At 34.9% G+C, this 143475-nt stretch overlaps 13 protein-coding genes and 1 pseudogene across 20 annotated transcripts in view; 8 read left to right on the plus strand and 6 right to left on the minus strand.

Annotated features, from left to right (window-relative positions):
- The first annotated feature begins 1214 nt into the window (after positions 1-1214).
- On the plus strand, positions 1215-9741 carry LOC145616188 (uncharacterized). The gene is made up of 9 exons (XM_081670881.1): positions 1215-1612; positions 1708-2360; positions 2884-2960; positions 3049-3217; positions 5695-5783; positions 5905-6069; positions 6155-6232; positions 7337-7440; positions 9141-9741. Exons 2-9 carry the CDS (start codon positions 1742-1744, stop codon positions 9244-9246), a joined length of 1407 nt encoding a protein of 468 aa, XP_081527007.1. The 5' UTR covers positions 1215-1612; positions 1708-1741; the 3' UTR covers positions 9247-9741.
- Positions 9742-10288: 547 nt separating this feature from the next.
- Positions 10289-30385, minus strand: LOC145616187 (uncharacterized). Its single transcript, XM_081670880.1, has 6 exons — positions 29766-30385; positions 12739-12894; positions 12537-12665; positions 12173-12412; positions 11644-11808; positions 10289-11151 (listed from the first exon to the last, which is right to left on the minus strand). Exons 1-6 carry the CDS (start codon positions 30081-30083, stop codon positions 10645-10647), a joined length of 1515 nt encoding a protein of 504 aa, XP_081527006.1. The 5' UTR covers positions 30084-30385; the 3' UTR covers positions 10289-10644.
- A 702-nt stretch (positions 30386-31087) lies between these two features.
- Positions 31088-36944, minus strand: LOC145616186 (uncharacterized). Its single transcript, XM_081670879.1, has 10 exons — positions 36767-36944; positions 36098-36364; positions 35782-35834; positions 34838-34895; positions 34612-34657; positions 34329-34427; positions 34078-34146; positions 33784-33988; positions 32844-32977; positions 31088-32553 (listed from the first exon to the last, which is right to left on the minus strand). Exons 6-10 carry the CDS (start codon positions 34392-34394, stop codon positions 31405-31407), a joined length of 1623 nt encoding a protein of 540 aa, XP_081527005.1. The 5' UTR covers positions 34395-34427; positions 34612-34657; positions 34838-34895; positions 35782-35834; positions 36098-36364; positions 36767-36944; the 3' UTR covers positions 31088-31404.
- Positions 36945-39587: 2643 nt separating this feature from the next.
- LOC145616185 (uncharacterized) lies at positions 39588-45883 on the plus strand. 2 transcript variants are annotated; one of them, XM_081670877.1, is made up of 3 exons: positions 39588-39702; positions 39845-39938; positions 43832-45883. In XM_081670877.1, the coding sequence occupies exon 3, from the start codon at positions 43832-43834 to the stop codon at positions 45485-45487; it is 1656 nt and encodes a 551-aa protein (XP_081527003.1). In that variant the 5' UTR covers positions 39588-39702; positions 39845-39938; the 3' UTR covers positions 45488-45883. The 2 variants fall into 2 exon arrangements, with proteins under 2 accessions (XP_081527003.1, XP_081527004.1); XM_081670878.1 differs by having other exon boundaries at positions 39617-39938.
- A 307-nt stretch (positions 45884-46190) lies between these two features.
- Positions 46191-54359, minus strand: LOC145616191 (protein PIN-LIKES 6-like). 3 transcript variants are annotated; one of them, XM_081670885.1, is made up of 10 exons: positions 54174-54359; positions 53739-53932; positions 53579-53658; positions 53242-53488; positions 52689-52880; positions 50735-50809; positions 47763-47863; positions 47296-47348; positions 46967-47155; positions 46191-46827 (listed from the first exon to the last, which is right to left on the minus strand). In XM_081670885.1, the coding sequence occupies exons 2-10, from the start codon at positions 53919-53921 to the stop codon at positions 46706-46708; spliced, it is 1242 nt and encodes a 413-aa protein (XP_081527011.1). In that variant the 5' UTR covers positions 53922-53932; positions 54174-54359; the 3' UTR covers positions 46191-46705. The 3 variants fall into 3 exon arrangements, with proteins under 3 accessions (XP_081527011.1, XP_081527012.1, XP_081527010.1); XM_081670886.1 differs by having other exon boundaries at positions 53739-53954; XM_081670884.1 differs by lacking the exon at positions 54174-54359 and having other exon boundaries at positions 53739-54152.
- Positions 54360-56529: 2170 nt separating this feature from the next.
- On the plus strand, positions 56530-57510 carry LOC145616195 (uncharacterized). The gene has a single exon (XM_081670890.1). It carries the CDS (start codon positions 56747-56749, stop codon positions 57326-57328), a length of 582 nt encoding a protein of 193 aa, XP_081527016.1. The 5' UTR covers positions 56530-56746; the 3' UTR covers positions 57329-57510.
- Positions 57511-59201: 1691 nt separating this feature from the next.
- LOC145617165 (uncharacterized) lies at positions 59202-59837 on the plus strand. The gene has a single exon (XM_081671847.1). The coding sequence runs from the start codon at positions 59202-59204 to the stop codon at positions 59835-59837; it is 636 nt and encodes a 211-aa protein (XP_081527973.1).
- Positions 59838-60504: 667 nt separating this feature from the next.
- On the minus strand, positions 60505-62367 carry LOC145616193 (unknown protein 1-like). Its single transcript, XM_081670889.1, has 2 exons — positions 62251-62367; positions 60505-61520 (listed from the first exon to the last, which is right to left on the minus strand). The coding sequence occupies exon 2, from the start codon at positions 61517-61519 to the stop codon at positions 60773-60775; it is 747 nt and encodes a 248-aa protein (XP_081527015.1). The 5' UTR covers position 61520; positions 62251-62367; the 3' UTR covers positions 60505-60772.
- A 7854-nt stretch (positions 62368-70221) lies between these two features.
- Positions 70222-72880, plus strand: LOC145616192 (cell division control protein 2 homolog C). The gene is made up of 5 exons (XM_081670887.1): positions 70222-70874; positions 70945-71038; positions 71127-71196; positions 71425-71563; positions 72559-72880. The coding sequence occupies exons 1-5, from the start codon at positions 70341-70343 to the stop codon at positions 72649-72651; spliced, it is 930 nt and encodes a 309-aa protein (XP_081527013.1). The 5' UTR covers positions 70222-70340; the 3' UTR covers positions 72652-72880.
- A 608-nt stretch (positions 72881-73488) lies between these two features.
- LOC145616194 (putative calcium-binding protein CML43 pseudogene) lies at positions 73489-74468 on the minus strand (annotated as a pseudogene).
- A 3338-nt stretch (positions 74469-77806) lies between these two features.
- On the minus strand, positions 77807-84189 carry LOC145616184 (2,3-bisphosphoglycerate-independent phosphoglycerate mutase-like). 3 transcript variants are annotated; one of them, XM_081670875.1, is made up of 10 exons: positions 83960-84189; positions 83692-83865; positions 83475-83602; positions 83191-83341; positions 82859-83062; positions 81504-81928; positions 80677-80869; positions 80493-80588; positions 79092-79247; positions 77807-78208 (listed from the first exon to the last, which is right to left on the minus strand). In XM_081670875.1, exons 2-10 carry the CDS (start codon positions 83851-83853, stop codon positions 78044-78046), a joined length of 1680 nt encoding a protein of 559 aa, XP_081527001.1. In that variant the 5' UTR covers positions 83854-83865; positions 83960-84189; the 3' UTR covers positions 77807-78043. The 3 variants fall into 3 exon arrangements, with proteins under 3 accessions (XP_081527001.1, XP_081527000.1, XP_081527002.1); XM_081670874.1 differs by having other exon boundaries at positions 83692-83876; XM_081670876.1 differs by having other exon boundaries at positions 83692-83879.
- A 7046-nt stretch (positions 84190-91235) lies between these two features.
- LOC145616189 (putative serine/threonine-protein kinase PBL8) lies at positions 91236-97449 on the plus strand. Of its 2 annotated transcripts, none has more exons than XM_081670882.1 (6): positions 91236-91733; positions 91852-92207; positions 92287-92422; positions 93016-93152; positions 94404-94527; positions 96818-97449. In XM_081670882.1, the coding sequence occupies exons 1-6, from the start codon at positions 91682-91684 to the stop codon at positions 97330-97332; spliced, it is 1320 nt and encodes a 439-aa protein (XP_081527008.1). In that variant the 5' UTR covers positions 91236-91681; the 3' UTR covers positions 97333-97449. The 2 variants fall into 2 exon arrangements, with proteins under 2 accessions (XP_081527008.1, XP_081527009.1); XM_081670883.1 differs by having other exon boundaries at positions 91888-92207.
- A 6147-nt stretch (positions 97450-103596) lies between these two features.
- Positions 103597-127705, plus strand: LOC145616409 (uncharacterized). The gene is made up of 15 exons (XM_081671121.1): positions 103597-103932; positions 104008-104135; positions 104961-105093; positions 110524-110680; positions 110770-110848; positions 117131-117171; positions 119978-120094; positions 120272-120352; positions 120459-120521; positions 120645-120693; positions 121508-121582; positions 126543-126590; positions 126734-126769; positions 126855-126929; positions 127439-127705. Exons 1-15 carry the CDS (start codon positions 103773-103775, stop codon positions 127493-127495), a joined length of 1299 nt encoding a protein of 432 aa, XP_081527247.1. The 5' UTR covers positions 103597-103772; the 3' UTR covers positions 127496-127705.
- A 7547-nt stretch (positions 127706-135252) lies between these two features.
- The window catches only part of LOC145617711 (putative RNA exonuclease C9B6.11c), an 11674-nt gene continuing 3451 nt past the window's right edge, over positions 135253-143475 (plus strand). For both annotated transcript variants that reach the window (XM_081672451.1, XM_081672452.1), the window contains exons 1-5: positions 135253-135663; positions 135750-135791; positions 142025-142107; positions 142316-142417; positions 142498-142712. In XM_081672451.1, the coding sequence (XP_081528577.1) occupies positions 135522-135663; positions 135750-135791; positions 142025-142107; positions 142316-142417; positions 142498-142712 (584 nt within the window). In that variant the 5' untranslated portion in view covers positions 135253-135521. The remainder of the gene's footprint in view (positions 135664-135749; positions 135792-142024; positions 142108-142315; positions 142418-142497; positions 142713-143475) is intronic.

Consider the following 143475-nt stretch of genomic DNA (forward strand, 5'->3'; position numbering starts at 1 on the left):
GATAGAAGTAGTCAAAACACAATGGGTCCTGGCTAGAATCCAGTTAATGGTGTTCAGCATCGCTACATGTATTCAATTTCCACCATCAAAACAGTTTCATATTGATCATATTGTTACGGAGTACTTGATATTTACATTTGCAAAGACAGTTTATGGCTAAAAACCAGTCATGCTAATTACCTTACTTTACATGCCATACAATCAATTTTTTATTTTCAAACGAACATTGAGGAAGATGAAGGATATGGTCCCTTGACTTGAAATAAGTTGTTCAAAGTTTTTAAATTATAGTAATAAAGATAGAGCTTGGTCTTTGAATATAATTTAATGACTAAGCTTTATCATAATTAGATGGAGTATTATTTCTACTCGTAAGAAGTTAAATGTCATGTGCAGCTTATTTTATTCATCGACATTTCCACATATGACATTTGACATTATAATTGCTGGCTACTCCGTAATTTTTAAGGATGAAAATTGAGAAAATTATCAAATGATATGTCATTGGACTTGTATTATTTAATACATTCAAATACAAAATTTTCCTAATTTTTTAGTTGCCTTAATAAAGATACTTTAGCATAAATAAATATATAAAATATAGTTAATCTTAGTCTGACCTAGTACTATTTACTACTCTGTATGAGATAAGTAAATATTTGTGAACATAGCCTAAATTGAGTCATATATAAAATGATGATAAGTTTGTAAACACAAATCTATAATCCAATATTAAAGTAATTTTTTTTTGGAGGTAATTTTTCCTCTAAACTCAACTTTATCTTACCGATCGAGTAATCTCTGACCGAGTAATCCTTAACCAGTAGTTTTTTTCTTTTTTTTTTTTTTTAAAAAAGAGCATGGCTTGGAAAATACTCCGTATTTAGTATTAGTCGAACTTGAAATGGGTAGGTTGGTTGCTTTGAGGAAATTGACGGTAGAAATTGTGAAATTAATAAAATTGAATTTAAAAAAACAAAGAGTAATAAATATAGTAGTGGCTTAAGTTGACCAACATTTAGGATTGCGCAGTCCTGATTGGATTTGGTCCGCAGATTAGCGGCTAGAATAGACAAATAGACCTTGTAAATTTTACGAGTAAAAGAGAAAATACAAATTATGGTTTTAGCATCATATTTTCAGGGATGTTCAATATTAATAATAACAATAATAATCTGGGTAAATTGAATAATTTGAGTGATTGTAATTGTAATTGTTCATCTTCCAACTCTTTCTCTTTATCTCTCTCTAAAGAAAGAGAGTCGAAGCTGCTTTTTGTTTGCCAATTTATTCTTTCTTCGCTTCTTCCTTGTTTTCGTTCTTCTTATTCTTATCTTACGAATTAATATGAATCGATCCATTCAGATTTTGCTTTGATATTTCTCTTTTTGTTTCCAGTTTCTCTATAAACCCTAGAACAACCTCTCCATTTCTTTCATTTCCCATGAATTTCATTTTCAATTCATTAGTTATCTGATTTTGGTATTCCCAATAATTCCTAATATTAACAAATTTAACATTGTGAATTGTGATTTTGTTGGACTTCGGTATTGAATTGTCAACGACGATCCCTCTTTCTTTTCAGTCGCCCAACGGAGTTTCCCTATCGCAGGTTTCTTCTTCATTCTCCCTTTTCTTTTTATTACAATTCCCAATTTTGTATTTTGATTTTGATTTTGATTTTAGTTTTCTGGGGTTGGTGTTTAGGGTTAGGGTTAGGGTTCGAGGATCATCGGCCAGAATGGAAGCAACTGCTGGAAGTTCCGACGGACACAGAGAAAGAGATAGGGATAGAGATAGAGATAGAGATAGAGAAAGAGGAAGCTCCGCTAATTCGAATTCTAGGCGTTACAGGCTGCATTTGTCTGCTTCCAATTTCATACGTTCCCCAGTCTCTGCTCTTCTAGAGTATTCCGGTCTATTACGGCCCCGCTCCACCGCCACCCACGAATCCGATTCTCTCATCCCTGCCACCTCCCCTCCCCATATTCATGATTCTTCTTCTAGTGGCGGTGAGGTCTCCATTAGGATTATTGGTGCCTCCGAACACGATCACGACCGTGTTGACCCTTCTACTACCACCTCTACTGGCCTGCATCTTCAACCATGCCCTACTGATCAGCCTCTGTCCGTCCCTGTTTCATCCACCGCATTGGATGCCCAAGAGGACTCCTCTAGGCCTGCTGACACTCACTTCTCTAGCTCCTCTACCGACGCTGAAGCCGCTGATGCCTCTGCTGCAAACAATCGGGATGCTAATTATCAGAGGTATGACATTCAACAGGCTGCCCGATGGATCGAGCAGGTTCTTCCTTTTTCGTTGCTCCTACTCGTTGTCTTTATCCGCCAACATCTGCAAGGTATAATCTTTTTCCTTTATAATACAACTACCAGTCTTTTCATTTATTAACTAATACTATGGTTTCCACTTAGCATACTCCTAATATCGGCAGAAAGCCTTTCAAGAATGCAAGTGCACTGTGCTTTATGCATAAAATGCTTATCGTGCTCACTTTTTTTTTGGTTATCCTTTGTGCTTTGTAATGGCACATTCAAAGTCTCTCTACTTGTGAATTGGACGATTGTTATAGTGACTTAGTGCCGTGGTCAGCATTATCATATTAGTCAATTTTCTAGATGCCTTAGTTTCAACGCTAGCTTTCTTGATTACAATGTCTAATGTCAGTGTTTGTTTTTAGTACCTCTTTGTTCGTCTAGATCTTTGTAACTTTCATCTAAATTACTCTCTTTCTTCATGACTGTTAAATGGAAGGAATATTTATTTGAATATGCTGTTTGTTACAGTGCTTTGTGTTTGAAAGGTTTGCATTGCTTGCATTTTGTATATTGATGTATGGTGCTCAACTTTTGTGTGGAATGCAGGGTTTTTTGTTACAATTTGGATTGCTGTTTTTATGTTCAAGTCTAATGACATCCTGCGTAAACAAACTGCTCTTAAGGTACTTGAATTTTTTGGATATTTGTTGACATGCCTGGCTTATGCTTGCTACGCAATGTTATATATGACGTTAATTCTTGCTGATTCAGGGAGAGAGGAAGATTCCTATTCTGGTTGGCATCTGTATTTTGTTCACACTTCATGTTGCTGGTGTTTACTGGTGGTACAGAAATGATGACCTTCTCTATCCATTGATCATGGTACCTCCAAAAGAGATACCTCCCTTCTGGCATGCTGTTTTTATCATCATGGTCAACGGTGCGTGCTAAACCTTATTAGTTCCTGCATCTTTGATACTGTGAAATTTAGAAGAATAGTTATTTATGATGCCTTCAATGCCATTTATATGCAAAGTATAGGGCTTTTTTGGTTAAATGTGTTAAAAGTTTATGTTTTTCTTATTTTTTTTTTTTAGTTTACAGTACTTGTATTACACTTTATTTGTAAATTTGACACAGTGATATGCTTAATGGATTTGGTAACTCTTGTCTGACAACTTACCTTGAGTTAGTTTCTGGGAGCCATTGATGAAAAATCTATTAATTTCTGTTGAAATTGTTCCTGAAGGATTGATTTTTTCAAGTGCCTTTTCATTTAAGTGATGTTGGTTGCTTAAGCTATGTTGCCACTCAAGAAGCAACTTGGTAGAGTTACAATTGTGATATGTTAATTTTACGCAGTTTTCAGTATGTTCCAGTATGTTGACCAAGTGTAGTGAAGTAATTCCCTTGTTGATATTTGTTGCGGCTCTTAAGGTGTATTGTTTGATACACTTGTTAAAATTGTAATTTGCGGTATTTTTATTAACATGGGTGGCTAGCAGTTTCCAATGTACTTCGTATGATTTTAAGGAAGAAATGATGATGAATAAGAAGGCTCACTTTTATATATTCCTTTAACACAACAATATCTTACTTGAATATATAACAATCTGTCAGAGAACAATTTGCTGCCATTTATTTTATTCCGTTCCCAAAAGTTATTTACGGTAATCGTTTGTACAAGTTAAGTGTGTGTGTGTGTGTGTGTGCGCTCGAGAGAGAGAGAGAGAGAGAGAGAGAGAGAGAGAGAGAGAGAGAGAGAGGAGATTGAGAAAATGAGAAACCTATTTCGTGAATGAGAACCCTAGTTTGAGCCTTTCTGACTTCTGAGGGCGATTTTTTTTTTTTAATTTTTTTATTTATTATCGGGTACCCGATAATAAAAAAAGCGGCCCATGTCCCAACCTGGATAGAAGGCAGTTTTCCCGGAAAATAGTTTTTTCTCCTAAAATTCCCATCGGGTAATTATCGGGCATCGGGAAATCTGATCGGGTTTTTTTGAACACTCCTAGTGGTGAGGGAGTGTAAGTCATATGTGGAAAAAACAAGAGAGAGAGAGAGATGTTGGTGTGGTGAGGGAGTGTAAGACATATGTGGGAAAAATAAGAGAGAGAGAGAGAGAGTAAAAAGGTACTCCCTCCGTCCCTAAATTACATTCCCGTTTGTAGAATTACACGGGAATTAAGGAGGAAAGAATAAGACAACAATAATGAAATATTTCAATGGGAAATACAAAACATTAAATGATGTCTTTGAGTAAAACAAAGATAGATTAATGATGCCATGTCATCAATCATTTGCAAAAAAAAAAAAAAAAAAAAAAAAAAAAAAAAAAAAAAAAAAAAGGGACCAATAACATGCTTCTAATTGAAAATTAAGAACCAATCATATTCATTAGGTTAGTTATGGGAAGTACAAACATGAGAAAAACGATGGAGAGAGAAAATAAGAGTGAGATTAGAATAGTAAGAGTGACAAGGCATTAAATATACAACAGAAATAGAGAGTTGATTTGGGATATTTGGAAAAACAAAACTTACTGAAAATGGGAAGGAGGAATGTAATTTTGGAATACCCAAAATAGAAACCAGGAATGTAATTTAGGGACGGAGGGAGTAGATTGATCATTGGTGTAAGTAAAAAGGTGAAAAATGTTAGAGAATGGGTGAAATTGTGTAAATATTGTGGGGTCAGGTAGTTTATGAGGTTTGCTAAAAATTGAATAAAGTAAAGAACCTCTAGGAACATACTTAAATTGAAAGCTTAAAGATCTTTTAAGATTGGAGATACTATGTCTTTCTAAAAATTAGAAGAGGGGAAATCAAAGAGAAGAATTTTATCAAACAGAGTTGTGACAGGAGCAGCTTTACGATCAAGTCTTATCATTTCTAGAGATTATTACCAATGAGGCGATTAGCTAAATATGATAATGGTCACACCATTTTATTTATTTATTTATTTTTATTTATTTATTTTTTTTCTACTTACACAAGAGCCCTAATATTGCAACAAAATTGGTTTTAATATAAGAAATTTAGAATTTTCTACTCAAACCCTATATTTGAATTTTCCTGAGTTGTTCTCTCCTCTACATTGATCTGCTAATTATTGACAGCTAATTTCTTTGGGTTTAATATGCTAACTTGATCACTCTTGGTTGTGGGGCTGTGGGCCATAGTGATTTGATTGAGCCAATAAACACGACTTAGTTCAGGCACATATCATGAGGGATTTAGGATACACTGTCACAAACTTTTTGTTGAAAGCAAAATAGAATTGACTTGGCAAGGGGGCTCCTTTTGGCTGGCCTTTTGTATCTTCTGGTTTTAGTCGTGTGCTCTTGGTTTTGGTGGCATTTTTGAACTTGTGACTTTTGATTGTGTTGGGTAAATAATGTGCATTTTATTCTTTCAGACACCTTGGTCCGCCAGGCAGCTATGGTCGCCAAGTGCATTCTACTCATATATTACAAAAACAGCAGAGGAAGAAATTACCGTAGGCAGGTGGGATGTCACTTATACTTGTTTAAGGTCTTTCACATTTATAAGGTTTATAATAGCTTTATTTTCATTCTTTTATGTGTGCTGCATCTAGGTTTCTGATTGCTGTGTACTCTCTTTCCAGGGGCAAATGCTGACTTTGGTTGAGTATCTTTTGCTACTGTATCGTGCATTGCTGCCAACTCCAGTTTGGTATAGGTTCTTTTTGAACAAGGAATATGGAAGCCTCTTTTCATCTCTAATGACTGGGTTGTATTTGACTTTTAAGCTCACTTCTGTTGTTGAAAAGGTTTGTCTTTTTCTGTAATGCTTTCTATGTGCTTGAAATTGTCCTTGGAGTGTCTCTCATGCATTTTTTTTCCCCTGACTTACAGGTGCAATCATTCTTTGCGTCAGTGAAGGCATTGTCGCGTAAAGAGATCCACTATGGAGCTTATGCAACTTCAGAGCAGGTAATTCAGATACTCGTATTGATCTCTACATTTACGTTAAAAAAGATATCTTTTATTAAGAGAGGGCTGGGGGTTAGAATGAAAACCCTGTTGATTGTCTGTTGGGCTATTTGGCGCCCCTTGGCTTATTTTATTTCTCTAGGCTTGTAGCGCTATGCAATCAATCAATTAAAGCCTTAATCCCGTAGTGGAGTCGGCTATATGAACCAAATTTGATTATTCCGTGTAGTCATTAACAAAAATCTTCCTCCTTCATCCCTTACGATCCAATGCTTCATCCTCATGCAAATCCATATACTTTATATCCTTCCTAACCCCTTCCAACCAAGTCATTTTCAATCTTTCTCTTTCTCGTTTAACCCCTCCATGGTCCCACTCTTCCACTCTTCGAATCCGTGCGCCCTCAGGTCTTTGTCTTACATGCCCAAACCAATGCAGGTGATTTTTTCTTAGTTTTTCTGCAATGTCTGCCACACCTTCTTTCTTGCAAATAATCTCATTTATGATTCTATCTCTTAGAGTGTTCTCGAACATCCACCCTTAACATTTGCATTTCTGTAACCTCCATATTTTAAATGTGCTCCTTAGAACCCCAACATATTAACCATAGAGCAACAGTGGTCTTATGGTCTGGTGGCAGTTCTGTAGAATTTTTTTTTTTTCAACTGTAAGGGGATGCTTCAGTCACATAGCACTCTCATGGCACTATATTGTAGCGCTATGCGAATCTTAATTTTGGTTAATAAGGAAGGCTGTAATGCAGGGTATACCTGAAAGATGTTTTGTTCTAATTTGGCCGGATGTGAAAAGTTAGATTTGCAAACTGTATTGTAAACTTCATTTTATGAAAGTGGAACATGCTTGAAGGAATTGTGTCCGAGAATCAATAAGCTTCATAATTAATTTCTAAGGAAGTGCTTCTTCATGTCTATATAATACTCTTAATTTATCTTGTAATGTATCATGATGTTTAAATGTTTACATGATCAACTACTTTAATACATCTCGACGAAACCTGGACTGTAATAAAAGGTGATGTGTGAGAGGATTGCTTTCCCTCGAATATTTGACCTTGCATATTTGACTGGAATTCTTCCACTGTAGGTCACTGCTGCTGGAGATATGTGTGCTATCTGTCAGGAGAAGATGCATGCTCCAATCCTACTCCGTTGTAAACACATTTTTTGCGAAGATTGTGTGTCAGAGTGGTGAGTTTTCATCAACTGTTTTTATTGTACTTTTGCCTTTGTTCTTTTGGATTTATGCATTCTCAATAATACATAGACAGATATGAGTTTTATTTTTGACTTGGCCTTGGATTTTTACATGTGTGTGACCCTGACCTTCAGTGCATGATTATGGTTTTTATTGTTAGTTGAGATTGTAGCAGTATTGTAGCTAGTAAGGTCTTCAATGCTGTATGCATGATGACATAAACGTATAATGTGAGTATTTTGACATTAACAAATGTCAAACTGATCCGCTCCATTTTTTTTGTTTTGGGGGGGGGGGGGGGGGGGGTTAGTATTGGAGAGGCACCAATAGAAGATTACAGTAGGTTTCTTATTCTGTAGACTGCCACAATGGCTGGACTTCTTATCTTTTCAGGTTGCAACAGTAGTAATAAAACTGCAACTATAGAACAGGGTTGCCGTTAACAGTTAACTTTTGAAGATTCTGTCAGTGACAAACAGAAATAAGGATGCCTATAGGTGGCCATTGGTTAGGACATTAAGGTCTTACCCTTTTCACCTTTAAAAAAGTTTCAGGTCTATTTTTTGTTCTCTGAACTTGATTTTTACCAACATGACATTGTTAATGCTGATTAAACGTTTTATTACTAACTGAAACTTGGGGGTTTGATTTAAGAAGTTGATTTTTATTTATTTATAGTGATTTTGGCTAATTAAACTGATTTTTATAGAGAAATTGATTTTTTCTTGTATAAGCTTATTATTAGTAGATTATCTTCTTTAGGTGAAGATAACAGCCCCTAAGTTAACTGTTAAGAGCTAGTAATTTCACTTTACCCTTACCAATAAGTATAGATGAATGTGATTCCAACAATATCGTCATTTAAATTCTGTTCTTTCCAACAATAAGTATATTGGTATTAATTTAATTTGCGACCCTCGTCAAACCATTCTTTTTCCTGAAGCTCAACTTCACTCATATTTTTACCATTGTCAATCACGTGAAGAATCAATGCTATGGAAGCTCTTTAATCCCTATGCTTTAATAACATATATTTCAGCAAATCCTCTGAGCTATGCTGATATCTTATAGCATCGTGTTCCGTTCAATTAACATATACTTTATCTGTAAGGGTATAGTATCTGGGTGTTTGAGCATCAAGCATTAGCTCTTGAAGTGTGTGTATGTTGGTGTGTGTGTGTGTGTGTGTATGTTAGTATTTGTTTCTTGAGGTGATGTTAAAAACAATGAAGAGAAAAAGAGTGGAACTTGCTTTTATTTATAAACAATGGGTGTTTATTTGTTCTTCTTGCTATTATATCTACTTCATTGCTGATCATGATATTTGAAATTATGCTTTCCCCCATTGCATCTCTACATATACTTTTATTTTGTAAGTCTTTTGAGATTGCTTTTTAAACTCTTATTTTGGAAGTAGTTTTTCCAACAAAACTTGGCTAGTTAGAGACTGAGGTTTTATTGACCTTTTAGACTTCTCAATTGGTTTGATCTTCCATTATTTCTTTGGTTGACATGCTATTACTCTGATATATACTTGCTGAGGAGGGAGGGAGTGGAGGGTTTAAGAAAGGAGAGAACTTTTAAAATTGGCTGAGTATAATTTACTAGGGAAATGTTCAGTGGCTGAGTATAATGGCTGAGTGGAGAGTTGACATGCTATGCAAGTTTGTTTATAATCTGGTTCCTTTTTCAGGTTTGAGAGGGAGAGAACATGTCCTCTATGTAGGGCTTTGGTGAAGCCTGCAGATCTCAAATCATTTGGTGATGGATCAACTAGTTTGTTCTTCCAGTTATTCTGAGCAAGGAGTTTTTCTTCCTTGAATCCTTGCTTTATTGAAAAGCCAATAATCAAGCACTTTCATGATTCATTCAGAACCAAAAGAAACTGCATTTAAGCTGCACTGCTGGTTGTTGGCTACAGGAATCTAAGCCACTGATTGACACATAACTCGACAGGGTCTCTGTTTATATGTTGTATTAAAAACATCTACTTGTAACTAAGTTAGCTCGTAAATTTATAGAGAACGCGTACATTAAATCATTGTATACAACTGTGCAATCTCCAGTAATGGAAGTTTTCTGAAGGAAACATTGTTGTGCATCCTCTGTCACTTTGGTTTTCTTCAGTGGTTTAACAAGAGTTGGAAATTTAGTGAAACAATCCTTATTATTTGGTGAAATACTGGAGCCTCTGTTCAAGGTATGCACTTACTATTGCGATAGTGTGGTGCAGACTAAACTGGTTTTGCTGTGCTGACATCTCAATATATTGTTTAATGCTTGACATTGTGGTATATGCACATAGCCACATAGACAGGCATGAGTTCAGAAATATAGATACGGGAATATTCATGATAATGTGTAAAAAGGAAGTATATTAAATACAGTATTGTGTAATTGTGATTGAAAAGTGATGCGATGTAATGTACAATGTAGCAGCATTTTTTGAAAAAAAAAGTGACTCAAAATATGACTATTCAAAATGTATAAAATTTAATTTGCTTCTGTTTTTTCGCCTTACTTAAATTTTGACAAAGGTTTTTAAGGGCATCTCCAATTGTTTCATAAAATTATGCATATAGTTTACCTTGACAAGAGTTATAACACATTTAGCTTAATGACTCCACATCAATCAACACACCAATTTCATTAAATAGGGTTGAGCAAGTCTGCTTGTTTTCTTACCACACCTTTCAATGGTGTAGCAAGTTTTTTCAAGTAGCCGAAGATCAAGCTAAAACAACAATGCACCATTGTAGCTATTGGTTGTACAATTGTACCAATTACTAGAGGAAATTGTCAAAGAAGTTGCATCCATGAAATACAAAAAACACGATAATATACCAGAAAGGTCAAAGGAGTTTAGTTTCCATTCAACTCAACTAGAGGAGACAGAAGAAGCCGACAAAGCTTTAAACAAGCTGTGCAAAATTATAATCAAGCTATTGAACTTCTCCCTTACAAAAACTGAAGAGTTCTAGCCATGCTGGAGAGCATTAGATAAGCCAAAATAAGATTAGATACATTATTTAACAAAGTGGGAAATTGTTGACCCAGGCAATACCTCCCAAAAGAATTGATCAAGAAAAAAATGAAAGAAAAAAGGGGTAGGGGCAAAAATAGCAAAAAGTGCAATATCTATGGCCTATTGGCTACCCAGAGGTATCCGTAAGGTGACAGAACGCGGCATTTTATTATTAAGGAGATGAAGCCGGAGGTCTGTGAGGAGCTTCACCTGTAGCAATTTGTGGTTCACTATAACAGAAAACTTTTATTTCTCCATCAGACACCACTAGTTGTGAAGTTGGAACTTCTGAGGATTCTGTCCTTTGGGGTGAGTAGCTGTTAGAGAAAATCTTAGGAGGTGAAGACGGAGATATGAGTAATGATGAAGTGATGTCAGATACCTCTTTAGGAACTTCCTTTGTGTGTTCCTCTGGAAAGTCGAGGGAGGAAACTTTTGGAAGAAAACTTGGGGATATTGGTGATGTTGGGGTACTCGACAGCACCTTGGCCTCATCAATAGAGAATGGGTAAACTTCTGTGACTTCTTCAGCACCTTCATCTAAATAGACAACATCTTGCATTGTCAGTTGGTGATATTCAACAATTTCTCTGAGAAACCGATTTTCACGTGCATATACAGAGTTTTCATGAGCCAGACGAGCCTTCTCAGCTAAAAGAGTTTCCAGCTGTAGACGTATCTGATAATTAAGAAGCATAAGAATTTTCATTATTACAATGTCAGGCAAAATAACAGAAGTGATGAATCTCATGGAACATGCTATGGCATGCTTTCATATAGATGGGCAAATGTAAGAATACTAATGTGCATGTTCAGAACAAGGTCATAAGTTGAGAAAATGGTAGTGTCGTAGTGAGTAATTAAATTGTCAAGGAAAATTTCATGTGAATCAGTGAATGCTATTATATTGCACAATCATTTATTCCCCAAAACATGTTTTTTCTACATTGAAAATTTACCCAAAAAAAAAAAAAAAAAAAAAAAAAGAATAAAAAGAAAAAACACTGAGGGAAATCATGTACTTGAGAGTGTAGATGTAATACACATATTTTTCTCTATAATATTACACTCATTAGTAATTACCATTTTTATATGACCTTATACCAAGCAGGTTAAAAGCTAAATGATCTTACTGAAAGTTCTCGATGAAACACTAAGAAGTGAGGCATACCAGATCATCATCAGCAGGGTTGTCTCCTTTCTCTCGACTCTCTCGAAGTCTTTTATTTTCTTCTTCTAGTTGTGCACAACGCTCCTTTGCAAAGGCTAAATCAGCTTTCACGGTTTTAAGCTCCCGTAGAAGAACTTTTGCTTTGGCAGCAGTAGCCATTGCAACCTGTAAACCAAATAGAATATAAAGTGATGCTCTTCACTAAAAAGATGGTAGGATGTAGATAAACCTAGTTCCACTAAGTACCATAGTGAACCAGCTCAAGCCTCAAGGCCATAAGTGAAAGAATTGTCCTACAAGACTGAACCTTTTTCAGATCAAACTATCTACTGCTCACTCACCCTCTTCATTTTTTCTTCAAATTGATAAAAATGAACCAACTGTTAAGTGTTTTAAGTTTCATTAAGCCAAAAACTAAGATGAGAGATAAAACTAAGCAAGGAGTTTCAGAAAGGCAACACTCTCTCTAGTTGTATTTCATTGTTCCCGCAATAACTAGCAATACACTATTACATATTTGGCACCTTACGTCGCGAGAAGCTTTGAGTTGTGTTTCTTGATTGGTTAGTGAACTTGTCTGCACAGGCTGAAGAACTGGTCGCTGCCATGAAGTGTTGTGCACAACAGTTGCCTGATCAGGAGTATCTGAAGTAGTGCCTCCTCTTCTACGAAGTTGGAGTTTGCGTGTTTCTTGGATGAAATCAGCTGTCCTACTGCGAGTTTCTTGAATAATATCAGCAGTCTTGTGCTCCATGATTGTACGACCTTCCTGCAAAGTGAATAATAATAATAAATAATAAAAAAAATGAAAAAAAATATAAAAAACTTAAGACAGATGACAAGCAGAGGTAGAAAATGAGTGAAGCCAGAAAGTGAGGCAATGGGCGGACAACCTCAAAAGCATTGCCAAGGGTATCACCAAGGTTATTAAGGGAAGAAGTAATGGCATCGATGCGCTTCCTCAATCGAGCATTATCTATCTTTGAGCCAGTCTGTGAAGACTGATGATGGGATTGGTAGATCTGTAAAGATAAGAAAAAGGTTAATTAGAAAATTCTAGTAGCACAAAAAGAAAAATGCAGTAAAAGCAGAGACCTGATTATCCTCATCATGAAGTTGTGACTTAATCTTAGTAGAAGACTGAAATTGCTTATCCTCTTCATCAAGAATTGATTTGGCCTTCCTGGCCAGGATACCCCAAAATCCATCTTTAGGGTCTTCTGAGTCTTTCACTGAACTGCTCTCGGATCCCTACAGTATTATAACAATGAAAGTAACAATTGGTTATGCAATACAAGCAATGAAGTCTATGGCATCAGATAATTGCACCAGCTGCCCACAAAAAACAAGTAGCAGGACTTTGTGTCATGTGATACTTCCTAGTATGTAGCTGTCAAGTTTGTCATCCATTGTCTTTAGCATTAATTTATGTCTTGTGTCAGAAAGCTGGTAGAATCATCCAGTTTCTAGCAGTTGATTGGTGTTTTAGTGGTGTGAAGTCAAGTAAGCAAGCCACCATATAAATGCATTGTATTATTTTTCATTAGAGTTTGAGACAAAATGAAAAAAAGTTGGGTTGCTGAAATTTTGTGTTCTTGCAACATTCAATCAATCAGATTATTTATGAGTACTAATATATTGCGACTTCATGAAATCAGGGCTCAAGTTCGACATAGCTCGACCTCTCTATAACTTTCAAGCATTCGATGTACCTGTAATTCTCTTTTCGCAAAATTTTTAAGCTTAAATCTTTAGCATAAAAGTTTTCTGAGTATTTAGTTCTCACTATGTAGTTGTGTATGTCAAGGAAAAAAAAGACCACAGATACAACTAGTCCTGCTCCTGCATTCATCTAACAGAAGCAATAGTGTATCCTCTGAGAAATTGCAAGGACACCTTACAGGGACAATAAAAATAGATGCAACAGGTTCTGTGAAGAATGAAGCATGGTATACATGCAATTGGTTATTTCTAAATTATTACAAATGTGAATGATTCCATTAAGAAGTCTATTGTTTATTTGAGCTCTTGTGCTGACATAAGGAAGCTACTACAGAAGAGAGCTAGAGATGCACAATCACCAATGGATCCAGGAAATATATACTCAGCAAGGCTATGTATGAAACAAAGCGACAAAAGAAAAACCAAAACTGAATACAACACCGAGTCAAGAAGATTGCGATAGGGACGAGAACCTAAACACTTTACCTCCATTCACCAGTGAGACAAGTGCATTTGTAAGATGCTCTAGCCTCTAGCCAAGCAGCAGGAGGTACATAAGCTATATCAATTTAGATAATGCACATGGATTTCAAAGAAGTCTATTCTTATGATGTCAACTCTTCCACCAGCAGATATGATATTGCCTGTAACATACTTCAATCGAAGGAATCACAGAGAGAAATACTCCTTCCATTGAAAGAAGAGAATGAATCTTGGCAGTGTCTGGCAAGGGAACAAATGCAAGCTGCACAACTGGTGGAAGAAGTGCACACTCTAGAAATAAGTGCTGGACAGTTATAGGATATCCCAATTAGCATCCCAAGAGTCAAGGCCAAAAGGATGAAAAACCCAAGGGAAAAGAACAGTTCAGCAATTCTAGAGGTGGTAGAAACAGTTGGTGGAATAGTGGAAGCAAAACAGGCAGAGGTGGAAGCAAATAAGTTGCCAATGCACAAGGCCAGGGTGAATCGAGCTCAAGCAAAACAATTGGAATGATCGACTGATACTCAGCCCTATATCGCTCTGATTCATCCCTCTCCCCCATTCTCCTCCCTAAAAACACCTTATCTTGCTAAATGAGGGTAGCGATGCACCTTTGGTGTTAGTAAATGCTAAGTATGGGATTGGGCCAAGGCACAACACATAAGTGTTAGGGTGTTGGATGATGGATCTCAGCCAAGGGACAACCATGTTGTAGGCGTGTGGCATGGGCACAAAACATACACAAGGACAAGGCATAAAACCACCTCATCCACAAAAAATACTGTTTTTGGCAATTGAGGTTAGTGTCTTGGCTCACCTTAGGGCCAAAGCAAAGGCAAGGAAAAGGCCAAGAGAAGGCAAGAGAGGGGAAGGCATCTTAAGACATGATTAAGTATGGACCAAGTCACCAAGGCATGAATGAGATGGTTCTAGGCACCAAGTAGGACTCTCAAGGCCCTTTGGGTCCCAAGAAGCACCTCGATGCATTAACTTGTCGGTTCCCAACATGTTCTCAAGAGACCAAATTGAAGAAGTACATGATCAGATCAAATTCGGAGGTTTCGAGATCCGGAGTTGAAAACTCACTGAATTGATAAGACACATTATGGAGTCGTATATTGATGTTTTAAATCATATATGACTATTAGTCTTTCACATTGAAGCGTTGTCGTGGCCTATAGCCAATGAAAAGAGACGTTAACTAAAACAATCATATTGACTATAAATGACAAAGTGGATAGTTCCAAACACTCAAATGGCTTCCCAGAGTGTCATGGAGTTCATGGCAAGAACCCGATCAATTTGGTTTTCGAGTCCAACAAAGTCCAAAATTAACCTAAGGCATCACGCTTTGGACCAATATCAAATTTTTCGGGACCTGGTACTGAAATCCTTGAGATTGTAAGGGATACATTTAGGGGGTCATATAATGTTATTTAGAACCATATATGATTATTAGTCGATCAAATAAATGCCCGCGGTAGCTTTAAATTAATTAAGAGAGACATGTATATAAATGATATAGTTTAAAGGCAAATTGGAGGGTTCTAACAATCTAAGAGGCTTCTCGAGGTGTTGTGGAGTCCATAGGAAGCAACCCGACCATTTTTCATTTCGGGCCCAAAAAAAGTCCAATTGTCAAAACGCAAAGGTAATAATCCATGATTTTGAACCAAATTTAGAGGTTCTAATAATAGTAAGGATGCGCATAGGATCCATATAATATTATTTGAAATTATATATGACCACTAGTCGGTCATGTATATTTTCATGGTGGCCTTGAGTTAGTGAAAAGTAGGCGTAGGTTGTAAAAAGGTAGAAGTGGCAAAAAGGCAAAGTGAACAACTCCAACCACCAACATGGAGTCTCGAGATTTCTCAGGGTCTATGGGAAACACCCCAACTTGTTTCCTTTCCGGGATCCAAAAGTTGAAAATTGTCCAAAACTAAAAGGCTTTTATATTCTACGCTATCGTGCCAATTTTTAAGAAATTTTTCCAATATTGGAAAGAATGTGTGGGTGTCTCCCCTGGTTTACATAAGATGGTTTGGTACCATAAGAGACCTATGAAAATGTATATAAAGTCTGAACAATGAGTTTGATTAAGTTATGTGGCTATTTTGGAATGGGAAATTCTCTTTGATAATATCACACTTTATATATATCTCTTTAGTAAATTGCAAAAAGATCTATTATCTTTGGTAACCTTGTATTATTGATTACCAAAGATAATAGCTATTTTAATTAAAATCATTAACTATGGTCAATTTTTCATTACTTTAATAATTAAAAACCAACCTACCCCACAGTCTAGTCCCCGTCCCATCCACCGGCGCCACACCCGCCCCCCCACGCAGCCGACGTCCAACCTTGACTAGCCCATCTCTTCCCCTTCCTTGAAACCCACCTCCTTCCCCTTGAAAATCGCTAGAAAGTCCCCCTCCTCCAGTCCTCCATCCTCGAAAACCCTAGTGGCAGAAAGTTCTTGCGGAGAAGAACAAACAAGTAATTGAATAATGGAAACAAAATGCCATGCCTCCTTAATGTAATTGTAGTTTCTGCAAATTGCGAGGTCTCTGCTTGAGCTCGAGATTTAAGTTTTCATGGCGGTTGTGGAAAAATCTGGAATGAGGAAATTGAAGAAATTAGAGTTTCAAAAGAAATTGAGTTGAAGGTTAGGGATAAATAGAGGAGAGAGAAAGGCGGGGGAGGCTAGCGCACCGGCGAGGAATGGGAAGGGGTGGCTGGGTGGTGGAGGGACGGGGGCACACTATTTAAGATTCCCAAGGCCCTTTGGGAACCCATGAAATTACCTCATCGGGTGAAAAAATGATATAAGGAAGGCAACTTTGAAGGCTACAATACACGGAATCGGACCAATTTAGGAGGTATTGGGACCAGGTGTCAGAAATTCACGGAACACTACGAAATACATTCGGGGGTCAAATAATATTATTCGACCCATAATTGACCATTATTCAGCTACATAAAGGCCCCATGAAAGCTTGTAGCCAATGCAAGAGGCGTGTACAAAAACGGGTAAATTGGACGGTTAAAGGCTAATTGAATGGTTCCACCCACCCAATAGGCTGCAGGAGAGTATTAAGGTCCATGGTAAACATCTCGACAATTTTAATTTGCGGGCAAAAATATGTCGAAAATTTCCAAAATTGAAGGCTATTATCTACGCCTTTTGAGTAATTTTGGAGGTTTCGAAACCCAGATTTGAAAAGTCTTGAGATAACAAGGGATTCATCCCGGGGTCATATAATGCCGTTTGAAACCATATATGATGATTATATGTTGTCATAAATGTTTGTGGTAGGCTTGAGTTTCTGAAATCAGTGCAAGTTGTAAACGGGTAAATTAATTGTTTAAAGGCATATTGGATGCCTTTACCCATCCAAATGGACTCCTGGGGTGTATTAAGGTTCATGGAAAGCATCTCAGCAAGCAATTTTTATTTCTGGGACCAAAAAAAGTGGAAAATTGTCCAAAAATTAAAGGCTATAATACACGATTTGAGGACAATTTTTGACATTTTTTTAAAAAATGAAATGAATGCATAGGGTGACTCCTATGTTCATATAAGGTGGTTTGAAACCATAAGACGCCGATAAAGATGCCTATAAAATACCAAGAATGAGTTTTGACTCTATTTTGATATTTAAAAGATATAATGATGTGAGGTGACTTGACTATAATGACATCATTTTCATACATATATATATATATATAATGATGTCATAAAGGTATAATGAAGTGATGTGACTTGACTATAATGATGTCATATAAGTATAATGATGTCATATTATGTAAATATATTTATAGTGATATGATGTCTCATCATAATATGATGTGACTTGATAATAGTGATGTCGTATAAATAAAATGATATCATATAACCATAATAATAATTTGATTTGATAATAGCAATGGAAAAGAACACATGTAATATAATGTAACTTTGGATAATCATATTCCTATTCAAGACTCGGAATTGAAAACTCACAAAATCGTGTAAGACACATTTTGGGGGCATATATTAATGTTTTGAATCATATATGACTATTAGTCTTTCACATTGAGGCGTTGTGGTGGCCTATAGCCAATGAAAAGAGACGTATACTAAACCAATCATATTGACTGTTAAAAGACAAAGTGGATAGTTCCAAACACTCAAATGGCTTCTCGGCATGTCGTGGAGTTCATGGCAAGGACACGAACAATTTGGTTTTCGACTCCAACAAATTCCAAATTAACCAAAGGCTTCACGCTTTGGACCAATATCAGATGTTTCTGGTATTGAAATCCTTGAGATTATAAGAGATACATTTCGGGGTCATATAATGTTATTTAGAACCATATATGATTATTTGTCGACCACATAAAGGCTCGTGGTGGCTTTAAGTTAATTAAGAGAGACATGTACATAAATGACTAAATTGATAGTTTAAAGGCAAATTCGATGGTTCTAACCATCCAAGCTCTTGAGGTGTTGTGGAGTCCATCGGAAGCACCCCAACCATTTTTCATTTTGGGCCCAAAGCAAAGGTAATAATACATGATTTTAAACTAATTATACAGGTTTTAGCCTATTAGGACCTAGTGTCCGAAATTCTCACAATAGTAGGGATGCATATAGGAACCATATAATATTATTTGGAACAATATATGACCACTAGTCGGTCATGTATATCCTCATGGTGGCCTTGAGTTAATGAAAAAGAGGCGTAGGTTGTAAAAAAGGTGAAATTGGCAGTTTAAAGGCAAAGTGAACAACTCCAACCACCAACATGGAGTCCCTAGATGTCTTAGGGTCTAAGGGAATCACCTCAATTTGTTTCCTTTCCGAATCCAAAAGTTTAAAATTGACCAAAACTAAAAGGCTTTTATATTCTATGCTATCGTGCCAATTTTTGGGAAATTTTTTCCAACATTAGTTTGGTACCATAAGAGACCTATGAAAATGTAAATAAAGTCTGAACATGAGTTTAATTAAGTTATGTGGCTATTTTGGAATGAGAAATTTCCTTTGATAATATCAAACGTCTTTTATATATATATATATATATATATATATATATATATATATATATATATATATATATATATATATATATATATATATATATATATATCTTTGGTAAATTGCAAAAAGATCTATTACTTTGGTAACCTTGTATTATTGATTACCAAAGATAATACTACCTCCGTTACATGTTATGTGCAACGATTTGACATAAAGCAGAGAGGGAAAATGTCTAATCATTGCACATAACCTGTAACGAAGGTAGCAACTATTTTAACTAAAATCATTAACTATGGTTAGTTTTTCATTAATGTAATAATTAAATACCAACCCACCCACCCCACCCTCCCCTCCACCACAACCTAGTCCCCGTCCCATTTGCCGGCGCCACACCCATCCCCTAACGCCGCCAACGTCCAACGTTGACTAGCCCATCTCTTCCCCTTCCTTGAAACCCACCTCCTTCCCTTTGAAAATCGCTAGAACCTCCCCCCCCCCCCCCCCGCCCCTTCATTCACCCTCGAAAACCCTAGCGGCAGAATGTTCTTGCGGAGAAGTCAGACAAACAAGTAATAGAATAACGGAAACAAGACGACATTCCTTCTTAGTGTGATTATAGTTTCTGCAACTCAGCTCGAGATTTGAGTTTTCATGGTGGTTGTGGAAAAATTTGGAATGAGGAAGTTGAAGAAAATAGGGTTTTGAAAGAAATTAAGTAAAGTTAAGGATTTCTAGGACATATCTATATTATAATTGTAGAGTAAGTGAATGAGGTTTCTTCAAAACCTCAATCCTCGACTCTCATGCATCAGGTTTTTTATTTTTTATTTTTTATATTTTTTTAATAATAATAACTACCCACCCCAATACTTCTTTATTTATTTATTTTTTAAATTTTAAAATACAAAAATCAATTACTTCCCATCCTACTTTTTCTTTCTTTTTTTTTTCTTTTTTCAAGGGACTACTACTAACATTTCACTTTATGTTATTTTATTTTTTTTTGCGTAGTATATAGTATGTCATGTATTAGCAGTGCTCAAAAAAAAAAAATGTCATGTATTAGCACGGGTATACCGTTCCTTTATAAAAAAAATTCACCTTAGCACTCAAAATTCCCAACCCTTCAATTATATGCTTTTTTTAAGGACTATTCTTTAAACAACTTCAACTTCTCTAATCATCAAAACGAAAAATTTGTAGCACGCTTTTTGCGTGACTGGCCTCGCCGAATAATTACTTGCAAAAGATCAAATTAACTCCTAAAGCACTGATGAAATAACCCCTATGACACTAATCGAGTATTCTGTATGACACTATAACCTCTATAGCTTTGACAGAGTAAACCTCATAATAGTTGGTCACATTGCGTGGCCACCGACAACGTGTATAAGATCCTTTATAAAAAATTCACCATAACACTCAAAATCACCAACCCTTTAATTATATGCATTTTTTAGGGACTACACTCTAAACAACTTCAACTTCTCAATCATCAAAACGAAAAAATGTGCAGCACGCTTCTTATAAGGTTGTGAACATCAGATTTCAGCATAGCAGTCAGTAGGGTAAAACAAGTGTCAACAAATTATTAATATTCAGTAGAGCAGAGCTAAGCAGAGTTCAAGAGTAAAACACAAGTCCACAATAGAACACAACATCTCAAAAGAATAGAGTCTAAGTTACAACATTAAAATCAACTTCCCGTATTCTAAATGTATTTTTTTCTTATATTACAGTATCTTTCTAATGTAATATATATCCCGTGCATTTTGCATGGGTACACTCTAGTGAAAAAGAGAAAGAGAGTGGGGGAACTAGAGGAGAGAGAAAAATGGGGGAGGTTGGCGCACCGGCGAGGGATGGGAAGGGGTGGCTGGGTGGTGGAGAGACGAGGGCACACTGTTTATGACTCCCTAGGCCCCTTAGGAACCCATGAAATTACCTCACTAGGTGAAAAAATGATACGCGGAAGCCAAATTTGAAGGCTATAATACACGAAATCGGAGCAATTTAGGAGGTGTCGGGACCAGTGTAAGAGATTCACGGAACACTACGGGATTCATTTGAGGGTCAAATAATAGTGTTCGACCCATATATGACCATTATTCGGCTACATAAAGGCCTCATGAAATCTTATAGCCAATACAAAAGGCGTGTACGAAAACGGGTAAATTTGATGGTTAAAGAAAAACTGGGTGGTTCCACCCACCCAATTGGACTCCCAGAGGATATTAGGGTCCATGGTAAACATCTCGCCAAATTTTATTTTCGGGCGAAAAAATGTCAAAATTTTCCAAAATTGAAGGCTATTATCCACACCTTTTGAGTGAATTTGGAGGTTTCGGGACCCGAATTCGAAAATTCTTCAGATTATTGGGGAATCATCTCGGGGTCATATAATGCCGTTTGAAACCATAAATGATCATTATATGTTGTCATAAATGTTTGTGGTAGGCTTGACTTGATGAAATCAATGCAAGTTGTAAACGAGTAAATTGACTGTTTAAATGCACATTGGATGGTTTTACCCACCCAAATGGACTCCCTTGGTGTATTAGGGTCCATGGTAAGCATCTTAGAAATTTTTTTTTCCAAGTCAAAAAAGTGTAAAATTGTCCAAAATTGAAGGCTACAATACACGATTTCAAGACAATCTTTGACATTTTTTCAAAAATTGAACTAAATGCGTGGGGTGACTCCTAGATCATATAAGTACAGCGATGTGATGTTATGTGACTTGACTATAATGATGTTATATATATATATAATGATGTCATAAAGGTATAATGAAGTGATGTGACGCTATAATGATGTCATATAAGTATAACGATGTCATATTAAGTAAATATATTTATAGTGATGTAACGTCTTATCATGGAAAAGAACACATGTAATATGATGTAACTATGGATAATCATATTACTATTCAAAACCCGAAGTAGAATCGTATAAGACACATTTTAGGGTCATATATTGATGTTTTGAATCATATATGACTATCAGTCTTTCACATTGAGGCATTGTGGTGGCCTATAGCCAATGAAAAGAGACTTATACTAAACCAATCATATTGACTTTTAAAAGACAAAGTGGATAGTTCCAAACACTCAAATGGCTTCCCGGGGTGTCGTGTAGTTCATGGCAAGAACACGACCAATTTGGTTTTCGAATCAAACAAATTCCAAAATTAACCAAAGGCTTCACGCTTTGGACAAATATCAGATGTTTCGAGACCTGGTATTGAAATCCTTGAGATTGTAAGGGATACATTTCGAGGGTCATATATATATGATTATTAGTTGACCACATAAAGACCCATGGTGGCTTTAACTTAATTAAGAGAGACATGTACATAAATGACTAAATTGAAAGTTTAAAGGCAAATTCGATGGTTCTAACAATCCAAGCGGCTTCTTAAGGTGTTGTGGAGTCCATAGGAAGCAACCCGAGCATTTTTCATTTCGGGCCCAAAAAAAAGTCCAAATGTCAAAAAGCAAAGGTAATAATCCATGATTTTGAACCAATTTTAGAGGTTTTAAGACCTAGTGTCGAAAATTCTCATAATAGTAGGGATGCATATAGGAGCCATATAATATTGTTTGGAACTATATATGACCACTAGTCGGTCATGTATAGTCTCATGGTGGCCTTGAGTTAATGAAAAGCAGGTGTAGGTTGTAAAAAGGTAAAATTCGCAGTTTAAAGGCAAAGTGAACAACTCCAACCACCAACATGGAGTCCCAAGATGTCTTAGGGTCTATGGAAAACACTCCAACTTGTTTCCTTTTCGGATCCAAAAGTCTAAAATTAACCAAAATAAACTTTTATATTCTATGCTATCGTGCCAATTTTAAGAAAATTTTTCTAACATTGGAATAAAAGTGTGGGTGTCTCCCCTGGGTCACATAAGCTGGTTTGGTACCATAAAAGGCCAATGAAAATGTATATAAAGTCTGAACAATGAGTTTGATTAAGTTTTGTAGCTATTTTTGAATGAAAAATTTTCTTTGATAATATCAAACTTCTTTTATATATATATATATATACATATATATATATATATATATATATATTTGGTAAATTGCAAAAAGATCTATTATCTTTGGTAACCTTGTATTATTAATTACCAAAGATAATAATTTTTTAAATTAAAATCATTAACTATGGTTAGATTTTCATTGCTTTAATAATTAAAAGCCAACCCACTCCACCCTCCCCCACACCCAAGGCCCTGTCCCATCGCCGGCGCCACACCTGTCCCCCGACCCCGCCGACATCCAACGTTGATTAGCCCATCTCTTCCCCTTCCTTGAAACCCACCTCATTCCCCTTGAAAATCGCTAGAAAAAACCCTCCACTCTCGAAAACCCTAGCGGCAGAAAGTTCTTGCAGAGAAGTCAAACAAGTAATAGAATAATGGAAACAAAATGCCATGCCTTCTTTGTGTAATTGTAGTTTCTTCAAATTGCGAGGTCTCAGCTTGATCTCGAGATTTAAGTTTTCATGGTGGTTGTGGAAAAATCTGGAATGAGGAAGTTACAGAAATTAGGGTTTCGAAAGAAGTTGAGTGGAAGGATAAGGATATCCAGGATCCATGGAAACGAGAAAGAGAAAGGGGGAAAATAGAGGAGAGAAAAAGATAAGGGAGGCTAGCGCACCAGCGAGGGATGATAAGGGATGGCTGGGTGGTGGAGGGATGGGGACACACTATTTATGACTACCAAGGCCATTTGGGAACCCATGAAATTACCTCACTAGGTGAAAAAATGATATGCAGAAGCCAAATTTGAAGGCTATAATACATGAAATCGGAGCAATTTAGGAGGTATCGGGACCCGGTGTTAGAAATTTACGAAACACTACGGGATGCATCAAAGGGTCAAATAATAGTGTTCGACTGACCATTATTCGGCCACATAAAGGCCCCGTGAAAGCTTATAGCCAATACAAAAGACGTGTACAAAAACGAGTAAATTGGATGGGTAATGGCAAATTGGATGGTTTCACCCACCCAAATGGACTCCCGAAGGGTATTAAGGTCCATGGTAAACATCTCGTCAATTTGTATTTTCAGGCCAAAAAATGTCAGAAATTGAAGGCTATTATCCACACCTTTTGCGTAATTTTGGAGGTTTCAGACCCGGATTTGAAAAGTCTTGAGATAATAAAGGATTCATCTCGGGGTCATATAATGCTGTTTGAACCCATATATGATCATTATATGTTGTTATAAATGTTTGTGGTAGGCTTGAGTTTATGAAATCAGTGAAAGTTGTAAACGGGTAAATTCACTGTTTAAAGGCATATTGGATGGTTTTACCCACCCAAATGGACTCCCTGGGTGTATTAAGGTCCATGGAAAGCATCTCAGTGGGACAAAAAAGTGGAAAATTATCTAAAAGTGAAGGCTATAATACATAATTTCAGGATTATTTTTGACATTTTTTCAAAAAAATGAACCGAATGCATGGGGTGAATCCTAGGTTCACATAAAGTGGTCTGAAACCATAAGACACCGATAAAGATGCCTCTAAAGTATCAAGAATGAGATTTTACTCTATAATGAAATTCAAAAAATATAATGATGTCATAAAAGTATTATGATGTGATTTGACTTGATTATAATGATGTCATATATATATATATATATATATATATATATATATATATATATATATATATATATATATATATATATATATAATGATGTTATAAAGGTACAATGAAGTGATGTGACTTGACTATAGAGATGTCAACGATGTCATATTATGTAAATATATTTATAGTGATATGATGTCATATTATAATATGATGTGACTTCACGATAGTGATGTCATAAAAGTATGAGTGATGTCATATAAATAAAATGATATCATACAACCATAACAATGATTTGGTTTGATAATATGATATAACTATGGATAATCATATTACTATTCAAGACCCGGAATGGAAAACTCACGAAATCGTATAAGACACATTTTGGGGTCATATATTAATGTTTTGAATCATATATGACTATTAGTCTTTCACATTGAGGCGTTGTGGTGACCTATAGCCAATGAAAAGAAATGTATACTAAACCAACCATATTGAATGTTAAAAGTTAAAGTGGATAGTACCAAACACTCAAATGGCTTCCCGAGGTGTCTCGTGGAGTTCATGGCAAGAACACGACCAATTTGGTTTTCGACTCCAACAAATTCCAAAATTAACCAAAGGCTTCACGCTTTGGACCAGTATTAGATGTTTCAGGACCTGGTTTTGAAATCCTTGAGATAAGGGATACATTTCGGGATCATATAATGTTATTTAAAACCATAAATGATTATTAGTCGACCACTTAAAAGCCCGTGATGGCTTTAAATTAATTAAGATACACATGTAAATAAATGACTAAATTGACAGTTTAAAGGCAAATTGGATGGTTACAACAACTCAAGCGGCTGCCTTCCGCTCAACCCATTTTCATTTTAAGCCCCAAAAAAGTCCAAATGTCAAAAAGCAAAGGTAAAAATCCATGATTTTGAACCAATTTTAGATGTTTTAGACCTAGTGTCAAAAATCCTCATAATAGTAGGGATGCGTATAGGAGCCATATAATACTGTTTGGAACTAAATATGACCACTAGTCAGTCATGTATAGTCTCATGGTGGCCCTTGAGTTAATGAAAAGGAGGCGTAGGTTGTAAAAAGGTAAAATTGGAAAAATACCCCCACAAACCTCATTTGGCATATGGCAAAGTGTCAAACAATCATCCCTCTATTTTACCCAACCATGTTCCAATCTCTTGGGCTATTCCCCACTTTTTGGAAGCCCATAAGAAAGAAACTTATTGGAGAAAAAAACTTGTCAAAAGTTGAGTTTGGTATCCATTCTTTTTACCCCACTCATAAATCAGGGTGCTATTATCATCTACACCGCAAATAAATTAGTTGATGAAGCTGATTCCAACCAATAGAAAGGCCTTTACCCAAAAAAAAAAAAAAAAAAAAACCAATGAAAAGGGTATACCGGATAATGTGGGATATGAAGAATTGAATGAGCAAATAAGGGGTAGTTAGCTACTTCATTGTGGAAATACTCCTCATGTCGAGTAAAAAGTCGAAGCACGCACCTTCATGAACATAGTAACTCGGCAACTAGGACATCAAATAACATGACAAGAACACTAGAAAATTGGCAAAAGCAAAGAATCAACCAAAGGTAAGCTTTTCTACAGGCCAAACATCACTGATTTCACATTGAAGTGAAGTGAAGTTGAAAAATGACACTAGCTAAAACTGTGTTGTATGTGCCTGCTTTCAAGCATGTCCTTCTGTTAGTTCAAAAGCTAAGTGGGAATGGAGGATACACTGCATGACTGACTGCAGAGGTGGAAGAGTCAAGGGCAAAAGAAGAGTTGTGCATGGCCTCTAATCAATGAGCTACTAGGCATCATTAAGCAGAAACTTAGAGAGAAGTCAGAAAACAACTTTTGTGGAGTTTATAAGGGAGTAAAAGAAGAACCCAGGCTATGACCACAGATGTGAAGCTTAATGCCTTAATGTGTCATCCATGGTGACCAATGTTGACGGTCGAACCACTCAAGAATTAACTCAATGTCACTTCTTGATAGGTTATGCTTTAATGAAGAAAATCAAAAGAATGTAGACAGAGATCAAACTGGCTTATGCAAAGAGCAAATCAAGAGATGCAAAATTGATTCACATAGATTTGGGGTCTTTATATGATTAGCGTACTCATAGATATTTTCCCACTCTAGTGCATAATCATAATAACTAAAGCAGAAATCAGATGCCTGAAGTGCCATAAAATTCTTTGTTCAGATGGGGAAGACACATTACAAGTAAAGATCATAGGAACTTGCAGCACTTAAGAAAGAAACTCAACATCAAACTACCTGTGTTATGTTAACAAGCTTTAACAGAATGGAAGGGTAAAAAGGATGCAAAGAAAGAATATTGAAATGAGCAAGGCACTCAAGTTAATATCAAAGCTCCCACTCAGATTTTGGTAGAATGTACTTTGGCTGCAATATACATAAATGGGATTCCAAATTCCAATACTGGAGAAGCATGATACCTTAGTATGATAACTTAAAAGCTTATAGATGCTTAGCTATAGCTAGTAATCCAAGTAGAATTCCTGATAAGTTTGCTGCTAGAGATATACCATGTGTATCTATAGGTCTATCCTAGACCTGATCAAACTTAGCCCGGCCCGATTTTGGGCATACTTTTTCGGCCCGAAATCATTTTTTTTGGCCGGGTTTGGGAATGTGTTTATATGCATTTTTAGTTGATTTTTTGGCCCGACACGTAAATGGGCCGAAAAGCCCACATGTCCTGGCCATTTTGGACAGGTTTGGGCACAAAATTCCGGCCCGAAGCTTGGCCCGGCACGGCCCTAGAAGTGGGCTGAATTTTATGGCCTATCTCGGCCTGCCCAATGATCACCTCTAGTATATCCTTCTAAAAAAAATGGTTATAATCAACAACAATGAAGACAAATGACTCCATAGACATTAATAGGACCTTAGAATGCCAAGTTGGTTATTTAAATAACCATCTCTTCACTACCAATGCAACATAGTTCCAAAATAGCCACATAAATGAATCAAACTCATTCTAGGACTTTATTGACTTATTGGTAGGCTTGTTATGATTTCAAACCAACTTATATAATCTCCAGGAATCCTATGCTTTTATTAAAAAATTTCTAAAATTGTCTCGAAAATGTGGATTATAGCCTTTAATTTTGGACAATTTTTTACTAGTTTGAACCCAAAAAGGAAAAAGGTAAGGGTGTTTCCCATACACCACAAGACACCTTTTGGGTCCATTTAGGTGGTTGTAATCATCCACTTTGCATTTTAATTGTCAATTTACCCATTCACAACTTACACATTCCTTCATCAACACAAGGCAATCATGGGAGGGGAATTGCTTCGCTTTTGTTTCTACTAAGCCTATTTCCTTGGCTGCGGTTTCACTGGATAGTAGACAGCGGGAAAATCCATTCATGGCATCATTAATTAGGTGACGAGGCATTAGCTTACCTTAAGAGAGACATAGTTTCTCTCGTTGTTTACCCGCGTTTGGCTTAATTTCTTTACTTTGAAATTTGGAGCAATGGGTGGATCAAGCTATGTTCACCTCCACATGGACTATTGCAATGCTTAATTTTAATTAAACAGTCATATTCCCCTCAATAAACTTTGGAGAAATGTGGTGACCTGCTCTCGCCATGAGAACAACTAGAGCTGTACACCAACAACCAACGAGTTTAGGAGTTGGACCCCTTATCCGAAGCAATACTTTTCCTGAAGTTAAGGATCCATTTAGTTGACTTCACTTATGTATATCGTTCCATCGACTACAGGTTGTTCATCTTAGAGACTTGATTAGGTTCGAAGTACGACCAAGGTATGGTCAACACTTGGTCTTTCAATTTTCAAGGGCCAACAGGGGAACATCGAACACCACAAAACGTGTAGTGCTATTGCCGCTAGACCCTACCTCCGAATGAGCTATCATGATGGGCAAGTTGTTAAACGAAAAAAGATAATTCTTCTCAGATCCCCGTTAACATCTCCACTCCCTAATGTTGTCCTCACCTGTTTAAAACATGGAACCTTTCCCCTATTTGGCCTTCAAAGTTCTCATTTGAATATTTGCTACAGGTCACGCACTTTAGTGCATTCCATTTTTTGGGCTAGTTGATTAGGCAACACACTCCTTAGGGGATTTCAACTTCCATGCCATTGTTGTCTTAATCGAACAACACGCATTGTGGTATCTAGGTTAGTGTGTAGTTTGGCACTATAACCTGGCTTTCGGTTCATCCCGCATCGCCAATTCTTCTTACCAAATTTGGCCCATATAGAGCTCTCAATTCTGTGGCACGACTCAACAAAACAGTTGCTTCGTCCTACCTAGTTACAATTTGAGAATAGGTTGAGGGCACCCAAAAGCCTTTAAGCATTGGCTTTACTTGATAAAACCTGAGGTTTGATTACTCTTTCGCCTTTATACCCGTTTGGGCCTCCACTACACTCAGGCATAGTACACCATCTTTTAAGTCTCTACAAGTATTCTCTTACTCTAACCTTTCCCATAAGATCAAGGTCGATCGTTGTTAAGAAGACAAAGCATGCGGATACTAATCATCACTTGTTTAGGGATGAAACAGCAGATGGTTGCACTACTCCCACATATGGTTCTTCATCTAATTAGTTAACAGACATATTCACTAAGTGTTTGCCCACCAATCAAAATAACAAGCTTTTGTCCAAGTTGAGAGAGCTTGAGGGGGAATAATGAAAGTAGATAAGTGGTATGCAGATCAAGCAGTGAAGGCAATGGCCACAGATAATTGAATCAGCAGAAACCCACAAAATCAAGTTGCAAAACTTGGGTGTAATGTGATTCTTCCTAGGTCAAATTTGTCATCAGTGTGTTTAGCTGTTGGTTTTATCAGTTGTTAAAAAGTTGGTCGAATAATGATAAGGGAAAGGCATGGTGTCTAGCAGTTGGTAAGTGCTTTGGTGGTGTGCTGTCAAGTAAGATTGTAAGACAGCCTTCATAAAAATGTGTTGTATTGTTGCTGATTAAAGCTCGATATGAAATGCAACAAAGCTGGATTGATGATATCTTTGTTCTTGCTACATTCAATTAAATTAAATATAAAAATGCAGATGGAATGCTTGCCATTAAAAAGAAGCATAAACTTTTAATTGGGAATTACAGGACAAACAGATTGGGAATTGCATAACAAGAGTAACACGTTCAACAAGTATCCCTTATAGGAAGCAAAGCATAAACCAAGTTTTAATTGCGAATTACAAGACAAACAATGGTAAAGAAGGAAAAAGAGTACCTTTGAAAAGGAAATGGATCGGAATTGTTGAGAATTACGAAGGGAGAGAGAAGGAGGAGGTTCAGCGGTGGCGGCAGCGGCAGCGGAGGGAGATGCATAAGCAGAACCATAGCCGGAAGAATCGCGGTGCGCGGCGGAGGCTCGGGTGGCTCTGGCAGCCAAGGATCCAGCAGAATCATCATCATCATCATCATCTTTATCTTTTTTCAATTTAAAAGAATTGGTTCTATTGTTATGATCGTGATCAAATTCCTCTTCTGGGTATTCCTTGAAAGTGGTAGACCTGCTTACACCCCCAGCTCTCCTTCTATACGCCATTTCTGAATTCCAAATAACCGATCAAATCAACAAACCCTAACTTTATGAATGAATTACTCAATAATCTGGAAATGAAGATGAAACCCAGATCATATAATTGGGAAATTCAATTCAATGCCCGCCAAAAGAAGAAGAAGAAGAAGAAAGCGGTTAAATTGATCATAATAAAGTTATGATTGAATTTCCAAATCCAGGTTGTAAGTTGTAACTAACTGCCCAGACAAGCAACATACAAAAAGATCAACCCCAGGTTGGGGACTAGGACTACTATTTTTCCGGTGCTTCTTTTTTGCCAAAGTCAACCCCATTTTCCCTCCTCCTTACATCCCTGCCATACACCTCCTTTTTGTATCAACACGTTTCTATTGTCCGTAACCCTATACAAAACTAGTACTATTTTGTTAGTTTCGGCAGAAAATGTCTAATTGTTGTAAATAATTTATAACACGAGTAATATTTAACAATATAACACTAATGTCAATTGCATTATTAGTTAAGCCTTGCAATAATATTTGATTGCTTGAATCAAATCTTATTAATGAAAAAGTTTTTCGGACTCTATCTAAAGACAAGGTTTTATTTGTGTTTAATTTGGTTTCTGGTTGTGCGGGGCTACTATTGATTATGGCTCGAATTCGGGTTACAGAATCAGCACAAGAATTAATTAATGCTTAAGCTAATCTGACTTATTATTTTGAGACAAATTAACCGAAGAAACAATTTCAAAACATCATATTTCCCATAAATGAAGTAGCCTATATGGTTTTTCTATCATATTTTAATTGTTGGAATGATATTATTACACAATTACTAAACATGAAAAACACATACAATAATTAATCAACTCATCAAACTTGAGTTGTGCTTATGTTTATACAAGTTAAAATAGTTGTAAGCTTGGATTAACTTTGTCATGCTTAGAAACTGTTTTTAATTGATTAACTAGTTGGCTCTGAGTTATAAGTAACATGCATAGTACTTTAGGGTACAACAAAAGTTTTATCAATGAAAAATGTAATTCCTCCATCCAAATTTATTTGGCCACTTTTCATTTTTGGTTGTCCTAACACTTTACTACTTAACAAAAATGATAATAAATATATCCTTTTTCAATCACAACAATGTGATCATTGATCGATCCTTTTTCGTCATTCATTCCAGCACTTAATAATTTACTCAACTCTTTCAATCAACAATAAAATGGCCTCCAGGCTGCCACCAAAGGGGGTAAAAAGACAGAAAGAAAGAGCAAAAAAAGGTTGTTGCAGTGGGTATCATAATGAGAGGATTATTAGTGGTAAGATGGCAATATGCTATCACCTTAAGTATAAACTTTAGGTAACTGAGTCTTTATAATATAGGGTGATGTCATATGATGGTTTTCAAGATAGAATCCATGATTGTGGTTGGTGTATTCGCCAGACGCCTTCCCAAAGCTGATTTTAGATACATTTGGTGAGGGGCTGATACTATTTAGCTCCGGAGGCAGCTGCAATGCCGATTGTTGTCCATTTGTGGTAGAGCTGTTTTCAAAAACTTCATCACCCAATTTTCCCATACTCGACTTTAAATAAGGAAGATTAAAGTTAAATTGGCTGGGGATTGATGATGGATGCATATTAGTCACGTCCTCATATATTGCTGCTTTGGCATGACCTCTAGAGGAAAGATGGTTGAACTTGGTTGCTTCAACCAATCCAGAACAAGATTTCACCTCACGAGTCTCTAAATTGTCATCTTCATAAGAACACCCAACAAGATAGCGTGGACTTGGGATAGCCTGAACCTGATTCAAGTCAAAGTTGTTGCCAGCCTGAAATTTTTCCAGTATTGTCTCTTTCACAGCTGGAAGCAATGTATTCAGATGGCAGCTTAGCGTGCCACCATCTTTCAGCAGCACTCTTGGTCTTGCAAATTCAGTATTATCATTGTCCTTGCTACTAGTGTGGGTTATGACATCCAATTCACCATACTGATTTACGGAGATTTGGTATTTAAGTTTATCTCCGCTAGCAATGGCAGAAGTACTTTTATTGTTTTTCATATTACCTTGAGCTTGATCCCTTATGACACAATCACTTGTTCCCAGGCTCGTACATGGGATGATAGATTTAGTATCTTCAAAATTTTTGGCCGATTTCTCTCCACTTGTGCTGACATCACTTGTTTTCCTTATGTCATTGGCTGTTTCAATGTCAATCACACGGTGAGATGCAGCAAGACTTGTGCTGGGTATGGTACCACATAACAAAGAGTTAGCAGGTTCTTTTTGAACAAGAGATGAGGCAGCAGGGGCTTGAGAATTGTGGGCAGAATAACTGTCCCAACCATTCATTTGAAACCTACTACTGGAGGAGGATTGCATCCATAGTCCTTGCAATTTATTTTTTGCAACTCTATGAGCTGTAGGTCCCAAATTTCTAGCAAATGACATCAAGCTTTCTTTGTATCCAGACTCCTCCAGATTTTCCTGCAAACAGAAGATATAAACTCACTCACCCAAAAGGGGGAAGAAATAAGGGAGTCTCTAGAGTGAATGCACAAACAAATGACCTTGGCATCATATTGAAATATAAAGAGCAACATAAATTGACAAACGAGCAGCACTGATAGGCATCTATGCCCATCTAGCTAATACTAATATATCTAAGATAAGCACTTAATGCAGTCAGCTGACGAATCTTTTCATAACCTCTGCTTTCTCAAAACTAGCTAATATGGAAAATAGGTACACAAAGACATATAGCAATAAAACCTTACAGGTATGAGTGGTTTTGTCCCACAAAATAGTGGTGAAACAGCTGAACTTGTTTCATCAAACAAGCAAATCCAAGGTTTGTATGTAGAACGCCGATCAATTCCAGAAAAAGAAGTTTTTCTTTCTTTTCCAAAACCTGTCTTCAAATAAGAGATGTTACTTAGATGATGCATCAACCAAGACTGTAGAGAATTTTCTCATCTAAGGAGCTTACAAATTAAAGATTTCTCCCAATTTCTGTTAGAGTGCATGCTTTTATGCTCAATAAGCTATAAAATTTCTTTTTCCTTTTTTTTTTTTCCCCTTTTCCTGCTTTTCGTGTGCTAGGAACCAGATCAGAAACAGAGCACACACAAACACACACAGAGAATTAGGGAGCTCAAATTGATATGATGTATTGATAATCAAGGTAATTAACATTAACCAATACAACTCTCCTTCTTTTGAGAGGAAGGATTCTCTCCAACAACTACACTCTTAATCAATATTCAGCATAATTTCTTCTATTATAAAACTGCTATATATAATCAATTACTAGCATCTTCTACAGCTAAGAGGAATAACAAACTTATTTCCCAAAATTACCACATTACCCTAAACCCCATAACAAACTTATAACAGAATTTCAACTCAGCATCAAGTTACTGGAGAATTCTTCTTGGGCTTCCTTCGAGCATATGTGATCAAAGGCCTAGGCTGACCCTTTGCATCGTGTTGATGGGTGTAGGTTCCTATAGGCACACAATGTCCTGAACACTGAACTAAAAGCTATAAAAGAAAGGCTTATGACATCACTTCTTTCTGTTTGAAGTACAAATTTCTTTTATAAGTTGATGTATAATCTCATTGACTCGACCAACTTAAAAGGTTTTTCCTCTACTTGAGGTAAAAACATTAACAATCCCCAAAACCTCAACCAAGTACTTATCAATAATGACTGACCTTTACGAGCAAGATCAGTATGCATGCTATTGGATCCCAAGTCCCTTGATAGTTTCCCGGATGAGCCAAAAGTCAAACCACTATGTTCACCACCAAATTTTCTACCTGATCTTCGCCTTATTGCAGTGAAGTCCATTTTGAAATTTTTAGGATCCTTTTTCAGGACAAAAAAAATATTTTTTGCTAAATCCTCCAAAGCACGTGCCTGGGAAATTCAACTTTTCGTATCACAACACGAGGAAAGTTATAATATTATAATCAGCAATTTCTAAAATACAAAATATAAGGGCTAACCTGTCTGAAATACACAGTAGATGATGAATTAAAATGCATAGCATTCCCAAATATCAAATATACATCATGCTGCAAAGAACAATGACAAGTCAGATGACATTCAAATGTCTGCATTAAAAATGAGATAATTTGGGTAGATCACACACACACGCAAGTGGCACACACAGGCACACCCACTCGCACGCATGCACAATGGCACAAGCATACGCACATGCATTCAATAAGACATTGTACTTGTGGAGATATCAGACCTCAAACTCCTGAATATTCTTGTACATGCCTTCATGAAGTTTAGCTCTCATTGTGCCAAAATCCATTGGTTCTTTGATAATTTCATAGTACTCTTCGACCTGAAGACATTTTGGAAAATGACACACTTATGACTTATGTGTAAAACAAGAATAATTTTACTATTGTAAGTTGTGCATTGGCACATGTACCAATAAAACTAATGCACTTATTTAGATATAGTGGAGTATTAATCAATAATCAAAATTGATGGGTTCAAACATGATGATAGAAAGGGTAGCTAACCTCACTAGGATCCACCGGCTCTGCAAATATATCATATGTATCTTTCCTGAAATATGAGAGTTGTTTTTTTTAAGGTTATGGAATTTGATTGGTACTTTGAACATTTTATAGCCCGATTTGCCTTTTGTTTCAAAAATGCAAGTAAAACTAAAAGTGCACAAAGAGGATAAAAGATTAGACATCTAGCTTTAAAGTGATACTACTATGTGCAAGTAATTGAACTTACCTTTGCAATGTGTCAAGGACAAGCTCAAGGCTACTTTTATCTGGTAACCAAGACTCATCTGCATATTGGAAATACAATTTGCTCGTTAGTATAAGCTTTGAATCTTTATAGCCCACTAGGGTTAGAAAGTGAAAGTTCTTTACTTTATCTTCTAATGTGTGACACATAATCCTTACATGCTTGCACTTAATGATCTTCCCCTTGAACAATACAGATAGATTCACACTCAGACCTGACAAAGCCAAGCTCTAAGGAGACACCAACATATGGGCCTTATTGGCACAAGCCCTGGCACAGATGACATCTATCAGAGGGTGCGAACAATCCAACCAAACCTAGCTCAGATACCAATTTATTATAACAATGGAGGAGAGAAAAGAGAGAGAACCCACTCACTGTGCCCAAAGTGAGATTTTGTCCTAAATCCAATTGGCAATGTAAGAGTAGCCTACTTGGGTTATAAAGTGAAAAATATTTATCTTTCAACATGGGGCACATAAAACTCACACAATTGCACTTAATGATCTCCCCCCTCAAGTGTGAGACCATACACTCACCATAGAATGAACACATAGTAATATACACCCAAAGCCAAGCTTTGAGGAGACACCAACAAATGGGCCTTATTGGCTCAACACAAATGGTGCCAAACAGTTATTTAGAGGCTGGGGCAATTAGAATGAATCAATGTAATAATATGATCTGTACTCTTATGTTGTGGATTTCTTTAGACTTTATAAAATAGTTTATCTATAGATCTGGATCAATTTATGAGAAGCATCGGAAGCAATAGCTTACTCTCGAGATTAGAAAATTCAAGGCCTAATCATACAGACAATGTAACTACATGCAACATAAGTAAAGTGACAACCATGTCTGTTTACTTAGCTTTGGGCAAGGGCATACATATAACTTTAGGTGGCAGGAGAGAAACATAGTCTTACCATCTTTTGAATGATCATCGCAATGATTTGGAGCTCTTTCACCCTGCTCATGGCTTATAGAAAATAAAAAATTGTAATCACTAAATAAGTTATATAAAGCGAATGCAAAATTCACGAACATCAAAGCATCAGTTTGGCTGATTGTAATTCAATATGATTAATGTACAAGATTATGCAATGGCACAAAATAGAATTCGCGAAATATGTTAATAACTAAAAATGATACGGAGTAAAGAAAAAGAGTGCTTGATATCTAAAAGATAATAACTAACATTGTTGTATTATGTGTATATGTGTTGATAGAGCTAATAGTTACCTGTTGAGTGGACGTGGAATATTTAGAGACTGTTTGAGTTCAAGCTTAGCACAAGAGCGTGAATGCGAGTCAAGTTTCTTGTCGTCGTCTTGATCACGATCAGAGTCGCATGATGGTGGTAAACGGAGATGATGCTTTGATGTTGTTTCCGTCGATGCTTTGATGTTGTTTCCCTTCTGAGATGAAGCAGAGATTGAGCCAAATAGTCTGGGGCTCCTCCTCCTTTCTCCGTCCCCAAAGTTGACTCTCCTCTTAAGTCCACCTCTTCTGCATAAATTGGATTTGTGTAATGTCATGATATACCCGCAAGTATTATTGACTAAACATGAATATGAAGTTGTGTTTTTATCATCTCATCTGATTAATCTCAATTTTGGCTTAAAATCATTCAAATTGACCACATACTTGCATTTCAAAAGGTAGCTGCTAATCACAATAATGAAATATGAGTATAATTTATAAACTAAAGAAGCAATTTGTGCTATATTTTCATAATCACCTGGACATCTTATAAAGCTGAAAAACTATGATAAACACAAAGCAATAGAATTATACCAAGTAATTTATAATATACTTGATTGATTTTGTATATATAGCAAATGAAATTATAACAATCAAGAGATTTAAAATACAAGATTTTCCACAAAAAGAAAATTAAAGATTATGCACCTTCACACTTGAATTTGAGGATTGAGAAGGCAAATTGGGGGATTTTGGTTTTAGTTTGCTCACCAAAATTGGGAGATTTGAGGAAGTTCTGAATTGGTGAAGTCATTAACCCTTGATATCTCTTCTCTCTCCTCACTATATATTTCTTCATATGGCTATCAATATCTTATGGAGTTATAGTAATAGACTAAAAACAAGTTACTAATATACCATAATCATTAATCAACATTAATCAACATTCAACACCTTTTCCATCTATTCCTAAACACATCTGTGTAATAAAACACAATAATTGATCGCAAATGATCTCAATCTCGATCTCAATCTTCAATATTGAATACTTTTTGCTCTAATAGTAAACTTAGCATATTATGCGATCAAACTTCATTATTCACACTTTAGAATAACTCAAATGGAAAAAGTAAAGAGAAGATTATAACAATAAAAATACTCCATAATAGACTAATTTTAATACTAATGAATTACTCTATTTGGCTTAACTTATACTACGTATGTCCTATGTGTTCGTGCGGACATAATCAATACTTTTCTTAATATGACATAAATTCACATATAAATATTTTTTTTTATAACATCTCTTCACATATTTAAATATAATTAATATATCAACTGACAACAACTTACCATATGAGGCTATGTTTATGATGTAATAATTAAGTTATGAAGGTTGAATGGCGGAAACCCCAAGTTTGATCATGATAAACAAAAAATTGTTTATTTAATGACATTTCTGTAAATAAATCAACAAATAAATATAATCAGCATCATATTTTCGTAAATAATATATTCCTCCATTTTTTTAGTTGACACCGTTTGATTTTTATATTATTCGCACAATACACTTTGACTCAGTTTTGTGATTTATAGATACAATAAAACATATTTATTTATTTATTTTATTTTTTTACGGGGATAAATTATAGTCGGATGAGATTTTGTTTAAATCGTCTCGTATATTTTATTAATATCCACTTTTATAATTTTACATTGTTGATAATTAGAGATATCTATACTATCTATTAAAAGGCGTTCCTTTTAAAGGAACGGTGCCACGTGGCACTCTTCAACGTATATGACAACATGTCACAATGCCACGTCAGCGACACGTAAACTTGCGACTTCATTTAATAAAATTAATAAAATTTGGTTTTATCTAGATTCGAACCCTCAACCTCAAAGAAATAAATGCTACACACTTACCATCTCAACCAACTTTTATTATTGTTTTAAATTTTCACATATCTATACTTATATATTAAAAAGCGTTCCTAAAACAGAATCTCAGAGGTTTTTCAGTGCGGCAAGCCACATGGTGTAGCAAGGGTTACTTGTAGGGTGTTACTGGTTTTGTCAGGGGTTAAATGTGGGTGTTACTTGAATTCTGGAGTTACTTGTAGGTGTTACTTTTATTCTGAATAACCTCTTCAAGTAACCCCAGGCACAACCCCCATATCAAACCAATAACACCCTACAAGTAACCCCTAGCCAAAACCAATAACACTTTATAAGTAACACCTGACCAAACTAGTAACACCCTACAAGTAACCTCTAACAAAACTAGTAAGACCCTATAAGTAACCCCTGCCACTCCATGTGGCCAGCCGCATACAATAATTTATAAAACTAAGACTTGAGCTTGAGACCAACAAGTATTACTATGCAAGTCTTACCGCCTTAGCTATCCATATTTTGTGCAAATTTATCCAACAAAATTATAATTAACTTGGATAAGATGATTAGTCCGTAATTGTACTATTTGTTACATATCATAGGATAATTTAACAACTTCTATTAAATTTTGTTACAAATATTAAATATGGTTCGCTTAAGACAAATTTTTCAAAATATTAAATTTTGAAGATGATTTTCAATGTATTAAGCAAAAATTAATCGAATGTTAATTACAAACTAGCAACGCGGGGCATCGCCCGAGCCACACACTAGTTTAACATTATATATTGCTTTTAAATTATAGGTTATTTGATTTATTTAATTTTCACAAGATTGGACAATAAATACATAAGAGGTAAAAAAAAAAAAATTCGTAACATTTAAGGTAACGCCCAAATCTCACACTAGCTATACAATAGTTGAACATAATTATCAAATTAAAGAAGTGCAAACTAGCAATTCGGGGCATCGCCCGGGACACACACTAGTCTATATCTATACTTCTATATTAAAAAGCGTTCCTAAAACAGAATATGTGTCACGTGTCACCCTTTTAAGCTCTATAAACGTGCCAAGTCATCAATATATGCCACGTCACCTTCACAACACGAATTAGATTTAACATCTAAAAAATGCTCATAGCAAGACTTGAACTTGAGACCAACGAGTATCACAATGCAAGTCTTACCGCCTTAGCTATCCATATATTGTGTAAATCTATCCAACAAAATAATAATTAACTTGGTTAAGATGATTAGTCCTTAATTGTACTATTTGTTTATCATAAGATAATTTAACAACTTGTATTAAATTTTGTTACGAATATTAAATATGGTTCTCCTAACACAAATCTTTTTTCAATTTATTAAATTTTGAAGATGATTTTTGATACATTAAGCAATAATTAATCAAACGTCAATTACAAACTAGCAACTCGGGGCATCGTCCGAGCCACACACTAGTTAATTATTAAAAACATGCATTGCCAAGAGTGATAATTATTGTATTTTTCTTGTTGAATAAACCCAAATCCAAACCATATGTCGAGTAGGCTTTAAAAAGGACCCGATCCGAATGACCTGACCCGACTAGTCTCCAGGCGGCGTCATCTTGACTATAGTTGATGGGCTAGCAGTTGTGGACTGTGGTTAGGTGGATTGAAGTGAAAAGGCGGAAAAATGGCAATGAGAAAAAGCAATCATCTTTGCCCCTTTTCTGTATTGAAGCCGAAGATCTATTCGTCTGTAAGACCTTTCTGATTTCCTGTTTTATGAATTTTATTGCTTGCTTCATTTGCTGTTATTAGGTTTTATCTGAAACCCCCAATCCCGTATTCAATGAGAGGAATTAATCCGCGCGTAAATACATAATTGATTGAAATTATAGGATGGAAACAAATACTCAGCTTTGCCAACTGCGGTAGATTGGGAGTTTTCTTTGATTTGAAGAAGCGGTTTTCCTCATAAATCACCATTAGCAGGTAATTATATTCAATTATCTTGTATTGATTGATTCCATCTTTATTTTTGACTCTTTTTAACAACATGTAATCTCATTTATTTTGGAATAGTTTAATCATTATAATTCATGAGTATAGTATTAGCTCAGAAAGTTTACCCCTTGCATTTGTTGGAATGGGGGAAACATATCTCATTATCACCCGTATACATACTACAAAGGAGTGTGTATTACATTAGAGGGATCAAACCCTATATTGGTACTTCGTATCGTACTAGTGTATCTCATAAGCCGCTCTCTATGTATTCGTATATAATCACACTTAACATATACTGGTACTTCGTATCGTAGTAGTGTTTATCTTCTGCTATTTTTCCAAGTCAAACCATTTAAGAAACCAGATTATGTCCATTAAGTATGCTGTCTTTGTTACCTACTTCAAACACCAAGACATCATTCTCAGGCTGTTGGAGGCTCTCTAGTCTCATCTGGTAAAGCTGATAGCATTGTAAACTAATCCCTTTAAGGATCCTTTTCATCCAACTCTACTTGTTAAGTTTTTAAAGATTCATCCTTGATGCATCATTTATTCAGTCTTGTTCTAAATTATTGTCACTGAAGACTCTTGTAGCATCATTTGCAATGGGCAATTAGTAGAACTTTTGCAAAATAGCAAGTCCAAAACACTTGCCCAAATTGTTATTAACTCATGCACGCCCAAATTTTTTATTCTCAAAAATCAAGCTTCATTTGAGATTGTGATATATGTTCAGCTTTGATAACAATGATGCTCGCTACTCATGCTCAATGAGCTCTTTCTCAATTTGACTTATAAACAACCTAAGGGATTCCCCATTAATTTCAAGAGGAGCATTATGGCTATTTCTTTAACGCTTTGTTTGGATAGCAAAGAAGGAAGGAAAAGAAGAAGAGGGAAAATGGAGGAAGGGAAGGGAAAGGAAAGGGAGGGGGAGGTGAGCTCCATTTTCCCTCCAAATCTCTCCAATTTTGGAGAGATTATGCTTATTAAAGAGAGAGGGAAAATGGATCTCTCCCTCTCCTTCCCCTTCCTTCCGCCAATCTCTTACCCAAACAAGAGAATTTGTCCCCCTCATTTCTCTTCTCTTCTTTTCCTTTCATTTCTTCCTATCCAACAAAGTGTAAATCTTGAAGAATATGCTATTTTGACTTTTCACTTCACCTATAGGAGTGAGTTTGTCTTATGGACCCTAAAGAAAAGGTTGAGAGTTTATATCACAACGCAATGAATTCTTATGTTTGTTTTAAGAGAATGAGAGATTAACTCTCAATCTCTCTTATCATAGTTCCCTTCATATTATTACCTAAAGGGGGAAAGGGGTCAGAGTGTTTGGAGGAGAAAGGGAGAGGCATGTTTAGTATGGGCATATACGTGAATTTGTTGTTTAATCCTAATATACTGTTTCCACTCACCAAATAAGGGATTTGTTTTATTTTCATGAATTCTCACCCGCCATTCTGCATTCTTAACCCCACCGTCTACTCCCCCAACACCCATTCTCACATGCTAAACAGTAAACGCCCCAACTACTCAGTCACATACTCAACACTCAAGCATTAATATGACACTTAGATTCTTTACTTGCCCAAGATCATGCAAAGATTTTATAAAATAAATGTGTTTGACACTGGGGACACATACTCGTGTTTGACACTTCCAGTTGAGTTTGAGAATTATTGATTATAGATGCCATAGGTAACACCTTGTATGCCAATATTGGAATCCATCACGGTCTCCCTTATCATTCTTGTCTTTTTTGTTTGCACGTTGTTCTTGTCTCCTTCCTTTCTTCCTCAGTCTCTCTCCTTGATATCAGTTGGTTTTCACCTCCTCTCACATCTTCATCCCTTAATTGGTGATCACAAAAATATATATTATAAAAAGAACTTTGCCTTCCTATGAGAAATTACTCCAAACATTAATTATGAGAAAGTGCCCAAAGAGGCAAAAAGATAAATTGTGGAAGCTTGGTAGGATTATATTGTGCTCAGCTACTCTATATAGAATCTCTAGTGCCAAGTTTCATTTATGATAATTTGTGCACCCAATGAAGAAGTTTGTGTTGTTATGAGTTTATGACTACTAGCCAAAGTTCATGTTGCTATGTGCACCTTGTCAAAGTTCAGGCAGTTTTGCCTTTTTTTTTTTTTTTTTTTTTATATTTTTTAAATTCTGTTGGAACTATTTTATTAGGGATTTTTCTTGTATTATTTATAAGGATTCGCTGGTTTGGTCCTTTGGTGGCATTAGATCCTCATTGGAAAATGTGATCGAGTCACTGTGGGTTAGACTTTTTTTATTTTTTATTTTTTAAAAAAAAGGATTTACTAATACTTTTTGGTTCCTTCTTGTATATTGCGACAGTTTTATTATTCTGCACTTTTTTGGGGTCTATAGTTGAATAGTAATCTTTCTGGATATTTATTTAGAAATCATACACGAAATATAGTTTTAATTAGCTTTGATACCAAATTTGGATCTTGGATTTGTTACCCTTTTGTTAGTTGGTCCTTTTAGATTTGACTCCAAATCTGGACATTTTTATGCTTGATTTTGAAAAATTAGAAGCTCTTTCCTTTGGGGAAATAGCTCATTTTGTGGCTCAGATTGGGAGGCAGGGTCATGGGTTTGTGCTTCTAGATTGGGAGGCAAGGCCGCAAGGGTGGTATCTTGACTGTCCTCATGGGTTGGTGCGTATGGCTTTTGGTGGCAGAAATTTTAAGTGAAATACTGAAATATGATGATCTTACTCTAATATGTGCCCTCCCACATTATAAACCTTTTTCATAGGGAGTTCCAAAAAGAGTTTTGAGAGGCTCTCATACTCTCCCAGTACACTCAAAATAAGGTCTCACTTCTCAATGCCCTCTCCACTCCCTCTCTTTGCTATTTATTACGAGTATATCAATTCTTAGGATGATACACCTGCTCGGATCCTCTTTGTCCTCTTCTGGCAGCTCAGTCACTTTGCCTGCCCGCAATTCATCTACTATTACCTGTTTGTCCTTTCTGGCATCTCACGTATGTGATTCTGCAGGTGGTCTGCTAAGGTGCATCACAGATTTTTCATATTAGAAAGTAGAAAGCTGCCTTTTTTACTCTATATACTCCAGACCAATCTATTTGGGTGCTTCCGCAGATCCCTTTAATAATGAATTACTGTAGAGTGATGTTATACTCACTTCGGCATTTTTTTATATTGTTTGAAAGATCTTTGTTCACAATTCAGAATCTATGGAACATTGTGTGGCCTTTATCACCCAACTTTACCCCTGCCTCCTCCCCTAATCATTATTTAATTCATGTTTTGTTAATGTAGTAAAATATAAAGGGAAGTTTTAGTCATCTTTCTATGGGGAAATAAAAAAAAAAAAGTATCTTGTTTACTGTTCAGTACAATGGTTCTATGCCTTTTTCCTTTCCAACTTTACCCTTTCTCCCTCCTCTAATTATTATTTGTTTGTGTTTCGTTATTGGAGTAATATGAAGGAAATTCTTAGTCAATTATAGGATTTCTTGATTAGCATGCCAGGAATTAAAACAATAGATATATAAGAAGCAGAGTGACTTTTAATGTGCTATTTTCTAAAAGTATCATCTGTCCGCCTATTATGACATTTTACAATCCTGATGCTTTAATTTGTCTTTTAAGCTTTCAATTGCTCATTCTTTTTTTGAAATATGTTGAAATATTTTCTGAAAACTTTTCTCTTTGATCTCTGTATTTCTATTTCTCAATTTTTCTAGTAGTTAAGGTCTTTTGATATCTTGTTTGTATAATATGTGCCCTCCCACATTATAAACCTTTTTCATGAATATTACCTAATGTTTATCTACTTTTATGTTGACTTTTGAATTGCCCTATATGCCTACAGATGGAATTAGACTTGCAAACTAATTCACTAGTATCACCTCATTCCAATTTGCTTGATCACATCAATAATGGCTTGACAAATGATCGTGTAGAAATGCCTGAGGCATGTGGTCTTTGTGGAAGAACTCTATCATTAGAGGATGAAAATAATAGTGGTCTCCAAAGTGTCAACATATGTGATGACTGTAAATTTTTGCTGGTTGAAGATTTTGGCACCCCAGCACACAACTCTCTTCGAAGAAGGGTCCCTGGAGGAAGGTCAATTAATGGAAGTTCTGAGGCGATTGAAAATTTCTCACAACAGTTCTCACAAATAATTAACCTAGCAAGACATACCGAGCCTGAGCATGAAGATGTTCGTGGAGATACCGATCCTAATGTGATGGTACTGCAGCCGGCTAGTTCTAATACAACACCTAATGGTTCTAGTAGATGGCGGAGACTATTTTCTGATACAGGAAGTGAAGGATTCAACTCCGATTCATTTTATGGAGAGAGTGAATCTAATGTCAGCATCGGTGGACACAGGATTTATCATAGTGATAGTGATGCTCTGTCTTTTAGTACTTACGAAGGTGACTCTGGTGTTTCAATTGATGGCCATACAAACTTTGACATAGACTTATATGTCCAATCTATGGAGAGAAGTGATATTGACAGTGACACTGATATTGATCCAATGCATGCTGGTATTGTGCACTGGAATTCTGATGAGGATGAAGTAGAAGATGGTGAGTGGGAAGAAGTTAATGCTGAGGAGAATACTTTTAGGCCTCGTGAAATTGGAACTCATATTGACTCAAATGCCGGCAATGATTATTTTGTTGAACATAATAGAACAGATTCTTTTGAGTTCGAGGGGATGATTCGCCGGAGAATTAGGGAAGTTAGGGACCTCCAGCATCCCAGCATCCCTGCAAGTATGGAAGTATTTGGTGAAGCACCATATAGTGGTGATCCTGCAGACTATCTTGATTCTTTGGTATTTGAAGAATTTTTGGATCATCTTACCGAGACTGATAATGCAAGAAGAGGAGCACCTCCTGCAGCTGTCTCTTTCATTGACAAACTGCCCCTTGTAGTCATTACTGATGAGCATCTGAAACCTGATGGCTTGACTTGTGCAATCTGTAAAGATTTGCTGATGATTGGCACTGAAGTGAATCAGCTGCCCTGCTTTCACCTATACCATCCATCCTGTATATTGCCGTGGTTGAGTGCAAGGAATTCTTGCCCCCTTTGTCGATATGAACTCCCAACCGATGACAGAGATTATGAGCGAGGCAAGCGCCACGCTAGCCATAGAATGTATATTTCTGAAATCCAGCAGCAGGAGGGTAGGGATGATGGTTTGTCAGTTGCCACTGATACAAGTGAAATGGCTGATGCTCAAGATTTTGTTGCCGCATTGGGTGATGTAGGTCCTCCAGCAATTTTTTCGCACACCAATGGTAGGAGGGGAGGGTGGTTATTCTCGGCAGCCGCTCCTATAGTTGGCCTAGCAGGTATTGTCTTGGTGCTTTGGTTGGGCAATTCTTTAGCAGGAAGAAGGTCAAATGGGCAAACTAATTCAAATGTTTGGCCTCCACAACCCATCCAACCTTCTGGCTCAGGCTCCCGCAATGAGCGGGAAAAGAGCTGGTGGTGGTGGTTTTAGTCATGCGGAGTATAAAAGATGCTGAAAGCTACTGCTTCTGCTCTTGTCCATAATTGTCATTGTATGATTCAACGCTTCAGTTCTCAGAGTCATCAGGTTTTGATTCAAGAGTTGCTAATGCAACTTTTAGTCTTGTCTGTCTGAGCCTTCAAAACCATAGAAAGGGTTCTGTAAAATAATGATTTTGCTAATTGTATAGGGTCTTTGTATAGAAGATAGATTTGCTCTGTAGCTTGAAACTATCTGATTTCTTTATTTCACTCAAGAAACCCGGGCATTGCTTCCATTTTTCTTTTGGGTTGAATCATTGTTCATGTGTCATGTGGCACTATCTACATCCAGATTATGTTTTTCTTTCAGACTTGAATACATGACCTCAATTTTAAGGGTTTGTCATACAGTAATACTAGATGTTTTTTTTTTTTTTTGACGGGACAGTAATACTACATGTTATCCTTCCAATATACTGCTTTTTTTTCTTTTTTCTTTTTTTTTTTGGTGCGATTCAATATACTGAACATAGATATAAATAAATTAACTTAAAAAAGATTTGATCATGACATTCATGCACTCTGGGTGGGCTTGCTCAAGTCTTTGACATGCCCACGGCCTCACAAGTCACAGCAGCACAAGGAGTAGATGTTATATTGTCATGTCATTATTTCTGTAACAACATTAATAAATCAATTACATGAGACAGATAAGAAAATTGTGGCTTGAGAATTTGAATTTTTAGGACTAATGTACAGAGTATAAATCAATTACAATTATTACATGTATTGAAATATCTTTGTATCAATAAAACATTAAATTTGATTATAAAAGTGAGTATAATTAGCAACTAAGGATCAGAAGAGTAAAACTTTGATAAATTGATCTTTTTTCAATATAAAAATAAAAATATAATATGCTAGTACCCCCTTATACTGTATGAACTTTACTCAATTAATCACAATTCTTATGACCACAAATAATTGAGCTAAAGTGTACATAGGCATAACCAGCATCATATGTACAAAGCTGCTTCTCCAAAACCATTAGCAGCCAGCATCATCTGAACAATGAACAAGGTCTTCTCTTTTTGCTGTTTCCAGCGATCCTGAATGTATCCAACTAGACTTGTAAATTTAGTTGTACAAGGCATATATTATCTCAACTCCCCAATTTAGTTGACGTCAAAAAATGATAGCATTCGGCAAAAAAAGACATCTTGAATTCTCAGAAGAGTAAGTGAATGTATAGCACAATCCACCCAGCCATTGAAAAAATTGCAAATATATGAACCCAGAACAGTATTGCAGCCGATTCCCTCCCACATCCTCTCAAGTTCGCCACAGCACCTACAAAACATTGAAAATATAGGCATGAGTGCATGACCACTAACAAATCAATAAACTAACAAGTGTGGCAGTAATATTTTCTGTCACTACTGAAAATTGATAAACAACTGCTGTAAGGTACTGTGCTGAAAAATAGTACCTGAAAGTACAGAAGTAGGCATTGTGTGCTGAAGGAGCAGCACGAATTTGAACATCTTGTCACCGGCAGGAAGGAAGCCCAACTTATCAGCCAGAGTCACTATGCCAAGCCCTGCTGGGGGGACCAACACCAACCGCCCAAAAATTATTGCAGCAGTTGTCCTAAAACCAAGTTTTGAACTTCCAGGTCCTGCATGTAAAACAACACATCAACTCAGTTCTGATCCACTATTTCCTTGGAACTAAAATCAAAGACGACAGACCCGTCCTTGGAACCCCCAGTAAGAAAATGATCAGCAAAAACGCAAAACTTGTAAAAAGTTAGCTTACCATCCACAAGGTTGCCTCCCAATGCCAACAAAATGCATGGAATCATAGCGTCCCTATAAATAAATAAATAAATAAATATAATTTTAAAAAAAAAAATCAAATGTCAAAATTTTTGAGTAACAACTAACAAGCCCTATTATTTTATAAAGAGCATCAGCTTTTCTTGGGTGATTGTTAGAAGCTACAATACATATTCATTTTAACACCTTTATTAAAGGCTAACTTCCAGATATTCAGGGGTTTTATTTTTAGTTTCATTACTTACTATTCCATTATAGGCTTATACCCAACCCCAAATATGGGATTAAGGCTTTGATTGATTGATTGACTTACTATTCCATGATACATATTGGGGGGGGGGGGGGGGTGGATATGGAACTAATTATAGAACTATATCTCTAATCAATAAAAAAAAATGAAGCTGATATTTTCCTTGAATATAATATAAAAGAGATTAACAAGCTTACCCAAGAATCATGCAGCTGTCAGTGAAAAAATATAGAGGAGCATCACTTGTAAAGATTAAACTTTTCAAGAAAGGCACACATCCAAATGCAATTGCTAGCACCTGCAGCATAAAAATAATATTTAAAAAACTTCAACAAGAAATATGACCAAACAACTCTTGAGGAAAAATAAAACATACTCCCTCCCTCCTTTTACTATGAGCATATTTGGGTTTTTACACGGGAATTCAGAAAGTTGTTGATTCCTTAAAACTAATACTCCCTCCGTCACACAATACAAAGCCTATTTGGTTTTTTATTTTCACGGGAATTAATGAGGATGAAGATTCCTTAAACTCAATGATTGAGAGTACATATGTGCCTGTGGGGTTAGAGAGAGAGAGCAAGAGAGAGAGAGAGAGACAGAGTAGTTGGGAATTATTAAAGAGATGGAGAGAAAAAGTGTTGGGAATTGATGTCAAAAGACATCATTAGTACAGGAAGAAAAAGAAAAAGAATGACAACTCATTGAAAAAAGGGTTATATTCTCAAAAAGTATTACCTCTAACTAGAATAGGCTTTGTATTTTGGTTTACCCAAAAATGAATACATGCTTTGTATTGTGTGACAGAGGGAATAATTGTGAGTACAAATATGCATGTGGGGTTAGAGAGAGATAAAGAAAAAGAAAAAGTGGTTGAGAATTATTGATGAGATGCAGAGAGAAAGTATTGGGAATTGATGTCAAAAGTACAGAAAAGAAAAAATAAAAGAATGACAAATCTTCAAAAAGAGAATAATATTGTCAAACAGTACAACCTTTAAATAGAAATAGGCTCTTAATTTTGATTACTCTAAAATGGAATATAGGCTCATAATAAAATGACAGAGGGAGTAAAAAAATTACAGTCCAAAATTAACAAACTAAGAACACCCAATTTTTGGGATTTAGCAGTAACATACTCAAATTTTTGATTGTTTGTTTGCTTGTGCAGATGTGTGTGGGCATGTGTGTCTATGGTTGAGCGGAAATACTAACATTTTTAAGTATACGACAATCTTGCCAAGCTTTGGTGTGGATGCAATAAAGAGACTCAAGATAATTAACTTAGTTTTGATTTTTTAAGTATATAGGGTTTGTGTTAGTCAAATAACCCTATATAAAGGAAGTCATTGAAATAACATACACGGCACGATCTATTAAGTTTTAGCAATATATCATTTCAATTCAGAGCCCCTAAAACCAACTATAATTAGCTAAAAAAGGGTAGCACTGGGCCATATGTGCGAAAGAAATTAATATGTATGAGGGCCAAGGCACAAGGACCTTGGGCGCTACTAATGTTGTATCTATCAAGGCTAAGGCATACACGAACATACAGGCATGAGTATGAGGACAAGACAGAAAACACTTATAGCATTAGAGGGTAGCATCTTGGCTCGCCTTAGGGCAAGGCATGGCCAAGACAAGGAAAGTCATGGTAAGGCCTTAATGATTTGCTCGATGAACTATAAAGAATCAACATGAAAAGATTTTTAATCTTCTAGAGTAGTTTAGCGACCTTCAATAGAAAGAGGAATCGTAACTCACAAAATTACTTTGTCTTTATAATCGGTCTTGGATATTATAGAAGGGTCCTTATATTTGTGCTAATAAAAGCGTGGATCCAATACCAAAGACGTTAGAGATAGAAGGCAAAATTAGACAATAAAAGAAACCGCGCTAGAGCGGTAAATGAGACCACAAAGAGCCCCTCTGTAAAGCAAGGCATGCATCTTAAGACATGATTAAGAAGAAGGCAAAGTCATGGGCCAAGGCATGAATTAAAAGGTTCCATGGATTAAGTAGGCCTCTTGAGGTATTTTGGGAATCCCAAGAAACACCTCGATGCTTACCCTTGCTAGGTCTGAAAATGTTCTCCGGATACCAATATTAAAGGCTAAAATACATGAATTTGAACAAGATTTCACAACCCGGTGTCAAAAACTCAATTGATAGTAGAGAATGCATCTTGGGATCATAAAATTTTGTTTGGAATCATATATGGTCATTAGTCGGTCATGTAAAGGCTAGTGGTGCAAGTAGAGAGCCTAGGAAAAACCACGATACCTAACCTTGTAGGTCGAAGGCTATAATACACGAAATCGGACCATTTTTGAAAATTTTGAGACCCCATATAGTAAACTAAAGTGATTGTGGAGGATGCATCCGGAGGTCATAAAATGTTGTTTGGAACCCTTTACAACCACTATTCAATCACATAAAGGCCCTTTGTGATATTGAGTTGACGAATTGAGGCGTATAGTAAACCAGCTAAATTGATATGCCAAGAGCCAAAGTGCATGGGTTGTCTATAGCACTTACCATTATAGCTATGCTATTTCTTTATTTTTTATGTTTCAGTAGTTATTGATAAGTTGGCGTTGTCTATGGAAGTGGCTGCTATTCCAGCAGAAAATAATTGGGACTTATCAATTGTATAAGGTACTTAAAGCACAAATCTTCTCTTTGCATGAGGATGAACTTGGCATTTTACTTGTTGATCAGTTTGTCATGGATTATTTATTGGCTGCACTTATAGATAGGGAAGTTCAATTGAAAATATTCACATCATTTATCATTCTGTTATAAAATTTTGTAACCACTTGGACTCATGTAGTCCCACTGTCCCAAAAGTCAGCAATTTCCAGCTACCCTCCTAAAATGACTCTATGAGGGACCGCAGACTATATTTTATGATCGACAAAGTAAATGAGTTCTAGTGACAAAAATATCAGAATATCACATCAAATAGAATTTTACTGATATATTAGTATTATTTCACGAGGTAGTCATTCCCATTGATTACTAAGCATGAATTACACTTTTACATTTGACACGAATGTGTAAGGGAAAGAGTGGGAGAGGGGAGGCGGGACACATTGATGCACAACAATGACCAACATTTGCAAGTTTAATACTTAATGTAGGCAGATGGGCATAATATACTTACAGAAGCAATAATAGGAGGCTGTATGAGCTGTTTGAGCTTTAATTTATCATATATGAACAACAGGAACTCCTTGACCTGCATCAAACGGATTGAAGCTTAGTACAAATAGAGAGATTACCGCTACAGTAGACTATATTTGCAGATGCATCTCCTAAATTTAGATGGATGAACACTAAATTGAGCATTACTTTTTTTGAATAAAAGAAAACAAGCAGTACATCTCTCAGTATCTGGGAGACAATTCTGAGTCAACTTTAAATATAGGTGATAAGTAAATCTTCATCATTTGTATTTCTTATAATTTTTAGCAATCTGAGTAAAAAAACGGATGTCATAATTCCCAACCCACCCAACCACCCACCCCCAATCCCCCACAGTCACTGCCACCATTTTTTTTCTTTTTCCAGTTACAATTCTTGCATTTGGACTTATGATAGTTGTCCAAAAGCACTTGTCCTTCCTTTGTGATTTAACAGATGGTATAGATAACTAACCCGTACTCTCAGTTACTGATTCAAAATGAATGCTGAGACAGTCATCCCAGCAGTCAAGTAGATCAGGATAATTGTGTTAGGGAAGAAGAAAATAATTCATGTGAAAGAAAAAATGTAAACATTGTATACAATTGGATATCAGATATTACCATAGAGACACGAGACTAGATACTCACTAGCATGTGAGAGAATTGTAGTCCTCCTGTGCATAATTTTTGACACATGCATAATCAGAATGGTGCATATTACTATCTCTGCAAAGCGATAGTAAAGGATGAAAATGAAATTACAGGATGACAGATTAAGAGATGGAAGATGGATGGAGATGGTTCCAAAAGGACGATGAGGTGGATTCCAAGGGGACATTGTTACCTTTCAATGAAGGTAACATATCCCCGCCGCGAGGGATGGACATACCCTAATTCGAGCTCATCTATGTGGTTTAAGTTCTTGGTTCAATAAAGCTGAAGGCTCCGCTTAACTCAGCTCACATCCACCCCTATTCACCATTTCTTAGAGATTTACCCCCTATTTGAGGATATAAAAATTCCTCATCTCTTCCTCCTCCTTCAATCACCACTAATTCATCCCATCTACCACAAGTTCACGGCTCAATTAACCCCTAAAAAATCTCCCCATTCCGAATATGCCCTATCCAAAAAAACCTTCACTTCCACCATGACACCATCAACCATCAAGGGTGAACACTCAAGCAGTATTCAGAGACTATATATTGAAGTCTGCATTTCTAAATGTACAAACTTGATAGGAAGATTAGTTATTTATCTTAGCACAGGTTTACTAAAGAGAACCTAAAGAAACTCCAAAGACTTGAGTTATCACTTATTAGCAGCCAAAAAGATCTAGTGGATTCAACAATCCAATCCCAATTTATAAAGACTTGAGTTATCACTTATTAGCTACCCTTTTCAAAGTAAGTTGCTGGCTAATAAAGTTAAAATTATAAACCCGGTTACTCCAGAAAATTTTACTTAAAATAAAGCTGGAATTCAGAAAAAAGCAAACACAAGTTCTATACATATTAGCAAGTCAAGATTATGAGCTAAGGGCAAACAGAATTTCACCATGATTAAAAGTTCTTCACAATTCAAGTTCTTAACGATTATAGCCTGGTTGTCAACACCAAATTCACAGTTTCCTTGCCAATAAATAGTGCAAACATTAAAAAGATTTGATATCCGTATTGGAAAATGATTAAAGCAATAGACAATAAGTGGACAGTGGTAGTCATTGAGACTTAAGTCAACAAACTATATAACAGAAATCAATGAAAGACAGAGGAAAGGAGGAAATATATAGAAAAACATATGATTAAGAGAGTGGAGTCAGTCATATAAATGTAGGTGAAGCAGGTACATCAACTTCTAATCACTGTGTTAAAGTGCTAAACACAAAGAGTTACAACTATGAAAATATAGGAAAAGTAGAAAGACTCTTGCCTTTCCTTTCTGTGACACATGTGATGTCAATGGCCCTGGACCTTGAGGAAGCAAAGGAACTTGTTCTGGTGTTTCACTTCCACTGTGCTGTTGACTTTTGATTGGAAGATGTCCACCTTCAACATCAAAGGTACCTTCAGGAGGGGGTGCCAGCATTTGGAATACATATGTATACAGGACAATTGCACCAACCTGGAAAACAAGGAAAACAGTTAGAATTAAGAATTTGAAAAGCTGCTGAAAAGAAATAAGGTAACACTTAGGATCACTATCACTTCAGTGAAGACATACAAGTAATGCTGAAGGGAAACATGGGATTACTATCACTTCTATAATTCTAGTTGTATTTTAACAACAATGAACAATCCAATAAAATCAATTCAGCCTTCGAAAAATTCTTTCGTATTGTCTATGAAACGCTGTAAGTTATCACATAAACTACAAGGTGTAATGCTTTACAAAAAAAAAAAAAAACATATTCAATAACAAATGGAAACAATCATAAACATCAGTATATTCCTTCACAGAGATATATTAAAAAATAAAAACATACCCACTGGCCAAATGAAATATAGGCAGTTCCATCTTGACTGCACTTATCTGAATCGCCAAAAGGATTAGATTTATCTCTACACAAAGCAGCAATCAAGACAAGGGGCACATTGCCAATATTTCCAATTCCAATATGCACAATCGTGAACTTAAAGAAGGGGTATGGAGGGCGGATAATGGTGGCGACGAGTAGGCCGATGAGTGAGCCAGAAATAGTAGCGAGGATAACATTGAAAGGGATGAACCACCTGCATGAGGATATATTAGATTAAATAATACAAATTGAGAAAAGTCGAAGAATTGAACATTCAAGCACTTTCTGGAGAGTAATAGCTGACCATTCAAGCACTTTCTGGAGAGTAATAGCTTGGCCTAATTGGGAGAATATCAAACAGGGGAGCAACAGAGTAAAAACCAGCTGCAATCAGAGACGGAAAATCAGTAATATGATCAAAAATAAAACCCAAAAAAAATAAAGAGAGAAATAATAATACCGACCCCGTTGAGCAATTTGCGGCCATTAGAAGGAAGGATATTGACATACTTGGAGGCCATAAGAAATCCCAGGAAACACATGGTAAACACCTTTACTATGGGAAGGACGGCAATTTTGATGGTGGACAACAATGATTGCCCTCCTCCTTCCGTCCCCATCAGAACTTGTGTCAGCAACACTCTCATCGAATCCCAATCTGCAGAATTCAAACTCTAAATCTACACAAATTCTCAAACATTCAAATCAACTGGGGTTTGTTTGTTTGCTTGGGTTTTATGGAAATAAATCTGCTATATCTTAATTCTAAATACACAGAAATAGTAAAGTGACAAAAACGAATATGTATGTATTCCGTGACTAAAAAAAACCAAGTCTTGGGAAAAAGGAAGAGACTTTCCTCCGGAATAATGGAGAAAAAAAAGGAGCAATCAATGTACCTGCCTGCGGTTTCGTTTGCCTTCTTAAACACTTGAAAATTGAAATATACCAAGTATGAATCTAGTTTTTTCTTTTGATTTCTCTTTCTCTTCTCTTCTTCTGTGCTGAAAAGCCCAGACGATCAAGGAATCAGATTTTTGTTTTAATTAATTGTGATTTTAATGATTGATGGAGTTGATGAATTATTAAGTGAATAGGACTACGTCTCACAGACATCCCAATTACAATTAAGCCCAATGTGCCCTTCCGTCCTTTTATTCCAAAGAGACTAATCATTCAACTAATCCCATATCACTACGGCTTCGTCTTCCCGCTATACCAGTAGTGTATTCAGAATAAATATTTAATTGGGTCAAAATATATTTGATAAATTTTAAGGGTCAATAGAGTAATTTTACGGGAAAAACTCAATTTTATAACAAAAATATTTTATTTTGAGAAAATACAAGTTATCTCTTCGATACACAAAATATACTTTATTTATCAAATGGCAAAATTGTAAATAAATCAACAACTTTTTATTAAAATGGACCTACAATAGTTGATTCATTTATACAAACAATAGTTGATTTATATACAATTGTACAAATATGTCATGATGATTAGGCAAAATTATTGATTTAGTTACAGCTTTGCCATTTGACTTAAGAATTTTTGAAACTGGTTGAGGGAAATGAAAACTAGTGGGGCCCACATCAACTGTCCGTCACCGGAGTTAAGTTGTGGTGGTAAAAGCTATCTTTAATTTTTTTATGAGGTAGTAAAGTAAAACTTTTGGATTGGGAGGTGGTAAAAGTCAAAATTTCCTTTAACTTAATTATTTTACAAATTTAAATAAAACAAATGTTATTGCATAATACATTGTTGGATTCATCATAATGTATACTTTCATTGTATCAAATTTTTTATAATTTTACTAAGATATAATTAGATAAATTAATGGTCAAAGTTGTATCTCGGCATGCGTGTTTGGTCAAACTATAACACTTTAAAAAAACACAGAGGGAGTATTGAACTTTCATCTCTAGGCAGAGATAGGGATGAATTGTTAGGATTGGCAATGGATGAGACTCGGATCAGATGGGGTCAAATGAGAGTCCGATCCATATAACAAACGAACCTTGGACTTGATCCCTATTTGATTGGTTTGAGTCCGAGCCTGATTCGACTTAGTTATTTAGACTCTAAATTCGGTTTGTATAATTGGACATCCGACAAACTCTATTTTCTTTTGCTTTATAATAAAATATTAATCTCACTATATTTTCTTATAAATTTTTAATATCCAATTATTATACTTATATTAGTTTATAATAAAGATAATTAATTGACTTTTGTCTATAATGGTATGCCGATTGTAGTGTAAGGCCCTGTTCTCTTCACCTTAAAAAAATAATATTAAGTAAAAATAATTTCAGTTCAATAAAATTCAGTTTTCTTAAAGAAGAATTATAATTGAAAATCAGTAAAAATAATTTCAATTCTAGAAAAACTGTAAAAATAATTTAAGTTCAGCAAATACAATTTTGTTTTAGTAAAAATAATTTCAGTTAAGCAAAAATAAGGTGAGGGGAACGGGGCCTAACAGTCAAAATATGGAGTAGTCGTAATTAAGATGCGTTATGTTGGGCCTTTTCTAGAAGCAATAGCGTATACTAGTTCAGTTGAACTGCTGATGTATAAAAAGATAATAAGTACAAGTACAGTTTGTGATATAGGTGGGAGGTTATAAAAGGAGGAAGACTTTTCAATGGCTACAATAAAATTGTAGTCATTGTAACTGTTTTCAATCTTGACCCTTTAAATTTTACGGATCAATCTAGTCCATCCGTGTAGTTCAAAATACAACTAAAAAACCAAAAACTGTATTTCTTACTAAAACATTGTTTGGTCGCCATTTATGGTTTCTCTGCCTCTAAACTAAGAACATTTACATCACATCTCCATCAAATATGCATAGAGCCATTCAGCCATATAAGCGAACAGGTTGATTAGATAATTAAGAATTAACAAAGGGTAATTGGATTTTTTCCCACCCAAATTAAAAATTCATCATCACCTACCTTTAATCACCCAAATTCCATCATACCATGGAGTATGTGTGAGGATTTTTGATGTATTTTCATAAAACAGTAATCGCAAATGAATGAAATGATGAAGCAAAGCAAAGTACAGAGTAATTGAAGGATAGAAACTGAACGTACGTGCGTAGTTGTTTTTTTTTTTTTTTTTTTTTTTTTTGGAAAAATTATTTTTGTAAACCACAAAGTCATCCTAATAAAAGGCTTGGATTAGTCAAAATCTAATCAAAGGCTGAGATTCGATCTAGTATAATGGCCACAATTTTATTGTAGCCATTTGAAAACTATCCTATAAAAGGAAAGGAGAAAAGTCGGCATTCTGGGCAACAATAGTCTAATTAAGTCCTGAGAAACAAGTTAGGAAAGTGTTTAGTGCCGTTATAGAAGGAGAGGCGTCTGAGTTGGAAATTGGAAACACAAAGAAAATAGCGAAATTCCAGAATATAAATTAATCAGAATTGAGAAACAGCCGGAAATCAAAAAAGAAAAAAATGGATGAGAAGCGGCGTAAGAGGAGACGGTGTTGGTTGGTGGCGTTAGGCGTGGTAATTGGGTTGGTATTACTATTTTCAATATTAGGGGCCACAGTGTTTAAGGCGAAGCGCCCCGTGACCACCGTGAAGTCAGTCTCCCTCCACGACATGGACGTTTCCTTTGACGCCCTCCGAATGAAAGTCCATCTCAACGTTTCCCTTGACGCTTCCATTACTGTTAAGAATCCGAATAAGGTCGGACTCAAGTTTTCAGACAGCTCAGCCTTTGTAGATTACAGGGGTCAGATTGTTGGACAAGCTCCGATACCCGCGGGTCAGATCTCGGCTGGGGAGACCCTGCCTATGAACCTTACTCTCACTCTTATGGCCGATCGATTTCTGTCTAATTCTCAGGCTGTCATTTCCGACCTTCTTGCCGGAACTCTGCCTCTTGCCACGCGTACGCGTATCTCCGGCAAGGTCACGGTATTGTTTGTAAAGATTCATGTCGTGTCTTCTGCCTCTTGTAATCTCAATATCTCCGTCTCTACGCGATCTATTTCCGACTCCGATTGCACCTACAACACCCGCTTGTCTTGATTTTGGTATCATAGGTTGGGAGGTGGTTGGGATTTTGATATTAGGTTTGTCTATTGTTTTTATTACTGAGTAATTAATTATTGGATCATTAGTTTTATCAAAGCACTACTTTGTTTCCAATTTCATAACAAGTTTCCTTCAGGGACCCTCAACCACGTATATTTATTCATCTATTCACTTCACCATTTTTGTTTTTAATTAATACTCGTATTTATTTAAATATCTTTACTTGATTGTCTGCTTAATTGTCGTATTTGATTAATGATTCTAATTTCGACGAGGTAGGCCAGGATATCTTTCACCCGCATAAACAAGTTTCTATTTTAGATAAGTTGCCTTGCACTACTTAATTATTATGACAGCTTCAGTAGTAAATATGATTTGATACTACCTGTCAATCTTAAATTCTTAATGAAAAAAAGAGGAGGAAGACCAAACATAGGAGGTGCTACTTTCTACGGAGTAACAAGTTTTACTAACCTACTTTTCTAACATTGTTATGACTCTTGTGAGATGTTACACTTGATGCCTTCAAATAAACGACCTCTTATGAATTATATTGGGGCTGGAACTTGTTATGCGTATAAAAATAAAATATAAAAAAAACAATTACGCTGTATACAATTTGAATTTTCAACTTTATAACAATGCCTAGGAAAAAAAGAGAACTCCATTGCAAAACTCTCTCTTGGAGGAGTTCATATGGATGAAGGACTGTCACTCTGAAGTTATGTCCCTTGTCTTGTTTGATAAGGTAAACTCTATTAATATCTAACAAGGCCTTAAAGGCTTCCTGTCAAAAAATATATTGGCCACGTTTGGTAAATGACTTTTTGGTGGCTTTTTTGGTTAGCTTTTAGCTTTTGGCTTTTTTATATGGTCAAACAGCCAAAAAATATGTTTGGTAATTGACTTTTTAGCCAGTGAAAAAGCTGGCTTTTAAGCCAAAATGAAAAGGCTACTTTGATTAGCTTTTTTTGTTGGCTTTTAGCTTGTTGGCCCACAAATTATCTAATAAACAGCCAAAAACCAACAATTAATTTACCACACACTTTTATAAACAGCCAATGTCAAAAGCCATAATAAATAGCCAAACATACCAGCTAGTCAAACAAGCCAAGTGAACCAGCCAACCGCCAACAGCCACTTGCCAAACAAGGCCAAGGCCATTATATATACATGTATATATATATATATATATATATATATATATATATATATATATATATATATATATATATATATATATATATATATATGAATTTGGTATGAACATATGAATTAGTACTGTAAGATAATTGGAACTTGTATGGTGCTCCATTAGACCTGTTTAAAAGTTTGACTACGGTAAAAGAGTGGAATTTTGAGCAATAAATGAGTTGGTGCCTACTGGTACTGTAGTTATTAGTCGGAGGAATTGGCAATCAAGAAAACCGTGTTTGTTGAAACTGAAAGTTGTGAATTCTGACCTCAGCACAGCCCATACATACAAGTTAGGTTGTTGAGAGATAATGAATTTCCTAGTAAAGAAAATGACCTGATACCCAAAAAGTGCAGCTATGTTTGCACGAATCATCAGCAGCTTTCTGTTATAACCCACAAGATATATTCAAACTAGATCAAGGTGGGGTATCATCATTTAAGAAGACGGGGTTGTGTGGTAGTAGTTGGTTAGCTGGGCAGTTGAGGCTCAGCATTTAATCACAATTTCAGTGTTTTAGCTGTATAACTAGATTACAAACTCAACACTACAACACAATGAGTATATGTGATTGCATTGTCTGCTCAAGAATCCCAACTCTCACACAGTCACTCGTATAATAAAAATCTTTATTTTACTCCCTTTCCTTCCTTTGATCATATAGAGCCTTCAATGAAAACTTTCAACACTCAGGAAACTGCCACGGCTCCACCTCTATCTCACCCAAAACAGAGACGGAGGAGGTGTAAGTTTGCTGTTCTGGCCACTCTTCTGCTCTTGTTAACAATTATAATTGTAGGGATTATTTTAGGAGTGACGGTTTTTAAGGTTAAACCTGCGAGGACTCAGGTGGCGTCTGCTTCTTTGGAAGGTGTTGCTCCCAGGATTTCTTTCCCAGCCATAAAGGTAGAGCTAAATATCACTCTCAACCTCACTCTCCTGATTCAGAACCGCAATCATGCCAGCTTCAAAAGTGATCAAGGAGAGGGTGTATTGCTTTATCAAGGAGACCGGGTTGGGGATACTCAGCTTCATCCCGGGCTGATTCCGGCGAGGGGTACATCCACTTTGACTTGCCTTCTTACTGTCGAGGTTGATAGGTTTGCAAATTCTGGACTCACATCCCTCTTCAGCGACATAGCTGACGGAGAGCTACGCTTGGAAACCAAAACCAGGATCCCAGGAAAGGTGACTATTCTCAGAATCTTCCATAAGCATATCGTCTCTGCCTCTGATTGCCAGATTGTAATCGGATTTCCAGATCTGAAAATAAAAAGTCAAGACTGCAAGAACCACAACAAATTTTGACTTCCTGTCAGCTTTTGCTGCTATCTTTATGTTGTTAAAATATGGAGACACACTTCCCTTTTGTACATAAAAACATAATTACAGTTCTTGGCATACGAGTACTTTATATTTTAAGTACTACTTTTTTGGTTCTTAATGATTCTTTTCGCTCTTTTAGACTTTATTATCTCACTCTCCTGTGGACTGTGGTAGTTTTACTCAGTAAACAGTTTAACAATTCAGGCAAAAAGCACCAACTACATTTGTAGTCACTGACTCACTGTGTCTATTGTGAAATTTGACCCATGTTATGAAGATGTTAAGTGTACAAATGGTGCCTTTTCGCAGTTTTTAAAAGCAACTTTTACGTAACACATACATGTGCTCCGAATGATAAGAGCAAGAATTTTTAACATAAAAAATGTGCTGCCATGTGTGGTATAAGAAATTACATGCGAGAAGAAGTGTAGAAGACAACCATCTTTGCTGCCCAGTGAGGTACTCTGTATAAGAAATTCCATGTGAGTGGAAGGCAACCAATCTCAACTTGTGCCTCCGCCATCACTCTAGTGTGCTCAAATACCATGGTTTCAGATTATAATGCCAAAAAAAAATGCAGCAATTTGAATAGACACTTAACATTCAAAGCTATGAATCCCGCAAGAGCCATAACAATAAAGAAGAAAACTTTCAAGAGAACTGAAGCACTAGTAGATATTTGCTCAAAATGATTGTCTGGAACAGCTGTACAAGGGCATGATAATCTAACACCTCTCTAAAGGGTGAATCACTAAAACTAAGAGGTGAACATACAGGGATCTAGAATACACATACAACAGTAAACGACTTGCAACCCATGGAGTCAGCAGTATGTGCGGATATGCTTGCGTCTGTAGAGCATTAAATAATAAGTCAGTATAAAAATCCAGGCTTCTCTGCCCAACATCTGAAAGTAACTAAAATTCAAGCTTCCTGCACAGTGCCGCGTCAATTATCCTTGACTTATTGGCTGCAGCCTTCATAGGAGCTCCAGGGCAGGTCTCAGCAACTCCCATCAGGGGAGGTGGAGAGGTTGGTGTATGAAGATTCTCCAATTCCAAATGCTGATTTTCAGCAAAAAACTCCTCTGACTGCTTCAAGATAATGGCTTCCAGAAGAGTTTCATAAACAGACTCCAGCAACAACTTCTCTGTCAATATATCTGCATTTTCGTTATCACCCTTAGATACTGGAAAATCATCAAGGTCATCAAAATTTAGCCTTCGAGCAACAATTCTCCGAGACTCTTTCACAAGCTTTTTACAAATAGGAGCGAGAAGCATCTCATCAGGACCTGGGGCAAATGGATCGAAAACTCCCTCATTAGGTGTGCGAGGGCTACCATCAAGACCTAAAGCCGCAACTTCTTCATTTCTTGGGGAATTGATGCCATCCACAATTGGCAATTGAGGAGATTCCACCGACAATGGGGAGCTGGTCACAAAAACAGAATCCCCGTTTTCTCTGCAAGAAATGGGTGTAATAGGGCACAAAGCAACTCCCTTGACATTGCCTTCACTACCATTTGTTGTCGGTGAACCACTATCTTTCAAGTGAAATGATACACTTCCATTGGCCTTAGCACAAGGTTCTAAAGACTCCTCGCAGACACTATCTCTTTCCGGTGATTTCTCACGAATCTCTTGTGCATCCATACCTACCATACTATTTCCGAAGAAAAGAAACCAATCAACTAACTGCACGAGATCACACAAGCCTAAACATTAGACAGGAACCCCCCCCCCCCCCCCAAAAAAAAAAAAGGAGTATTATAAAACCCACAATATATTACCAATTGGCAATTACAATTGCAGTCCTAATAACCATCAAATCATAAGAATTTGGACATTAAGCTGCAAAATGTCACTAGCACTATTATAACCCCAAATGATAGACTAACAGCAAATAATTAAAAATATAAATTTATACTTTAAGCATATACAAATAAGCTCCATTTGACCTAGTAATTAAAATTCATAAATTTAGAATCAAGAAGGGTTTAGTTAGAAGAGGATTGCTTACAGAGACCAATCTCAAAAAGAATCAAAATTTACTCAAAAAATAAGAAAAGAAAACACGGGAAGATTGAATCTCATAAAAGCAGGACAATATCACCAACTAGATTAGAGAGCATTAAGGGCTTTTTTTAAAAAAAAAAAAAAAAAAAAAAAAAAAAAAAAAAAAAACAAAACAAAATTGACACACAAAAGATCAATAATAGATACATTCAAATAGATTTATAACGAGAACGAGAGGAGGATGAGGAGGAGGAGGGGACATGCAGCATAGAGCAGATCAAAATGGGGGTAAATAAAAACCCTAGATTAAATAAGAGCAAGAAAGAGGGCATATATATATAAATAAAAAGAAATGAAAAAGAAAACACAAGGTTTACCTCCAAAAATGGGTAGAGCGGGAGCCAGAGAATCTGGGAGTGGAGGGGAGAGAGAGAGAGAGAAGGTAGAAAAGCAGTAGCAGACTAGCAGCAGCACAAAAAGGTGGCGGGGAGGAGAATGGGAGATCTCTGAAACTTTAACCGCGGCCACTTTATATATTGGGGCTTTTTTTGCTCCAAATTCCTTCTTTTTGCTGTTTTTTTTTTTTTTTTTTTTTTTAAAGCTATAAATGTGTTTTTCTTTTCACAAAAGAATTCCACTCACCCATCAGCCCAAAAGGCCCAATATCAGCTGTTGATCCAGATTTAAATCAACCACTAGCCCAGAGTTTTACCAAATGTCTTTTTTTTTTTTTTCAGTTACATTGCTTTTGTTTTCCCGAACTCCTAGCTAATTTTTGGAGTGGAGAAAAAAAATGAGGCCCATGTTTTTTTGTTGCTTAAGAGAGCCAAAAGGACGTTATGAGAATCGATTTCTAGATAAAAGGAACTCTAATCACTTGAATTATCACACTCTCATAAATGGGGGCCATGTGATATGAGAGAGATATAGAGAATTTATTTATTTATTTATTTATTTATTTTTACAGCGGAGGAAAAGGAGACTAGCTCCCAACAGACTCGGGACTACCAAAGGCGTACAGATTAGGACTAGGTTAGAGTCTAACCCTCTTAACAAAACTAATACAAGGATGTAAACGAGGGATGGGGGTACAATCTTTAAAACATGCTAAACAATGCAAATGTGAGGGTTCCCAAGATTCATTGCAGATCATAGTGTTCGGATGCCCAAGGCTGGCTCCTTTGCGCTTCTTGGACCTGTGATGCCAATACTTGAAAAAGAATTTACCTTTCCTATTCTTCACTCTTGACTTATGAGGCCTTCCATATTTCCTTTTTGTGGTGGAGAACTTGAAAATAGAGTGTGTGAGTGTGGGGATAACTAGTACTACATCGGATTCAAGAGCCATGGGGTCATCTTCATTTGAGCCTACATATTCCACTTCCACAAGGTTAGTGGGGTTAACATCTTCCGCTGGCACATCACTCTCATCCTTTGTACTTAAGTCTGTGTTCCGGGTAAGGCTGGGATTTCTATGCCTAATATCATAGTTGACCTGTAATACCCGGATATTTTACGGCTTTATATAATAAATTTTATAGAAAAAAAATAAACAAAGTAATTTTTAATTCCTATTTTATGTCTAGTAGAACTCTTGTTTACGAACTATAAATCATCTTAAACCCTAATTAAGTTATTTTATTTTATAAAAATAAAACAAGAGCAGCCGTTCACTGGTTTTATATATCACCTATTATTCTCAACTAGCGAATTTAGTCTTATATTTGTGCGCACAATCACTTTTGTATACACCCAATTTTCAATAATTTACTGTACATCGAGTTCACTTTATTTAGTATCACTTTTGTCAAATTTATCAATGAAGAATAAATAACTCTTATATGTGTCAAAGTAACTTTTATGCGTTTTAGCGTAACTTTTGCGCCTTTTATTGTCACTTTATAACGGATGTTCAGTAAATTACTGAACATCCGTTTTATTTAAAAGTTTATGTTGTGCGCAAATCAACTTTGTTAGTTGAGTGCTTACCCATATTTTATGATTACCCTTGTTCCCTAATCGTCATACACACATTATCATTGTGAATATATGGCGATCAACTTCTTATAATCAATAATTGGTACGGTTGCTCTATTCCGCAATTCACCAACTTGAGTTATTCAATTCAATAGGTAATCACACGATCTTAATTAATTTTGTGATTTGTTTGGTTATGAATTGTTAGTATTAATTGTACTTCGTATTATTATGTGTAAATTTTATAATTTATGAATTATATATGATCATGATTTTTATGTATATAATTAGTGCGTGGTGTTATATGATTTAATTGTTGCATTGATTGATAATGTTACTTCTAGGGTTTTAATGTTGTTTATATAAGGAGCATTGTTTTATCGAGGATTTAGGGTTATTAATGTAGAGTATTATTTTGGGTTGAGATTTGATTAACTTTGGGTGCTAGTATTATTGCCGTAAGAGTTGAGATACTTATGAATTGAATTGTCATGTTATTTGGGAATCTGTGCCATTGTTGAGATATAATCTATTAGTTTGGGAATGATTATTTGATCGATGTATGAGATGAAAAGGTTGAGAATTATATTTTATTCTTGATTTGAGGCTCGGCGTTATAAACCTTAGTCCTTGGCATGTTGGTAAGGAGATGATAATCATGAGTTAAGAATGAGGTACAATATTTACTATTTATATTTTTATATGGTCCCATAAAGCGGGAATTGGCCCGTATCTGGTCTGGTTCAAGGTGTTTTCTAGTTATTGAAAGTATTCAAGTTTTTATACTTGTTGGTTTTATTCGAATTACCCATGTCCAAGGCTATGTATAGAACAACGAGCATGGCATACTTATGGGTTATATGAGTTGTTTGAGTAAAGGTTAGTATTATTATTAGAGCTGAGGTTGAGTTGATAAAGGTTATTTTTCAGAGTACAATGTGTAATGTAGTTTCGAACTACATTGTTTAATTGAGCTAGTAATATTAATTATTCCATTATACTCTATATTCTGATATGTGGTGATTACTCAGCTTTTTGCTAACGTGTGTGTTTGTTTGTTGTGCTATTTGTGCTTGCGACCATGTCTTTTTCTTATGGTGGCCCTGCGACGATCTATTTTGGAATTTGTCCTTAATGGTGAGCAGTCAAGATTGTTTAAGCAGGTTGACCAAGTGATGATCAAAGGTAAAGGAGCTCAAGTGTTTCAATTAGTTTGCTATAACGAGTTGTAAAGTTGTATAAATAGCTCACCTAGATTTATTGGGTTACAATTTGGGATTTTTGTAAGCCTTAGCACTTGACAGTTGTCGAGTGTGGCAGTTAATACCTCCAATTTAGGTAAATACTTTCGCAAATTTATTCAAAGGCTGTTTATTTTTCCTTTATTTCTTATTTATTATTAGCTAGTAAATCGGGGGTGTTACATGACCACTCTTATGTTAGGGGGAGGCATGACCTTTTCCTTGTGGTGTTTTTTGTCGTTGCTCCTCTCACCCGAACGCACCAAACTAGATGGCATCCATGAAGCAAAAGGACCTTGTGAGTCAGTAAGCTTGTGATTCTTAAGATGTCTCTCCCGTGTAGTCTTGTCCTTCATTTGTACAGCAATCCATGAGTCAACAGATTTGTTCAAGAAATTTAAAGTCTTCCCTTGTTTGAGTTGCGAGTAAGACAAGGTGGTTAGTTTAAGGGATTGGTTTCTTTTCATTCTATTGGAGAAGTAGTGAAAATCCTTACGATCCTTTCCATTTGAGTGCCTTGCTTCTTGATTCATTGTAGAGCAGGAAGATATTTCATCCTTATCTTCCAAAGGGGCATAAGAGTTGTGGGCTGGAATAGTACTTTCTACTTCCATTTTACTAGCCTGATTCGTGGTTGGAAGGCAGCTAGTAACACCACTTTGATCCTCACTATGAGATAACGGGTTGCACACAAGGCTAACATGGGGCTCAATGGCCTTTCCCTTTTTGTGTAAGTACAGTGAGTGAGGATAGAATTCTTGGCACCCCTCTTACCATTGAGTTTGCTAGCTTGACCACATAGCCCCGTCAACCTCTCCAACTCACGGAGGATATCCTTATTATTTGGCTTTATCCTGGTTGCCTTGCCAAGATCTTCATACGCCTCTTCCAATTGGTAAAGTTTAATCTCTGCTAAGGCCCTTCTATAAAGAGCTTTAACATTGCTACCATCAAACTTTAAGACTAAGGAGCAAAGCTCCTTAGTTTGATTATAATCATGGACCTTAAGGGCACAAGCTGCAAGATTCAATTCCAAGACAATTGCTAGATTCCAGAGCATGACACTATCATCCACATTACTCGGTAAACTAAAGCAAAGAAATTTTAGGCCTTTATCGTACTTTGCATCAGCAGAAACAACCTCACCATTCTTATAATATACATTACCCTCATCCTTTAACCGTTGAGCTTGAATATAGATATTACGGGAACAGTTATTAAGAGCGAAATTAACAATAGTATCATCATAGTCATCATTCAAATGCATGACCATAAGAGCATCTATTAAAGGCTTGCAATCCATAGTTAACTGACTGAAATAAGGAAACTACGAAGAAAACGTTAAAAACAAGGAAATCATAATTAAGTACCAACGGAGTGGCTTCAAGACCAAAAATCAGGTGGCTACCGCTAGGGAACAGGCACCATGTAGTCACCGCCGATCGTTTTCACGGCAACTGCAGTCGGGACTCCACCCGAGAGTGCGAGGGAAGGCTAGGAGCGTTGGTTCAATTAACAGCTCTGATGATGCCTTGGCGAGCTTGTAAGGGGGGATGGGGATTCACCAGCGATCGAGGAGCAAGCCCAACCTCTCCGATCGCCGGCGATCCTGGGGGGGCTGCTGGTTAAAAAGTGGTTTTATTGAAAACAGGGGCCGGTTTTTACGTTTGTTGGTTTTTGGTGAAAAAGAGTGGGGCACATGAGGAGCGTTCTAAAGCTTTTAGAGATATAGAGAATTTATTAGTGTAAAAGGAAAGTGATGTACTACTAACTCATTAAATCTTCTTTTTTTAGGAAAGTGATGTAACTATAAAACTGGAGAAAACAACTCATTTAAAGGCTCAAGTTTCTACAAAGTAATACTGCAATGATCTTTCATACTCTTGCCAATGGTGGACCCAGCGATGTACACGCTAGGTCACATGACCCAGGAAATTTAAGGGTTAAAAGAAAATTGAAAGCAATTATATAACATATGCATCTTTATGGTTCAGTGGTTGAAAGCATTAATTCTTACCTATGATGCTCTTTGATTAACCAAGTCTTGTCAAAGTATTTCTAATTTTGTTAGTCAGATTTAGTCGTGAGCAATTTAGATCCACCCATTAATCCCATTGTTGTATTTTGTCTATTACAACACGAAATTTCATCTGAGTGTACGGATGAAGTATAAAATTTTGTAGGAATTTGTCAACTTTTGACCTAAAAAAGGTGAAAATTTGTGACTAGATTCCTGTTAATTTGAAGGCTACAAGGCAATATTATGCAACTAATAGTTTTGTAATTTTTTATTTTTTTGACAAATAGTAGTCTAGTAATTGGGTACACTATTTGTTCAATTTTATCAGCTGTGATAAATAAATATAAAATTACTCAGTTTAATTATCTTGGATTGTAGATTGCCTTGCAGTATTTAACCTCCGTTTTAGGGGTTTGGATTTTGGAGAAACTAAGTGGTTCGTTGATGGTTGTTGGTGACCTAGCACCCATAAAATCCTGGATCCGCCACCAACTCTTGCAATTAACTGCAAAAGCATTTTGTGTCTCCTTTGAATATTTATCAATAATTCAAGTAAATAATTGCTCAAGACATGACAATTTCACACTTGAAAAGAATAGTCATCCCCACAAATAATCAACCCCATCGCTATCTCAAAGTACTTAAATTAATACTTTTGTAGCTCTAAGGCCCTACTCTATAGAGCTGCTATGAGTCCTTCTGTGCTCTGCTTCAATCTGCTCTGCTCTTCTCTGCTTAATAATAATAATAATAATAATAATAATAATAATAATAATAATAATAATAATAATAATAATAATAATAATAATAATAATAATTAATATTAAATTATTATAATAATAATAATTAATATTTAATTATGATAATAAATCATTAAAATTTAATAATAATTAATATTGAATTATTATAATATTAATTAATACTTAATAATAATAATAAATCATTAATATCTAATAATCATTATAATCAAAATAATATTGAATTATTATAGTAACAATTAATGCTTTATAATAATAATAAATCATTATTATCTAATAATTACAATAATAATAATAAATATTTAATATTTAATAATTATAATAATAGTAATAGTAATATTTAATAAAAATAACATTAATAATAATAGTAATAATAATAATTATTATTAATAAAAATAAAAATAAAAATAATAATACTAGTAGTTGATTTTTTATAATAAAAATTAATATTTAAAAATAATAAATAAAATTTAAAGATAATAATAATAATGATAATAATAATAATAAATATAATAAAAAATAATATGTAATAATAATAATTATAATAATAATAACTTATATTTGATAATAATATATAATGATTTTAAGAATAATGCGATAATAATAATAGTTATGATAGTAGTAGTAATAATAATAATAGTACTGGTAGTATTGATAATAATAGTAATTAATACTTAATAATAATCATAAATGCCCCCTGATGATTGGTATGTACTCAACACAGACGGCGCATGCAGCCAAAGGTTATCCTGGTGCATCAGGTGGTGGAGCTATCATCCGCAATCAAGATGGGCAGTTTATTTCTAGGTTCTCTGCTAACTATGGGCGATGTACAACGTTTAGAGCTAAAGTAATGGCACTTGTTCGAGGGCTTGAGCTTGCAAGCTAAGAAACCTTCAAATAAGCAAACTTCAAGTCCAGCTAGACAATCTATCATGTGTTCAAACAATTAATTCGAATGCAATTGGAAGCTAGCGGTGAGTGTGCTCACTTGATTAATCATTGCCACAATCTTATTCATAGGGACGATTGGGAAGTCTTGGTGGTTCATGTTTTCCGTGAAGGTAACCGTGCGGCTGACTGGCTTGCTAACCGTGGAGTGGCTCAATCAGACAATCTTCTTATTCTTAGTAGTGCTCCTTTGGAGCTTCGTAGGATTTTGAGCGAGGATGTTCAAGGCGTGGCTTTTCCCCGCTTTATGCCTCCTTGATAGGTTGCTGGTTGTTTTTATTTTTTTTCGTTTTAGTTGTTTTATTTCTTTATTTTCTTGGTCTCATACCTCATCAGCAAAAAAAAAAAAAAATAAAAAAAAAAAAATAAATATTTAATAATAATAATAATAAAATCTACTCTGCTCGGCTTGGCTCTGCAATCTACTCTGCTGACTCCTGCTTTGCTCTGCCTAAAAGCTAAAAATAATAGGGCCTAAATCTCGTTCAATTCATGTTAAGTGTTAACCATGATTTTGTTCACTCCCAAATGTGGCAAAATATATCCCAATATGATCTTTATATATAATCTCTTATCATTACAAGGATTGTAAAATTCCTAATAAGATGAATTTCATTAAGAATGAGAGTAGTAGTAAAAATTGTTCGGGTTCAAATGGTTCAGTTTATTATACACTGGTTAACATAATTCAGTTGTTTAGTTTGATTACGAGTTAATTGAAGACATTCGGGTCTTTTTTGATTTCAAATAATCGGTTCAGTTCTCCTCGAGTCAAGTCGGTTGGAATCAGTTTTACGTTTTGGTTTTGGAGCCGGCAGCGTTATGATACAACAAATGATATTTGTCCACAAACATATGCATGTTGAGTTTCACAATCTATTACGTCAATCTAGGCTGATCAAATGTTCGTCAATCCAGCGGGTTTTTGCTTTATATCAATGATCGCTCCCATCGGCGGCGTTGTTATTTGGCGATGGTATCGTTGATGGAGAGAAACTCGTTGACTTTTTTTAATAATTATATCCTACAACACACTGCACGTATTGTATCAAATAACACATACCATCCAACAAGTTATACATATCTTCTATCAAATAATACATATTTTATATCAAACTTGATGCACGAATTGTTTGGTGCGGCTAACCACACGCAATACCTTCTCATTGAGTTTTACCCGTATGCTAATTTGTAATTTGACTTTTTTTTTTTGTTTTTGTTTGTTTTTTTTTTTTTTTCTAAAAATCTATACTTGTATTATGATATGGAGTAACACATTTGAATTTTGAAATAGTTGTATGAAAAAAAAAGGGAAAGAGGTATGGAAAGTGCAAAGCACAACGGTAACCTAAAAGAAAAGGGGAGAAGGGAGCAGAAATAAAAACGGATGACAGAGTAGACTAGTTATGTGAAAGAAGGGGGAAATTCAAAATTAAAAAGGGGGCGCTCCTTTCTCTGAATTAGGGTTTGTGAGATCAGAAGATCAACCAAACAATCAATCAATCAATCAGAATCCTGAAATGGACAAGTACGAGAAATTAGAGAAGGTAGGAGAAGGAACCTACGGAAAAGTATACAAGGCAAAGGAGAAAACGACGGGACAACTGGTGGCTCTGAAGAAGACGAGGCTTGAAATGGACGAAGAAGGAGTGCCACCGACTGCTCTGCGAGAAGTTTCATTGCTGCAGATGCTGTCTCAATCGCTGTATGTTGTGAGATTGCTGTGTGTTGAACATGTTGACAAGAAGAACAGCAGCACTGGAATTGCGAAACCCTTGTTGTACTTGGTGTTTGAGTATCTTGATACCGATCTTAAGAAATTCATCGATTCTCATCGCAAGGGTCCCAATCCTCGTCCTCTTCCTCCTACTCAGGTTCAGAGCTTTCTCTTTCAGCTTCTTAAGGGTGTTTCTCATTGCCATAGTCATGGTGTTCTTCACAGGGATCTCAAGCCTCAGAATCTTCTTGTTGACAAAGATAAGGGTATTCTTAAGATTGCTGATCTTGGTCTTGGAAGGTCTTTTACTGTCCCCATGAAGAGTTATACCCACGAGGTTACATCTCTCTCTCTTTCCCTTTCTTTATGATTCATTTCTTCCTATTTGATGTTTTCAACCGCTGCAGATCGTCACCCTGTGGTATCGAGCACCCGAGGTTTTACTTGGTTCTACCCATTACTCCACTGGCGTTGATATTTGGTCTGTTGGTTGCATCTTTGGTAAACTCTTTTTTCTCATCTCAGTCTTCTTCTTTTTTTTGTTTCATCATTTGCCTTACTAATGTACACCATTTTCCAATTTACGCAGCTGAAATGGTGAGAAGGCAAGCTTTGTTTCCTGGTGATTCAGAATTTCAACAACTTTTACACATCTTCAGGTACCAACTAACTCTCACCCCATTCATTCATTCATTCATTCATTCATTCATTCATTGTCCTGTGTCAAACTCTTAAGGCAGACCTAGGTTTTGCTTCATCCCATTACCCTTCCATTTTCTGTTGCAATGCCTTCATTATTGAGGTTTTTGCTGTACTAAAATATCTATTAAATAGAAACCATAGCAAATTTAAAAGAGGTTAATCATGTCTGTTGTTAATCATGTAAGGTTGTTGGGAACACCAACTGAGGAGCAGTGGCCTGGAGTAACTGCTTTGCGAGACTGGCATGTGTATCCACTGTGGGAATCTCAGAATCTTGCTCGAGCAGTTCCGTCATTGGGGCCCGATGGTGTTGATCTCTTATCTGTGAGTACCTCACATCCACACCTGTTTTTCATGGGTTTATCAATTGTGGTGCTTATTCCTCTATTTTGTTTTGACATAGTGATATAACAACACCTAATGCAAGTCACCTGGTAGAAAATGCACATGAATGAAATTGTTGAGAATGGGCACCCAATGCAAGTCACAAATATCGCAACACCAAGAAAAAAGATGCACTTTAGGGGAAGAGGGGGTTAGATCAGTAGGTGGTAGTCGTGGAGTCAGGGGGTTAGATCAATAGGTGGGTGGTGGTAGAGTCAGGGGTTCAGGTCTCAATATTGGCATGCTAATATTGATGTAATTATCTTTCATTGCCCTGATTGTTGTCTCTCCTCTCCCATGCCCCTCCATTTCTATCTTTCCTTTTCAATTTGTGCAACCCAACTGCATTTTTTCCCTCTCATCCTACTTTGCCAGCACATTTTGTAATGCAGTTGGCTATGCTTTCAATAAATTGGTTCACATCTGCTATATGGTAAGGTAAGCTTGACGTTTGCATTGATTAAAATCTACTAAACCTAATATTTGAAGCTACATTCTTATGACTTACAAGACCCCACAGCTCAATGTGATTTTAAAGCATTTTGATGTTAAAAATACTCTTTAAGTTGCTTTTGCCAGATGCTTTCTAGTGTCTTTGAAGCGCCACTGTTATTTAGATAATGTGATTAGTTGATTACATTTAAGTATGGCCACGATACAAGTCATCCAAGAGAAAAGAAGCTGAACAAAAAGTAGGTCATGGAAAAGGGGAGTGATTTGAATTTGTTTAAAGACTAATGAATATCCATCCTCCTAACTTCATTTTGAACATCCTTTTGAATTTGTCTTGATATCCTAATGATAGACATGACAAAGGTAGATCTATATTGTTCAATGGAGAGTGGGTTGATGCTCTTTCATCCCATATATTATTTCAATTTAGTAATCTTCATACCTTCAGAAATCAACTGAAATTCTTTGTTTTGGTTTTGTAGAAAATGCTCAAATATGATCCAGCTGAAAGGATCTCGGCCAAGGCAGCACTGGATCATCCATACTTTGATAATCTTGACAAGTCTCAATTCTAGAAATGGTATAGGATTTCACTGAATATAGGAAATTCTGTTGGTGTAATATTTCCAATGTATGATCACTTTGGAATGTGTCATCTTCTTGGTGATATAATTTCATGAACTTGCTGAAATGTTTGTGAGAACTCTGGTTTGTATAAAGATATATGGTCCTATATTTGTCGGGGATACTTCCACCTGATGAAGATAAGAATTGTTGTTGCCTTCTTAAGAATATAAACAAACAAAAAATATTATAAATTTGCCTTTTTAGCATTGAGTTATCATCATTCACAATTGATTTTATTTGCTTTTCTGCTAGTCTTGGGTGATGAATTTTCTTCTACTGTGCCTTCCCTGTAATTCTGGACTCCCTGAAGCATTCACAATTGATTTTATTTGCTTTTCTGCTGAGTTTGTGAAGATCTTCTTTGATTCACTCGTAATCCATATGTTCCACACTTGTCCGTTGATACACTCTTACAATCTCTATGTTCCTTGATATGTTTATGTGGGAATTAGATGGTGTTTCTCTTTTGGTTCTACCAATTGCCTTCCTGAAAGCACATATTTACCATCTTTCTTTTCATAGAAGATGTTAATAAAGTATGTCCATTTTACTGTATATATTATGAGTGTCGTTGAGAAACATGTGTATAAATTAGGTCTAACATAAACACTCAGAGCATAAGTTGTGAAATTTAATGAGCTTTGATGTAGAATAAGTCGAATCATTGTGATGTTGATGCAATCCAATGATCAAAGAACGATGACGAATTAGGCTGTAAAGAATTTGATTACAGGAAGATGTAGTTAGGCTGTAAAGAATTTGATTACAGGAAGATGTAGTTAGGCAGTAAGGAATTTGATTACAGTAGAGTTTATAAAAGTAGATGATAGATATAATTATTAGAAATAGATATATGTGATCCAATAAATGAACAAGGCAGGACTAATGCAAAAGTTAAACTGAGTGCTTAAATTTGTAGACATATTGGTAAAAAAAAAAAAAAGAAAGAAAAATTAAGCAGAAGGAAGAAGAAGGGTACGGGACATCATATGCTTGAATTCAAAGAAATCGACACGGCCATCGTGGTTGTCATCAAAGGAGGAGATCATGTGCTGGATGTGGTGGAGCTCTTGTTGTGCCTCTGGAAAACCCAATTTGGAGAGTACTTGCTGAAGCTCAGTGGCGGAGATGTATCCATCGCCATCGGAGTCGAAGACCTTAAAAGCTTCAGTGAGATCAGATTCCACCTGATCTTGTTGGTCAAGATTTACGTCTACATGATCAACCTGAAACTGATGATTGCCGTCGCAGTCAAAGAAGAAGGTGGTGTGTAGGGAGTTATGAAGGGACTCAAAGTCGTCGAAAGCGAGGCCATGGAAGCCTGGCTTGATGAAGGAGGTGACAATGGAGTGGAGCTCTATGTCATCATTATTATTATGATCCTTGTCTTCCTCGTCGTCTAGGCCGAGCAGTACAAGTGCCTGTTTGATTTCGTCGACAGTGATGAGGCCGTCTTTGTTCTTGTCAAAAAGATCAAAAACACGCCTCAGCCTCAACGAATTCAGGCTCTCGCTACGCAGCTTGAATGAACGCGATGCTGATACCGATGACTTTTTCCTGCTCAACCTCCGACTCGCTCCATTTTCCATCTTCTTCGAATCTGAAGCTTGATCCATTTGATCTCTTGTTACTTCTTCTCCCATCTAATTTAACTATGATAGATTAATTAATTAATTATGATAATGGATGGATCGAGATCCAACAGAGCTGGAAAGAAGTTCAAATGGGCTTCCCTCTTTTGGTTTTATTTTATGGTGGGTTTGGTTTGGTTTGGTTTGGTTTGGTTTCTGTTTTATAATTCCATTCCACATTTCTACGCGCATATACTTTACGTTTCCGTATCAATAATGGTATTTCAGAGAACAATGGTCGACAATGATACAAATCAACCGTGTCTTTCTCGTCTACATTTCTTATAAAAACCCCTGGCCACGCGGCTTTGACGCCCACCCCTATACTTCCATAATTTACCAATTCCCCTATCACATATATTAATTATTAAATTTATTACGATTATTTTGCCATTTATGACCTTACCTTGCTAGACTTTGTTCATCTATTCTGTCATACACTCATACTCCATCTATTATGTCTTATACAACTTTCTACTGCCTCTATTTTTATTTAACTATTCCACTTTTCAAAGTAAGGAACACTGTCCATTCGATTAACAATTCGGTTTTGAATTGAGTTGAAATATTTTGGATTGAAATAGAATCTAGCGCGATTCCAATATGTTCAGTTCAAATTAAATGAGATGAGCCAAAGTGGGTTTGTGTTCATAGCAAATCAGGTCCTAGGAGGGTCAAGGTCAAATGGGTTGGGTTGAAATGTATTCATTTGACTAGTAAGTTGCTTTAAGTAAGTTATGTAAAATAGGGGTTAGTCCAATATGGTTAATATTTTTTTTTGGAGGGAAATATGTTTAATACTTTATTGAGTGGTAATTGCACCGGATCATGTTTATATTAGGCATGCTAGTGATTGTTTTAAGTGTAAAGAGGAACAAGGCAAATAATGTAAATTAAATTTGATCCCAAGTTTGAATGTAGGGATTTAGGTACTCTAAGAGGAATTTCATGAATCATATTCATACGCACCTCAAAACAGGATCACATGCATAACAAATAAGAATCATGTAATAATATCTTTGAAGCGTGAATTTCACGTTGTGATTGACTACAAATCAGGGAGATAATAGAGCCCAAGCGTTGCTCCTCTACTTAGTCTACGGGATTCGATCGAACAACCACCAATACTAGATTGGTTGAATGACAGAAGAAAACCACCACTTTCAATGGAGAACTGAGCACCACGAACACCACCACATCGGTGCACAAGGAGGGATGAGTGAGAAAGAGATAATAGGCTAGGCTTGTGTTTGCTAACTAGGGTTTGTTGATCTCATCAACTGTTATGTCAAACCCTAGCCAACTAGTCTATTTATAATCACATTATATCTAGACTAAGAAGCAATCCCATTCCACTTTTATACTCCCTCCATGACCGGCCACCACATGGGCCTTAAAACAAACGAGGGAATTAGTCATGTTAGCAGGGCTAAAGAGAGCGATCGGAGGGGAGTCCTAGCCATGATTTATACATATATTCCCATTACCACCTTCTTAATCCCACGTACAAGCCCTAAGTTTTCCATTTTCTTAGGGTTATTCGGGGGGGGGGGGGGGGGCTGGCAGGGGTCTTGGCCTCCCCCTTGGCTCAAGATATTAATTAAATTTGCTCTTAATTGTCACTAATTTTGGTGTAGAAGAGTTGGTTTTTTTTCCATGCGATAGGATGCAAGATGTCAAGGGATCAAGTCTTGAAGCTAACAAATTTTATTTTTTATTTAAAAAAAAGTTAATGTAATAAATTCAATGTATTTCGTTTGATTTGGCGACGAAGCTGTCGGAAAGACAAAGGAGGTTGAAGAAGATAGGGGGACAACGAAGATAATGGTGGTTTATGAGCTAAAGGATGACGAAGAAGATTAGTTCACTGCTTCAGTGAAGAATAGAGGTGAGGGAGTATGAAAGATTCAAAGCGAAAAAGTACACAAAAAATTAAAAAAATATTGAAATAGTTGCTTTTATACTCGTTTGTTTTACTTGGAAAGTAATGTTTCATGGAAACAAAAATCAAAGGAAAGTGAAATTCCCATAATTTTGATCGAGTTGGAAATCCACTTTATTTGTAAGGTGCATTACATATTTCACCCCGTTTTTAAAATGAAATTGACATTTATAACACATAAAAAAATTCATATGCATAATTTTCATGTACGGAGTATTAGTAAAATTAGTGGTTAAAGTTAGTTAACAACTTTGACAATACCTCAAAAAAAAAAAAAAAACAACTTTGACAAAAGAGAAGTCAAAGTGCATCAGTTTCAGGAATTGTCTTCCAAATTGCAAATTTGCATTAATGTGAAGGTTTAAAACCTATGCTCCAAATTTTGCACAGCCAGTTAAATTTGTCAAAACAAGCTTGTTGACGAGTACATGCATTGCTATGGTCAACATCTTTCTAGATCTGCATATGCCACCAAAGTACAGTAACTAAGGCCCCGTTCTTTAGAGCTGCTCTGCTCTGCTTTGCTCTGCTGAAATCTGCTCTGTTTTGCTCTGCTCTGCTGAAATCTGCTCTGCTCTGCTCTGCTTCAATCTGCTCTGCTCTGCTTTGCTTAAAATTAATACTTAATATTGAATTATTATAATAATAATGTATATTTAATAATAATAATAATAATAATAAATACTTAATGATAATAATAATTAATATTTAATAATAATAATATATAATTAATATTTAATAATAATAATAATAAATATTTAATAATAATAACAAATATTTAATAATAATAATATATAATATTTAATAATAATATTGTGGAAATCTTTTGGAACAGGAAATTGTGGAAATCCAATCCATATAAGTCAGCGATTGAATAAAGAGATGACAAAATCACACTCTTTAAAAAATAATTATAAAAAAAAAAAAAAAAAAAAAAAGAAAAAAAAAAGCAGACGAGTTCAATTTAGACTTAAGGGGGCGTTTGGTTCACAAAGTGGTATGGGGTTGGAATCAGGAATGGGGTTAAGGTGGTATCAGGTTGGAACTTGATACTTAATACCATGTGTTTGGTGTAATTCTAGAATGAAATATCTCACTATTCTCTCCTTTTATTTGATACCTAAGGGAATGGAATGAGCCAAACCCACCTCCCCCCCCCCCCCCCCCCCAAGGTTTCTAAACCCCATACCTCATGGGTTTGAGGTATGGGTTTGAAATTCATATTTTTGTCAACCAAACATATGGTATGGGTTTTAGTCATTCTAAACCCATACCTCATACCTATATTTCGTGAACCAAACGCCCCCTAAATTACAATAATGACAAGTTGATAAAAGCCATGAGATTGCATAGCCATAACCAACAATAAAGCAATAAGCTTTAAGGATCTTAGGGCCAGAAAGAATAATCAGAACCTGAAACTTTGAAAGGGCCTTAAAGCCTATTTGGCAACAATCTATCTACATTCAACACTGCATAAAGAGTGAAACAATCAAAACAACTTCATAACACATATCATGCCCAAGCAAAACAGTAAACGAACAGCGAGTAAGACAATCTAACAAAAAATTACAAGGGATATCATGACTAGTAGAACACTAGTACTCAATGAGCTGAACCACCATGTTAATCTGAATCTTGTCAAACAAAAAAGGATAATAAAAAATTCAAAACTGTTTTGTCCTCTTTTCTCCAGATAACTTTTTATTACAAGATATAAAGGGTTTTACTGATCTTAAATCAGAATCAAGGCAATAAGTCCCTAGCCTAGTTGTCTGCAACCTCAATAAGGGTTGGCTCGTAGTCACTAGGAGCCTCATATCCATGTAGGTTGATCACCGTGGCAGCTACATTGGCAAGACCACCATCAGGTACATCATTGCGGAATCTAACACCAGGAGCAAGGCCAGGACCTCCAATTGCAATAGGCACCTGAAAAAGACAATACCAGAAAATAATTAAGGAGACCTAAACATTCCCCATACAAGCATACAGTTATAATCATCTTCTTCCAAAATAATACTGCTTCGTATGTACTACCCAAAGACCAAAGAGAATACCAGAGTTTATTAAAAGGGGGGGGGGAGGGGTCACCAATTCACCATAGCAGCATATCACCATAGGCCCATAGAACAGTCAGAAATCTATACTTATATATTAAAAAGCGTTCCTAAAAACGTTTATGTTCCACGTAGATCTACACTAATATTGTGCCACATCACTACACTTATGTCACGTCACCACTAGCATTGTAGCAATGATTTCATGTCACTAATGAGAAAAAAACATCCCACAAGATTCGAACATGTGACCTCATGTATATGAGATCACATTCTTACCATCTTAGCCAATAGTAACTCATGTCATTTATACACACATAAATTATTATATGTTTAAGTAAACACATAATAATTATACAGTGTTGAGAAAAATTAATAAAAACGAATATATTCAACAAAATTAAGACAATGTTAAGTCTTTTTTTTTTTTACCAACATTATGTCATTATATATATTTATAAGTAGTAATCCGGTGCAACGCCCGGGCTACACACTAGTATGATATTAAAAAACAGTCAATGCCAAAAATTAAAAAGTAAGCCGAATATAAGACCATCTGAATATCTGATACATGTACCCACTGTATCTTATTGTCAACTGTAGGTCCTCTAGATAATCTGGAGCTGTAGAAACTCCCAGCAACCCCTGAGATTCCCCCCCCCCCCCCCCCAAAAAAAAAAAAAAAAAAAAAAAACACATACACCAAATATAAGAAAATAAAAGGACATTATGTAATTCCCAATCAGACCACATACCGGTTGTAGCGTGTGAGATGTAAGAATCTGAACGTTGCCATCCTTATCAAGTTGAGGCTGCCCTTTCTTGTCCCTCTTTACCATGTCTTCAGCGTTTCCATGATCAGCAGTAACAACATATATGCCACCAACTTGCTCAATGGCATCAAATATCATCTGCAAAGAATTTAACCAATCAAAATGACTGCCTCTAATACACCAAAAGACAAGGTTTGACCGCAAGTTAAAATATAACATGAGTTAAAACAAATGGGACCAATGAGAGCAATAGAAACACTCTATTGAGTAAAAACCCTTTATCTTAAGTGACTTGAGATTTCTAATGAAGCCATCTCTATAAACTCATAGTTAAGTAGTTGATCAAAATTATTTGCTAGTAAGGCACTGTGTATACTCAATAGAGTGTGATTTACGGACAAAAACCATCTTACTTTGATATCTTAATCCAAGTGTAGTTTCCACAATCACAAATTTTCACAATCTTGTATCTTCTTATTTGGCCAAACCCCACAGGACAGACATACATAAAATTAATATCCAGTTAGATCCTCAAATCAACTATTACAAGTCTCCTTAATTAAACACACTTCCGCAATGACATGTCGTAGGTGCAATTTTATTGCGGTGGCATAAAATTGGAAGGACACCAAGAGGGTCACGCTCGCAGCACGAAACCTCTTCATGCTCACTTTATTCCCCTTTTCAACAACTATTTCTTCAACATCAAAATATTGATACTCCTCCGTCCCCAGATAGAAGTTTGGTTAGTTCCAGGCATGCACATTGAGAGTAAATAGTAGGATAAGAATGATTTTTTAAGAATATGGGGATTACTAGATTTAAATAGCATGGCACTTCCAATTTGATATTGCAAATTTATTACCAAAGAACTCAATCACATCAGCAATTCTTTACATTACTTCAAAGACTAATTATTTGTTTGATGATTCAAAAACAATAAATGCTGCCCACCCCCAAGAAAAAAAAAAGGAAAAAAAATTTTGGAGGTTATAGAGGGAGTGGGGTATAAAAGAAAGGTATAAGCTATGAACACCTTGAAGCACTAAGAAATATATATAACCACATGAACTGGCAATCAATAAAGCTGGTTTAACTGTTCAAAGTGGGAAATGAAGAGAGAACCTCTACTGTTTTAACAAGTCCAAATTATAACATTCACCTAAAATTTTAGTATGGCGGCAGGTGACCAGTAACTCACCCGCATCTTTCATTTTCATAAAAGGAAAAAAAAAAAAAAAAAAAAAAAAAAAAAAAAAAAAAAACCTTAATTCACCTCAACACAAGCATACAAGGTCAAACAAAGTACAATATCAAAGACTGCCACTGGACAAGAAAATCCAGAAAGTGGGACCAAAACATAGACAACAGCAAGAAACGTACCTTGACAGCTTTATCAGCTGCCTTGCAAGCCACAACTGTGGCTTCTACATCACCAGTATGGCCAACCATATCACCATTGGGTATGTTGACACGGATCTTAACAGATTAAAAAAAAAAAAAAAAGTTATTATCATTTTTTAAGGGTAAACCTCCAAGGATGCTACGAAAAGGAAGTTCTAGTTACCTGGTGGAATTTGCGGCTCAAAATGGCATCCCTTGCCTTTTCACCAATCTCCAAAGCCTTCATAAGAGGTTGTTCATTGAAACTAATGCCACTATCACTAGGAATTTCAACATACTCCTCCAATTCAGAGTTAAAGTAACCTGAGCGATTCCCGTTCCAGAAAAAGGTTACATGTCCAAACTTGACTGTTTCACTGTAACATGGAGAAGGGATCATTTAAAAAATGTTACAACAATTGCCTTGAATAGCTAAACCACAGCTAAATACACATTCAGAAAGCCAAATGCAGAGTCTGGCTTTACTGGTTCATATATCATGCCGAAGCTAGGCTGCAAGAAGACTTGAAAAAAGAGAATTTACTACAACATTGCAGCTGAACTGGAAAGAGCATTACAGCAAGCTAATTTTAAGCTAAACCTCAAGTAAAAATAACCATCAAATTCTATCAGGAGTCCTTGTCTGTATTGGAGAAAATGAAGGTAGGTGCTTTTGACAGGGCATACTTTTATCTAAGCAAAGATCAATGACAAATAAAACAGAAAGACAATGAAGAAAAGGATTATCTTCCATTATATCAATCATAGAGCAACACTACTTCAGCACATTGAGCTCTCACGAGCATGTAGAATCATTTCTGCATAAATCCAATCCGATAACATGACATGACAATATGACATTACATCCAATCAAATAAAACAGAAACGCAGTGAAGAAAAGGATTATCTTCTCATGTATATAGCAACATTAGCAATTAAATTTTTTTAGTAATATTGATTAGGTATAAACACATCAGCAGGTATGCAACATCAGAAACCATTAACACTCACCTGCAAGCAAATGTTCGCACACCATTGTGAACTAAATACTCCCCAGAAGTTCTCTCAATTTCTGGAGGAGAAACAAGGTAATGACTGGGAAGCTTCAACTCCCCATCATATTGAAGCATACCAGCATAACGGATTTTAGGATGGCGAACTCTGTCAAAGTGATCAAATTTTTCATATTCAAGCGCCTTTGCAAGCATAGTCATGCGATCAGCCCGGAAATTAAATGTGACAACAGCATCTCCATCGACTATCGGACCAACAGCCTTTCCATTCTCATCCACAATAACAAAAGGTGGTAAATACTGGTCGTTAGCCTTAGTCTCCTCCCTCAATTTCTTGACAGCCTCAACTGCATTCCTGAACTTGTATGGAGCTTCACCAAGCACTTGAGCATCCCATCCTCGCTTCACAACCTCCCAATCATTCTACAAAACAAAGGGCAAGATGCACAGACAATTAATTGGAGTATGGACAAACTTGAACAAGATAAAATGTGTTTAACAAAGAATTATTAATGCAGGAAGTGAAAAATCAGCATCACCTACACCCAAATCAAGTATGTAAAGGACAAAAGCTGCGTAGGGATACTAAAAAAAAAGAGGGTTTGGGTTGAATAAAGTATAAATCCACAAATGTTCACAGCGTACATTCATTAATAAAAATCATTAATGGCATCTCAACTTTAGTATATTTCCAGCATCTAGAAATTAATTGAAGACACATAGACCATATAGTACGCATTAATATTACTTCCAAATCTCATTAAGAATCAAGCTTTTAGGAGCATATCCAATCTATATGCAGCCAGCAATATCAGTTTCACAATCCTCTTTCAGAGAGATAAAAAAAAACTTACAAATTTGTTCCCTCCTATCCAAGTACGCTAACAAAATTGCACAGTTAAAGGAATTTTTAATGGATATAATAGATGGTCTTATAGCCCAATTCTTTTCCCATTGGGCTAAATTACCACTAAAAGGCAAGAAAGTTGTGAGTTTCATGTGTGTAAAGTACAATGGGGAGGAGCATGTATAATATTTATGGAAGTAAAATGTGCAATAGGGGTAGTCAACTAGAGGTCTTTATGTTGATCTAGATAAACAAAACCAGTAAGGGAATCAATCAACTCTCTCTCTCTCTCTCAAAAAATAACGTCTATAATTTCACTGATAATGTGATGTCTAGCGGTCAAATATGGAATATTCATCTGCAAACGTTGTCCCTTAATGTGTAATACAACAGTCAGTACTTCTAAAAACAATACAAAAGGAAGACAGTGGGCACAGGAATCAAAGTACAAATACATAATGCACTACTTTGTCCAGCAAGCTGTAAAACTTATAATGAATACTAACCTCGTAGCGATCCATAGTAACATACATGCGACCACCACCGGATGCAATTTGGGCATCAATACCTTTCTCACGTAACTGTGAAAGATCATTCTCAAGAGTTTCTACGAAGCCTATACTTGAACCATCTAAAACATCACGGCCATCAGTAAGAATATGGACACGGATTCTCTTGGCACCACGTTCAACGGTCCCTTTCAATAACAACTGAAAAGAAACAATTGTAGAGTAAGAAAAACAAAAGTTAGCACAAATTGTAGAAATATCAAAATGATGACACGATACAAAAATGAAAATCTACACAGACTTCAGTCGTGATTCAAGAATATCAATACCTGTAGCTGGTCAAGGCGAGAATGAACACCTCCATCACTTAGCAAACCAATGAAGTGAACTGTATTAGTATCAAAACACTCCTTGATGTAGTTAAAACCTTCATCTTCAAAAATTTTCCCAGAGGCAAGAGCTTTGTCAACAAGCTTGGCCCTAATAGAAGAAGCAAAAGCAATAAGATTCATTTTGCAACGATTACTCAACTAGACACTAAAATAAAGAAATTTATACTAAAAGTGAAATTGAAATCAAAACATGAAGCAGAGATCAAAGAAGAAGAACAGACCCTTGAGCGTAAATACGGCCGGCACCCAAAGCGTTGTGGCCAACTTCACTGTTGCCCATATCATCTTCTGATGGAAGTCCAACAGCAGTACCATGAGCCCTAATCAACCTCCACTTCTCAGGGGCACCCTGGAGATAATGAATTATATCAAATCAAATCAAATCAAATCAAATCACTTAGCAAAACCCTAATCAAAACTGAAACAATCTCTCTGAACCTGCTTGAGGGAATCCATGGTGGGAGTTTCAGCAACATGGATACAGTTGTACTTATCAGGATTAGCTTCGCCCCAACCATCGAGCACAATCAACGCCAATATCTTATCCTTTGGCAGCTTTGGGTGATCTGCCAATTTGAATGATAACTCTGAACTTCCCATTTCTCTCAATTCCTATCAATTCACTACTAAACCCTATCAATTAATCAACAATCAACAATCAACAATCAAAATTATAACTAAATCAAATCTTAGATCAGAAACATACCGATATTTATAGATGTCGATTAACTCAGATGAAGCAGACCAGATCTTCTAAACCAGACTACTAACTTCGATACTTTATAGGTGGAGATTAAGAGGTGGCTCACTCTAATTGCAGCGCACTCACCACCTTTAAATTACTAGGGTATTCTTTTCTCTTTTTTTTTATTAATAAAAAAAACAAGGGGCTTTCAGAAAGCAGAGGTCATCAAACACATCTCTGATTAGCCGATCCGGAATATTCGTTGAATAAATATACATCTAAATATTTTTTATTCTTTTCTTTGGGGAAGGGTTCAAAGGGCCACATGCATGCCAAACCCAATACCTAACCGCCTTACCAATATCTTTGTTACGGTTTTTTTTTTCCTTTTTTTTTTTAAAGGGACAATATTCTTTGATACTCCGTACTTTATTTGTTTACAGTGGATTTTTGGTGGCCGCACCATGCGGCAGGTTGTCAAATCAGCAAATGACAAAGTAACCCCAAGACAAAAGTAACCCCAAGACAAAAGTAACCTCTGACTGACTTAGTAACACTTAACCAAGTAACCCTGACCGACCTAGTAACCCCTGACCTAGTAACCCCTAACCGACCTGGTAACCCCTAACCGACCTGGTAACCCCCGACCTAGTAACCCCTGACCGCCGACCTAGTAACCCGAAGTAACCCCTAACCGTCCTGATAACCCCCGACCCAGTAACCCCTGACCGCCGACCTAGTAACCCGAAGTAACCCCTAACCGTCCTGGTAACCCCCGACCTAGTAACCCCAAGTAACCCCTGACCGACGACCTAGTAACCCCTAACCGGACCACCTAGTAACCCCGGATCTAGTAAACCCTTACCCACCACCAACAAAAAACTACCACCAACAACGAACCACTACCAACCTAAACGCCTTGCCACTAGCCCCTAACTCACAAACAAACTCCGATCCAACCAAACCATTAAAAAAAAAAAAAAAATCAAATCAAACAAATACCTTTAAATTTAACAATGGTTTCGAAAATCACTTCAAATATGGCTAAAAAGGCCAAATTCGACCATGAAAATTCTAGACCTAGAGTTTTCATGGCCGAATTTGGCCTTAAAAACTTTGAACTTGTTTTCCGACGATGGAGTCACCAAACCACCACTACCCTCCAAGTGAAACCACTATTTCCGACAAACGAATCACCGACGAACGAACCATGAAGACGACTATTGATGACGATTGCGAAATTTGTGTTACATTTTATGAGAAAATGAGATGAATGTTCTAACTTGAAGAAGAAGAAAAGAGGAGAGGAGAGAGAAAGAATTTTAAAAAATAAAAAAAAATTGTGGCTGGCCACACCGTGTGGCCAGCCACATATGAAACTTTGTGATTTGTTTATTGAATCCATTTTATATGTTGTTGGCCACATCTATCTATCTATTAACTATTACTAAAATAGAAGTTGCTAACGTCACTATTGCCCACGTGTTATTTTATCAATGGAAATTTTCCCGCTTAAATGCAATAATGATGTCATCTTTTTTTTTTTTGGTAGAGTTATCATATTTAACATTTTTTAATTTAAAATTGAAAGCTTCTGCATTACAACTGAAAACCTATCAATTTAAACAATTTTAAATAACACATTAATAAATGACCTCCTACATTGAACTATGAATTAGACAACGTTGAACAGATACTATAATATAAATTATATGAAAATAAAAAATTTTAAAATTACAAAATATATGTAATTCTTATTTATATTCATGTATAATAGCGATCTATTTTTAAATTGTACAAATTTAAAATAGGTTTTATATAAACCGGTTCTAACCTAGTCGTTTCAAAAATATCAAAGTAACCCTTGTAAATCTGCAATACTGATCGAGTAATCTTTGTAATACTGTCGAGTAACCAATTTAAAACTTACTGAGTAACCCTGACAAAGTAATAATTCCTTTAACACATACTCCCTCCGTTTTTTTTTGTATGCATCACTTTGACAATTGCACTATTCACATACCATGGTTGACTTAATTTTTTGATCTCTAAAAAACAAGTAAATGTTAATATATAATATATCATTAGATTTGTCATAATGTCTAGTTTCATAATACTCCCTCTGTTTTTTTTATATGCATCACTTTGACAAATGCACTATTCACATACCATGGTTGACTTAATTTTTTCACCACTAAAAAATGAATAAATGTTATTATATTATATATCATTTGATTCGTCATAATGTCTTGTTTCATAATATAATTTTGTTACAATTTTTACTAATACACAATTAAATAAATTTATGGTCAAAGTAGCGTCTCGACAAATGTGCCGGTCAAACTGATGCATATAAAAAATTACAGAGTGAGTATAATTCTGTTACAATTTTACTAATGCACAATTAAAGATATTAAAGGTCAAAGTAACGTCTCGACAAATGTGTCGGTCAAACTATTGCATATAAAAAAACAGATGGAGTACCAAGTTACCCTTATTACACTAACAAAGTAACCCCTATGATGGCTGGTCGTACATATATGAAATTGTGCTTACTTCATCCCTTATTTACTTGCTCGATTCTTTTTTTGTTTTTTTACACTCTCCGTGTTTTAATAAGTGTTAAAGTTTGACCGGCAAATAGTTTTAGGCAATTTAATTGACTTCAATAAAATAAGAGGTAAGTGGGGTAGTAGAAATATTAAAAAATTGTAAAAGAAAAATAGTGGGGTTAATAGTGTATTGAAAAGTAATGAAGGTGGGAGAAAAGATATAATAAAAAAGGAGCTCTTTCCCTAAATAATGCTTCTAAAAGACTTAATTCCCAAATTACCGTCACTTTTTCAAATATTCCATGAATATTATCCACGTAAGCAGGGGAAAAAAAAAGTAATAACCCATTTGTTTATCGGTTCAAATAGAAACCGCTACTTCAAGTAGTGGTTTTCAAAACTAAAGATCGCTACTTGAGGGTTCGTTTGGCCTTGTTTTTTGTTTTAAGATTTTTGTTTTTTAAAAACTGAAAACTGATTTCAGTTTTTGATTCTTTGTTTTTTAAAACTGTTTCTATTCCACCAGTTCAGTTTTTCAAATTTCGCCACATCAGTATATTGTGGTGTCATTTTTTAGATTTTTTTTACCCATTTAGTGGGTTATTACAAACATCACTTTCATTTTTGCAAATTACAACCAAAACAATCATTGAACATTTTAAACTACAACCAAAATCCAATTTGCAACCATTTTAACATGATTATGACTTTTTTATATCAATAAATGATCCCAAACTAATATTGGCTCGGGGTTATCTTTTATGTCAATAAATGATTAATGCCGTCACATCTTGGTGAAAGTGACCAAAATTGGATTTTGGTTGTAGTTTAAAATGTTTGGTAATTTTTTTGGTTGTAATTTACAAACATAAAAAGTGATGGTTGTAACCCGCAAAATGAATACTTCTAAAGATTGTATTTAACAAATTTGTCTTATAACAATTACTCCGTATTATTTTATTACTTTTCTCTATCACTAACTTTACTTTCACTTATATTATGTTATGGAGATGTTTGTTTATGAACTTTTTAGAGAAAAAAAAGTTGTTTAACCATTTCCAAAAGCTTTTTAGGTTTTTTGGTCAAGAGCTTTTTAGACCAAACTTTTAGCTGTTTAGTTGTTTCAAACTCTAAAACAACAAACAAGTAGTAACATCTATATAACAAACACTTTTACACAATACAGTTAATTATAATCAATTAGGCAAAACAACAATGTAAATAGATGGCAACTAGCAGCTAGCTTAATCATAACAACTAACAACTAAAAGTTAATTGCCAAATAAACAAGGCATATAATTCTCTCTTCTAGTGCAAACTAAATATACCCCTATATGTTTGCTATCAGCCTATCAGTAACCATATTATATTTTTGGGTTTGATATTTAAGCGTGGGATCGTAGCAATACATTACATGCCAATTCAAACCAATTGGAGACATTGGCATGCAACATGCATGTTTTAAGAGGACAATGTCGCGGTGGTCCTCGTAGAAAACTAATTTGATTAGAGCAACTATAACGACCCTTAATAATAATAATAATAATAATAATAATAATAATAATAATAATAATAATAATATAATAATAATAATAATAATAATAATAATAATAATAATAATAATAATGTTCTGTTCTTTGCTATAGATTGGTCATTCCATTATTCTTCGTTTCGGCACCGTGTTCCGCTTGTTCAAGGGTTTTCGATGGAGATAATTTTAGAGATCATGTAGTGTCCTGTGTTAGGATGGTGGTTCGTGATACCCTTGTTGATATTTGTTTTCGCTTTGGGATTTCTGCGAGAAAGGAGGTTAACGTTGGGTTAATTGGAGGAAACGGGGCTTTTCGACCAGCAAATGTATCGCTTTATTCCTGGGACAGAGGCCTTGATGTATGTGTTGACTTGACAGGGTCTTCTCCATTGACACAGTCTGGGTTGTCTGACTTCATTCCTAGTCGTGTTATGTTGGTTGTGGCTCAGCAGAAACGAGACAAGTATGGCACGCGTTGTAGGGCAATTGACTATGGGTTTATTCCTTTCTCCTTTAAGGGAATTAGAGAAGGATATTGTTGCGTCGCTGAATAGGGTTCAGGCGTTCGCAAAGACTCAAGATATTGGTACTCGTGCAGCTGCTCACATCTACAACAAGATCGAATTCGATATAGCTAGAGGGGTGTGGGCCCAGATTGTATCTCGGCTCCCCACTAATTTCTTGTAATTTGATTAATTCTGCAAGTTTTGTTTATAATAATAATAATAATAATAATAATAATAATAATAATAATAATAATAAGGAAAATTGGCTTAAAATAATCCCAACTATTAGTTGTAGGTGTAAAATAATACGACCTCAGTTATTTGCTTTCAGCAGTACCATCTTTTGTAATATATGTCTAAAATATAACAATGTTTATATGTGGTTGACCACACCATATCTTATTCAAATTTTACTTATCCAGGAGTTACTCGGTCAATGGTTACTTATTCAGGGATTATTTATTCAAGGGTTAATCAGTCGTTCAGGGGTTACTTTCACATTGAAAGCGCGGTAATCGACTGAATAACCCCATAATAAGTAATCCTGACCGAATTCGAATGAGTAACCCCTAAATCGAATGAGTAACCCTGAATAAATACCTTTGACGAAAAATGGGCTAACCGACTAAGTAACCCTAGAATAAGTAACTCTTGACCGGTTAAGTAACCCCTAAATAAGTAACCCTTGAATAAATAATAACCCCGGCCACACAGAAATAGCACTGTAACACTAAACCAACATTTTTATTCTACAAATTTATCCAAATAAAATAAAAAGAAAATTGACTTTAAATAATACCAAACATTAACGGTGTGTGCAAAATAATACAACCTGTGCAAAATGGTACCCCAGCCACTGAAGAAGGCATCTTAAAGAATATTCCGTCCATATTCATTATTATATTATTTTTATTATAATTATTTAGTAATAAAGTTAATTTTTTCAAAATACATTTTATGTTAATAATTTCCTCCTACCCAAATTAATAATGCCCTGTCTGTTTGTTAAGCTAGTAAATTAATTTTCTCTGAAGAAAAAAAGCATTATTATATTGATATAATTAGTTTCAATGTATTATTATATTGATATAATTGGTTTCAAAAAGCATATTAAAAACCAAAATTAACTTAATATTTTCTTTGTTTTTTTTATACTTACAACACACCTTTTGACATACTAAGCTATTTGAAAATGATTAGACTATGCTTGGATTTACCGTTAGACTATGTAAGTGGTCAAATTATGCTACAAGTTTTAATCGTAGTTATTTAATACTTTCTTCTTTATTTTTTTTTTTAACAGAACGCTTTCTTCTTGTTGGTGGTTAAATTTTGTTGATTAATTTGTCTATTAATCTCGTCTAATATCTCTTTTAAAGTGTGTCTCATGTCAAAATAATGTGTTATTGTAAATAAAATTGTAGGAATTATGTATCTTGAAAAAAAAATTAATAATTACTCCGTAGTATAAAAATTAATTTAAAAATGAATATGGACGAACCATCCATTTTGCACAAATATACCTTCTTCGATGGCTGGCGTACCATTTTGCACATATATTACAAAAGATGGTACTTTTGAAAGCAAATAACTAAGGTCGTATTATTTTGTACCCATTGCTAATAGTTGAGATTATCTTAAGCTAATTTTCTAAAATAAAATTCTAAATAACTTTTTTTTTATCCTACAAAATATCTATCTAACTTTTCATCCTACTTGAAAAATCCAAATTTTTTATTTTACAAAAATATATTCAAATTATAATTTTTTTAAGGAAAAGTTAAAACGTTAAATAGCACTATCTCGTGTCTTGGTTAAAAATTTAGCTTAATATTAGTTACTAGTTTTATGCCGGGCGATACCCAAATTGTTGATAAATTCTTTGGCTTGAATGTTAAATAATATATAATATCGCTTATTTATATAATACTGTATTTTTTGCAGTTATATTTGTAGATAGATTTGAATGTTATTATTAACTTGTTTTTTTTATTGAACTGAAATCATTTTTACAGAATTGAACTTTTTTTTTACCAAATTAAAATTATTTTTTGATTAGATTTTATTTTTACTGATATAAAACCGAGTTATAGGATATTTATAAAAAGTTATTATTAATAATGTATGTATGAAATATTAGGGAAACTCTATACAACATTTTTGTCTTAAAAATCTATTGAAAATTCTCTTACTTAGCATCAAATATGTCATAATAATACCTATTTGTCGTCTAAATGACTCGACACTTGGCGAAGAACTGGAATGCTAATGTTGAGATCCGGTGTTATTTATTAGTGATATGATGTGATATTAGATTAGATTATAATTATTAATGAATAAAGTCATGCGTTTATGCAAAATAGAATAATAATAAAGCAAGATTAGCCCTAGGTCTTAAGATTCTTGATGGCCTCATCAATTTATAATTTTGTGGTCTTAAGCAAACTTTATTACTCCGTATTTTTAAGCATTAATGAAATTTGTTCTTAATAAAATCTGAAGTGGAGTGATTGAAGTGATAAATTTTATCGAGTCTTAACATAATTATAAATAAGAAAAATAATTAAAATTAATCAAAAATACTGATTTGATTAATGGATTAAAGTCTTTTAAGGATGACACGCAAAAATAGAGAAATTATAAGATGAGACTGCGGTAATCTTACTCTAATACTAGTAATAATTATAATCATAATAAGAGGAGAAAAAAAAAATAAGCAAGAAAGAAAGGAAAGAGGAAGAAGAGTGGAAGTTGCAATCTCGCAAGTAGTGAGGATAGGACATTGGAGGCGGAAAAGACAATGGAAAAGCAGGGGAAGGGAAGGTAGGCAATCCATGTAATTAAAAGTTTACTCCAGAACTTGCACTTTGGAAGTAGTAAAAATAGTGTATAGTACTCCGTAGTACTTTATTTTTATTGTAGAAAAAGGTAAAAGAGAGGATTAGCCGGAAGAATGAGAGATACTCCGTAGTAGCAGACTAGCAGCAGAAGCAGCAGCAAATGCAATTGAATTGGTAAAGAAGCTTTAATTTGTCACGGCAGGAGAGTGGACAGTGAGCATCTGCTGCACTTCCAGGCCGGGATTGGTTATATACTTGAGCGGTGCAGGAGTCGAGTGGAGCTGAGCTGAAATAGGTTTCGAAAGCCCAGAAAGATGGGCAATTGCGGCACTAGAGAAGAAACTGCCGTGGTGGCTCATGCTCAAGGTACAAACAGACAGACATTATTAGTAAAATTATGATTTTGATTTTGACTTTGATTGTAGTGTGTAGCTAGGTATATATGCATATAGATCTAAGTGGATGGGGGTGTATGATTATGTAGTTGATCAGCTTCACATGCTAACCTCATTGCAAGCAGCGGCAGTAGCAGCAGGATCCAAGAAGCAGCATAGGTCTGTGTCAGATCTGAGCGATCCTTCATCTACCCCTCGATTATTGGGCACTGAGGAAGACTCTAGAAAGAATGTCGGACTTTATACAGATGTTATCGCTTTTACACTCTATGAGTTGGAGACCATTACTAAGAGCTTCCGTTCAGACTACATCTTGGGAGAAGGGGGCTTCGGAACTGTTTACAAGGGTTACATTGATGAGAATGTCCGTGTTGGCCTTAAATCTCTCCCTGTTGCTGTCAAAGTTCTCAACAAAGAGGGTCTTCAGGGCCACCGGGAATGGCTGGTATGTCTTCTTCTACACTTTTTCTTTTTCATTCAACTTCTTATTTCCCATTCACCTCACATCTTCACTCATTTCGCAGACCGAAGTCAATTTTCTTGGCCAGCTCCGTCATCCTAATCTTGTTAAGCTGATTGGTTATTGCTGCGAGGATGACCATCGCTTACTCGTCTACGAATTCATGTTTCGAGGAAGCCTTGAAAATCACTTGTTTCGAAGTATGTAATTTCCTCCTCTTTTTTTTTTTTTTACTTATGTTTTTGTTATCTAGTCTCTTTCTTTTTTTTTTTATCTTCAAGCTAGGATATCAGTTTCTATTTTTGATGCTTATAAATTATTCCGGCAACTTAAGAGGATGACAGAACATCATCTCATTCAAATAACAAACTTGCACCGATTTGATCTCACTCAAGTGACATACTTACAAAAGCCTATACATTATAATTGACTACCCATTTAGATTTTCAGCAATATTACCCTTAGCTTATTAGTTTAAAGTCAACCAAATCTTCCTATGTCCCTCACTGAGGTCACCTTCAGGATTTCCCATTATGAAGGCCGACTCTACAAGTTAGGTTACTATTTTCATTCCGATATCCACATTGAGATTTATCAAAATGATAATGATAAGAGTACAATAGTCAAGCTCATTTAGGATTGCATGCAATTGCATCTCTTTGAACTTGTTGCAGTGTCATTGCTCAAGATTGTATTAATCGTGCTCTACGTCCCTTTTAATTATTTATATATGTATACATAGTTACTGGACATTTTTAGCTTAAGTTGTTATGGCTTTTCCTGAGGCATACAGAGGCAGTTGCTCCCTTATCGTGGTCTACAAGGATGATGATTGCCCTTGGAGCAGCTAAAGGACTTGCCTTCCTCCACAATGCTGAAAGGCCTGTTATTTACCGCGATTTCAAGACATCTAATATACTTCTAGACTCTGTACGTTTTCTTAACTTTTCTATTTTTATACTGCCTCCATTTTTTTTTGCAATTGTTTTATATTTGACTTTCACATGGGCCGACGCAAAACTTTATCAATCTTTAAATCTAAATAAATTGTCTAAAACCAAAATTATGATAGCTGATAATAATCCAATCTGTCTATATAACTTGTCCCTATAGAATTCACTAACTCACGTCCCTTTTTAATTCTTGCTCTGTCTCTCATGGCTAATTATCTTCTTACATGTGGCGATGTCAAGAATTACGTTTTATCAATGCCCTCCCTAATTAGAAAGGTTGACTTTTGTTCTGTTCTCTTCATTGTAGAAACTTATAATTCATGTTAGAATTATAACAATCCAAACTTATAGCTTTAGGTATATTAAGTTAGCTGCCAATTGTCTTTCAGTCACCACTTTGGTAGTTAATAAGTAGAAGATATATTTTGAATTATTGAGTATATTTTAAAATATGAGACTTTGATAATTTGAAAAACACATTGAGACGAAGCTAACTAGATGCCATATGATAATCACTATTCTTAAATGTCAGTGTGAAAGTACGGTAACAATTCTAGAAGAATCAGTGAAGGCCAAAAAATTAAGACACAACCTTAGCAGAGTGTAGACATATTAAGTCCAACTTAATATAAACAAATGGGCAGTAGGGAGCCTTCACTTTGCCTCGTTAGTGGGTTTATGGATTGCTGGCCCTGTGTATCATGGTGCTGAATGAAAACAGGATGGATGGGAAAAACAATGGGGGAGGGAAGGAAAGGAAAGGATAAGGGGGAGGGTCAATCCACCATTGAGGTGGTAAGTGGCTCTGAGCACTGCTGGCAAATGATTGATGACACTAAGCTTCTTTGAGGAGAGAGTTGTGAGTGTGTGGAGAAAGCCAATAGGGGAGGGTGGTGGCCATCAGCAGGTTAGCCATGAGACCCTTAAGTGGGGCTCGATGATGCTGTTGACCTGCCTGATGGAGGAGGGGAAAAGGAGGCTGCTGTGTACAGTGTGACACCTATTAGACTGGGGCAGGGTCTGCTGACTTTTATTAGTTCAGGTTCAAAGGAGATAGGGATGGAAATGAAATATATATTTATGTGCAATAAATACAACTATTGGTTTGATGTGTCAATAAAAACCATAAATATGTTTCCTGATCTCTATCTAGATTTAGGGATGATATTGATGTGCTAATACCTCAATCTCATATATATATATTGTCTGTTCTTGCTGCCCTCACTAGGATTACACGGCAAAGCTTTCTGATTTTGGACTTGCAAAAGCTGGACCACAAGGTGATGAGACCCATGTATCTACTCGTGTGATGGGAACCTATGGATATGCTGCCCCTGAATATGTGATGACTGGTATGTAACAGAGCTCAAACATTCGATCAAATTAAACTTCTGTCCTTCCTTTTTTTGCCTGAGGCTTCTTGTATTATCATCTTCTTACATGTTGGGACAATTGCTACTGATGTCTCCAATCACAATATTTTCTTTGACCTAGAAATAGCTTACATGGGCTGATTGTTATTTCTGTATGGTTCTATGATTTTTATTGTCTTCTTGCACTTTCTGATAATGGTCATTGTGACGTGTTGTTGATGTGCTGCAATTTCCAGCAGAAATACAAGTGTATATATGTTAGTTCTTACACTCATTACTTGGCACTTGTCTCGTCTCAAATCAGAGAAATTGTATCTGTTTTAATTACAGTAATTAGTACTGCTGTCTATATGAATTTGAGTTTACTGTTGGCTCAAGTTATTGTCATATTAATGGAAATTTGAGAATGATAATTATATTCATGATTTATGCTGTAATAATTCACAACTGCAGAGTTTGCATTATTCATTTATTATTTGTATCAGCTAAATTTTATAACTGCAATTATATTAGTGTCATAATTAGTATGTTATGGTAATACCTTGTCCTGTCATTTGTGTATACAACATCCTTGGAAATTTTTATTTTACTAAACTAATGGGATCATTAACTATCAATAGCTAAATTTTATAACTGTAACCGTCCTCCTAATCTTTCATTCTGTCTCCATGTAAACACTGAAACATAATTTCCATCCATTAGATAAACTTTATGGGAAGGTTACCCCTAGTTTTTTTTTTTTTTTTTTTTTTTTTTTTTGTCAACAATGAATTCTCATAAATAGTAATTGTGAACTTAAAAAAAAATAACCCCCCATGTTTCCTCGGAACCCATTTAACTCCCATTTCCCTTTGTATTGCTACCTGTTCTCCTCTCCCCCACACTACTCTCCTCCTGCAGAGTGCGGACCAAGGAAGATATTTTTTACCCTCCTATTTCCCATTTTTTTTTTCCACACCAAGGGTTCTAATTTACTTGGACAATTAGGATCAACTTTTCCCATCTCCAATAAAAGGATCAAGCTAAGTGAAAATTTCCCTCAGTTTGCCTTCCCTCAGGGGTCAATAGAATGAAAACCACAATGCGTCACATGACTTATATCTTACGCACTAGTTCATGTGAAGGTAATTCATCGGAAGTTTTGGGTTTATGTTCTGTGTTTTATCAAGTTTCCTTGTATCCTCTTGACCTGTCTTTTCCTTGCTCATTACTTCATTAGTTCATTTGGCCGGGATAAAAATTATGCCGAATATATCGCTGATAAACTTGAACTATGCAATTGCGATTATCGACCTGGAATTGGCCTGAACTTAGGAAGCAGGTGTGTTTAAGCGTGTGTGCTTCCAAGTGCATGAGTGTATCTACTAAACTAGCTCTGGCTCTACTCTATCTAGTTTTTTTTCATCTTATGGATTTGCATATATGTTCTGTGGACCTGAAATCTAGTCTTGTTAAGATCACTGCTATTAGAATGCTGCTATAGCAACTATTGCTATTCCATTTCTCTTTCTGTCGTTTATGCTGCTTAGCTGGCAACCAGCAGCCATTTGAGAAGATAAGAGTAGAAATAAGAAGACAGAAGAATAAGTAGAGAAGAGAATTGGAAAGATCAGAACAGAAGAAGAAGAAGAATAAGGAGAAGATCAGAACAGAAGAGGAGAAAAGAGAAATGGATCGAGCAATCAGTAAGCACAGATTTCCAGCACTGCAATGAGTGGCTGAAATAAGATGATATTCAATACTCAAAGCAGAGGAAATCCATAATTAGATCAGAGAGAATTTAGAGAAGAAAAGAGAGGAGAATATTTTCTGATTGCTTAACCCTCAGTCCCTACACCTACACCTACACCTTTATAACATGACCTCAGGGAATCTCTAACAAAACACTGAATGTTGAGCCCAAACAGAAAAGGAAAAGGACAAAAGGCAAATAACAGAATTGCCAGCTAAGCAGCATAAACGACAAAAAGAGAAATGGAAGCAATAGCAGCCATTCTAATAGCAGTGATCTTGATAAGTCTTTTAGAAACTGGGTTTACCTACTGGCAAGAGAGAGTTTTATTTTTCATTGTCCTTTTCTAATTACTTGAGCAGAATTCGATTTCTAGCTAGTTTTACTCTATTCAGTTTTCGTTACATCATTTGCACATCATATAAAGCCCCGTACCCCAAATATGCATTTCATAACACATTTTATTGGAATTGACTTTCTTCATTAGTACGATTGAAGTATGTAACCAATGGTTCTGATCAGAGTCTATGTGAGCAGGTCATCTCACAGCTAGAAGTGATGTTTACAGCTTTGGAGTTGTACTCTTGGAGCTATTGACAGGGAGAAGGTCGGTTGACAAGACCAGACCAAGTAAAGAGCAGAACTTGGTGGATTGGGCACGACCAAAGCTCAATGACAAGCGAAAGCTTCTGCAAATAATTGACCCAAGATTGGAAAATCAGTACTCAATACGAGCGGCACAGAAAGCCTGCAGTTTGGCATACTATTGTCTGAGTCAAAACCCAAAGGCAAGACCCTTAATGAGTGACGTAGTTGAGACTCTGGAACCTTTGCAATGTAGTGGTGATGCTGTGGGTGAAATATCATCTGCATCCTCTTCATTACCGGTTTCAGCCTTCAGAAGTAAGCGTGCTGGTCAGTTTCCTACGAGGGGAGTGCCAGAGTACCCAATACGGCAAAGATTTCCCAGCAATGTTAGTGCTGCAGCTAGTTGTCGTTCCCCCAACCCTAACTGTTCTCCCAGTGGTCTTGCTCCTTGCCGAGTGAGATGACTAGAATCTCTTTGTATACTGCTCCTAGTTCCTACCTTACATGCAACATCTAATAGCAAGTTTTCATGACTGGAAATGCCTCTTAATGTGATGTAAATGGTTTTGTTTTCCTTCCTATCTATTGTGCAAATGGCCATCTTTTCTTAGATTTTATACTTTTTTATTTTTATATTTTCTGTTGGCTTTCTTATTTGCCATCCGTGGTAAGTCTTAATCTTTCCTTTTATGGCTTCAGTTTATTCTGCTTTCAATTTGGGTGATTTATCGGGCATTTTTTAAGATTAGTTTGGCACGGCTGATTTTAAACTTTGGGAAATAACAAATCGGCCCGTCTTGTATGTGGCTAGCCACTCCGTGTGATTATTTATAAAAAAAATAAAGTAATCCATATAACACTGACCAATTAATCCTTATAACACTAACCGAATAACCCAATAACACTAACAAAGTAACCCCTTAACACCGATCAAGTAACCCTTATTACACTACGAAATAACACCTGCCGCATGGTGTGGCTAGTCACATATAAGACTTTGTGATAACGAATAAGTCAAAGTATTGCAGCGGAAAACCAAACATAAGTCTTTAAAATAACATAGTTTAGAAAACAAATAAGTCAAAGCTTACAAATTGAAACCATATATGGCCCTTATTTAAAACCAAACCAATATTAAAAATCCAAAACATAAATGAAATTGCAAAGCATAAAGAAGTTCAACACAAGAATCGAATACTCTCAATCACACCAATCCCTTGACAATGAGTATGTCAAATCCCCGAACTTCACATCATCAAGCTAACCTATGCGATACCGCTCCCCAATAATACAAGTGTAATAATTGGATCATCACAGGGTCATTGAAAGGCGAAGGCCATGACCAAAAGAAAACACACGAAAGCACACAATCAGCAAAGCTGAGTACATACAAGCTACAACGCACAAAACCTAACATGCTCAACTAATTAAAGTAAATAAACATACAATACGAATTCATTAAATTAAGACTCTACACTTAAACAATTCATTGACTCAACTTACTTACTAATCAATTCCAAACACTTGACTCTATATTTAATTTAATTAATTTAGTTTTGAGTAAGCAATAGACGAGGTTGTCCAATCCACCAAATCATTTTGGTCCCAAATGACCATTTGAAATAAAAGTTTAGCGCAATGTAAGAATGGGCGCGACTCCATTCTCACAAAGTTGGTTTAGGATCCCATCTAACTTTCATTATAAAATAAAATGTAAATACCAAAAGAAAAGAGGACATGTTGATCAAACAAGCCTCGGAAAGCCACGGGCTACCACCGTGTACCCCAACCCATAATTGTTAATACTCTAGAAGTGCACGCTTTCCAGAGTTTTATTGTTCATCCATGTTTCACTTTACGTGATTACAATTTTAATTAATAGTCGACTCATTCAAGAAGACCATCCATAACAATCATACATCAATTCAATTTTAATCTTATTTAGGACGTCGACAATGGTGATCACATCACAAGTTGACCTTTAATTCCATTAAACTTCCAAATTATCCAAAATTGTTGAACATTGTCAACTCACCTAGCCATTCGGCTTAATCCAACTTCACTCAACATACTAACAGGTCATGATTGAGTAATAAATAAAATAAATAACAACCTTGTGGAATAATTAATAAATTCATATCACTTAAACCATTCAATTCCAATTCTTTAATAATCCAAATGTGGCTAACAAACCAATCCAATAAAATTATGCTTGTATCAACATTCCATACAAACAATTAATCCAATATAATTCAACATGTTTGCATTCATAAATCCATACAAACATAATCAATTCACCAAAACATGTCTCATAAAAATAAGCACATAAATTAAATCAATGTGTAACCAAACAATTTCCATCCAAGTGTTCCCTAATCATGAAACTAAGTTCTTTCCTTTTGGTAATACCTCGTATAAACAATCCTTTGTGCCACTTTTAATCACTTAGAATTCTCCTAGGGAATATAATCACTTCCTAGAAAACAACCAACAATTAATATTACTGACCCAAGTAATTTCCAACAATATAATATGATGAAAAACCTCTTAAAAGTTCAATTAAAACATACATTTATGCTTAATTAACTTTAAACATAATTAATTTTATTAATTAAACTCAAGGATAAATTTTAAGCATAAAAAACTTCGTTAAAAATAAAAAACTGCCCGAAAATCATATTTAGAGACTGAATTTGGCCACGAGAGGGTGGTGCGATCACTACCAACAATAGTGAGTCTTTTTTAAAACATTGTTTCCACATGGAAAACACTACTTTTTTTTTTTTTTTTTATCAAAATCGGATGAGTTTAGAACCTGATCGGAATTAAAACAGGATTAATATTAACGAACCGAAATCTAAAATTAAAACACGAATTTACGTGTTCAAAATAATCTAGAATTAAGTTAAACTAATTATTAGTTATAATCACCAAAATTTCAAATCATCATTACTATAAAAGCCTTAAATCAATTGTTCATAAAAACCCTAAAATCATGATTTTCAATAATTAAAAACCCTAGGTTATAAAATTTACAAAATCTGAAAATTATAACATTTATAAAATCTGAAATTATAAAGTTTAATCATCAAAATACAATTATAAACTAATTAAATTAATTTCAAATAATAAAATCAAAACCCATAATCAATAATTATAATTACACAAATTAATAAAACAAAAGAGAAAGAAAATAAGACTAACCTTTTGCGTGGGAAAAAATTTTGGGGATGTATTGGGTATTTATAGGAGAGAGGGTAGTAGGGTAAGTAGGGATATTGGGCCTCATAAAATTAATGAGTCAATTAAGAAAGTAAAATGGGTTTGGCTTGTTTATTGGACATAAATTACAGAAGGAAGGTTCATATTATTAAGCATCAATAAGGCTCAAATCAGCCAACACAAACTCAGAAACATCACAAGGGTATTCCTCCATCCAAACTCTAAGATCTACAAAAGAATTACATAGCTTAGCTAAACTATGCGCTACTTTGTTCCCTGAACGCTTCACAAAAGAGAATGAACACATATGACACGAAAGAGAGAGCTTGAGAATATCACTAACACTAATTACAGAAGGAAGGTTCATAAAAGGTTCTTTGTAATAAAATCGTTTATGATCCCAAAAATAATTCGAAACTTTTGAAATTAAATCCGAAAAAATACAGATAAATATTATGAATAAAATATAATTTCATTAATAATATATTTAAAAAAAAACGGGAGATTACAATTATTATGTTCTACCCTGGAGTATTATTTATTAGTGAACCTATGCCCTAGGCATTTTATTCATTGATTTTCCCTATTCTTAATCATTGTACTTTAGTTTATCTTTGATAATAATTTGTTACTTAATAATTTAGATTATAATAATTAATTATTAATATAAAGACTTGTTTCTCTGTGGATTCGACCCTACTTCTCTATCTAATATTAGTTAGTGGTTTTAGGAATTATTTTTGATTTGGTGATACGACTTTAGCATGTCAGTAAGGCAAAAAAATTAACATTTAAGCAAATAAATGTCGGATATCAAATATTAATAAAAATGTACCAGCCAATAAAAGGAATCTATCAGAGTATCAGCTATATATATTAGATAACAAGAGGAATATATAAGCCAACAAAAAGTATTTATCAGCCAAGAGACGGAACATATTAGCCAACAGAAGGATAAAATCAGCATATAAAAGCAACATGTAAGCTAACAAAAGAAATATATCAGCCAACAAGAAAATATAGCAGCCAAGCCATCCGCACGGAAATTTGCATGCGGGCATCCACACGCAATACGCTCTCTAGTTGTAATGGGCAATTTGATATATAAGGATGTTTATTTTAGATTTTGTATAAAGTAAAAGTCATAATTTAGATACAAACTTTATTTATATGTAACAATAAGTTTTTTTAGTAAGTAATTTTGGAGCGAAAATTTTTTATATTATGTTGTCAAGTGTCTCGTTAAGTTTCGCCTGTAGTATAATGTAATTTTAGAGTGAAAATTTTTTATATTATGTTGCCAAGTGTCTCGCTAAGTTTCGCCTTTAGTATAATGTAATTTTAGAGTGAAAACTTTTTACTCCCTCCGTTTTTTTTTTTAAAAAAAAAGTTTTTAAATTTTTTTTATTTGCATCACTTTGGATTGCACAAAGTTTAGGAGAGTAAATATAATATTGTGAGTGCGTGAATAAATTATTATAGTAAAAGTAAGATGGGGACCATGATTGAGAAAGGTATGTGAGAGAGGATATATATTTTTATTATTTTATTGGGGACCATGAAAGAGAGAGAATGATAAAATAAGTTGAGTGGGGTTTAAAGTAAGAGAAAGAAATGATAAAATATAGTATAAAGTTACCAAAAATAAAAGTGATGTATATAAAAAAAAAACACCTCAAAGGAAAGTGATGCAAATAAAATAAAAAATGGAGGGAGTATATTATGTTGCCAAGTGTCTCGCTAAGTTTCGCCTTTAGGATATTGTAACTAGGTTAGTCACGTGCAATGCACAGTTTTAATATTAAAAATGAGTTATAGCTTTTTAGCATACATTGAAAGAAGAAAACTACAACTTCCGTTTTCCTAATTACTTCATATTTAAATATGAAAATAAAATTCCCAAAATCTATTAATTTTACATTTATTTAGGACAAATGAATCAGAATACATTATTAATTATTTATATTAATTAATAACTACTCTAACAATCATAATATGCATAGAAAATCCAATATTTAAAATTCAATTTGTAAAAAAAAAAAAGGAAAAATAAAATAAATTCCCACAAAATTAAGCAAGCAAAAAACTATGGCTAAGTAAATGGAGTAGATTTGAAATACAAAGTAATATTAAGAAGGTAAGAGAATGACAATCTTTGGGGATGATAGGACAACAGTTAAAAAGATGGAAGTAGAAGGTCATTTTATTATTGTGACAGTCAAAATAGATCAGTTTCCTAGGATAAGATAACAAGTTATATATGTAATATAGAAGCTTGAAATGTAATTTTCAAAGCAATGTTAAATAATGTAATTCAAAAAAGCAAAAAAAAAAACTTTATCTATCTATTAATCTATCTATTAACCTATACTAAAAGCAAATCCTCCCATAATACTTGTCATTATCGTGTGAAATTTTTTTCCCCCTTTTTGCTTTATTTTTTTAAAAAGATTTTATTTTATTTTTATGCAAAATCTTTAATACGAAGTATCTCATATATTTTCTTTCAAATTTAAGAATCATATTCCATATATACCAAATATATATGAATATCTTCGATATATTTTGTAATATTATTGTCAAAAATATTTGACAATCATGCATTGCACAGGATTTTAACCTAGTTACGTTATACTTCTCCGTTTTTAAATACTTACTGCATTTCTCCATGCGTGGAGTTTTAGAAGAAATTGGAGAAAGTAATAAAATAGGAAGGTAGTGGGGTTAATAGAAGAATAAAAAATTGTCAAAAGCAAAAGTAGTGGAGAGAATTGGAGGAGAGAGAATATATATTGGGTTCATTAAGTGAAAGAAATTAATTAAATATTTTAAAAGCTTTCCAAATAAGGAAATGAAGTAAGTATTTAAAAACGGCCGTAAATGGAAAGTGGAGCAAGTACTTAATACCATTATCAAATCTAATTTGTGTAGAACCGTAATCTTTATTAGCGGTTTATTAATAGCCAAAAAAACGAACCAAAAATCCGAGCCTACGTGGACGGTATGGTGGGAAATATATTATATATATAAAGGGGAGTTTTTCCATGAGTTTTTAGAGAGCCACGTAGGATCTAATTTTCTCAGCGCGCCATGTAGGATTATAAATCTTAGTATTAGCCAATTAAATAAGATATTATTAATTTCCTTTAGAATTAAATAATTCAAATGCACGTAAGCAAAATTGGCGAATGAGATTTTTAAGTTTAAATTAATTAAATATTAAATATTATTTTTTAATATTAGGAATTTTATCTAAATATATAACAAATTTTAGCTTATACATACAAAAAAAAAAAAAAAAAAAAAAATAACAAACCGTGCATCGCACGGGTTTCATCTAGTATTTTTTAAAGCAATGTACCCACGAAATTATTTTTTATTTTAGCATCATTTACGAAAATCGCTCTGTTTTACTTTGTACTCGTATTTTTTTTGGTAAGAACATACATACTCGTATTAAATAGTACAAATTATTTAACTTTTTAAATACACCAACAAACAATTTGTGCCTAAACTGAGGTAATTCTCTTGGATGCTTTGGCAGGGGAGAGCATATACTGAAACTGTGTTGGATTCTAAAAAACAAAAACTCCATTGTTCATTTGTTCATAATAAGTCGGTCGGTCGTTTGGTGGTTGTGTGTGGGATCTTCTTCCTCGGTGAGATCTGAAATTGGGTTAACATGGCTTCAACTGAGGGTTTGGTTCCAATTACCAGGGCTTATTTATCTTCTTATTACGACAAGTATCCTTTCGTCCCTCTCTCCGACGATGTTGCTACCCTCACTTCGGAGATTCGCTCTTTGATCACCGATTTGCAGACACATACCCCGCTTACTCAAGGTTTTCCATTTTCTTTTTTCTTTTTTCGGAATTTTGAGTTTGTTTGCAATTACATTTTAATTTCTACTTTTGCAGATGAAAGTGTTTTGGTGGATGAAGTTGATTCCCAGCCGCCTCATAAAATCGATGAGAATATGTGGAAGAATCGAGAACACTTAGAAGAGATCATCTTTTTGCTCGATAGACCTCATTGGCCAACTACGGTATTCACTACTAACTCACCCATTGATTTCCTGCCTTTTGATCCCAACTTTGAGTTGTATCATTGGGCCTTATACATCTTTGCCAAATTTTAAAATGCGTCTTGTATCTAATTTGGGGCTTTAATAAAATTCAATCCTAAAGGCTTAGAGATTATATTTTTTTGTAAGTAATTTTTAATGTACATGATAAATCATGCTCCCTTTGTTTAGAATCTTGCAACTATTCACAATTTGATGAAATCTTTTGAAATATTCCCAATATATTAGAAAAATCTAGTCATTTGAGTATTGTTTAATTTGTCTCAATGAGTGCTATTTTGCGTTCAGAATCTGAGGACTCTGGATGCTTATGCTCTACCAGGAAGAACAAATGTCTGCTACCCCCTTTGATGCCCAAGTCAGCCACCAAGTTGCAAGAGTAAATATTATAGGGAGAGCTTTTAGAGAGAAATGAGAGCAAGTATAGTGTGCTAAAAAGGTGTGTTGCATTTAAAAGAAATCAGAGGAAGTATTAAAGTCATTTTACTATGAAAACTGAAATGAATGATAAAAGGAAAAATAAATACCATGTACTTTTATCTATTGTAAAGTAGAAAATATGGAAGAAAATATCAGATGGTAAGCCTCTACCAAAAGATTACAAAGCAAAAAAAAAATTTGGAAGGAAGTTGGAAGAGTACATAGGGTATAAGGTATAGTTGCAAAGATTTGAGACTTAGTCCACGATACAAATGCTATTTATAATTTCTGCTGTTAGTATCATTGGACCATCTTTTGTGTAGTGATATCTGGCTGGGTGTGAATTGACTTTTCTTGTGCATACAGCTTCAACAACAATCCAAATTGGGAGATGTGGAACTTGCTCCCATTTTTGCGGAGATGAAAGTTAAATTTGAAAACACATTGAAGTTATTGGAATATTTTCAATCAAAAAATGCTGATAATGTATTTAATACAGGTTAGCTCTGCTCTCCCTTACTTGTAAGAGTAAATGTGTATTGAGACACCAAGTTTAACTTTGTAACATTTCTCAAGATGTCTGTATGTATTGTATTGTAGACTCATAGTCTGAAGTAGGTTCCTGGATCTTTCTGCTGCAATATTGGAATATTCTCATTTCTAGAGTTCAATACTTTAATGCTTACTATTTAATCATTTTGTAGGATAGCTAAAAATGTGCCTAGGATTTTAGGGTCATAAATTTAGTGATTCCTTCGTTAACAAATAGTATACTACAATGGTCCCTACAATGTATATGAATCATGTGCTCAAATCTGGATCATAACATTGTACTCCCTCCATTTCGTATTAACCCGCAACACTTTTCTTTTACATCCGTTTCATATTTTTTGCAACACTTCTATATTTTTGGAAAGGACCCACCATTATATTATAATTATTCTCTTTGTTGTTGTTGTTTGTTTGTCACTTTTTTTCATTTTCTTTACCTATTTTTATTTTTGAGTTTATCCAAAATTGGTTTACTTTGATTCCTCACCCCACTAGGCTTTTCCATTCTCTTTCTTTAGTCACCATGCCCACCACCATTGTACTCGCCCAACCACCTCTTCGGACTACCTCCCCAACTTCTCGTCGGAACCGTTGCACCTCGTCACACCTCCCCCACTTCCCCCCTCGAGAATATCTCTTCTCCCCAAAAACCTTTCACCACCCACTCAAAACCCTAGAAACCACTCTCCCTCCACTGGGTCGGTTAACGATTTTAAGTGGAGGTAGAGTGGTTATAGGGTTTCGAGGGTGGTGGGAGGGTCGGTCGACGATTTTAAGTGGAGGGAGAGTGGTTTCTAGGGTTTTGCGTGGGTGGTGGAAGGTTTTCTAGGGAGGGGAGGGGAGGGGAGGGGCGGCGAGGGGTGGGGGAGGTGCGCCAAGGGCCGACGAGTTTCATCGAGGTGGTGGTTGGGCGGAGGGATGGCTGCGTGGTGGCAGAAAAAGTGGAAAAATGAAGAAAGAGGGGATTGTGTGGTGGGGGTGTGGGTGATTCCTTTAACTTTTGTTTAAACAAACAACATACTACATGTAAAGGGTTTCACTCCATTCTCTTCATTCCTTTCTGATTTCCCTGTGCGAACCAAACGACCCCTAAGTATTTTCATTTTAAGGAGTAAGTAAATTAACAAGTTGGGGGTTGTAATCCTTTAAACACGGCATAAATGCACAAAATTAAACTTGCCCTCCACTTATAGAATTACCCAAACAAGTATATAAAGTTGAGATTCAATGAGAAGTTTTTTAAAATAAGAAGGATAAATGTGCAAAGTTATTCACCGAATTTGCATAAAATTTATATTCAATGTCAATTAGTTTAAAATTTTCAAATTTTTGGAAAAATGGAAATTATGCACATTGTGCTCAAAGTTTTTGTTTTGTTTTTTGTTTTTTTTGTTTTGTGTGTGTGTGTTTTTTTTTTTTTTTTGTTCTTTCGAGATCAAATTTGCACATTTAGTCTTAAATGTATGCACATTCAATTTAGAATATATTCATATATATTTTTTTGATTATGTAAGTTTCATGGGTATTTTCTTCTTGATTATAGATGTGTCAACATTCCAATTTTGTTTTTCTTTCGTGCCTAACTAGCAATTAAATGAATGGAATATGCCTTCAGTTTCTTGTTGAAGGATAACCATGTCCATTAAACAGGGCCGTTTTTGGCAATTCGGTGGCCCTTTTCTAACTATAAAATTTGGGCCCTTAAATTTTTAAAGGACTATTAATAAAAGGTTAAAAATATTATTATTATAAAATGACTATTTTTTTTAGTACATTATTACAAATTACAGAGTCAAAATATTCATATTACTTAGTTTGATAATAATTTAATAAAACACCAAACAAAATTTTTTATTTAAAAGCAACATCCTTCTAACATTCTTTGAAGCAAAATCTACAATTATATTTTCATAGTTGTAGGCACGAAAAATTTATATTAGTGCCACATCGAATATTATATGGGTTAAAAGTCAATTGGTTGACTTAATGGTTTGACTATTAATTTAAATTATTTAATTTGGGTGAAATATATTAAAATAGCCCATTTTATTTAATTAAATAATAAAACCCAATATATAGGCTAGACCATCATAAATGGGTTGTCAAGCCCAATTTCTAATGTATGTCAAACCCTAATCCCGAGAGTCACTCTATAAATAGAGCTCTCTCTAGTTCATTAGGGTGGATGAAAAGAGAAAAGGGAGGAAAACCTCGAGAGAAAAACCTAGAGTAAACAAGGTGATCAAAATACAGAGAAAGCCTCTCAAATATTCAAAACTTTTTCAAAGAAACCTCTTAAATACTCTAAACCACTCTCCAGAGAAAACCTGTCATCAAATATTCTAAACCATTTTAGAGAAAACATCTCAAACCTAGAAGAACAACAAGCATTCGACGTGCCGTTCGACACTAGAAGATTAGCCATGGAAGAGATCAAGCCTCGACGGCCCTCAACACGAAAGAAAGAAGGAATTCAAATCATCAAGAACGTCTGTTCATATTCATTGATCGAGATCAAGCCTCGTTGGCCCTCAATCAAGAGTTCAAGTCAAAGGTCTACGTCAACAACAAATTAAGGGTCTACATCAACATAAGTCAAAGTTCTGCATCAAATCTCCGATCGAGATCAAGTCTCGGCAGCCGTCGTTCAAGAATCAAGTCAAGTTGTATATTACGTCAAAGTAAAAGTGGAGATCAAATCAGAGGTCCAAATTAGAGATTGTACCCAAAATTATCAAATTGATAAAATTAACACTTTGTTGCATTTGTTTTGAGCCTATATTTTACAGATTTAAAATTTGTGTTTACAATAGTCAATGTATAAAATTTCAGAAATAAAAAAATTTGCAAAGATTAAAATAACAAAAAAAAAATATAGATAGATACAATCTCTTTAATCAACTTCAGCACTCCTCTAATCCAGATCACCGAAGAAGAACAACCCACCAATTTTTTGAGTGCTTCCAACAACTAGGCAAATTAATAAATTCCTTCAATTTTTCCAACTCTTTCAACCCGCCAGATAGATACAACAAAAATAGAGAAAAAATGAAGTTAACTGGAGATAATTAGGCAAATTATCCGTTTAGGAGAGTTATTTACTTAGTGATTTTAATTTTGTTTTGGAAATTAATAAGCAAAAGTCAAAGATTGAGTTTTGGGTAAGAAGATTTTTTGGAAATGGATGTTTTTGCGGGGAAAAAGATGAATAGGTAAAGTACAATTTTATTTTTATTTTATTTATTTATTTATTTTTGTATATTACTCAGCGATTTTTTTAACAATTATAGGCCCCTAAAAAACCGGTCCAAAGCCGGGCCTGCAATTAAAATTTTGTATTTGATATTTTAGTGCTCAAAGCTGGAATTTGTCATATTCAGATGTTTTCTAAAGCAATTTCTAACATGAATCGTCGTAAGGTTCTATGCGATCAATGTTAGGATGTTATATTACAATAATATTTTTATGTGGGATCTGCTTTTGTTTATGGCTTGGAATATGTCACGAAAGATTATACTCCCTTTGATTTTTCTAATTGCATTACTTGCATTTATGTGAAGTTTTAGGAGAGTTTATTTACTTTTATAGTATATTGTGTTTGTGAGCATTCTGAGCAAATGGATGATTAATCTATTTGAATAAAATTACAATGTGGACCAAGAAAGAGATAGTATGTGAGAAAGAGTAGAGAGTCTGGAGACCATAAAAGAAAGCGATTAGAGAAAAGAGAAAAATAATAAATTATGATGCTACAAAATATAGAAGTGGTGCTTTTAAATAAAAACACCCAAAAGTAACATGTGATGTTTCGTAATAAAAAAAAAAAAAAAAAGTGGGAGTACTGCAATAGAATAGGAGAGGTTTATATTAACATATTATGGTAGATGTCTTCTCTTTTTTTTTTTTTTTTTTTTTTTTTTTTTTTTTTTTTTTTTTTTTTTTTTTTTTTTTGCAATAAACCTTTGTAAAAGAAAATTATATTGAAATTCTCGTAATGGTACCTCTTAATTCAGAAGTTACCCCTTTTGCTGAAAGATTTGAGGAATAGCTAATTTTCTAAGTCTTGCTTTTAAGCTTCTAGAAGTTATATAATTGGCTGAGGTTCAAAAAATTCTCTCAAGGTGATTAACTAGTTTATTTGAGATAACTCAACCAACTTTGTAGTGAGACAAGTGGAATCTGGAAAATAAAAGGTTTGTCTGAGTCATGTTGTGTCTAAAGCTGCTACTGTGGTAGTTAAGATGTCATGTTATGTATTCAAAAAATTCTTTATTGAGTCTAGTAAACTGGTTAGTCATGAATTGTTATACGAATGTAACTGAGGGAATCTCTGTTGTACTCTCATTGGGCTGACTACAGAATATGGGAGTGGACCATAGATTAGCGGGCAATCTGCCGAAACATTTATTTTGTTGAGGGCATTTTGTTTGGGCTGGGAATTGTTATAATTTTACGATACATCCTGTGCTTTAGAGATGCACATTAGTCTTGAAACTTGATGAACAAATGTACAAAACATGTTTTCTAATTCATTATTTTCATATGGAAAATTTGACTTTTACCACAAAAAAACCTAAAAATTGGATTTTGCTACCGCTTAACAGATTCTGTCCATGAATTCATTTGTGAAGCCCACCATTTGACATTTTCTTCGTTCAACTCTACGACCTTCCATGGCAACCACCAGTCCGTCACGGCAGCCCTAGCCCAAACTGTCTTCCTCAGCAGCCTCAACCTCAGCCCCTTTGTCCTGGCGAGGCGTTTTTAATTGTGCGCCTGTGGCGTACCAAAAGCGCCCAAGGCGCACATGAGGCAAACCTGAAGCAATTTTTTGTCAAATTTTTGTAACGGCTTATATAGTGCGCCTGCATAACCCTTATCGCTCCAGCGCGCCTTGAGCTTTTTTTATACATTGAGGGACGGGGTATTTCGAGGTGGGGGAAAACGAAGGGGGTGGAATTTGGGGTGGGGGGAAATGGGAGGGGGCCGGTTTTGGGGTGGGGGATGGATTTCGGTGGTGGGGCTGGGGAAGGGGGGCGGATTTCGGTGGTGAAGGGGGGCATTTTGTGATGGCCTGATGGGGATAAAAGGAGGGGTGGTTTACGGGGTGCACATGGTTTACTTTATTACTTCAAAAGTTTTTCCCACTTGCACAAATGATGGTTATTTAGTGGATTTGTCTACCAAAAGTTTACCAAATATAGTATAGGTCAACTAATATGACATTTCCATATTAGGAATGTTAGTCAAGTAAATAGTGACGGAGGAAGTGTTACATAACCGTGGACAACATACAATTTATTTTGCGGTCTTTGTCCTGCAATAGGAGGATATCATTGACTTTTTTATTCTTTGTTCTTCTGTGGTTATGTTTCAGTCATGAGCTATATGCCTCAAGACTTCAGGGGTACCTTGATTCGACAACAAAGGGAACGCTCAGAGAGGGCTAAGCAAGCTGAAATTGATGCTTTGGTCAAGTCCGGAGTTAGTATACGTGATCGATATGCTTTGCTGTGGAAGCAACAGATGGAAAGGTGGCTTGTCTAATGTTTTTTTGTTGGCCAATTCTTTTTTTTTGTTTTTGTGTTTTTTTTTTGGCTTCACATTATTATTGTATGTTCAGGAGGCGACAATTGGCTCAGCTTGGATCTGCAACAGGTGTATATAAAACACTTGTGAAGTACCTAGTAGGAGTACCACAGGTTTGTATTATTTTAGTTCATTTTTGTTTGGGTGTTCCTTATTCCTTTACTGATTTTTAGTGGTTGGGGTGGGGTATATAAGAGCCCTTTTGTTTTGCAAGGTAGGATATACAATTACCTTTTTGTTTGTCGATAATATGCTAGAGATTCCTGTTCTGAACAAAGAACATTTACCACTTTTATGATATAGTTATTTTCTTATCCAATTAATGGAGTCTAGAGATGTATAAGCCTATGCAAATTTGTGGTCATCCACATTTTAGGAAATGGTATCACATGTGAAACACTTGGACTATGATTTTTCTTACTTGATACGCTTTTTTGTTACGTAAATTTCACTCGCACTATTCTGGATTGCTATATGACTATCCCCCTCCCCCCTTTTTGTTTTGGTTTCAATATGTAAGAAATGGAGATTCATAAGAGCTTACAATTTAATTATAAGTACCACCATTAATCTCATCCTACAACATTGTTTTTGTATATCAATTTTAATGTGTTAGCTTATATAAATATGTAAGAATAGAATTGTGGTTAATTCTTTTTGTTACAATCAATGGGCACTTGATCATGTTAGAAGATGCATGGAAAATAATTTTGGGGGTGTATAATCTATATATACCTGAAGCACTACTTGGAGCCGTGTTACCTAGGCACTTCCCTCAACCAAGAGTATCAAGTGTCGACTCAACACGACGCGCGACATGCTTGGGTTGAGGCGTCGACTCGTGTCTCGGAGAAGTGTCCCGGAGCGAGTGATGGGATCCATTGATTTTGAGTTTCGTGCGGCTGTGAGAGCCATTAATGAATAAAAACTTAAGGGTTAAGTAGAAAAGAGCGGATGAATGGAGGACAACTGTTTGACTATCTTCTTTACAGCTGAATATTTTATTTTTGTGAATTTTTTTTTTTTCACATGACTAAAAAGTAAAAAGTCTAAAATACTGGAGTACTTTTTACTGTTTATTGATTTTACCTTTTCATGACTTAGGTGAGAGTAATGATAGCAGTAAAAAATATTCTTGCATATACTACGTATTTGTTAACTACTGCTTACTTTCTTAGTGTTTACCCTTTTTTTTTTGGAAATTTTCTTTGTTAACATCGTAGCTTTTAATTTTTTCAGTGGAGAAATGCGAAAAATCTTATTATCCTTGGTAAACTTGAATTTTTTTTATTAAGTCAACTATAATATTAATGATAAATTTTAACTAAATGTTTAACTATAGTTTTTTATTTTTATATTTTTATTTTATTTTTATTATTATTTTTACATTTAAATGATTTTAGATTAATTTAGTTTAAAAAAAAAAATTCACCCCTTTCCTAAGCCACCAGCCACCACTCCCTTGCCCTATCCCATGCCGGCGCCCAGCCTCCTCAGCGCGCTGGCATCTACTGCCTTGTCGCACCTCCTCTCCATCCCCCAGAAACTGCACCCCTCTCCTCGAAATCCACCTCCCTCCCCACTGAAAACCCTAAAAACCTTTAATTACACCCAACGTTACAAGGAACGCGGTACGGTGCCACGAATCGCGAACTGATTCGTGCGAACCGGAACGCGGAACAAACGCGAACTGAGTCGCTAGTGGTCGGGAACCAGAACGCTGTAGGTGGCGACTCCTAGTTGTGGCTGATCGAAGACGGTTGTTCTCCCTCTGCAACTTCTTATGGGTTGTTTCCCGACATTTGCAGTGCAATATTCTCTCTCTTCCTTCTTTCACGTGCATTGATTATTTAATTTTTGAAAATTTTCTGACTTTTTTCTCTCTCCTCTCTCATGTTTTACATAGCAGTAACATTTTACTAGGGTGGCAGCTAGGGTTTTGTTTCAATTGGTGAATGGGCTTAAACCTCTATCAACAACTGGGCCTTTTTTCAATGAGCAACTTGGGCCTTCTATTTTATATACTCTAATTTTTTAGCAATCTACTCACCTAAATACATATTTTTGGAGGAATTATTATATATTTGTGTTTATTTTAATTTCTAATATAATATCTATTAATAAAAATCACCTATATTTTTTTTATTAATAAACTATTTCGTACCCAATCGTACCGGATTCACCACGGGTAGTGTACCGCGTATTCGTTTCCGTACCACGTTTCGAATCGAATCCCGTTCCTTTTAACATTGATTACACCCTCCCCATCTCCTGCGACCTTTCCTCTGCCCTCTTTCCTTCCTCTCACCTCACCATCATCAAAAAATGCGCCCTTAGAATTGAATTTGGGCTAAATTACTATATTATTGTCCTACAAATTAGTCAGAAAATCAAACTAAATAAATTGAATAAAATTCTTGTAATTGAATTTGGGGAAATTAGGTTGATAATTAATCAAATTGACCGAAAATTGCAGAAATCAGAGAATCAACGAAGAAGAAAGATCGCCGATTGTCGCTGCCATAGAATTGTCGGGGAAGATAGAGTCGGTTTGTTTTTTTGTTTTTGTTTTTTTTTTTCTTTTTTCTTTCTTTTTTTTTTTGCTCTCTAATGAGATTTCGGCAACAAGGAAAGACACATGGTGAGGGAGGGGGAGGAGTTGGGACGGTCGGCGAGGGAAGGGGAAAGGCTGGGACGGTCAGTGAGGGAGGGGGTGAGGGAGGGGGAGGGGCTGGAACGACCGGCGAGGGAGAGGGAGGTTTGTGGGGTGGTTTTTCTGGGAGGATAGGTTTTTTCGGGTGGATTTAAGGTGATTTGGGTGGGCGGTGAAGTTGGGTCAGTTGTTGGTGGTGGTGTCGACGGTTGGGCGGTTGTTTTGGTGGTGATGGCGACTAGGCACAGCTATGGTTGTTGGCGGTGGTTTTGGTTGTGATGACGGCTATGGTTGTTGGACGGAGGAAAAGCTAGTTACTAGGATTAGGGTTAAATTAGTCATTAACTCTTTAGTAAAATAGGGTTAAGCTTATAATTTCATTAAGTTCACCATTGAATAATTATACCTAATACAAGTTTATCAAGGATAATAAGATTTTTCGCAATTCACCACTAAGAAAATTAAAAACTACTGTGTCACCCAAGTGAATTTCTCTTTTTTTGGTTATAAATGACAATATTATAGTTCTTTTCTCTCTTGTTTACTATGTCTAAAAAATATCCCGACACAAGTGTCAACTTATAACTGTATCCCAATAACAACTATTTTTAGAATTGGAGGATCGGACCCAAACTCGAGTTTGTGGAACATAGGCTTGGAGTATTATCTTAATGTAACTCAATTATGTTATTTTATATTTAAAAGGTTATTATAGGATTTGCCAATAAATCAGAGCCTTAATCTCATAAGAGGGGTTGGCTACATGAACCAAAAGTGATAATTATGTGTTGTCATCGACAAAAATCTCCCTCCTCCATCCCTTGTGATTCAACGCCTCATCCTCATGCAAATCCATATACTTCATATTACGATACCCAAACTCGAGTTTGTGCAACATAGCGTTGGAGCGTTATCTTAATGTAACTCAATTATGTTATTTTATATTTAAAAGGTTATTATAGGATTTGCCACCTATCAATCAATCAAAGCCTTTATCCCATAAGTGGGGTCGGCTACATGAACCAAAAAGTGATTATTTCGTGTAGTCATCGACAAAAATCTCCCTCATCCATCCCTTATGATCCAACGCCTCATCCTCATCCTCATGCAAATCTATATACTTCATTTCCTTCCTAACTCCCTGCAATCAAGTCATTTTCGGTCTCCATCTCCCTCGTTTAACCCCTCCATGGTCCCACTCTTCTACTTTTCGTACTGGTGAGGTCTCCGCCTTACATGTCCAAACTAACACAAGCGATTTTCCCTTAGTTTGTCTGCTACCCCTGCTTTCTTGCGGATAACCTCATTTCTGATTTTTTCTCTTAGAGTGTTCTCACACATCTACCTTAACATGCGCATTTTCATAACCTTTTTTTTTTTAATATGCTCCTTAGAAGCATTTCTGTATTAACACTGTTCTTTTGGTAGTCCTATAGCAGTCTTGTAGAATTTTCCCTTCGGTCACATAGCACTCCCGTGACCGCTATCTACTTAAGCCACCCCGACTTAATCCTTATGCCACATCTTGATAATGTCACCATTTTTGTGGATGATCGACCTAGGATATTTAAACATTCACTCATGGTTGAGTCTTTTCCATCTAAACTCACTACAGCATAGCTTTGCGTGCTAAATGTTCGGTCTCTCCATTGCTCCAATTTGGCATTTACCCCATCTTTATTTTTGTCCACTAAAATGATATCATCCGCAAACAACATAAATCATAAAACCTCATCTTAATTTGGTCTGGTTACTTCATCTAGAACCATTGCAAGAAGAAAAGGGCTTAATGCGGACCCTTCATGCAATCCAATTATAATAGGGAAATCTTTTGTCAACCCTCCACATGTCCTCCCATTTATTGAGACGTTCTGATACATATCCTTAACTAAGTCCACGTACCTTTGTGGGATACCTTTCTTCAACATTGCCTTTGCTAAATTAATAAAGACCATATGAAGATCTTGCTTCTTCACCCTATAAAACTCCATTATTTGTCTTATCTAATGAATTGTTTCTATACTAGATTTATCAGGCATAAAACCAAATTGGTTATCCGAAATGCTTGTGCATTCCCTCAACCTATGTTCGATCACTCTTTCCCATAACTTTAAAGTGTGGCTCATAAGCTTGATTCCTCGATAGTTATAACAATCTTGAGCGTCTTCTTGTTTTTATAAACCAACTAAGGTGCTCTTCCTCCAATCTTGCAGGATCCTTGTAGCCCTCCATATCTTGTTAAAGAGGACTGCCCTCCATATCTTGTTAAAGAGGACTGTTAACCCATCAATACCAATCTTACCCAAACACCTCCATACTTTATTGGTATACCATCATGGCCAACCGCCTTCTTTGGCTTCATCTTTTTTCGGTGCAATCTCCACCTCTACTCTCCTAATCCTCCGCACATACCCCATGTTGGTTTCTTCATTACTCACAGAGGTATCTTCTGTCACAACTCCATGGCATAAAATTCTTCAAATCTTGTTGAGTTGGGGTTTGGGAGTATTGGCACTATAAAACAGCACTAAAATCTAAGCTAATAAAACTATACAAGGGTTTTCAAGTTTTCCTCATACTTTACGTTCCATCTGCAGTTTATAATTCTAACCTCCATTCCTTTCACCTAACAATTGAAAAAATAATGCAGCATATGGGAGAAGAGAGGGGGGGAACTTTAAAAAAAAAAAAAAAAAATAAACCTTACTCAAGTTTGTTGTTGCACTCACCCATTTGCCCTACCGTACCCTAGCTGACAAAGGTTACAAGTTTATTTTGAAAGATTGCATCAGTTTGAATGGATCTAGGATAATCAAGAACTTTAAATCTTAAAATTTGTTAGAAGAGTAAAAAATATCCAGGCTTTTTATGTAAGGATGTATAATATCTATAGCAACATACAAAACATGCTCCTCAGTCCTCTCAGATTAATTTTTCACTGACTTTGTACCAGTTCAATGGGGACATCTAATTATTGTATTTACAGGGTTCCAAAATTGTACATTTGGAGTTCTGATGTGTTAACTTAAAGTCATTTACCTTTTAATTTGTTCTATTTTTTTACTCGTATGTTCAAAATTCTTTACTCGCACTTTCTATATTCTATATCAATTTGTTCTAAATTTTTATTCACATGTTCATAATCTTAAATCAGATGTTCTAAATTTTACACATATATTTAAAATTTCATAAAGCAAATTTTATAAATTTTTAATCACTTATTCTAATTCTTAAATCAGATGTTCTAAAACATATTACTAACATAAATGTTCTAAATTATTTCTCATATGTTCAAAATTTCAATTTGAGTCACGTGTTCTAAATTTTAACTCGCATGTTTTGAATTTTTACTCATATGTTCTAAATTTTTACTCACATGTTCTAAATTTTAGATCAATTCTCATATAAGTATGAATTCTCACATATGAACCTATTCTCACCGAATCCATATATATATATATATATATATATATATATATATATATATATATATATATATATATATATATATATATATATATAATGGATAGAGAATTCTGGAATGAGTGTAGTTGGTGTTAATGCATCAATATGCTGTGTAGAACTGATATTGACGATGTTGCTGTTATAGAAATGCATGCAGCCATGACGTACTAGGTGGTCCGTGGTCTTTGTTGCTCTTGCTGATATTGTTCCTGATCATGATTAAAAACATTTGAGTGTTTGGGGAATGATCTCATTTATGTGATGTCTTTGAATGTAGGTCTTGCTGGATTTTATTCGGCAGATTAATGATGATGATGGGTATGTACTTTTGTTTTTGATGTACTCAAATGTGATTTAGGCTAAATAATGTTTCTCGTTTAGAATTGTCCTGAAATTCTAGTTTTGGAAAAAGATACCCTCTATTAAATTCCCCTTTTTGTGAGATTGTATAGTCCCTACTTCTTTAGACTCCACCCTAATTCAAGTATTTGACTAGGAATTTGGATATTTTTAAATTCTCTTTCTCTTTTTATGGTTAAAAAAAAAAAAAAAAAAAAATCCTACAAAGGAGAGTATAATAATTAGCTGGGTTGCGATTGGTCCACCAAGTGTGTGTGCGCGCATGCTTATACACACACACACACATATACACATGATTCATTAATGGCAAAATTGTAAATAATATATACATACATAAATAATATATACATATAAATAATATATAAACTGTAAATATGCAAAATTTTTCTTTTTGACATAAGTTATGCATTCTTTTTCAAAAGTTATGCATACTTAATTCAAAAGTTATCTAATACTTCCTCCGTAATTCATTCAAAAGTTATGCATACTTAATTCAAATTAAGTATGCATATTTATATAGGTAGATATATGTCGTGTTCTAATATACCTATTTTTGATTTACTTCATTTTCACAATTTTTCATGCCATAATCTACTTTTTTCACTTTTTCCATATAATATACCCCTACATCCAAAGTTTGATTAAATTCCATTATTTAGTTTTTTACCCTTTATAATACACACCTACTTGTAAAAATATTACACATTTCCTTTACTATCCTTTATTCCCACGTAAAATAAAAAATGAGTACTATACTATGGGACGGAGAGAGTATATACCAATTGTCACAGTCCAAGTATTTCACACCCTTGTCTATTTGGCAACAAGGGCATAAATAGGGTCAAAAAGACTTGTTAGCACGTTGTCATAGAGGCGAGCATTGATCTTTGATCAATGCTTTGTACGATGGCTAAGCAGGTCGAGTTAGACGCATGCGGGACCTGTGATGACTTTTATCTGATTTTATGTGTCAGGGCTTGAAATATATCTGATTTTGGGAGCTGTAAAATGTGGTGGCTATAGCTATAACCCAAACCCATTAATAAGTGACCTATGAGAAACCCATTATTCCATTGGATATACTGAAATCTAATGGCTTCCGTTCATGTGTAAGTAATGGCATTTTTGTCATGATCTTAAACATCTTCTTTTTAATGATACAACTGCATCTCCTCCCCCCCCCCCCCCCCCTCTCTCTCTCTCTCTCTCTCTCTCTCTCTCTCTCTCTCGCTCTCTACTCTTTCCTCTCTCTTTTGTTTATCAATGGATATTTTGCAAATCCTCAAAACTTAAATATATCAAATGCAGATTCATATATTTGATTCGTCCATTGAAATAAGCAACTAAATCTCAAGCTTTTTTTTTCTCTGCAGCCTTCTCTTCTATTTTCCAAGACGTAAATTTAGGTTCTCCATTGAACCTTTTTCTGTCTTGGGTGAAGAAGGCATAAAATAACTATGATTTATTAATAGAGATGGGAATTTATCTCTCTTCTAGTTTCTAAGCTGCAAAAAGAATAAGGTCATTAGGATTTTAAAAGTGATCAAATCTATATGAACATTAACTGGTCATGAACCTTTTTCTGTTAACAGTATGTATAAATAGGTAGGCATTAAGATTATCATAAAATAATGCTTAACAATGCCTGATGGACAAGTACTACCTCCTTTTTATTAGTCATCACTCGTCAGTTACTTCCCTTTGACCGTGTTTTGTGATTCATATATAATTAAAATTATAGTCATGTTGGAACTCATTAGTTTCTTTATAATATATTTTTTTAAAATATAAACTCTTTATAATTATTGTTCATCGGTAATTAAAGATATTTATAGTTGAATTTGTGCATTGACAAACGTGACTAAAGAAACGTGTCAACTAAAAAGAAACGGAGGAAGTATTAGATAAATAATAATTGAATATGGAAACGTAGGCATTTTAGGTAAGTACATAAACATGTAGTTGAAGCTGTTAGATTGCATGGGAGATAGATGGAGTCAGTCAAACATAACAAAAGAAATCAATCAATGGGGAGTGCTTCCTTAGCATCATCCAAACATATCAAGGGCATGTCCTAGGTAGTGTACAGGGTAAAAAACTTCCAATGAGATGAAATTTTATGGAAACTGAATCCCCATGTGAATTGAGATCTCATGTCCACGTACACGTCATTTGCTCCACCAGATCACCTTTTATTCCCTTGTGAATTAGGTGAGTATTGGTGATAAATTAAAATGGAACTTCCAACAAATAATTATTTCCAACAACATTAGTTATATTAATCAAAAGTATGCTAATTCTTCAATGATAAAAGTATAAAACAATTAAGTCATTGCGACGAAAGAGAGCCTTAAAGAGACTTATTTACAATAGGGTGAAAATATATATAGCCACACAATGTGTCAGAGTGATGAAGAGAATGTGTGCCAATGGTTTGGTGATGGGTAATGTTATCTTCAAAGTTCAAACCCATTTTATTGGCTATGGTGATGATTGGCCAAAGATTGCAACTCTAAGAGCTCTTTTTAGATTGTGCCCAAACTTGGTTTAACCTAGTCCATTGGTATATAGCTACAATCTGTTACCCCTTTGTATTAATTATATCGGCTATTGAATCCTGCTTAACGTGACTTACAGTAATCGCTTGCTTGATGTTGCTCAGTTCGTCTCTTTCATTTAACTTCTTGTCTGGTAAAGAGAAATAAGAACACGATGGTCCTGTTCATGTTTAATTATATTAGCTTTAAATGCTTTTAATGAACAGGCCCATGGAAGAGCAGAGACATCGGTATGGACCACCACTGTACAGCCTTACAAAGATGGTGCTCTCTCTACGGCTGTTAATTTTACTGATGTGGACACGTTTTGATGCCAGAAAGATGTGAGATATTCTTTGATCTTTTCTCTTGTTTTCCTGGATTCCGATGTGTTTAGCCTTTTAGATCAGTGCAGCTAAATTTTGCTGTTCTCAGATTTTTTTTTTTTGTAACTTCCTAGATGCACTCTTTGTCACTGTGAGCTTTTTAACACTTTGCTTGTTGTTTTACTTGATAAACAGAACAGAAAATGAATTAGCTATTTTAGAACAAGCTGTCAACGTTTATACTACTGAATTTGAGAGGTTTATCAAGTTTATGGGGTATACCTTCTTACTATTCTTTTGAAAGTGCAATTGCTCTCCAAAGCACATTCCATTATCTTACTTTATTGATGCATCTTTTTGGGGACATACCTTCTGTTGTTAGTGAGGTCTTTGCAAATTCCCCCTTCTTTATATCAGCTGATGAAGTAGGCTCCATAGATTCAAGGTGAGCTCTTATTTGGTTTTCTTATTGTCAGGGTCATCCAAGGCTAATATGCTACCCTCATTATTGGTTGTCAATTCACTTTCTATTGTTAATCTTCAAACGAGTTTTAATTGAAATCTGCAGAAATGATGATTACAAAGAGATAAGCGTTCCTGCTGGGAAAACACATGAGGTTTGTTGCAATAGCCCTTCTCAAACTTTAATGTAAAGGACTAAAGGTGATATTTTGTATGTCAATGGATTTTTTTTGTTTGGTATTTGGTCAGTGGCTTAGGGCTAAGTTTGATGACAGAAGATCAAAATGAATACATCCATGCAAAAGCCTAATTAGCACAAGACCAGAAATACTATTGGAGACCCCATTTTGAAAATTAGTATGACCACAACATTGATAAAATAGCTCATCTAAGGTGTGAGCTAACGATATCATTCATGTCATTGAACTTTTTCTAAGAGGGTTGGTAAAAGGGGCATATCTTTGACTTGGATTTGAGAAGACTGATTATAGAGTACAAAACCAGAAAGGTTTAGGTAGAATTGGTATCCCCTCTTGTTTTGCATCTTGATTTTAGACAACACTTGTTTTAGAGTCTGGTCTTTCAGTCTCTTCTTAGAGTCTGTCAATGTTTGATTTCTTTGATTCGAAAATGGCAACACCAATAAAGTAATATGGCAAAGATGGCATTTTTCTAGGGCTGGTGGGGTGGACAGGAATTTAAAATATTAACACTGGAATAAGCAGCCACATTGCACACATAAATTTAATGTCATCTAATTGCTAACCTTTTTCTGTTCATTTCCAATGTGAACGTATGTATAAAGGAAAAAGCAAAACAAGTTCCTACCTGTTGCTTTGTTCTAGGAGCTTCTAATTTTAATTCTTTGACCTAAATTTTATTTTCAATATCTTTTTAATTTTTTTTAATCAATTGGTATTGCTTGATCTCATTATTATATATATGTATATTATACAAATTATTTTCTAGGTGGTGTTGTCAGTGGATTCAATCAACTCATATATTGCATGGGACTTCTCTTTGGAGCAAAGTAAAATGAAATTGGTACGCTCTTGCTTTTTTTTTATTTATTTTTTTATTTATTTTTTTTTTGTTGTTGAATGCAATTGCAATTATAGAAGATGTGCTTATCTATTTAAGTGTATGAAATAAGCCAGTGTAAATGCCAAATGGTTGTTGCCTGTTTGTTTAAACTCAAAACAGGTCCTACAATGTAGTGTTGACAAGCCAAAGTCGTATCACCTAATCAAAATTACCTAAAACCACTAACTAAATAGATAGGGAAGTAGGGTCGAATCCATAGGGAAACAATGTTCGTATATTCTTAATTAATTATTTTGATATAAATTATCAAGAAACAAATATTTTTTTGTGAATTATACTACGACAATAATAAAACTAAGGAAATATCAATAAAAAGCCTAGGGTCATTCATAGGTTTTCAGGGATAAAACAATTGATATTGTAAAAAACATGATTAACAGACTCTCACAATTTATTAATCAACGTAGAAGTAATAGGCTCTTGCAATTTATTAGACCCAAGTTCCTATTGAAAATAGCCTTTGATATTGAAATAACAGATGCTCGTTTCATCAAATCTATGTAGCTATACTTTTACAATGAAAACACATTTGCTCGATTTATAATCCAATTTTTAAGAATTAAAACAATTCTCTACCATCAATAATCAACCGAAAATAATTCATCCCTTTATTTTAATTATGGATTATTCTCAAGAATTCTTGAATTAAACTACTCACACATCATTAAATCTAAACTAATCAAAACATACTTAAACAATAATAATAAACTAATATTAAAAACAAAAATAACAAAATTAGAGTAAAGCAATAATTACTAAGCAAAAGTAGAATAATATTGTATAATCAAAAGCTAACGCCTAACGGAAACGAAAGCAATGTAAAACCAAAAAAACAAAGTCAACTCACTATAAACAAAGTATAAAAATCCTAACTAAACCTTCAGCTAAACCTCACGTAAGAAAAAAAATCTAACAAAACTAAAACTAACAGTAAAATAATCTAACCTCCTTTTCTACGGTACTATTACTCCCTTTTATATTGGATCCCACCGACTTAACAAAAGATTACATGGGCTTTGACTACGAAGCCCAACTAATGAAGCAAATTAACATGCGGGAACAAGCTCGCCCAATCGGCCAGGCTTTGCCCAATCGGGCCTGGTCAATTTTGCCAAGTTGGCAGCAGTAAGCTTGCTTTTTGGATTGTAACTTGGGCTCTATACAAATTGGCCCAATTTCCTATACTCATTACATGGTCCATGCTATTATTTCTTTGTAGTCAACTCACTTAATCGAGCCCTTAATCACCGAACCAAAATCCTTCAACCCAGTCTTGGCAATGTTTCGGTCATAAAATTATGATTTCACTCCAATATTATCGCATATCTGCAATTTCCTACAAAATAATATTAACTCTACAAAAACATTAGAAGACGTATATTAGTAATAAAAATAGCCCTGCTGTGCTCAAATAAACACAAATATGACTGTGAGACGGGAAATAAAAATATATATAAAATCAACTCATCAAGTGGAGAACTTTGAAAGATTATTATGGTTGAACACCACCTTGTGGATCTAGTATTTAGCTGTGATGTTGAAGAAATTAGTTAGTTGCTCTATCAAGCAAATGAGGATAGTTTAAGTTGATATTTTTGCTTAGATAGTTGCATTTGTCTCACGTGTCGGACACCGACACCGACACTTCAATTTTGACTAAAATCACAACTTTTTTTAAGAAAATAGGCGAGTCCGATGTTTGGACACTCGTGTCTAATTTGACACTTCATCTGAGTCCAAGTAACATAGGATAGTGATTCAAGTCTATGTTACTCGGACTTGGGTACCCATGTTTGACTCGGGTACGTGTCCAAGTGTCCGACTCGCCTATTTTGTGAAAAAATTATGTGATTTTCAACTCAAATGAAGTGTCCATGTGTCATACCCATGTCCGAGGGTCGAGGGTCCGACACGGGTACTTGAGGTAAAATGAAGAGTCCCAGTAACATAGGTTCAAGTTGGTTGGTATTTTCTTCCATAAAAATTTGATAGCATTTCTTGTGAATTCATATTGAGTCTTGACATCAAAGTTGAATTTTATGTGCTGCCTGTGTTGTTTGAAAGCATGGTGCTGCCGACCTCTATCATTTATGCCTAATTATTGCCTCTTTGGTGTATTGTCTTAGAGAGGGCTTCAATGGATATATTGATACAATTGATGGACCATGGGAACATTGATGTTCATTTGTCTCTCCATCTCCATAACTAGCACCATACAACCTAGACTATGTAAGAATTTTCTGTAAACTTTGGAAAGCTATAAGAACTTAATAATACAATTTGAGTGTACCGTATTCTTTCGTTCTAATGAAAGAAGGGGGTGGAATAGGAAACAACAGACGAGGGTCCAAGTAGTTTTGGGTAAGATGGTTGAATTCACCTATTCAATTCTTTTTTACACAATGAATTAATAGGTTGTCGTACACTCGGAAAAAAAAAAATTTCTAGTAAAACCTCCTAACAATGTAGTACAGGAGATGGTTATTTAGTCTTGCTTTCAAGTAGAATTATGTCTCATAATTAGTATGGATAGTCTATACTAACAAAAATAGATAAAATATAATAACAAAGCATGTTTATACTTCATAGTCAATCAATATACTTTTACAATTTAATTATTCAATACTTAGAGCACAAGTTAATCCTACGATCTAGTATTAATTCTTTCAAATTAACATATGTAATTGCAAACGTAATTAACTTCGTTAAATTGTAGGTAAGCCTCTAAAAATACGATTTTTTTTTTGTTTAAGCTCTTATTTATAAGAATATATCAAACATTTGATCAATTTGCAAGCTTAATAAAAAAAACGCTATCATTTAGAAATTGAAAGATCAATTAGTATATCACTAATATAAACATAAATCCTCAAACTCTAGAAAATAAAACTACTTTAACATGAAAAAGTAATATAGTGCAGATCCAAGAAGGAAAAAAAAAACATAATTGAAAACAAGTATAAATAGAAGAGAAATAAATAAAATTCCTCAATTTACTACGTACTTCCTCCGTTTCTATTTAGTTGACGCGTTTGATTTAGGCACATATATTAAGGAGAGGAGAGAGAGTGATAGAGAATGAAAAAGCAAGTGGGGTGGTTTGTAAATGCAAGGTAAAAAATTTTCCCAAAAAGGAAATGTGTCAACTAAAAAGAAACTTCCTAAAAAGGAATACGTGTCAACTAAAAAGAAACGGAGGTAGTATTAAACTAAGAAACTCACAACAATCAATAGAAAACTCACGAAGTTGTCCATGAGAAACTAAAACTATATTGAAAATTAAAATATACTTATGTAATTAATAAAAGGCATAAGGGAAAATAAAATTTGTTGGAACATTTATATCTTTGTCTGATCCTAGCTAAAAGAAAGTAATTAAAACAAAATCATATATACAAAAGTTGTTGTATTCTTGGTCAACAATACTCAAGCAAGGAGTCGAAGAACGATGCTTGTGACAACATGGCACTTGCACACACAAAGGGCAACGGGTCTAGCGTGAGTGTGAGTATGAGGTGCACTACTCGGCTAGCGCCCAATGGCTGACCTTTAGTGTCTTGACGCTGTCACTAGCAACAATAGGCAACTAGTCCTTGTGTCCCTTATAACTCTTGCTTTAGCCCTCTGATAAGGGCATGCGACCTATTGTTGAAAAGCGCTTCAAGTCTAGTTTCCAATTCAACTTGAATCATCCATATCGAAAATACACGCTTTGATTAACTAACTTGTTCCATTAACTTTGTGTCCAAATATCATCCAAATCAACTTTGAATACTTTGAAAGCATCCAAATGATTTTGATTTGTGAAGTCAACTGAAATATTAAGATTTAAGAATAACACGGACACAATGTAATAGAGTACAATGTGATAATTTATGCAAATGTGGCCTCAAAAAGTGGCTAAAAGAGCCAAAAAGTAACTATAAAAGTAACATAAACGTGTCTAAGAATCCTTTATAAATATGATTCATCAAATACCTCTAAAACTATTCACTTTAGAAAGGTCTTTGTATGCCGATGAACCAAAAATATCTTCTTGAAGAAGCAAAAGCTAAAGATGAAGTTTCTAACTTCTAGAGCATCCCTTGTATTACTGTAATATCGAAGTCTTGGCAGCTTATTTTCGATGCACCATTATCTCCATCCGCTCCGTGATCTCTGCCTAATGCATACAGAAGGGTCGTGGATTAATCAACTGCATTGTAAACTTGTCTGCAAAGTGTAAAAAACATCAATTGGTGAACTTCGGTTGTAGTTCATGTCTCTTGACTAATCACAATCTCTTCAAGTTGGGTACACCTGTGTACTCCAATGCTTTATGCTTGCCTGTGGATGCTCGATTCTTCAATAAGCTTACATATTGTTTTTAGCTCGCCGGTGGGTGGTAAAAAAAGTAGTGTAACTGATTGTAAAAATAACACTAGGGTGTAGGGTCCGGTCAAAAGGTTTTTTTTTTTTTTTTTACAAAGCCGATCAAAAGGTTGAATCCTCATGAAGTTCTTTTTGTCACTATTCTCAGACAGAAAGAGTTAGAGTAGTATATTTATTTTTTTATTATAAAACTGCCTGTGGAGCACTTTTTTTTATTTTATTATTTTTATTTTTTATATTACTAGAAAACTTAATACTTGTCATACCCAAGGTCCACATGCAAGTATTTATGGCTCTAAGGCCTATGATACCAACCAAAAATGCACACACGCACACACACACACACACAAAGTATATATGTGACGAGGATGGATTCTTACACTGGGGTGATATAGTGGCATGATTTTATTTGGCTTCTTATAGCTGTATGAGGCTTCTGTTCTTACACTTATGTTGTGTATATATTATTATGTCTCGAAGCTATACTTATCCACATGAGTAATCTTGAGCTTCATTTTGCTGTATGCAGGATATTGGGTTCAGCGTGGAATATACAAACTCTTCTGGTGAAAAAAGTGTGAGTGATAAGTTTAGAAATCTTTTTTTTTTTTGTTGGTCTACGGGAAACTCTCATATCTATGGTGCATCTAGATATAGAGCATCAACATGACAATATTCATGAATTTGTGACTGAAGCATTATCTGACTTACATGCTACAGCTTATCTTGCCTTATCGCCGTTGTGAAGCTGATCAGGTGAATAGTTCTGTACTTCTGTTGCTTTTTTGTTCTGCTGATTTCTTGATGGGGCTATGTAATTATATGAATTGACAAATTTCAGGGAAATTTTTGCACATGTATGGCCGGAACTTACAAACTAGTTTGGGACAATTCATATTCAACCTTTTTCAAAAAGGTAGATGCCTAAATTGAATCTTGTTTCTGTCAACTAGATAGTAGTGTTAGGCGACGTATGCATTTATCTTTAATTGCATATACCTTGTACATTTTATGGAAAGGAAAAAAGATATTGTGGACTTGCAGTGGGCTAAACTAGTCATTGCAGTCAGAGAGGTGGAAAGCCTTGGTTTATGATCTGAAAAGTTGAAATTAATATTGGAGAAGATTTAGGTTCCTAGAATAGCCTTTAGATGAGGTTTTTAGCACATGTAATAGTATTTTTACCTTTTGGAACCCCTCTTATGCATTGTTTTTGGTTTTGGTGGGGCTTATGGATGTGATTTCTTCAATGCTATCCAAGGTTCTAGTTGGTTTAAAGAAGCGTTGTACTGCATTTCATTCACAACTTAAGCTTTACCTGCTAAGCGTTGGATAGCACATATTGGACTTGTTCTGGCATTTGGGCTGTGTTGTTTTCTATCTCAACATTGATTACATCGTTATTTTTTTTCGTTATTGGAATAGGCTCTGTTTTACAAGGTAGATTGTATACCCCCTGTTATAGAACCAGCACAAGAGTGATTCAGAGAATGGATGGAAGATTTTCTGGGCATTGAAATGGATCAAGAATCTTTTCCTTGTAATATTCCTAATATTCCATTATTTTGTATTTTTCATTGTACGTTGCACCAGCTTGTTATGCTGTGTTGTATATTATTCTGATATCTGATTTCTATCCCATGGTTGGGCTGATATGCAAATGGGAGACCAACTACTTGTATTTGGTGTTAATGTGCAGACAATTGCTTTTCTGATTTTTATGGGATAGTAAACAGAATCTGTCAATGAAACTTCAAATTCGGTAAACTCATATTTTGGAAATAGGGACTAAATTCCCCAGCAGGGTTTGAGGCCACAACTTTAAGGTTAGAAGGTACATATCTTACCACTAAGCTTAGCTTGGTGTTTGGGAACCATGATACATTAACACTATGAAAGCAAGGTTGACGCAGTTCAATGAACTTTAATATATTTACAGTTTGTTTGGATAGCAAAGTGAAAGAGAAAGGGAAGGGAGAGGAATGGAAGGAGGGGGGGGGGGGGGGGGGTGGGAGGTAAGGTCACATTTTTCCATTCAAATCTTTCCTACATCGGAAGGATTTGGTTTATTAAAGAGGGAGGAAAATGAATCCTTCCATTTCCCTTCCCTCCCCTCCCCTCCTATCATAAGGTATCCAAAGAAGGGATGATGAATTCCTTCTTCTCTTCTCTTCCATTTCCTCTAATTCTCTCAATCCAAACAATGTGCTCTTAGTGAACAGAGCACTCTCTTATGTTATCAATATATAGTGTTTTAGAGTGGAGGTTTGTTTAATATTTCATTCGATTTTTGTTAGTTGACACCTTTCTATTATCACGCTTGCCAACACACCATTTTAATATACATTGAGACAGTTGAAAGAAGAACGAACATGATTATGTTTTATCCACAAAAGTTAGTTTAAGTGTAGTTTGTGAAGTGTAAAAGTCAAATGGTGTCAATTAAAAAAAAAACATAGGAAATATGTAGTAGCTTCTATAGTTGAGTACTTGGGTTAGGCAGTGGTCTTTATTATTTATTACAGTTAGATTTGGATTGGCTTTGTGAATGATTTGTGGTCGAATAATTAGTTTCATATGGAGATAGCATCACTGAGTCAATAAACTTTGTACCTTGTGTTCATTTTGAATACATATAGTTGGTATTAAAATCTACATAAGGAGATCTATGCTACATGCAGTCATGCAGATTGGTTGAGGTGATAGGATTTGCTTGCCACATGAAGGCCTATTATATATATACTAGTATATCTAAAGAAAAAAAAAAAAAAAAAAAAACTACGAGTATTTTATAATGATAGGTTAGGTTGACTTTGGACTACATGTCTTGCAACCAATGTTATCTAGATCAAGATTGTTCTTTGAATTGAAAGGGATATTGGGATCAGATAATAGGATTGTACAATTCTATGAATTTTTAGATTCATGAATTCTGCTTAAATTGCAAAGTGTTTACTCACATAACTAAAACAACACTTAGATTTTATATCATGTCTTTATTAAATGTTAATTGTTTGTTGATTATCATGTGTGTAAGTGCTAATTTGATATTCTAACTTGCTGTTGTTAGTAGAAGGTTAGTGTTGAAGAATTTGAAGAAATCGGAATTTTTTTTTTTCATTATATGGGTCATATGAAATACTACGTATCTTTTATATGCATTTAAAGGTTAAATAGTTTAGATATTGTATAGACACTCAAAATGTGTTATCACCATTCGCCAATGTCTTTGTGGGTGAATTTGGACATTTTCCATATTTCTTCGACTAATAACAAATTTATTAATGTTATATACATGTAATAGTTGTTGAGTTGAATATGTGAAAAAAGAAGCCTTTGGTTTCTAATGAGTGTATAACTTGTTTACGCACAAAGTAATAAGGTAATTGCATTAACGGAGTACAATAGTTGATTATATAAGTGAATCATGTTTGTTGATATGGAGACAGGAAACAAAAGAGAATTAAAAATGTAACACCCCAATAATTCTCTCTTTAAACCTCTGAGGACCCTGAACAATATTCAAGAGAATTACTGGCGTGCTACCGCCACGTGCTCAAACATTAAGGCTTTATCAGTAAATAGCAGCGGAAAAACTAAATCAGTTATAAATAAGTTTCAAAACCAACGAATGAAACCAAATTAAGTCATACAACTTGGAACCATTAAGGCCTTTATTCAAAACCCAATAAAAGTAGTAAGTGATTAAATTCAGTGTTCAAATAAATTCAAACCCAAAAGAAATAGTGTCGAATAAAATCGAATTAAAATAAATTCAAACTTGCAAAAGAAATAAAATGCAAACAACCAACTCTCTACTCAAGATCCCACAACCCTGATGAATGCTCCATGTGTAAGAACCTGTGATGATTCCGCTCTCCAATATTACAAGTGTAAAAATTGGATCGTCACAGGGTCATTGAAAGGCGAAGGCCATGACCAAAGAAAGACACACAAAGCACGCAATCAACAAAGCTGAGTACATACAAGCTGCAAAATAAATTAAGAAATCCATAACATGCTACTAATAATCAATCATCATGCATCATTAAATTATAGACTCAACACACGACTCAACTATTTATATTACTAAGACTCCATTAATTAATAATAGGTAAATCATTATTTTTATTCATTGGATTACGCAATAGACAAGGTTGTCCAACCCATGCTCCATTTGGAACATCAATAAAAGAAAAACTCCATGCCTCCTTTCGGAAACATCAATAAACATCCAACGACCACGGGCGCGACTCCGTGACCGTAGTTAGTATGAGATCTCACCTAACTCCTAGTTTTGAAAAATATTTGAAATAAGAGACTCGTAGATCAGACGGCCTCGAGAAAAGTACACGGCTAATACCCCATGTACCCCAACCCCTGATTGTCATTACTCCAGAAGTGCACCAATCCAGAGTTTTATTGCTCATCCATCTTGCACTTTACGTGATTTACAGGTTTAGACTTGGTGATGACTCATATGCATAACAATACAATCAATCCAATATCAATTCAATCAAGTAAAACAACTTTTCAATTTCAATTCTTGATTTATTAGTGGCAAGCAACATTTATTATTTATTCCTTTACTACCTCGGTGTATAAACACCTTGAGTGCATAAGGCACCCCAAAACCTCAACCTCGTCTTAGAAGACTTAAATCTTCCTTTACTCATCCTGCTTGCATAATCATGAATGAGTAATAAATTAATCATTACACCAATCATATACCTTTGCCTCTAAGCGCACCTTGCATAATTAGAGCACAAATAATACTTGCAATATAAAATAGTGCACGTCATTTGAAATTCACAATGTATAACCAAACAATTTAACTCAGTCATCCCTATACATGATACTAAGTTCTCGATCCGTCGTCCTTAAACATGCACCTAAAAGAAAGGTTTCGTAACTTGTACGTGCCTTGAGCAAACGAATTGGTATGCCACTTTACTAACTAGAAATCACCTTCAATAAACTCCTCTCCTAAGCCAAATAATAACATCTCAATCAATACCCAATCAATCAAATTTACAGCAATACTAACTTACTTTAAAACCTTCAAAATCCAAATCAAACAACACTTTAAAACCTTCCCTTTTGTTAAAATTAAAGGCTTATATATAGTTCTTTAAATTTTTCTTCATAAAAACCTTAAAATACACTCTTATACATGAAATTACAGCAAGTTCAAAGTCTAATAAAAATCTAAAAATTATATTAAAAACCCCTAAAAAATCTCCCTTTTAATAGGTAATCACACCCTTTTATTAAAATCACAATTATACTACTTTAAATAAAATTCCAGCATTTTAAACTAATCGAAAACCACTTCAAAACTTCATCAAAATACATCTTTATACTTATGTTATCCATAAAAAAATTAAATTATCTCTTACCCTTAAAACTCAAGGATAAAATTTTAAAAAAACTTCGTTAAAAACCAAAAACTGCCCGAAATCATATTTAGAGGTTGAATTTGGCCACGAGAGGGTGGTGCTCATTACCAAAGGTAGTAAGTCTTTCTTAAAACAGTGTTTCCACATGGAAAACACTACTTTTTTGTCAAAATCAGATGAGTTTAGAACCTGATCGGGATTAAAACGGGATTAATATTAACGAACGGGAATCTAAAAATTAAAACACGAATCTATGTGTTCAAAATAATCTGGAATTAATTTAAACTAATCAGTAGTTATAATCACCAAAATTTCAAAATATCATTACTATAAAAGCCCTAAATCAATTGTTCATAAAAACCCTAAAATCATGATTTTCAATAATTGAAACCCTAGGTTTATAATTCATAAAATATGAAATTTATAACATAAATATAATCTGAAATTTATAATCTTTATACCATTAAAATATAATTTGATACTAAAAATATAATCTTTATACTAGAATCAAAACCCAAAACAATTAAATTAACATTAAGCAAAATAATGAAACAAAGGAGGATGAAAATAAGACTAACCTTTTTGTGTGGGAAATTTTTGGAGATTCATGGGGTATTTATAGGAGAGAATTATTGTAGGGTAAAAAGAAAGATTGGGCCTCATAAAAAAAATGGGTCGATTAAGTAAACAAATGGGTTAGGCTTGTGTGATTGAACATAAATTGTAGAATAAAGGTGCATAAAATAATTTGTTCAAATAATTTTCGACCCAGATTAATTAATAATTTGAAACTTTTGAAATTAAATTATGAAAAAAATAAAAATAAATATTATAAATAAAATAAATTTTCATTTAAATCTTAGCAAGTGGGGTTAATAGATTGGCATTAAAAATAGGAAATTTTTGACTTTTACCACCTCCAAAAAACGACAAATTTGTTTTTACCACCTCCATAATTTAAAGTTTTATTTTACCACCACAAAAAAAAAGGTTAGATTTTCCCACCAAACCCCAACTCTGGTGATGGAAAAGTGATGTGGGTCCCACTTATTTTTATTTCCCTCCTAATTAGATGCTAGAAACCCGATTTCCCTCTCTCTCTCTCTTCCTTTTCTCACCTTCCCTATTCAATTGCTTTCAATTCCTCACCTTCCTCCCATTAAATTTTCTGATATTTTCATCTCTCTCCTATTATTTTTCTTCTAAAGAGAAGCTCTAACTCTCACCTTCATCCTTTACTTTCTTTCGCATCTAGGTAGTTGAAAAGGAGGTAGCATTTACACTTATGGAAGACATTTCCTTCTGCAATTTTCAACCAACAACCTCAATATTAGTTCTAATTGAACACAACTATCATTCCCTAAGCCTAATCATATCAAGCAATTACATTTTTCAAAAAAACCCCAAATTAATTTTTACTAACATGAATCCTAATTTTTAAAATCTGACTTGGGGCTCAATTCATAAGTCATGTCAACAATTCTAATGATACATAACAATTGGAACATAAGTATGACATGAATTACGAAAATATACCTAATAATTCATGGTATTTGCGAATTAAGTGAAATGCTTACCTTCTTCAGATTTCCCTAACAGCTGACATTGTTAAACGAGCACAAATCTGGAACAATTGGATGCTAGGATTGTTAATTTGTTAGGTAGAGCAAATTTGAAGATTTGGAAAGATATTCGCAAAGTTTGCTCAATTCAACATCTTTTTGGAGAAATGAATAAGATGAGTTTAAATAAACAAGGAAATTGAGAGAAATTGGGAAAAAAATTAAAAAAACTAGCCATTTTCGTGGGCCCCACATCACTTTTCCGTCACTAGAGCTGAATTTTGGTCTAACTTTAATTTTTTTTCCTGTGGTAGTAAAATAAAATTTTAGACTATGGAGGTGTTAAAAGCATATTTGTCGTTTTTTTAGGTGGTAAAAGTCAAAATTTATTCATTGTACTTCCTAAATTACCCTTGAATTTTGAACATGCTTTGTACTTTTTTCCTCTTTCTCTTTCTAAATTTTGTCTATAATTGTACATTTCACTTTTATTAATGTACTTCATCTACCTTTTCCTCTTATTTCTTAAATATCGTGAAAAAACACAAACAAAAACTATATTATAGGAACGAGTAATAAAGAAATGAAGCAAATATTTAATAACGGTCGAAAAGGAAAACTGGAGCAAGTATTTAAAAACAGAGTGAGTACAAAAAAGATGAAATGACCAAAGTGCCCATGTATAATGTATATGCAATAATTTACCCTCCCGCATCGTCTGTCTAGAGTGTACACAAGATAATCCAACTCCCCAATTAGTATTAGGTACTACTGGAGTACTATTCTCATGGTACTTCAACATATTAAATGAAATAACACATCTTTAAAACAAAATAACATAAAAAGCTGTGAGAGTATATAAATCAATGTAAACCTAAAATAAGCAAAATTTCAATTTCATTTCTCTCTCCACTTTCTCTCTCCCCACCTTTTCTCTCTCTAATTTCCCAGCCCACCATTTTAGCATCATCAAATCTTTCATTCTTCTCAACAAAAACCAAAAAATTTCTATTGATTATTATTTTAACCACTCAAACAAGCACAAAATTGCTCTATCAAAGCTGAAAATCAATTTCACAACATAAAAAATGGTTTATAGTTATGAAAAATATAAAGAAACGACAATTATGAACAAGAATGAGCAAAACAAAGTAAGTATATTTAATTTGTTTTGTTTTTAGTTTAATTAATTAAAAATGATACTGCTAATGTGAACTAAATATGTTAATTTGATTTGATTCAATCGAATCGTTATTTTTGAATTTGTCAAAATGTTGTGTTATTTTAAGAAAACTTTATGTTATTTTACTAATTAAATACTATGTAGTTCTACTAAAACATTATGTTATTTTACGCAGATCTTGTGTTGTTGTTTGCTAACATAACCTTATGTTACTAAGCTAAAACATTGTGTTTATTATTTTGATAAATTCTAGTGTTATTTTGTGAAAACCTCAGCCCGTGTTATTTTACTATTAACTTATGTTATTTCACACGAACCTTGTATTATTTCAGTGAAATAATTTATTATTTTGCTAACAGATTGTTGTGTTATCTTACTTGAACTTTTTGTTATTTTGCTTCAACTTTTTGTTATTTTCAAATGTATGTTATTTTTACAAAACAATACGTTAATATCCCTCCCCGAAAAAATTTGCTCACCTAATTTTTTTTACGTAAAATTTCTTCTGAAAATTCTCATAAATTTGTTTGATTCTTTTTCTCTTCTTTGAATACAATCAACTTCATTCAAATTGCTGTTCAAATTTTATCAATTCTCACAAATATAAAACACTTAATTGATTTTTAGGGTTTTAATTTTTCTATTTTTTTGAAACAAAGGGTTTTAATTTTTTTTTTATTTTGGTAATTTGAGCAATTAGCTCTTCAATTCAACAAAATCTATACTATATACTAAAGTAATCACCGAAGGGGACACTTGGCATGATTTTGTGAAAAATTTTCCCTCCAAAATGCTATTTTTTTTAAAAAAAAAATTTAAAAAAATTAAAATATTTAAAGGTAGACATTAGTAAATTCAATTTTTTTTTAAAAATAATGTATCATAAGTCATTTAATTTCAATTAATTCTATTTCAATTTACTATTATTATATAATACTTTATAAATCCGTGCATTGCACGGGGCTAAAACTAGTTTCTTAATAATAGAGTGATTATTTGAAAATTTTTGAAAAATAAAGTTAGGCAAAGGGAAGAGCAGAAGAACAAAAATAGAATAAGGATTTTTTTTTAATTCAAAAGCTAGTATTTGGCCCCCTGGAGTACCAGGAGTACTGTAGAAATTGTGCCAACTCCCAAGCTAAAGTTATTCTCTTTCCTCCCATCTTCAACAATAAATTTCAATCATTTTCTTGCATAATAATTGACTTGTTTGGATCCAAGCATATAATTCATCAATGCTCTGCATTTGAATTGCCGGGGGTCTGAAGTTGTGAGTATCAGTGCAGAACTCTTAATTGGGGATTTATTAGGGTTCTTCAGCTCGATTTGGAAATTTCATCTTCACTGGCTGATGATTGTGAAGGATGAGTTTATCACTCACTGTGATGACCTTTAACCTCCATGACGAACAGCCTGTTGATAGTTTGAATTCATGGGAAAACAGGAAAGATTTGTGCATCAGCGTCATTACCAGTTATTCACCCACCTTCTTATGTACACAACAGGGTATATCTTTTCTCTTCGCCATTTTTTCTTTCACTTCTTCTTTCCCAACATAAGTTTTTTGATTCCTTTTCACTTAAATTAATCAGGCATGAAGTTGCAGTTGGATTATCTTCAGCAGGGATTACCTGGTATTGCATTTTGCTGTTTTCCGTGTTTCTTCTTTCTATACTAGAAACCCTTTTGTAAATGATCACGAATTTAAAAATTGTTTAGAGCTAATTGACAGAAATGCACATGTCTAGTTGAAAAATCAAACCAAGCCGTTTGATTTATAACTTCGATGTGGAGAGGTTTTATGGCCAACCTTCTTACGGCGTTCTTGGTTTCCAGTAAGGTGTGTTTCCTAAGAATACATATTTGGAACAATGTATCCCTAGGTATATCAATTGCTTTTAAGAGACGATTTGTTGATTGTTATGCTACCCTTATAAGAGGAGTCTGAAATTTTATTCTTGATATGCTGGCTTTGGAGAGATATGTAGGCATAGAATATTCGTTTTGAACAAGCTTTTTTTTCTTTTTACAAAAAAAAATTAAGCTAGCATCGTGGCAAGCATGCAAGGTTAAGTTAGTAATTGTGGAATTGAGTATTTGGGTCTATCTATTGTAGCACCTTAAGAAACGTAATTTGGAAGATGTATGGAGGAATGTTGAAGAAGAAATCGCCGTGGTTTGGCCAACTGTGACATTGTTTAGACTTTAGAAGGTGCGTTGGCAAGGAAAGTGGAGAGTTGGAGTTATGAAGTTTTTTAGAAGAAGCCGATAGAGGTCAAAGATGACTTGTACCAATTAATCAATTAAAACCTTAATCCCATAAGTGGGTCGGCCACATGAACCAAAAGTGATATTCCGTATAGTCATCCACAAAAATTTTCTTCCTTTATCCCTTATGATCAAATACCTCATTCTCATGCAAATCCATATGTTTCATATCCTTCTTAACTCCTTCCAATCAAGTCATTATCGGTCTCTCTCTACCTTGATTTATTTCTCGCACATCCATCTTAACATGTGCATTTTCATTACTTCCATCTTTTTAATGTGCTTCTTCTAAGAACCTCAACATTCTGTAAAGATGAATTGTGCCAAGGGAAAATGGGTGTGCAAAGTTTATTACACTAGATGGAGACAAATGGAAGAATAATTGTTGTGATGGACTACATCATATAAAGACCCCATCCTATTGGGTTTGAGATATTGGTTTTGTTGTTATTCACTTATTTGATTATGCTTGTTATCTAATATAAAGTTATTAGATATACAACTTGTGATGTTTGTTCTTGACATATATCTTGGATGCCAATGCTTTGACATGTTTTGACATGTTGCAGGGGGAGGGAAGGGGTGATGGTATCAAAAGAAGTCAACGATAATTGTTTAACCTTTACTAACTTTATAGCTAGATCACAACTATCTTTAAAATAAAACGTCCCTCTCTCTTCAATAACTATTTAATCTATTTATAGCTACTTTAGATGATTCAAGCTCTCAATTTTTTTTATTGAAATTTTTTAGTTCAAAATAAAAATCAGTTAGATTAGTAAAAATTTGTATAAATAAATACTCCATCCGTTCTTTTTTGTTATACTCCCTTCCCTTTACTTTTTTCTTATTTTGGCATACCCTTATTAACATCTTACTTCCTTACCCTATAATAAGTATTCTATTACACACACACTATGGGGTCGTTTGGTTGACAATGATTTTCGGTGGAAATAAATCAAAATTCCTGGGAAATGCTACATTTTGTTGTTTGGTTGCCAAATGAAAATTCCCACAATATGGAGGAATTGATTCACCGACTCCCCCCACGGTGAATCAAAATTCCTGTACTTATTTCCTCCTTATATCCACCATAATCGTCATCATTTTGCCTTAATCATCACCATCACCTTCATTATCAACCATCATCGTCATCATTGCGATCCACCTTCATAAAAATCAAAATTTTCTCCTAAAATCATGAAACTTTCTCTAAGAATCATGATAAAACCAAAACTTACTTTAAAAATCATCATAAAAACCAAAACTTCCTCTAAAATCATAAAAACCAAAACTTCCCCTAAAATCATCATAAAAATCAAAACTTTCCCCAAAAATAATGAAAATCAAAATTTTTTGCAAATACGCTGATGAAAATCGAAGCTTTGAGACACCCAATTGAAGTTAGCATCCAAATTCAATTTTATAATTTTGATTGTAAAGCTTCAAACTTTGATTAAATCAATTGGGTATTTGATATATTGTGAGATTCATAAAGAAAGAAATATAATGTGTGGATGGAAATTTAGGATTTTTTTTTTTTTTTTTTTTTTTTTTTTTTTTTTTTTTGAGTGGTGGTTGTAGTGGTGGAGCCGTGGAGATGAGGGATGAAGGGAGATGATGAAATTTTCAGATTGGAATTAGAGAAGAGTGATAGAGAGAAAGGAAGAGAATATAGAGGATGGTTAATTACGGAGTATTTGACCCTGGGAATTTATTTTTCATGATGTCAACCAAATAGATATTTCACACTTCCTATGGATTTAGCTAAAGGAATTTATTTCCCATGAATTAGAACTTCCTACGGTAATTTAATTCCTACAGTAAACGAGCCCTATATCTAACTTTATCCACCTTTATCTTACCCCAATCCCATTGTTTAATACTCCCTCCAATTCTTTATTGTTACAACACACTTTTTATCACGGTATTTAAGAGAAGTGGACCTCACATAATGTAATGCACTTAAAATGGGGTTAAGAGGTTGTTAGAAGTATAATCAAGTGAGTCATGAGCTTTAAATAAAGGTAATAGTACATTTTTTTTATCATAAGAACCTTCCTTTTATAATGTGTTGCAACTATTGTGACAATTCTATTTTAGGGAAGTGCTGCAACTATAAAGAAACGGAGGAAGCATACTTTATACTACTTTGGCTTACATGTTCGGTATTCTTAGTATTTTTTGCATATTCCCAGTTTGATCATAAACATGAAAAAATGGAGGAAGTATTTTAGATGGATGTAAATTCTTTGAAGCACCAACCTCCCTTTTATACCTCGATTAATGATCTTTGGAACTCTATGTAATTCAAACTTGAGAAGTAATCAACTTATGAAGGTTAAGAAAAGCTCTGAATCCTTTTCTCACATAATAGGTTCAATGGAATGAAACACGTAAATCCTTGTGTTTCTTGTTTATCCTTATTGCTTCTCATCATCTATTTCATTGTTGATTTTTGCTCCACACAAATCAAATACTACACCGCCTTTTTCACTACACTTAGTTTCTAGAGCCAACTTTTATGGTATTATTATGTAAGTTGCTTATAGAAAAATTTGATTTACCATGTCAACAATAAAATTTGATATAGAATTGTTTGTTAGGCCAGTGAAATTTAGTACAATGGTAATTAAAGTGAAGGCAGTTTGCACAAGGCTCTTGGTGATGTAGGCCTTTAGATATGTCTTTAGTAGGAGGAAATGGATTAAAAAGTCTAATCAGCGATTCAACTTAGTCTCTCACTTTCTCTAATGAGAAGTTCCAAGAAGACTACAACAATAGGTTTGTGGTTATAGCTAGACCATCTCCAATGGTGAGACTCAACTTTGAGTATTGAAATAAAAAATGAGTTTTTTTTACCTCCAATGGTGATACCCAACCCACTTCATAATTTAGTAACTCATGTGAAGTCTAATTTCCCAATGGTGAGACTCTCTAAAGTATACTAATGTCACTTTCAATTTATGACCCACCAAATCCTTATTGTAAGATTTTCAAAAAAAAAAAAAAAAAAAAAAAAAAAAAAAAAAAAACCTTAAATAAATTACAAAATATATTATAAATTGATAAGGGTCCACACTTTTTGGAGTTGCTAAGTTTAGATACCAACTTATTGTTATCCTTTGAAAAAAATACTCTCTCTCCTTAAAACTCACGCAAGTCTCGCCATTGGAGATGGTCTTAGGTCACGTTATATGAGTGAGACTATCACCTATCGTCTACTACTCATATGTAGACTTTAGGATATTTGTCTAGAAGAAAGTTAAATACTTAAATCTCATATAGATGAGTTCTTTCTGTTACTATGTATTTGTAGTAGCTGTCATGTTATTTGCCACCCTCTTATAAGAATTTTCGTGAAACCTTGTTATTTGGTGATGATGATTGGATTAAGAGGATTTTGGGGATACCCTAAGGTACCTAACTCAAGGATTTTTTATTAATATAAGTAAATTGCTGAATGTGTTGGTACTCATAAAATGATGTTTTAGTTGTACGTTGTGGTAAGAACTTTAACAAAAGTAAATCCTATAATTATTGCTATGCAAAAGGGCATGTTTAGTCTGAGCCTTCGAAGTTGAAGAAGAAAGAGAAAATTGGTGGTAATTTAGATGATAAATCCTCAGATTTTGATGATGGTGATTGGTGATGCACTTTAGGGTTTACACGCTTTGGGGCTTGCGGTTTGTGTGATCTCTTTATGATGACCGGTTAAATGAGAAACCGTGTTAATTTTTATTTAGAGAGTCTATGATAGGTTTTATGTTTTCAGTTCGTAATAAAGTAGCTGTAGCAATTTTAATTACACATTAGAGTGTTTGTAGTTATGCTATTTCTTATCCTGATTGTGTATTTTTATGATTTGTTAAGTACAATTATAACTAGGAAATATGATGTAAATTCTTGATATTTACTTTGGTATTAAGATGTAGAAGTATTTGAAGAGAGTTTGGTCAATTTGGATAATGCATGCTCGGTGGTTTCATTGTTTTGGCATTATACTTTCAATCAAGGTCATGTGGATGGTTCAAGTTTTGGAATTTGATGTTAGGCATTGCACTAGTTCATACGTTAGAAAAGATGTCTTTTTTTATTTCCTAAAGCTTGTAAGGCATATGGTATTTTGTTTTAGGTGGAGCGTTAAAATTTGTTAGTTTTAAAGTGAACATTACTTTATTTTTTTTGTTTATATGGAAGTCAAAAGGTGGAGAATTGTTGATTTGTGCCATGAACATTAAAGAGTTTGTATAATAATTCTAAAGACGAAGAAGAAGAATTCGTCCCAGCTTTAGGGTCAGATCGGTCAATTCAGGTTTCGGGTATGACTCGGATCAGGTCAATTTCGGGTCGGGACAAACCATTTTTATGTGTTCAAGTCACATATAGGTCGAGTTAAAATCGGGTCGGGTCATGTTCGATTTGTTCTATTTGTGGATCAAGCTCAAATCGATAATAAGAACTAATAATTTGATTAATGAGCTTTTTTTTATGAGTTTGGCTACAATTGGAGATGAACATTTTGAGTCATTTTTGGTAGCAGACATGTTTAGTTCAATTATAAGGTAATTTTAGTTTGGGACACTTCGGGTCAGGTCAACTCCATTTGCCGGATACATGTCGTGTAGATTTCGGGTATTGGGTCACAGTCCGGGTCATTTGAGTTGGGTCAAGGTTAGGATTGTCAGGTCTAGACTATGTCTAAATCTAGAGAAGAAAGGAAGTTGTAGTTTTTAGCCCAAATGTTGACTCAAACCTCTAGCTCGAACATTTTCCTGATTTTGGTTTCTGGTTTTCATCCTGCTTTTGTTCAGTTTTCATGGTTTGCTCTTGATGGTTATAAAGGTTATTCCTTAAAGAATGGTTTAGGCTGGTATTATGTTTTTCTTACAAGGGAACCATTGGGTGATCTCATAAGTTGATCGACATTAAAAAGACTCCTTGAACCTTGTTAATCATTGTGTTTCATGTTTATCATCATTGTGTTTCAGAACATCAAAAAATTATAAATTGTGCTTATTGATAACTAAAGATATTATTGGTCAAAGTTCAACGTCGGCAAATGTGCCGGTCAAACAGGGACATTTATTTTGAAATGGAGTGAGTATTCCATAACAAACCTATCTTCTATCTAGTCTTTCATTTCCCTTGGTTTTTGTTTCTACAAGAAGTAAACAGATAATCAGAGAGGTAAGGGGTTTTATGTAATATCAGTTACCCGGACTTGCTTGTCCATTGAGTCAACGTTGTACAAAAAAATCATTTACAGTTCAACGTAAGCTGTTGGAGAAAGCCGTATAAAACTTTAAAGGTTTTCTTGAAATTATTAATGAAGTAGAGGCATTAAGTTGTCAAATGAACCAGATAGCAAGATTATAGTATTGCTTTATTGTCTACTTACGAGTACTGATCACTTACCTCTTCCTCATAGTTCGTCAGTCTTTGTAAGATATTTGATTTACAACTGTAAAGGTCAATGGTTCCTTTCTCTTACGATCTTTGTGGACTTTGGGTCTTTATTTATTAATTTATTATTTTTTTTCTGTTAACTTTAAAGTTGAAAGTTTTTCCTTATATGTATTTTTTTTGAAATTCCCAGGTTATGGGCATTTTGGTATATCTAGAAAGGGTGTTGAAGATGCTTCAGATGAGCATTGTGCTATCTTTTTTGACAAGGAAAAGGTATGCAATGTCTTGGTTTGGTTATCTTTTCATTATTATATTATTTTTATGTTCATTATATCTTCTGGGGAAAAGTCTCTGTTTTTGCAAGGTGAGAGCTTACGTATTCCCTTCCTAGACCTTTCTCTGGGTGGAGCTTTGCTGGTTGACTCTGTTTTATATATTTATTATTTTCATGTTTTGTCTTGGTTAATATTCATCTTTGAAGGTAGAGCTGGTAGAAGGTGGAACCTTTTGGTTATCAGAGTCACCATCTGTCCCTGGAAGTATTTCATGGGGAGCAGTAGCTCCCTGTATTGCAACTTGGGCGATATCCTTGATATTGCTTATTTTATCTTTTAATCCTCTTTATCATTGTTTAGCAATGTTTTTCTTTGACATGATACCCACACATTTCAGCTTAGGGGGGTTGAGCCTCCTGGTTTTTCCTTCCAGATTGTAAACACAAATATGGATGAGTTCAGTCCTCGTGCACGCCGAAGAGGTGCTTTACTTACATGGCAGCATATCGCTTCATTACCTCCAAGCTTGCCAGTAGTGTACTGTGGAGGGTTTAATACACAAAAGGAATCAACTACAGGACGTTTCCTTCTTGGGAGATCAAGGTAGAATATCAATTAAATCCCTTTGTTGTTTTGAATGAATCAGTAGAACTTCTCTCCGTTCTTCATGTATTAGCATCTTACATCAATTTACGTAGTATTTAAAATTTGAAGTAGTGATCATTTTGGAGAGAGCTTTTGGCAGCCCCTATTATACACACACACACACACACACACACACACACACACACACACACACACACACATACTCCCTCCGTTACGAATTACTCGCAACAAAGGAGGGAATTGCAGACTCCTAGGCAAAAGATCATAAGCTTGATTAATGAAAAATAAGGATATATGCTTAACTACTAATCCAACCCAAAAAAAAAGGAAAAACAAATTCAACCTTAACTAAATCAAATAACCCACCACCACCAACACCACCAAGCAGCAGCGACGCCAACCACTACACCACCCAGCGTCACTGACTGAAACCAGCCGCCACCGCCACCACTACCTAGCATCATCGAAACCACCAACAACCACCACCACTAACGAACCCATCACCACCTACGCACCCAACACGATCCATGAACCCAGAATCACCGAGCCAGAGCAACCCACCGTACCCAGAAGCATCCCACCGTACCACCCAACTAACCATTCCGTACCCAGCACAATCAAAACCCCAAAAGGCCAAAACCAAAACCAAACCCACGAACCCTCAATCAAAACCCATATCCAGCAATCGAACCCAGAACCCCAATCAAACCCATAATCGAACCCAGAAAACCACGATCCCGCAAATCCACAATACCCTAAG

This window comes from Chenopodium album, chromosome 26 (assembly GCF_948465745.1).
Source record: "Chenopodium album chromosome 26, dcCheAlbu1.1, whole genome shotgun sequence".
NCBI classification, from domain to species: Eukaryota; Viridiplantae; Streptophyta; class Magnoliopsida; order Caryophyllales; family Amaranthaceae; genus Chenopodium; species Chenopodium album.

Excerpts from the sequence above, each read along its gene's own strand:
- LOC145616188 (XM_081670881.1), top strand. The coding sequence starts at position 1,742 with ATGGAAGCAACTGCTGGAAGTTCCGACGGACACAGAGAAAGAGATAGG. Across the intron at positions 2,361-2,883 it reads TATCCGCCAACATCTGCAAG|GGTTTTTTGTTACAATTTGG; the intron begins GTATAATCTTTT and ends TGTGGAATGCAG. Across the intron at positions 6,233-7,336 it reads CTTATGCAACTTCAGAGCAG|GTCACTGCTGCTGGAGATAT; the intron begins GTAATTCAGATA and ends CTTCCACTGTAG.
- LOC145616187 (XM_081670880.1), bottom strand. The coding sequence starts at position 30,083 with ATGGCGTATAGAAGGAGAGCTGGGGGTGTAAGCAGGTCTACCACTTTC. Across the intron at positions 12,413-12,536 it reads CCCTTGGCAATGCTTTTGAG|GAAGGTCGTACAATCATGGA; the intron begins GTTGTCCGCCCA and ends TTCACTTTGCAG. Across the intron at positions 11,152-11,643 it reads ACCCTGCTGATGATGATCTG|ATACGTCTACAGCTGGAAAC; the intron begins GTATGCCTCACT and ends CTTAATTATCAG.
- LOC145616186 (XM_081670879.1), bottom strand. The coding sequence starts at position 34,394 with ATGGATTTTGGCACAATGAGAGCTAAACTTCATGAAGGCATGTACAAG. Across the intron at positions 34,147-34,328 it reads AGAATATTCAGGAGTTTGAG|CATGATGTATATTTGATATT; the intron begins GTCTGATATCTC and ends TGTTCTTTGCAG. Across the intron at positions 33,989-34,077 it reads CTACTGTGTATTTCAGACAG|GCACGTGCTTTGGAGGATTT; the intron begins GTTAGCCCTTAT and ends TGAATTTCCCAG.
- LOC145616185 (XM_081670877.1), top strand. The coding sequence starts at position 43,832 with ATGGAATTAGACTTGCAAACTAATTCACTAGTATCACCTCATTCCAAT.
- LOC145616191 (XM_081670885.1), bottom strand. The coding sequence starts at position 53,921 with ATGAGAGTGTTGCTGACACAAGTTCTGATGGGGACGGAAGGAGGAGGG. Across the intron at positions 50,810-52,688 it reads ATGTGTCACAGAAAGGAAAG|GTCAAGGAGTTCCTGTTGTT; the intron begins GCAAGAGTCTTT and ends CGTTTGATGCAG. Across the intron at positions 47,349-47,762 it reads GACAGCTGCATGATTCTTGG|GGACGCTATGATTCCATGCA; the intron begins GTAAGCTTGTTA and ends ATTTATTTATAG.
- LOC145616195 (XM_081670890.1), top strand. The coding sequence starts at position 56,747 with ATGGATGAGAAGCGGCGTAAGAGGAGACGGTGTTGGTTGGTGGCGTTA.
- LOC145617165 (XM_081671847.1), top strand. The coding sequence starts at position 59,202 with ATGAAAACTTTCAACACTCAGGAAACTGCCACGGCTCCACCTCTATCT.
- LOC145616193 (XM_081670889.1), bottom strand. The coding sequence starts at position 61,519 with ATGGTAGGTATGGATGCACAAGAGATTCGTGAGAAATCACCGGAAAGA.
- LOC145616192 (XM_081670887.1), top strand. The coding sequence starts at position 70,341 with ATGGACAAGTACGAGAAATTAGAGAAGGTAGGAGAAGGAACCTACGGA. Across the intron at positions 70,875-70,944 it reads TGAAGAGTTATACCCACGAG|ATCGTCACCCTGTGGTATCG; the intron begins GTTACATCTCTC and ends CAACCGCTGCAG. Across the intron at positions 71,197-71,424 it reads CAACTTTTACACATCTTCAG|GTTGTTGGGAACACCAACTG; the intron begins GTACCAACTAAC and ends TAATCATGTAAG.
- LOC145616184 (XM_081670875.1), bottom strand. The coding sequence starts at position 83,853 with ATGGGAAGTTCAGAGTTATCATTCAAATTGGCAGATCACCCAAAGCTG. Across the intron at positions 83,603-83,691 it reads CCATGGATTCCCTCAAGCAG|GGTGCCCCTGAGAAGTGGAG; the intron begins GTTCAGAGAGAT and ends CATTATCTCCAG. Across the intron at positions 81,929-82,858 it reads TTACTATGGATCGCTACGAG|AATGATTGGGAGGTTGTGAA; the intron begins GTTAGTATTCAT and ends TTTGTTTTGTAG.
- LOC145616189 (XM_081670882.1), top strand. The coding sequence starts at position 91,682 with ATGGGCAATTGCGGCACTAGAGAAGAAACTGCCGTGGTGGCTCATGCT. Across the intron at positions 91,734-91,851 it reads CGTGGTGGCTCATGCTCAAG|TTGATCAGCTTCACATGCTA; the intron begins GTACAAACAGAC and ends ATGATTATGTAG. Across the intron at positions 92,208-92,286 it reads AGGGCCACCGGGAATGGCTG|ACCGAAGTCAATTTTCTTGG; the intron begins GTATGTCTTCTT and ends CTCATTTCGCAG.
- LOC145616409 (XM_081671121.1), top strand. The coding sequence starts at position 103,773 with ATGGCTTCAACTGAGGGTTTGGTTCCAATTACCAGGGCTTATTTATCT. Across the intron at positions 110,849-117,130 it reads ACCTAGTAGGAGTACCACAG|GTCTTGCTGGATTTTATTCG; the intron begins GTTTGTATTATT and ends CTTTGAATGTAG. Across the intron at positions 120,694-121,507 it reads CTGCTGGGAAAACACATGAG|GTGGTGTTGTCAGTGGATTC; the intron begins GTTTGTTGCAAT and ends ATTATTTTCTAG.